This window comes from Anser cygnoides, chromosome 1, assembly GCF_040182565.1.
Source record: "Anser cygnoides isolate HZ-2024a breed goose chromosome 1, Taihu_goose_T2T_genome, whole genome shotgun sequence".
Lineage (NCBI taxonomy): Eukaryota > Metazoa > Chordata > Aves > Anseriformes > Anatidae > Anser > Anser cygnoides.
In genome coordinates, this window is record NC_089873.1 from 111,828,557 (window position 1) to 111,943,021 (window position 114,465).

The window sequence follows — 114,465 nt, forward strand, 5'->3', positions numbered from 1 at the left end:
TACTTTTACAAGTTACGTTCTTTTGTAAGTCTACAAAAGTGATGGTTGCATCAAGAGATTTCAGATTTCTGGCTGAAGAGGACTAGGTCCGTGCCAAAATCATTGTGCTGAAACACAGGGAGTGCAAAGTGCAGGGGACAGTTAGCAAGGTGCTTGACAAGATGTAGGCTCATCCCATACCCATTTTTCTGACAAGACCGCTCAGTTTCTGCTGCTAAGGACAACTCATATCCCTCAAGGAGGAGCTGCAGGATCCACCTTCACATGTGCTACAAAAGCTTCTGCCAATGTTGGCAGAAGGCTTAATGGCACAGTTAGCGCAAGTCAGCGTTTCTTAAATCCAGGCAGACGTCTCCTTTTAACTGTCTGCCTTATTGCTGTGCAACAGGTCATCTGAAACAACCACGCAACTTCCCCCAACACTGAACAGCATAAATTGTTCACCTCTGAGGTATTTTCAGAAACAGTTTCAGGAAGCATGTCACTTGAGATACTGTGTAATCTCCTTTGCTGTTAGGAACACATTTTAAATGAATGACCAAGTGAACGACTGTACACATGGCCTCAAAATTATCTGTGTTTTCTTAGAAGCAACATCTGCAGGTTTAGAAAAAATCAAAACAGACACACAGGAAGAAAACACTGCTAACTGGAAGAAAATACTTCCTGAACAAACAACTTCATGACACTGTATTAATGAGTTTAGCAATTTGTACATGTCATCATCATGCGTTTAGTAGGTCCTTCTGGAAAACTAAAAAGAATAAAGATTATTTGCCATTATATAGCCATATAAGAAGATCAGCAACCCTAGTTATTGCAGTCCATTTTAAATGTGTTTACTCAAAATATTGCTTGTTTTTATTTTCATAACATTTCTGAGAAACAGGGAAGTGAATCATAAAGAACTTAAGTGACTTGCTTAAAGTGAAATTAAAGCGAAGGAGAGCCTTGAACCCTCTTGAGTGCTACATTAACCACTGGACCATCCTACCTTACACTCTAAAATACACATGGTGTCACCTCCAGCATATAACAGGAGTTAGAAAGCTAATCTGTAAAATGAATATATTTCTACTTATATTTAGTCATGATATTTTTCTTTTTCCTGAAGTAGATACTTATTCTAACTTCTACGTTTTGTAAGTGCTGCAAAGCCACATCTGTTAAGAAAGAATGAGTTAGATTCTGCTTTGCATCATGTATCAACATGTTTTTCTCTTCTCCATCATGTATTAACAATTTTCTGTTCTGTATCATGAATCAATACATACCAAATGCAAGTCTATTATCCCCTGTCTCTCCAGACAGCCTCTGGAAGACAGAGAGTGAAAAAGATTAACTAAAACAGAAACTGAAGAACGTGTGCTTGCATAAATGCAAAACAAGACATGGTTTGGCTGCTGGAAATTTATGGTGATAATGAAGAAGTCAAGGAGAATTCAGCTTGGATTTCAAGAACATCAGAAGTCTGCTGAGCTGGCAGGTGGACAAATATGCCTTGTAAACTCAACAAAATTCCATAAAAGCTGCTGTTGCATAGACATGAGGCCATATCTTGCCTTCTTTTCTGTGTTGTTTTTCAGAATATGACCTCAGTGGTGTAGAAAGTCTTCCAGTGTGTATTTTGCATTCACTTTTATTTTTTCTCTCCCCTCTGGTAAAGAAACAAAGTAAGAAAAATTGTGATTGCACATATAAATGTTCAATTTGTTCTTTCAATGTTACGGGATAAATTCACTTTCCCAGCTGAAAGTTTGGGGCCAGAGTTTTTGTTTGGTTGGGTAGTTGGTTTGGTTTGGTTTTTGTTTTTCTGCATGGCTGAGCTTTTAGGACAGCAGCACATCTGAAAACCCAGCAAAGATGGAAAGCAATAGCAGACAGAGGTGGTGACAACTGCATTTAAATAGGTCGTGTACAGTTTTCCTACCGGCACAACAGCAGACCCATGAGACAGTCAGGAAAACAAACCATAATGTTTAAAAAATATATAAAATGATAAAATAAAGCATAAGCCTTACCCCCAAATCTGTATTGACCCTGACGCCAGCTCCTCCATTAAGAGCACTTCAGTTTTATGTCATTGAGGGCAGGGGAGGGGTGGAACAGATAAATATTTATTTGTATTAACAGACATAGTATGTCAATTATATTTATATCCTTTTTCTTTTATGCTCACTTGGATGCTTACTCAAATGGTAGGAAACCAGAGTACACACACTTCAGCTCATGGTAATTGCAAGCACAACATAAATTGCCATCAGTGATAAATCAGGGGCTTAGTCACAAGATGTTATGGCAGGTGATCAGAGAAAGAAACATTTTGAATACTTCATAAACGGTCTTGGGGACATGGAATTCCCTGCTCCCATCCCAAGAGTTCAGATTTCTACAAGCTAATCAAGTCATGGTATTTTTTATAAAGATATCACAGCAATGTGGTACATTATGTGGTGGTTTTCTTCTGTGCATAACCACAGATTGCCACACATTGCAAGCAACTACAAATTGTAAGTGCTGCTGCAAGTATTTACAGTATCAGTAGTTCCTCAGACTAAAGAACCCTGAAATATTGGATCATATAGGCTTAAAAGTCATCTTTTGAGAAGAAAAAGCAACCAGTGGACTCAGCTGACAGACACTTAATACTTTATTGTACTTTAATCAAAGTCCAATTAGTCACAAGATAAATTCAAACAGATTTCAGCAATAAAATTGATGTTTCGGTTTTGTCTTACGCAACCAACGAGCAAAAGAATAATGTTTTGTTTTGTTTAGTTTTTTAATGGAAAACATTTTTGTTTGAGTTAAGGTACATTTACAAAATTAACTGCCAAATTTGAAACTATTTGAAAAAGAGAAATATTTTAATTGGCTTTCAAACGTTTTTTGATGTGGCTAATTTGTTATCTTTTCCATCCACGCACCTAAAACCATTGTCTGACTGAGAGTTCTTTCAGGTACTGCATTAGCACTGTGATTATTATTCCTAGTGTAGTATCTGGACTGTTGTAGTAGCTCTATAAAATGTGTTCTTGATGGTAGACAAATCTTGCCACCAAATATTCTTTAATACTCTCTTAGCTGGTGTGCATTAAAGATAAATAACTATCAAATGATACATGTGACTTCATCTAATATTCTTGGTAAAATATTTATTATGTCTGTGGCTATACGCTGGTCTCACTCTTTCTCCCACTCTTTATTTTTCACAATTTAGTGATTAATGGCTAAAAAAGACAAAACCTTCGCCAATTTGAACAAATAGTTCTAGGGACTTGATACATCTGGGCACAATTCCAAATTCAAGGAGGCGCCAGTAAACTAATGAAGAATGTTACTCATCTGTTCTAGCCACACAAAACCAGGATTTCATCTAGTACAAACTACACGGGGTCAAGCACAGTCAACATTTCGTTTGGAGTTCTCAAACTGTTCCTGGGTGTTGGTGACTCACCAGGCCAAGTTCAGTGTGTCTTAGCTTGGTCCTAGGATGCACCACTCTGGTACGTGAGTTAGCAAAGACATAGGTTTTTGAGTCCTCAAGGCCGATAAAGATTATGTTTTGTTTTTTTTTTTACTGTTGTTGTGAGACAAGCTCTGCTAAAGTCAGCTGTCCTAGACAAATTCCAGCTCTGAATAATTTATGCCCGCATAAGTGACCTATAAAGATTAAGCATATAAGGTTTAATTTTTTTCCTTCCAGCACGGGAGCTGAACCCTGTAGCTATGGTAAAGACAGCTGAGAGACTAGAGACCTACCAGCACAGCTGATAAATGCAGTGTTTTGTGAATGAAAACAAGGGATCTCTCCTGCAACCTAGAGCCAAACAAGTTGGAGTAGTTTTGCAGAGGCTAGGGATGCCAATTTCCACAGCCAACAGTGCATCCACAGATGATAGGGTTTAGGGTCACACATGGCCATCCTTGACCAGAAAAGCACAGTAAGGAAGATCAAAGGAAGGAACACCTTCCATTACAGTCAGCTGGGACTCTTCTGTCTGGAAAAGAGATGTCTGAAAGTGAAGTCTACAAAATCGCATTATGACGTGGAGGGGTTGCTTCCTCTAGCAGTATAAAAAATATAAAGTATTTAATGAACCTTGTAGGATCCAAGTTCTGGACAAACCAAAGGACATGTTTTGTCATTCTGTGTGCATGATTTCTGCAGAATGCTGTGGATACTAAAGTTTTACGTGAACCAAAGGGCAGATACAGCAAACACACAGAACAGAAAGCCACAGTAAATGATTTGTAAATACATGGAAACTGCATTTGATACAGAAATCTGGAAGCTGGGGAAATATTAGGTAAAAGTACCATATGTGTGTAGCCTACTCTCCTACTCTTCTCCAGGCATCTGGTTTAGGCTCTGTCGGGAAGAAAACCTGAGACAGCTCCACCTTTGGTATAACTCTATTACTTTTGCCATGACTGTTCTGGGAAAATAAAACACCCTTCTGCAGCTAGTGGTGTAAACCAGCTGGGTCTGTCTGCAGTGTCTGGCAAAACTGGGCACAAGGTTCAAATTCAGCTCTGCCATGTTGCCTTGATGATCTGAATTTTGTTAAATTCCGTGAAATAAGGTGCAGACAGTGAGGAATAGTACTAAAATCTTCAATCTCAACATTCCTGATGAAGTATCTAACAGACACTTGTAAGAGACAGTTTCATGGAAACAATGTGATAAATTTTAATCACTTGTGGATCCTGACATTTAATCTATTTTGGTTTCCATTAGATATGACACCATGATAAAACTCTTCACCTGTTTGGTAGCAGACATAACCGGATATCTTAACAGTTATTGGTACACATACCTGTTTCCATTGATTTGCAGCTGGGTGTTTCAGCAATGCCTGCTGCAATGCTTCTTGCACATCATTAGCAGGTCAGTGCAAACAAGCTTTCCAAGCACAGTGCTGGGTATCTCTTCTGTTCTCTCTGAGAGCAGCTAGCTGCAGTTGTCAAGGAAATATTTAGGATGGTGTACTTTGCCTTAAAAATGTGCAGTTTAAATGCAATGGAAAAGGAGCTGTGAGAAGATATTAAAAATTAACATTGACAATGGTGTATGGAAAGAGATTTAATTAAAATTTATAGATGTCTTCTATTTAATGTGAATCTCAGGCCTCTCTAAATCAAAATCACCAGCAGAAAATATTTTTAACAGAAAAAACACTGTGGTGGGCATAGTCTGCCAAGGCCCCAAATCAGTAAAATAACTTATGCCTGTGGTTAACGTGTTTGCTGAACAGGATCCTTTGTGCAACGCAAAGGAAAGCTACTAGACTGGGACAGGCAATAAACCGTCTCTTCAGCAGGAGACATTGTAATAAACTGCAGGCAAAATCTCTCTATTAATCTCTACTATTACATCTGTAGGATTGCATGATTTTTATTTAATCTATGTCAGATGAACACTTAATTTGCAAAAACAAATCTGCTTTTATACACGTAAGTCAAATACAAAACTGTTCTGCAGTCTGCACTGTAAATGAGACAGGGACCAGCATACTTGCAGACCTGAATCATAATTCAGAGGCATTGAGGTTGTCCTGAAAATCTTATTACTGGCACTTCCTGGCAGGTGCTTAATTTTCAACCTGATGTCATAGGACTTTTGCAAATAACAGGAAATGGCTTAGGGAGTTTATTTAGTTGATTTGGACTTTTTGCCTTTGTCATCAGAAATATTTCTATAGGCTGCTTTCTTGTATCCCTGCACAAATTCCTGCCTGTGCCACTACTAAATTCTACTGGTACCTAGGCATAACCTGGTTTCAAATTTGTTACGCTTATCGACTAACTGACACCATTGGTGCCTCTTTGCACTGAATCTTGGACTGGGCCTGGGGTGCTGCAGCACCCTCACAGGGCAGCTACAAGAGTAAAACACCATTTCAGGCATCTCCAGTGCATGTTCAAAATGTCTTCAGAAATCTTAAGACTTCTCACCACACCCCCACTGCTCTCTGTCTTTTGTTATACGCTGGTGCACTCCATCTGACACAGCTCTGCTAACACAGTGTAGGAGTAAATGCAGCACAACCTGCAGGTAGAAGGAAGGAGGAGAATACCCAGTATGTGAACGCTGAGACAAACAAGCAGTTTCTCAAAGACAGCACTAGGAATAACTGAAAAACCCAAATGTAAGTTCAGTATTTCCCAGAAGAAATAGCAGAAACAAGAACGAGTAAAAGTCTTTTAGCTGAGTGTGGATGCACAGGGGTGAAGTATTTTATGTTAGAAAATCCCAGTCCGTGTAATTTCTGTTGTGACTTCATGATCTGCTGCTCACAGGATGTCATCCCCTTGTTTTGGTGGAGTGACAAAAGCAAAAGAGGACATGAATTAAATGAAGAAGAAAGGGAGCAGAACTATTTAGGGAAAGACTAATTAGAATAAAACATAGGCCAGTCTAAAGAACAGGGCATGTGCAATTGCAGCCATTAGCAAGCAAAGCAGCATCGGAGGAGCAGATCAGTAGGTCAGAGCAGTTGATGCTTAGGCTGTCCTTTAGTGAGGTATTAAGGACTCAAAAAGGATGTTGAGACAGCTGAGTTTTGCTAACTAAGGAATTCATTTCTCAAACAGCATGACCCAGAGAAGAGTTTGCCTGTGACACTTATCACCTTACTCGTGCAGAGGTTCTAAGTTCAAATCCTGTGAGGCAGAGGTGGGACCAAGCCTCCATGTGCCCTGGGTATCAGATGTGAGGACAGCACTGTCTTCAAGCCCATCTCCACCAGTTCCTCAAGCCAGCTCCTTTGTTTCCTTAGTTCCTGCTAGAGGTGTTCCAGACAGGAATGCACTGCTCCAATTCTGCTGAATTTCATACAAAACCCTTTCAAAATTATTGTAGGTTGAAAAACAAATTGAAGAACCTAATGTTCAGTACAACCCAAATGAGGCTCACTTCTGACTTTTGTTTGGCTGGCTGAACTGTACACTGACACAATCCCTCGAACATGGTGCGAAACCCTCTTAGAGCAAGGCTAGTACTCTCTGTTGTATGGTCACCCTCGTGTCTATTCACGGAGGCAAGTTCACACTGCAGTGAAATGAGCAGCACTAGTCGTTCTTCTCTGCTTGCTTCAGGAGGCTGTGATTTGCCTACTGTGCATCTGTACTGAGATAGACTGAGAAGGTTCAGATTTTGACAAGGTCTGAAGAGAACCTTTCCTCTCAGCAGAGACCCAGATCAGCTCTATTTAGAAATATGTAGATGAATCACTGTAAAGGCTGTATAAACAAAAGCATTCTTCCTGCTGATTTGAGGCAGGACAACTTAGTAACATATTTCTGTAGGAATTTAAATCTTCAGTTATTTCTGGAATTCTGACTGCACTGCCAATTAAATTTGTAATTCAATAAATAGTGTTTTTTGTATATTAATTAAAGACTACAAGTCACTCACTTTGTATCACCAGTCTAAAGAGTTGCACAAAAACATTTGTTTTGGATGTCTTCGAAGCTTGTTTTCCAAGATAAGCAATCAACGGTTAACAAACATGAATGGCATTTTTAAACAGAATTTAAGATGAGAAAATAAATAGATTTGTTTTATGGGGGAAAAAAAGGCCTGTACATGGACAGGAAAGTCCCTGCTTTAACTAAATACGGTAATTAAAATAACAAGCACAATCCTGGCAATAAAGCATTTAGTCCAAAAAAGAAGGAAAACATTATTTCACCATCTCCTCTGGAGCAGGAAAGGTAACATAATTCTACCTCTATTTTGCAGATGAAAACTATAATGCACAAGTCAGCAATATTTAAATTCAAAAATTCAAATAGAAACATAAAAGCCAAAGTAGACACCCAGAATAGCCTGGATCCTTACCTTGGGCTGAGTTTACCTGACTGTGCCACAGTTTAAGATTAGTGATAGTGACAGAGACCCTTGGGGAGAAAGGCTCTCACTATAACCATGGGTAAGGACCAGTAACTCCACTGGTTCCCAGTTCATGAGCACACCCTGGCACAACATTTGCAGCCTATTCGGCCAGTCTGACATCTCCCAAAACTGTGACATATGATCACAGACAGGAGGGGAAGGTGATGACATAAACACATGTCCTCCAAGGACAAGAGTGACACCACCAAATTCTTTCACATAAATAGGTGACAACTATCAGGAGTTGTATGCACTTCTTTGGGACCTAGAAATATGTATTAAACTTAAGGAAATATCAAACCAAGTGTCTTTACAGCAATATGTATTTAATTTGATTTCAAAGACTGTGGATGCCATTTCTGTCTCTCCCAAAAAAGTCATGTCTCGTTTATTACAGATTACATGCTGAAGTTTATCTGATAGTGTTCCCAGTATCTTTGATGACTTTGTTTCAAGGAGAGACCAAAATATCTTCAGATTACTGTCCCTGTGGCCATGAAGACTGCAAATTATGTTTCCTAAATGACGCCTAAAAAGCAGGTCTGGGTGCCTGCGTTTATAAAGACACAGTGGCAGTGCTGGGTTCCTCTGCCCTGGCATCCTGTCCCCCATGGCAGGCAAAACGAGAGGTTTAGCAAAAAGCACAAGAAAACAGCAGCACACAGAGATGTTCTTCTCTCTGAAGAGATAGATAGACATTCCCAGCCTGCTGTGATTTGCTTCTCAGAAACCTCTTCAGACAGCAACTGTATTTAGTTTCGTGGAGACTCCATGAGCCTGTCCAGTCTCTCTTTGAGCCTGTGTAATCTCATAGCACTCACAAATGCTTTGACTGAACTAGGAAAATGTACATAAACGAAGGATGTGAGTCAAATATGGTGTTCATATCATGCACTGTAGGCATCCAACATGGGTAGATATGACAGGAAGAAGGGAATCATCCTCAGGTCTGCGTTTCAGGTGGAGACTTCGACAGGGAAGCCATCTCCATAAGAGAGCAGTGCTCTACATCTTTTCTGACTCCCCTGGTGTCTTCGCATTCACCACAGAATGATTCTGAAGGTTTTGTCACATTTAGTTAAATGCATGTGTGCAAGAAAGTTTTTAATTTATAGTAATTACAATTCAGAGTTTAAAAAATTAAATGAGAATATACCAAAAAGTACATGTTTTTAAGTTATCCATTCGGATTTAACAAATAATTTCTAAGACAAAGAGAAGAGCTCACTTTGTTTTAAACTTTCTTATTATTTTAGCCTCTTTTAAATTCTTGGATTTTTCTTCTGAGTTCAGTGAGCTTAACAGTGCTTTTATAGAGCAAGTGTTTAACATGTGTTGACCATGCAACCAACAGGGTAAGTTCCACAGAAGAAAATTATTTAAAGCTCCATAAATCAGAAGAGAATTTACAACTTTCGGTTCTTTTTTTCTGGGAATAGTTTGAATGTGAGACAACAAATATATATTAAAATAAAAAGCATATTTAAATATATTACAAATGAAAATCTACTGTATTCTTGCAGAGAGATTAGTCCACTAATTCACTGTCTATGCAGCATCATGGGAGTCCTAAATTCAGATATTATATGTGGTAGTTACATGTTTTCCACAAGCTGATTGTTTGGATGAAAATGAGTAGGGAAATGAGGAAAAGTATCTCAGTATGTTTGCACAAACTTTAGCATCCCAGTCAGTAATAAAGGTTCCACACTTGTTGCGTACTGTCAGAATCTCTTTCCTATTTGAATGGACATACATGTATTTGTATGGACATATATATGTAAAAGACATACATGCATTCTCATAGGATTTTAAGACAATCATGAAGAATGTTTCTTGTACGGACATGATAAACTGAAACACAATATGAAAATTAAAAATCTGTTGAAGCAGCACAGAATAACTGTAGTAGGTACAACCACCCATCTTAAAATTGTTGTTATCGCATTGACACCTGAAAGCTTAATCAGAAGTTAAACCCTAAACTCTAGATAAGCATGTTTGCAACGTGAGCAAAATATAACTGTGGCATCAGGTTAGAAGCATGGTGGAGAAATACATCGTTCTTCTCTCGTGGGTGTTAGAAATCAAAATAATATCTTACTTCCAACACTTTCCTTTAGAAATCTGTCACGAGCCAAAGCTTCACATTTTTTACAAGTTAATTTATTATTCGTTTTGCAATCACTTGCTGCATGCCATATGCAGTGTTCTGTGAAACAAGCTAACTGATTACAAAGCCCTGAAATAAACTCATACCCATGTTCAGCAAAAAAATAAAGTTTCTTATGCTCTGTCCACTTTAAAGCAAGGTTTGGAAAGGAGACCTGGGGTATGGTGAACCTGGAACTCCGCAAGACATCAGAGGACTTTAAAGTATACATCCAGCACTTCCAGATGGGAAGGTCTAATGCCTGGTTTCTGAGATATCTTACAGATACCATCCAAGTCCTCAGAGATCATTCTGCACACTGCAAAGGCAATGCCCAATAGAGCATGACTGGCAGGTTGTATTCAAAAGAAAATTGAATATGAGATCAACAGTGGAGATGAGAATCTGACTATGACATCAATGTGTGCGGAACTTATACAATGCCTGCACCACTCCTGGCTCCTGTCTGCCCCTGACCGTGATATTCATTATGTCTGTTCATATAAAACATTGTGCTTGGTTTACAAAGGGTAATGAATTTTCATTAGACCTCAGCCTGGTGTTCCTTCCCCTCCCTCTTGCTAGAACAGGCTGCAGACTTGAAGCACCAGAAATACACTGGTCACTCTGATACCAAGATGAAAAAACATTTTCCAAAATAGGAGGAGGATGCTGGAAACACAAGCAAAACCTGTCAGCTACAACACAGCAAAGATGACGGTGTAAGTGACATGGCTCCAGAGGACACAGACATCATGAGGCAGCTGCCCTGAAACCTCTGTATCAAAGTGGGCTGAGAGGAGCTGATCAGGAAAATGAAAATGCCTTGTGACTTGGCAGTTGCACTTCATAACTTCATGTATGTTCCAGAGTGCCTGCACGTTTGCCAAAAATCCATCTAAGAAAAAAGGCCACACTGGCTATTTTCCATTCATGATGATCTGTCCTCTGACAGGTATCTGTTGTGGGGAGAGGGATGGCTGATGGGCTGTGAGGGCCATGTAAGGAGTGAATTGTGCAAACAGTACATGTGGGAAAGGACAAAGGGAAACTGTGCTGTGAGCCTGGGGACACACTGGTCCCTGCCCATCCTGCATCAAAAGCAGCAGAGGTTGTGTTCATACAGAAGTAAATCATTTGCATAATCTCATGTTAAATTAAGCATGAACATAACTTCAAGCACTGTAAGATGTTAGTGTAATGTCTATACTTGTAATGAGTGGGGTTGTAATGAGTTTAGGAGACAGGAATAATTTTTCAGGTGAATTTATTATTTTACCTGTCGTATTTCCTCTGTTTGAACATTTTGCCAAGCCAAGCATCTGAGGGTGTCTGGTGCTGCTCTTTGATGATATGTGGGTTACTGCATTATTTTAAAGACCAGACACATTAAAAGGAAAATGTCTGCATTATGCAGAAGAACATGGTAGCTCTTTGGGGGAAATACCTGTAGAATCCGGAATCCTTTTGCATTGCCATGTAGTGATCTTTGCTCCAGTAAAGAAGCAACTGACTAGACATGTGATCATATCATTTTAAATTTCCTTTCTGTTTTTTTTCCTTCTCATTAAAAATCTTCTATGAAAACTTGTTGGCACATCTTTTTAGTCTGTAACGCATACCATTGCTAATGAGGACAACTGCGGTAGGCTGTAAATAGAGAATCCCATTTAGAACATAAATGCTAACAGACTGGCTCTTCCTCCCTCAAAACCGCAGAGCAGGACTGGACCCCAAAAACTCTGCCACTTCCATTGATTCATCTCCAAGTGGCTTTGCATGGATAGCAATAAACATGACAGCAGTGGATGGGGAAGAAAGCATGCATATTAAATGAAGCGGCTGCTCTCAACACATCACTAAACAGAGCAGGCATGCTTTTGGCTGGCAGCTTTCCTCCCAGGGCACATTAGACTCTCTTAGGTTTCTCTTTGTCACGTCTAACTGCCATGACAGTGTCCTCCCCCTTAGCCATGGCAATGGACTTGCACCTTTGGAGAGCTGCAGAATTCTTTTGTGATCCCAAAGAGACTCTGCTGCTGTGCCAAACTGACAATGGAGCTGATGTTTCGTTCACCTTTCTTGCAACTTACAGGAGACAGAATTGGGTCTCCTGACCCAGAGACAGAATTTTCCTTGTGAAAACCACCTATAGGAGACAAAAAAAAAAAAATTTAGACTGAGGATTCTTGGACAGAAAATTAGGTGGATCTGCACTGATGAGCTAAGAAGTTGAAAGCCATTTTTAACAGACTGATCTGACCACCTGAATAGAGAATCCTATTTAATTTAGATGAGCTGAATTTTCAGTGTTTAAAACTAAACACTGTTGCAAACATAAGACTTAAAACAGGGTCTGAAATCAGGACCTTCTATTATTCCTGTTAATTCAAACAGGAATAATGTCAGGCATGAAGGAGCAATGGTTTCAGTGAGCTGATACTTTTATGTTTTTTGGCAAGGCACTATTCATTACTTTCACAGCACAGCTGGCAATATTTGCCTAAAAATACAATATTGAAGAAAACGTAACTGCTTTCTGTTTGATAGCAATGGATGCTTTAGCTATAAGTTGCTTAGGAAATGACGTTTTACCTTGTAGCTATAACATGAAATCACTGTAGGTTACTTTTTAAATGTTACTGATTCTGCATTTTTCAGCGGCAGTGACTTGCATGTTCTTCATCAGAACTTTTTATAGTTTTGTAGTTTTTGTAGTTTTTGTAGTTTTCACTTTAATGGGCTAAGGTTTTCAGGGTTTTTTTTGTTTATTTGTTTGTTAGTTTTTCCTTTATTCCTATGCCTGATGAAAATTCAGTTATTTTACAGCAGTAAGAAGGTAGGTCCATTGTTAAAAAGTTCTTTCATAAAAGTAATTTAAAATCTATAATAATTTTTGTGTTCGGTGTCTTCTTCTGAAATTGCTTTCTTTATGTAAGAGATATGCAGTAGGCGTGCATACGAAGCCCAAACCAGGAAACAAAACCAGTGAGTTTATAGAGTAAGTACATCTATGTCAATCTTTGATCTGAAGTCATTTCATTTCCCTGCTCTGTCACAGATCTCTTCATCAACCTGAACAAAGGCTGTCCATCTCTTTGAGCCTGAATTTCCCTATCATTATAAATGAGCAATAGTCCTTCCCTGCCTAAATAAATTGATATCATTTATACACTACAGACTAGGAGAGGTCAAGTACTATATTTATGAAGACTGTGCAAGTGCTTAAGAAAAAGAAAGTACTTTAAATGCTTAGAATTACTGTACCGACTTCCCCTGCATAAAAAGAAAGTATGCCTTGAATGTTTTACCCTGCAGTGCAAAAGGATAATACCCCTCAGGATACTTTTTCATTGCATGAAATAGCTCTATACTGAAGACTTCCTTTCCAAATGAAGTAATGTCAACACCAAAAACCAAGTTAATATTTTTTATTTAATTGGTTTTTGTTACATTTACTATTTGAAATTAAACCCCTCTGAAAATCAGAAAGAAAAGGATGATAGAAATGTATAGAGTCTCTTTCATTATATGCAGACATGATTCCATTAGTAAACCTGGATTCTAAGATGTCGTCAGGTTTGAATGGACAAATTGTGACACTTTCAAGAGTGTTTATTAGACACTCCATGAAAATACTCTGTATTTAAACTGTCTCTAGTTGATTATATGCAGAAACTGCAACACTGAAATGGATGATTATTTTTGGAGGTCTTGAGTTCAGAATATCAGTTTCTTTTTTGCTTCTGAAAAATCATTAACAAGTTCATGTATTTCACTTAATATTTGCAGTGTTTGGGCTTTTTTTAAGAACATATCCATTTGAATTGTCATGCTGCTAACACTGTAATCAATCAGGAGACACAGCTGTAAAAGATACTTAAGATACTTTGATCTCCATTTTAAAGGACAGCTATAAAAGTAAGACTATTCCTGATTAAATAAATGATCTTGAAATAGATTTTGTGATGGTGCTACTCAAACAGGAAAGAGTATCAGTTTAAGAAGTGTAATTTGGGGCAAGCTAAAATTTGATTTTGATTCTAAGAATATGAAGTTCTTAATTTCAGGGAAAAAATAGACCAGAAATAGCTTCTTCATTGACTCCTCTGTCACTTTTACAAGGTTTGTAAGGTTACTTTGAAGTTGCAAGAAAAGACAGCTTTATTACTCGTCTCATATTCACTAAGAAACAAAAAAGAAAAGAAAGCAAGGTAAGCAAGCGGGAAAATAGACATTACTAGAGGCACACAGAGCTTGGGCAAGAGGCTGACGGTCTACCACATATTTCCAGGCCAGATTCATCACTGCAGCATATATGATGCAAGTCACTAGTACAACACTCTTCCAGCTGGCAGTGGCCACCAGTTCAGGGTGTGGGATTTCACTGCATACGATAAAATTTACCTACTGCTGATTTCCTTACTCATTTTTTTTTTCTGAACTGCTTTGACATATCTGTGGCTCTAATTGTGTGACTCCTTTTGGTGGCCTATTTCCACATCTACTGCATTCAAATGCCTTAATTTACAATGGAACAAGATAACAAGCCAATATAGGATCATGCAGTTAATGTAGTCTCACTAGCACTTGCTCATATTACAAGAAATTTAAGAGATTTTATTCAAGATTGTTAAAACTTGGTAAGTAGATTACTCTTCCTTTTAAAATACATTTAATGGGAAAGGCCACAAGTAGACCAGAAAGCTAGCTCTATTCTGCAGGTAGGTACTGCTATTACTTAAAAACTTGTGTAAATATTTTTTTTTAACAAAACTATGTTTCTAATTAATTGTAATCAAATAAACACCTCAGGCCAAAAATGAAATGTTGCTGCCAAAGTTTTCATAAGCATCTGCAGTTACCATAAAATGTTCAGGCTTTCACACTTCCCTGACCCCTTGCAGGTCTACCTCATTACAGGTGCCTGAACACCCCCTGAAAATGAGGCTGCATTTAGCTACACAGGTGAATACAAACGTAGTCACCCCAACTAGTACGTCCTAGGCCTAATACTCAGGGTGCTCTGATTACCTGCTAAGCCCATAAAATTGCAGTTCACAGCATTTTCTTCCTGGTACAAAATTAGAAGGATTCATTTTAGCCTGAATTTCACGTGTATCAAGTTAACGCTAAAACCTTCTGGCAGACTGAAACTTAATAAAATATCACTATACTTTCTTCACACAGGGAAGCATCATGAACTATTAAAATCCTCCCCCCCCCCCCCCAAAAAAAAAAAAAAAAAAAAAAAAAGCGGGAGACAAATAATAATGGTAGTTTTGGTGTACTGGTACTCAGATGTGAATGAAAATATATGAGTATTTCCTGTGCGTAGTTGGAATTGGAATACCGGAGGCATCTTCCTCCAGAAAGTAACAGCTGTAAGTTGTTTTAGATCTTGTAGGAGTGAACTGAAATTCTTCCATTAAAGTCTAAAGAAAATGTTAACATTTTTTAAATGTTCTGGCTAACTTAAGATGTGTTACTTAGCTGTTTCTCCTCCACAAACGTCATTCTCTGAGTGTCAGGAACCATGTCCCAACTACCAGAACCAGAAAGCTTCAACAACTGTTCAATCACAAGCTCTTTTCACAAGTGCCTGCTTCCTTTTACCTACAGATATAAATTGCTTGGAAAGCTGTGGCTATTTTGTAGAGCTGAAGCAATGCTTGGATATAAATATGCTCTCAGCAACCAGATATGGTATTAAAACAACTAAAAAATGGTTGAGTTTTCCTCCATTATTGTTAACCATCAAAACACAGCTCTTACTCTTGAAGACTGCAGACACAGACACAGATTTTAAAGCAGTTGTTACAGCTGACCCTGTGAAACAGTGAGTTATTTCACACTGAACACTCCTAATGGATACACAGAAGAACTAAACGTAGTAGAAGTTACTTTTTCTCCTCTATTTAAAAGTGAATTATTCTTCACCATCAGAGTTGCCAGAACTTCCTGGCATGTGGGACAAGCCAGATGCTGGAGATACAGGACTTGAGAAAGTGAGCAAATGCAGTGGGGTAAGTCCACAGACCATGAAGTTACTCTGTTGAAGAATTTATTGAATACTTAAACTCTCAGGAGAGTCAGGGAATGGTGGAAGTGATGGAAGTGGTAGAGCCAGACTGTACCAGAATATTGGGTAGTGCTTAAGGAAAAGGACTGAGCCAATGCTTAAATTCTATGGAAAGATCTATCTGAGGGTAAGACCTGGAATAAATGTGTGGAAAACTATTATCCAATTACTTGTTCTCCCAGGCAAAGTGATGAAATCCTGCAAACTTGCCTCTGTTACGTACTGAGACCATAGGGTCTATGTCAACACTAGTATTGCATGAAGTACGTGTGTGATACTGACATTTATTTACTTGTTCTGAGCCAAATCCCTCACACCATTGCTCATACATAAAAACACATGCAATCCTAACAATAATTGGATATATTTATACAGTTTAGAAATCTTTGCCTTAAGACACCCAAGCGACCAACTGAAACAGTTTGAAAAGAATGTATGTGTGTGTGTGTATATATATAAAATTTCTAAAACTTCAACTGATCTTGCTTGATTAAAAACAATTAGGTTGTGCAATCATTTGGCTCCATTGCTTTTGAAATACTCGGCTACATGAGGGGCAGAATAATTTTAAGCTCTAACTGGTCAAATGAAGGAACTTCTTTTGCTGTTACAAGAGCACCTTCTACTGCCTGGGTAATGGCATTGTGTTAGGAATGCTAAATCTTACAAAGGCAGGTCCCTCAGAACATGAAGTCTCACCAGAGCCTTCCTAAGAAGTTTTAAAGTACGATTGCAGGTACAGTGTTACAAAGGAAATTATGTACATTTCAGTCTAAAACTTGCATTTTTAGAAATAAAGATTCTTGGAGCTTCAGTTCAAAATCTCATATATTTTCATATTTATGCACTTATCCACACAGATGTTTTTTCCCAATTTGAATATGTCATGGATTGTACTTATGTTGAATTTCTTGGTACCATTTCAGTTCATGAAGCATGGCTGTTTGTACTATTTGTAATTTGCTGGGGTGGAGAATCACATAGCCCACAAACCACCTATTAATAACGCATCATTTTTAATTACAATATGTTTCCAATATTTACGCATATGTATTTTATGTTCTCAAGAAACAACAGTATTCTGCCAATCTGTGCATTAAAAGAACACTAAAAGTTGTTTACAACCATCAGATACACTTTGCCTTTACAGATTCATCTGCCAAGGAATACTGAAGCTTTTTCTTCCTTTTTTTTTTTTTTCTATTTTTGTTCTGTGTCTTTTTGACAAATCTGCCCAAGCTGATACTAAGAATCCTCACCTAAATGTCTTTTTCAGGGCAAAAAAATAGCCATTCAAAAGCTGTATATTAAGGATTATATTAACTAATTCAATTGCAATAAGACACCAGAAAGAAACACTGACCTTAATAAACCTCACGGACACTAAAAGCGATGATTCAGCAATTGAACACAAAACAATAGGCTACAGAAGTCATCCATTAAATCACTCAGTGGTGACAATCTTTTGTGTCTTGCAAAAGATTTGTGCGCACCATGCTATTTACAGCTTTACCATGAATTAGTTACCTGTTTCTCCATTAATATCGGGAACAACTGCCACTAAAGAGTACTGTAGACTCTTGTGCTAATGATTGGCACCCTCGCTGTTCCCTTAATTACCATTAGAGAGGCTGTATCCTCTTCAAGATCTGTTTACACTTTCTACTGAACCTCCTAACTCAAATCTCATCCTGATGTATTTCCATTCCTGCTCTTGATATTCCCTCTGCAAGGTCTCTCACACACACAAAGCAGTTTCACCATATACACCCACGTTGCCCTTGTAATTAATTCCTTCAGTGTCCCTTCACCCATGCAGAGAGACCTCTTCCCAGGGAAGGCTAGTTTCACCTCCCCAGGGGGCCTTAGGGGATGACTTTCTAAGTCTGCAGTCTTTACGGATCATCTTCTTGAAATTAAACATCCGGTTACAGGAAATAATACTTTTAAAGACATCAAATTCCAAATATTTCTTCAAAAAAAACACTCAAGCTCCCCTCTCTGCCAACTTATATGTAGATAACACGTTTGTTTGTGTTTTTTTAATTATTTTTTTTTAAGGATAAATGTAAGGCAACTTGAAAAATCTAATCCAGAACTGTGTTCCAAATGGTTCCTATTTCAGGCATGCTGTGGAAAAAATAGCATACATGAATACTGTAGTACACATGGCCACCAATGGATGAATAAAGAAAAGAGACTTGTTTTCTTTGAATACCAGCTTGGGACTGGTATTGCAATAATAGTGTGTGAGTATGGCTTTATTCTGTCATTTTTTGATGTTAAGACTTCCAGGAGCTCTTCCATGAATATTGTCTTTAATGCTTTGCATAACCATCTAGAGGTTATTGTACTGTTTGATTAGGATGCAATAAGATAGCTTTGTATATATATTACTGTCACCCACAAACAGTGCACCATTGCACCTAAGCAGTAAATGGGAAGTCTGATTAAATATTTGTCAGAGATAAATATTCAGCAGAAAACTTAGCACCTCGTTTTTACATAATATTTTCCCTGATCAAAATTCAGCCAGTTTAACTGTTCTCCCTTTTCTAAGAGTGTCTGGATAATATCAAATGGTTGCACTTAGGCTAATTCTGCTCTTGTGTGAGGGAATTCATTTTGACATCATGCTAGACTTGGCATCATTTTCGGGTACATACCACTGGGGACAGGTGGAATTTCAATAATAACTCTTGTCTCCTTGGTTGTGTTATAAATCTAACCTGTGGAATCCAAGCAGATGAAGCAAAAGTGTGCTGAGGTAAACTGTATTTTATAGAGATTGAACTTTTTTTATTGAGTGTATACCTTAAATCCTATAGGTAACATTAGTTTAACCACTTTTTATGTTGTGAATCATACAGAACAGTGATTTGTTTTTATAACACGTCTTTCTTTTGCCAGCTTCTCAAATTATTTTGTAAGGGCCCGGATATAACAAGAATTTTATAGAACTTTTGTGGAATAAAAAATTCAAGGCATTACTGCAGTTTGTTTATTTCTTTAAAATGAACTATAGTATAAAACTACTTACACTGCACTTAAAATATTTCCCCCATATGCTCTTAATAAGCAGTGCTGCTGCACTGTGCTGGTATGAAATGGATGAGGGTGACCATCTGGGGCCATTTCTCACACAAAGGGAAATGGCTGAATAATTTAGTCATTTAACATGACTGCTACAATTAGCCAAGATGTAACATAGTCATATAATTACTCCAAATATAGACTTTTTGAGAATTCGAAGAGCTTGGCTGGCTGTTTATAAAAATAGTTTTATTCCCCCCTCTCACAAGCAGTTTAGCAATAAGGGCTCGCGTCCGCTCCACTCTGTCTATTTTTGCCCCTGTGTGTTTGTGCATTGTGTGTTGACAACTGTAGCATGTTTGTACTACAAACTGTGCTTTGAATGAGGGCTTAAATCTGTTCAAGTTTCCTAATGTGAAAGGAATGTTGGCATAGCTAGAGAGAAAAAGAATCCCTTTTAGGACTCTTCCTGCATGGAGAAAGAAACTTTTTTTCTCCACAGTAAATGTGATTTGAATAGAACAGAAGGACTAATTGTTTTTCTCTTGTTCTGGCACATATGTTGTGAATCGGGTGTGACCATATTTAACTGCAGCATCTATTCAAACTGGTAGCAAGTAATTAAGCGCTAAATAATAGTTTTATTTGCAAAGGAGCTTTTGTACAGCCCTTGCTATAGATTTTAACACGTATCCTTTGAGTAAAATGCTTTTCAGTGCTTATTTATTTAAAGACAATATATTTAAATATATATATATATGTAATCCTTAACAGATAACTCAAAGGTAGGTAATGTAAGTGACAGACATAATGATCTTTGATTGCAAGGAGTAATCTTTTTTCTTGGTGTCTTTGGCGAAGACAACAAGGAGTCACAAGCTTAAACTGAAATGAAACAGGGTAGGCATTTTGAAAAGTGCTTCCTAATTTTAAGGACAACATGGAAGTGTAATAGATTGCCTAGAACATTACAGAGTCTACATCACTGATGTTTTAAGGACACACCACATAGGTATCCGTCAAGAACAACCATGATGCTGTTGATCCTGCTGTAGATGAGGGAATGGACTGTCTAATCAAGATGGAAGATGGAAGTGGGAGTAATGGTAGGTTTACGCATCTTTGCTACTGCTTCACCAGAAAGTGAGTCAGGCCCTTGTACAGGCCCTAATGCTACAGGCCTCTCCAAGACTGTGTCAAATACTCCACACATCTTTGGATGTCTTCAGCAGTATGTGCAACCCTCCCCTTACTTCTCCCTCCCCGCTCCACAGCTCCCATGCACCAACATTTGCAGATGGTCATCCGGAGAGAGCCCAAAGCTTCCCTTCCCTGTGCCAGAGCTGCAACAGTCCTCCTCTCCCACCATCAGAAGGGAAAGGCTGGTTTAGGTATTCTGGACGGATGCTGCTCAGGCAGGTAATTTTGGGCAATGGGAGTCAGTCAGAAAACTACAGTTCCTTTCATCACTTGTAGGTATGGGAAGATGAGAAGATGTATTAGCAATGTCTCTTCATGTTTGTCCTGTTCTTATGCTCTTGTCCAGGCATCTCCTCTTGTCCCCAGCTGGAGCCAGGGATTTGATCCAGTGAATTGACAGTGCCTTCAGACAAAGTGGGGGCATCTTATTGGATAGCTGTGCCATGCTACTGCCCATCCAGACCAAGGCATGGTCTGAGCTTATGTACTATCAGGGTGGCGCTGACCACCACGGGCTGCCTCCCACGGGATAACACGCAGCTAGCTACCTGCAGCACCTGCCGGCAGCTGCTTCCCACCCATCTCACCACAGCAGTGAAGGAGACAGCATGGTGGGCCCAGGGCCCCGCAGGCAGTGACAGCCCAACATCGATGGCCCAAAAAAGCAAGGGAAGACATAACCCTTGCCAGGTCTCATCCAAGGGTTGCCTGCTGAAACCAGGAATGACAGCAGTCCTGCACATGGACCTCTGTGCTCTTGCAAGCCTCCAGTCCCTCAGAGCCAAGGGGCGAGCTCAGTGCCATGCTGGGTCTCCATGGAGGGCCTGGGCCAAAGATATCCAGGGGCAGGCCTGCACCCCTGCTGTGCTTGGCACTGAAGGTGGGTGGCCGTGTAACTTGTGCTTGTGGGAATGCAGGTGATGGTGGAGAAGAGCATTGCCATGACTGGCTGCCCTTCCTCATCTGATGACTACTGAACACTCAGAGACCCTTCAGCCCGAGCATGCCTTTCACATGCCTTGGGCAGGAATGGAGCTGCACTGCACTTCTGGGCATGGCACCATTCCCCTAGCCATCACCCAGAGTGTTCAGGGCAAGGAGGAGGCCCCAGAGCAGCATCTGCAAAGAGATACCTGGTAGGGCCACATCAGTTCAGTCCTCCCCCAGGGGGACTATTTCTAAAGGCAAGGCAGTCCTTGCAGCCAGACTTGCAATGTGCATCACTTCTCCAGAACTATGAGCCCAATGCCCTTCTCCATAACCCTCAAGTGCTCCCCTGCCACCCCATCACCTTAGCAAGTGAAAGGTATGAAATGTACAGAAATCTGCACGTTTCCCAGGAGCACTGGCACAGGACAATAGTGGACATGAGCAGGGAGCAGGAATCCTGGAGGATCTCCCAAATGGATGCAGCCTACACCCCAACTTATGGTATCCCCATCAAGGACTGGCATGATGCTGATGAGGAGCTTCCAGTTTGGATTCCTCTAAAGTGATGCCCATTCATACATACTGAAACCTCTCCACAAGCTGCATCAATGCATGGTAAAATGTAGGCAATCAGATCATTGTAAAAACACACTACAGTTCCAGAATAAATTGCTAGTGTTAATGCAGCTTTAACGCTCAGATGTCAGGGGAGATTCTCTTTTATTCCTTTGTATCTTCTTTCCTGCCATATTTTTGCTTTCTCATTCTGTGAATTCCTCAGCAGCAAAGCATAATAAACAAGATGATAATAGAGAGAATATGAAATCTCTCTGTACTGTTTGGAACAGGCTTTCAGAAGCAGTAAAACATTACCAGTAACAAAGAAGAAAAATATCAACATGAAGATCTTCAGACTAACTACTGCTAGTGCAGGGATATCCATTACCTTTATGGCAGGTTTTTGGTGATCTTTGTAATTTACATATATATATATATATATATGCACACACACACACAAATAGTAACTTATATACACACACCTTCTTCCTTTAAATTTCTTCTCTTTCTTATAATTTGCATTATGCAATTTAACTACACTAAAATAAAATTAAGGTTATGAAGTGAAGCATTCAAAAGTTAAGGTATATAAAATTTAATTTCATCTAGGAAATTTTAATTCAATGTCCTAACACTATGTATTATATTTTTGTTGTCTAATTGCATGATCATTTACTGTATTTTCTCGTGGGAAAATATATTGGATTGTTTGTTCTTTAGTCTATTAAAACCACAGTTATTCTATCTTCTGCATCTTCTTCCTTTAATGTACTTTTAATAAACATCATCAAATTGCTGCCATTAATGCATAATTACACAAAACAGTCCTTTAAGTAAGACTTTGTAAGTAAGGACTTTGGAAAATGTCAGTTGGCACTGAGCTTCTGCCAGTAATAAATGTATCTATGTTGCATGTATTTAGTAACCAAAGCTCTTCATTCATATATTCCTTTTCTGCAAGGAGGAAAGAAAGAAATCTTTGTTGTGATACCAAAAGTATATAGAACATCGTCTGCTTGTCTAAATAGCTCTTCATTTCTAGAAGTCTTTTCAAGCTAGCTGCTATTAATTAATGACCAAATATTTGAGTACGTTTGCTTCAGATATGGGATATTGGGACAGAGATGGAAAAGCATTGAAAAGGTGACAAGTCATGCATAATTTTGACTTTTAGAGAAGTCACTAATGTTTATTGTCTGTATCACTGACATTTCTAAAAATGTCATTCATATTACAATCTCAGTGTGACATCAGAAAAAATATTTGAAAATAAAAAGAATTTTTAGATAAACTTTATGTTAGTGAAATGTCATAAGGTCAAAAAAAAGATATGGATTAAAAACATGTCTGTTTATGTTATGGAACAGATGAGACAACTGAGGTTTGCTACTTGCATGTTTTCTTAAGTAAGTTATTTCAGTCTCCCTGAAAGAAAATCTGCATTTTAGCTGGTAATCCAGTATGTGCATCAAGCTGTTTGGTATACTGTAATGGTGCTGCAGTTTATTTGAGATGGAGTGTATCTTTTTGTCTATTCCTTCCTTCATTCATCCACTCACTCCTCCTTTTTCCAGCAGCCAGGCTGTCTGACTCCTGCAGATCTTCAGCCTCTCATCCCTTGTTACGGCAACCAGCTGCCACATAGCTGACCCACCAGCATCCACTGCTGTCCTCAGAAAACATATCCTTAGTAGAATCCATCTCTTTTTCTGAACATCTTGCCACTGACGGAAGATTTTTGTCCTTACCTCATCAGGTCACAGGGCCTGCAGAAATAAACTCTGTCAGTTCTTGATCTTTTCCCTTCTTTCTTCCACTCCATTACAAGGAACTACATCTGCACTAAAATCAGACTTTTGACTAACTTCTGAAGTTCTTCTCATTTTATCTCAGTAAAGTTCTCCTAGACCTTGAGAAAAGTCATATGGTTTTAAGTTGTGTATTATGAAAACATGGAAGGGAAACTTTTAATAAAATGTTAACTTTGGATGCAGCTTATGTTGCATGCAAATAGTTCAAAGGAAGCGTTTATAAAGTTATATATAGTGTGTGAAGAAATAAGACTTCTCCTTCTCATTAAAAAATATTTTTGCTGTAACAACAGTCCTTATAAAGTAACTGCATTTTGATGCTTTTGCTTCTCTTGGGAAAACCACTCCTTTGCTTGCTAAGTCCACATCTGCACAGAGCCAGAAACTACAGTGGAAATAAAACATTTAGTAGCTGGTTTATTTCTATTCCTAGCTTTGTTTTTTTTGTTTTGTTTTCAGACTGGCAGACCTAGGAGTGCTGGGAAGACATTGAAATCAATTGCTTATGGGGGAAAAAAATGTCTTTCAAAGGTTATCTTTCTAGCTGGTTAAAGTACCACTGTTCTCCACATCTTCTCATCCAGTTTTCTTTAGCCAGAACACTGCTGGTAAGCAATGCAGTTAGGTAGACAAATGAAATGAGAAAGGCAAAAAGAATGGAAGATAATGTAAGTTGATATGCAATTACAAATTGAATAAGATTCTGTCTCCTTTGCAAAACCATTTACAAACATATCAGTAATGCCTGAGGGTTAAGAACACAGGCGTTTGTTGTTGTTTTTCCTATGCCAATGGCTGTCTCATTGGCTCCGAGTGCAGAGTAGCCAGCTTCAAAAGGCCTGCAGGGAGCCCGTAACTATCCCAGCTGCAGTGGCCCATGCCACACCTGGCCCCTGACTGCTACCAGATACATGCATTCACAGCCAGCTGATGACTGTGGAATTTGTTTTTTTCCTGCTTTTCCTGCCATAGAGATGCTTGTAGATGGAGAACAAGCCTCCCTCCCCAGGTATGACTTCTTACTGTGGCATTAGCAGCAGGATAAACTTCATGTTTATCCTTACCTGCCACACTGCTTTGCACACAAGTATCTATTTACAAGCTGTTTCCGCAGGAGGCACACAGCCTGGGGCTACTTCACTTCTTTCCCAACTACATCTCTGTGCCAGCGGCAGAAGGATGCAGTGGCAGGGGCCGTGCTCGGGCACCTTGGGCACAGTCATCAGGCTTGTGACACCACTGGGCTCGGCTGTGTCACCTCCACCACAGGAGCAGTGGACTCATTTCTTGGGGGAAAAGGAAGCATAGCTAGATCCAAATCTAAGGGGAAGGCTTTTGACATCATGAAGTGTTTATGTCTTCAAGTTCAGCTGCAATGATTTTGGGTTTTGCTTGTTTCCTTATTTTCCAGAACCTCCCATTCAAGAAGCTCTAGAAAGGAATGTTGTATCACTTTTTTTTTCTTCCTATTTGTTACTAAACCTGGAACTCTGATGTTCTTCATGCTAGGAAAGGCATCTCAGTTTTTCATGCTGTCATCAGGAACACAATCCTTAGCACAGAGAGAAAGGGCAAAATGGTCATCAGGAATGAACACTTGCTTCAGCATTAACTAGAAAAAAATCTAATCTTCCAATTATAATCCCATATGGGGATATTTGTAAGGTCTTAGGCAAATCACATCTTCTCTCTGCCTCAAAACCTCCATCTATAAACTGTAGCTAAGTGCAGGAGTTAACTATGTGACAGGTGGACAGGGAAAAATAAGTGAGGAGCAAATACGTGAAATCCTTCTTACTCATTTTATACACTTATAAATGCATTGTTCTGGTTTGCACTATTTCCAGTGAAAGAAGAATGAATGGTACTTTGAAGAATTACATTGGTCTTTAAATACAAACTTGATAGCTGTTTTAGAAAGGCCCGAACTAAACAGTCGATGCCAAACGCTACACTAGTATTTTTCAATAATTGCTCCAGGACTCATACAGAGAAAACAGCACACAATGAATACAAGGTTCTTATTAACACTTTGACCAAAGTCATATGATTTGCCATTCTGCTTCTTAGAAGTTTGGAAGCTGTTTTTGCTTTGTTTTCTGCTGTAAGAGTTCCATAGCAAATATGTAAGTGGTACTTCACTCACAGTTCCTGAGGTTTACACGTGGGCTATGTAAGTAATAACAATCAAGGTGCAGTAAATTTCCTGAGGATTAATGACTGGCTGGGAGGAGATGAAGGTCAGCAGAACAGCCAAGGATCATTAACCCAAGCTGGTCATTAATCTCAAGAATTTACCTCACACCAAGGTCAGTATTGTTATTTTAAGCTGTAAATGAAAAAAATGTGGCCAAGTGGATTTTTATTTGATAGTTTTAACTGTAATGTCTAGGATATTTTAGAAAAATTAATTATAGTCAGGTGAATTAGGTAATCAGACCACCAGCCCATCTTTCAGAGTTTGATTAGTCTTGGTTTCTTTAACATATGTACTGAGCTATGACAGGCAGAAAGGATTTATAACACTTTTCTTCAATGTGCAATTGTTGTAGACCTATTAAATAGTGAGCTTGTTTATGTATCCATTTACAGGTTTTGTTTCCCATCCCTAATTTTATCTCATAGAGCTTATTATCATCTCTCAAAATTTTTGCTTGATTGAACATCCGTTTAAATTTGTTAGAGTTTTGAAAGTGATGTTTCAAATAACTGTTATTTGTAAAGTGAGGGTATTATAGATAACTACAGGGTGTCTATAATTTAGGGAACATTTACTTCAAGATGTGCACTACTCCCCTTAGGTGAAAAAAGTAATGGCAAATTTGATGTATAACTACTATTCACATTTGCATTTATGGTAGCCTAGCATATAAATTAACACTGCCATTTCTGTATCATTTTCTGTGCCATTTCTGTATCATCTTTATAGATACTCATCTAATTTGTATGTCTGTGCACATCTGGTGGGCTTAAAAGTCTTTAAATTCCCCTCGATTAGGTAGGATGCAGCCATCAACTCTGTTGTTGGCCTCAGTGTCCTGCTTCAGGAGTGCAAACTTCCCCCACACTTTCTGGAAATAAGTCTCCAAAAAGCAAATGCTGCCAGTCCTTGTCTTTAGGCAACAAAGGTACCCTAGGAGATCAAATGTGCCTAAATGCCTCTCTCCTGGCACATTCTGATTTATTAACGATATAGGTGGCAGTTGAAGAACACACACACAGACTCTGCAAAAAGAAAACAAATTGTCATTTATCTTATACCATACAAAAAAATATTTGGATCTTTCTAAAGCAAATAATTATTTCCCTGTTTCAATGTGGAATTTGCCTAGTGTTTTAAAATGTTTCCTCTTGGTAGAAAATTTGTCCCTGTAAGTTCCTTTTCAACTTCTCAGCCCTTGCAATTTTAAATCCCCACTCTTATTTTCCTCTATTCTCCCAGCTGGAGATTTGCTGTTGAAAGGGACCAAATGGGGCTTTGAGTTTAGTCCCTCAAGTTTACAAGCAACTGTGCAATAGGCGCAGACCTGCAGAGCTTTGACTGCATTTGACCCAACTCACCATAGACCACAAAATGCTTTCCAACATTTCTTAGAAATGTTAGCTCCACAGTGAAAGACCAAAGCCAAGGTGTAACGTGCTACACAAAGACAGCAGGAGTGACAAGGATCAGTTGCAGTCATTTTTCTTGCTTGGCTACATCCTGTTTCCATATGAGGTCAATATGCAATGCTTTAGAGCATGGCTTACCAGCCAGGCACCTTGAAGATTTTTAATACAATTCTAAATCACCTCATTTATTCTTACTGACATATGTTATGTCTCTACTTGTAACATATTTTTAGCATTTCCTTTAAAATATATTAACAGGTGTGCTTGTGAAAAAAAATGGACAGCTTAAGGAGACTGTTGTTGCTGGACGAAGACCCAATTTGAGTGCAGTCCAATGAAAATATTACATTATACAGCCTTACAAGCCACACCCCCCCCGCAAAAAAAAAAAAAAAACAACAAAAAAAACACCCACATTCCTCATATCTCACATTTTGACTGCAGATCAGGCTCTTTCAGCCAGAAAGAAGCTAATCTTCTGGCTCTTTCCCACAATATATATTAGTTTCTTCTTTCTGTCTTTTTTGTCTTTTACTTTTCCTTAAAAATAAAAATAATAATAATTAAAAAAAAAAGGAAATGTGTTTAAATAAATGTAAGGTTAATTGAAAACCTGCAAAATCCATGAAATACAGGATTGTGTCATAATTTATGACGTGCTAGCAGATGTTTTTTTCTATAGAAAGCTATCGCAAGTGTGGAGTCAAATCCATAGCCCTTAGCATTGTTAGAATATTTTAGTGGCAATCTTGTCTTGATTGTCTTGTGCTGTGATGAAGTCCTTCATTATGGGCCAAAATTCTGATTCTTTTTTTGACTGAACATGTGACTTCACAAATGTTTCTACTAAAATAGCTTTATATGAATACTCATCAACTGTCTACAGTATGTACAGCTATAGAGACAACACATATTTTGCACATTAATGTTTTTTTCCTATGGTCTGTCAAGATGCTTTATTTACATAACCCTCAAGAAAATCTTTCCTCTGATGTGCCTGATGAAATGTTCTATCTAGTACCTATTAAGCTTGCTATATCAATACTCAGAATTTTGCTAGACAGCTGCCTAAACTCCCCCTTTTGAATCATTAGTGTAATGGAGTCACTATGAAAGATATTTCAAGGTTGTTTTGAAATGAAAATCCTTTTTAATATCTCTTTATTAGATTTTCATATTAAAATACACACAGGGAAAACTGCCACCCAAAATGTAATTACATGCAGATTTTGTTTTGTTTCATAACAGTCGCGCTGACTATCTGAACACATTAACATTGTCCAGAAAATAATACGGATAAGACCGTGCTGGCAAAATGTTCATAATGTATCCAAACAAAAAGATAAAAAGACACATGATATTCAGAAATACAAGAATCGCAGCCTGTTAATCTAAGATCAGTGTCAATGTAATCAGTACCAGCAGTATCAGCCAGAGGAAGGTACAATCTTCTACAGGGTGGGTATTTTCCCTGATGTTTTAACAAGTGTGTTGTATAATAAAGGACACCCAAGCAAGTTTTTAGATGACAGCTAACTGGGGGGACCAGTTCTATGCTGGGAGGATGAAAAGCAATGGCCACAGGTTGAAACGAGAGGCTTGAGCTGGGTATAATGAAAAAAGCTCTCACCCTGAGGAGAGTCAGGCAGTGGAGCAGGTTGCCAGTGAGGTTGTCCAGGCTCCATCTTCAGAGGGTTTCAAGACCGGCCTGGTTAACACCCTGAGCAGCCTGGTCTGCTTCCAGAGCTGGGTCAGCTCAGGGCAGGAGGTGGGACCAGAGACCTCCTCCCCAGTAAAGTCACTCCTTCATCTGGTAATCAAAAGCCTTTTAACAGAAAGAGCAAGATTAAAAAATATCACCTCAAACTTTCTCGCAATGTTTGGATGTCCTTTGGATAACCAAGAATAATTTAGGATAGCTAAGATAACTCAGTTCAAATTGAATCACCTTGCCCAGTGAGTTTCTCCCAACATTCCTGGTGCAACCTCCTTCGTCAAATCATCAGAAAATGTTCGTTCTCTATAAACAACTCTCAGTAGTCATTCTTAATGTAGAATAACCCCATCAGAATTAAAGCTAAGTGCATAATTGTGCATATTTCTCTAATAACCTGGCTGTTTAATATATCTTATTCTAAATAACCATTTGTGGTTGGCTGCAAGCCTTGAAGCAAAAGGGTTGGTGTCTTAAATACCTGTTCCTTAAATAAATTGCTTCAAACTATTGGCTTCAAGTACATATTTTGAAAATTAGTTCTATTATTTCATTACGTGGAAAAAAAAAGTCTTTCTTACTTATGAGTTTTATGGGTTCCTGAGAACTCACATAAAGTTCCTATTTCTTCAGTCCGTGCAATGTATTTTCAGCATTCAGTTTTATAAGCTTCAATCACATTTTATTCTTATTCTTCCCTTCTCAAGCATCCTAATCTATTCTTCAGAAAGTCAGTTCTTTCCTAGCTTCAACAGCTTTCCATCAACAATTTACGAGCTTCTTTACAAAAATACACAATGTTATATATGTATAGATATACATCAGATAACGTACACATGTATATATATAATTACATACATACTATATATGTGTGCATATATATAAACACCAATATATAATAGTATAACAGTATTTCTGATTTTCTTTTCTTTCCTATTCTAACCTAAGCTATTCTTATGCACATATATTAGCTTTGTTAAATGCTAATCTCTTGCATTTGTTAAACAGATTTTCACTGATTTCTCCACGCCAGCAACTGATCTGAAGAGTGCCAACTAATTCACTCTGAAATGTGCTTGCTGAATATGCAGCCTAAAAGACTTTTTTCTATTGTATACAGCCTTGGAAGAAATAACCTTCTAGCGGGTATGTTTTTCTCCCGTGTCACATTAGTCCCTACAGATGTACACATTTCATTAATAATGTAATTAAAAAGTCTGTTTTATGTATGCATACATTCACACACTTAAAACTGGTATTTCTTTGGTAAATTCCTTGCCTACTGAGCATGACTGCGTTACAGTTTTGCTATTTGCAAGAGATGCTAAATGAACCTCTTAATTTTACTGTAGGTGGTGATTATAGATAAAAATGTACAAGGAATACAAGTTGCTTTTTAGACTACGATGATTACTTCTGACAGACTAACATGGGGGCTAGAGTAACCCATGTTATTTTTAACTGTTTTAAAAAGACTCCCATTCTTTTATAATAATCATGAAGGAATATGAGTATATTGACATGTAACTGCACATTATTTCCCCATTTTCCTTCTGAATTCTCCATTCAGAGTCCTGAGAGACAAAATAAGAAGGCAATGTCTAAATTGCCAATCATGATCAAGCACCTTACTATTTGGCAGGCAGGAATTAAGTGAATTTCTTATCTTGCTGGTTTGTTTTTTAGATACCAGTTCTACAAAACATCTTTAGTCTTACTTTCCTTTCAAAACTAACAGTCTAAAAAGGAAAAAAAAAGGGGGGGGGGGGCAGAAATGCGCTTAAAATAGCTGAAGAAGCCAACCTGTCTCTTTGGGAGATCAAACATCATTCCTAACCTCTAAAGGAGGCAACGCTGGTAACTCAGTTATAAAAGAAAGCTCCACTACAACTCTACTGCTTGAGGTGTTGTATTTTAAGATGTAATGTAAATCAAAGGACTTGATAATTTGTGACTTCAAAATCCCGAGATTTTTTTTTTTTTTGCACTAGCAGAAGGTTTTTCCTTGACTTCTGGCTTAAATCCAGTTAAAATAATTATATATGACTACTTACCTAAACCTTCTCTTTCTGCTCAGTTGATTACAGTATTATTCATTTTCTCTCCTGAAGTGTTGAAATACTTCTGTACACTATTAAAATGTTTCTTGCCTTCTCCCTGAGGTAGCTGCATTTCAATGATGAGTGATGTAATTCCTTCAATACAATAGTTTGTAATTGGTTTGTTAAGTTTAGTATGCACTCTGGGATTTTTTCAGGAAGGGCTACAAACAAGTATCCATCATTCTTACTCTCTAGTATGTCATCTCTGGACCTTTCTTAGCACGTTTAGAAATTCCACAGCTGTGATTAAACATTACCATACCACGGTGTATTGAAGCAATGTCATGATGTAAGGGCAAGAATTTTCATCAGTCAGTAGGGAAGCAAGGAAGTGAACAAAGATTCAATCTACTCACTGCAGAAATACAAAAGAAAGAGCAATATGTAAAAAACAACATTGACTCATGTAACAGTATCTGTGGAGAAGATTAATTGGAGTATAAACTCCAGAGTTTGGCCTTTGGTATGGCCAGGGAACTCAGTAATGCAATTAGAAAGGCAAATGTAATTTGGGGGGGAAAAAAATAATAATTATCCCAAGTCTTGGGAATGTATATGTGTAGGAATATGCTTAATTGGTTAAATAATTGTCTCAAGTAAGATATTATTAATATGCAGTGTCAAAAAGTAAGAGAAAATAAAATTAAAAAAAAATGATCAGTAAAAAGCTACGCCTTAAAAGCTAGAAAATATCATGTACAATAATCGTTAAAATCAATTTGAAACAGTCTTAATGAAGATATTAAAAAATAGAACAAAAAGTTTTGCACACATGTTCAAAAAGACAAGGAAGAAAGAAGCGGGCACTCTGTACCACTAAGCTGGGATAGAGATTAAAAACAAGAGGACAGGTGATGATTTTGGCTATGATGGCAATGGCAGTACATCTTGCTACATCACTGCAGCGTCTGTCTCCATTTTTAAGTAAGAAAAATGAAACACAATGAATCTACTCAGACTCCCATTCAACTTTTGATGTGGTGTTATGTGGAAAAGTATATACTAAGCTGGAGATGATGGCATTGGCAGAGGAAACGTGAAGTGAACAAGGAACTGAATACAGATGAGCTACTCATACATCATATTGAAAAGGGGCAGTATCAAGTTAAAAAGAAGTCGCTAAAGGTGGCTTCCTGAAAGATCGGTCTCGCGGCTGAATTCACTTAGTGTTTTTATTGCTATCCTTGCCACCACTCTGATAAGGGCATGAAGTCAGGAGACAACACGCACAGGAGCAAGATGACCAGAAAGCGAGCAACAGACATGCAGAGCAGACTAGTAAAAATAATAAAATGCTACAGAATTCTCACTTTATAGTCACCTTTATATTTGGAAACCATTGAGGAAAAGCCTAAGGAAAAACAGATGAGCACAAAATGGTAAGAAACCACTTTTGTGAGGAGAACGCAAACATGATCCTGTGGTGTTCTGGGACAGATAAAGAAACCAGTGCATTTTGCAAAGCACCACTAGGGCATTACTGGGAATGTTTTGTAGAAGTCACGTTCAGGGTTAAGTCAGACTTGAATCCACAGGCAGAAAGACTGAAAACATGGTAAGAGAAATGAAGAGAATGTCTTATGACAGGAAACTTTCAAGAGCACGTCTTACATAGTGAAGCGAAACAAAGGCTGATGAGAGCCTTTCTTCATCTACTAATCCATCAAACAAAAACTGTGAAAGGACCTGTTTAAGCTGACACAGTTGCCAGAAAAATGAGTATAAAGCCTATCACCACCACATTAAGGCTGAGAATTACAAGGTTTCTAATCATTACAGCACTGAAGTGTTGTAACAGCCTTTCACTAGGAATACTGACCATAAGAAACCTGGCTACTTCTATGAAGACATTTGCTCAGTTTACAAAAGAGGTTTTATGATGTAGTTACCTGCTGGACTCCATACGTAAAGCGGTTTCTTCCATATCACTCTTAGCAGCCCTCTCATTGCAGTGCTCCTGCTGGCACCACTGCCTCATGTGCACAGAAAAAAAAGAGTATTCACAGGTCCGGCACCGGTCTACATCTTTTTCCAGGATACAGAGGGCCAGAAGCAGCCATGAAATGTTTGAGAAGTTTATGATGGAGGTCTCTGAGGGCTGACAGGCAGCCAGGAAGTTATGGGTTAAACCTCGCTGTGTGAGAGAATCAGCACTGAATTCCAAATGAGACAGGGCCATACAGCTCAGTTAGGGTAAACAAATGGTTATGATTCCTGTCAAGAACAATTTTTCATCTCCATAAAGCTTAGTTTAATAACATGGCACGGGCACCATTGAAAATGGGACTATTAACTTTCCAACAATTTCCCCAAATTGAAATAGAATCTGTTTTGGCAAAAACAGTATAGTTGTCTACCAAGAAAAACATTTTAGGTAGTTATATAAGCAATAAAAATAAATGTTTTATAAAATTCACCCAGAAGGACTTATAAGTATTAAAACAAACAATAATAATTAACCAGTTTTCATGAACTATGAAACAGCCAAAACCAACAATTCGTACAGCTGAAGATGGTGAAGTCATTCCTTCTACTGCACTCCAAAGCCTGACCACCTGTAGAGATTTTAAAAGATATATATCCAAAGAATTAATTTCCCTAATAAGGACAGAGTGCAAAATTCTGTCACTTAACATGATTTTGCCAAAGTAACAGAATTTTATGCAAACTTAATATGTTTTATAACTACTTGTTCTTCTGGAGCAGAAGCAAATCATTGGGAAGACGGATGAAACAAAGGAGCATCTACGAAATTTCCTGTTGCATTAAAAACCCCAATATTGTCTCCAGTCAGGCTCCTACTCATTACTGCTCCCTGAAGCAGTCTGCCCTTCTCCGCTGATGAAGAGAAATTAAAAAGAAGAAACAGGTTAGCGTTAATCTCTGTTAAAATGTTCCATTTTGACACAAATATGATAATTTTACTGTGCATCAGTCCAGGACTTTCCACTGAAAGGAAGCTATTAGTATTTTCTTGTAGGCTAGGATCTCATTTAGCCTATCTGCAGACACCATGTTAAAAGAAGGAATAATTTACCAGAATGAATGTGGGACAGAGCACGGCTGGGAGATAAACTAGGAGGAAACAACAGTTAATTTTGTTGGCAAAATGAAGGTTGGGATGGGTTATGACAATATTTCGTAAATGTATTTTTAGGGGGAATGAATCAAAGAATCACAGAATCATCTAGGTTGGAAGAGACCTCCAAGATCACCGAGTCCAACCTCTGCCCTAACACTCACAAGTCCTCCACTAAACCATATCACTAAGCTCTACATCTAAATGTCTCTTAAAGACCTCCAGGGATGGCAACTCAACCACTTCCCTGGGCAGCCCATTCCAATGCCTAACAACCCTTTCAGTAATAAAGTGAAAAAACATTTTAAATTAAAAGGTCAGGTCCGGGAATAAATTTACTCTGAAAACTGAAGTTGCTTGAACTTTTGAATTTTCAGACCTGGCATTTTGTGCTAGGCAGTGGTGTAAGGAATCTAAAGTCTAAGATAAAGCCTGATGATTTCATTTCTGCGCTAGAACAAAAATTGAATTATAAACTCAACCTTGGATCTCTGGTTATGGATTTCTGGCTGATTGCATTGACTTACTCCCACAGAGGGGACACACAGGAGAGATGCCCAGTACCATCTGACCACGCTGCTTTGTGTGTACTGCTACTATACTAATTATGACTCCCCATTAAGTTCCGTTGGCTGCCTGAGAAAGCACTGAGTCTGAGGGTAACGAGCAGGGTGCTGATTTTATTTGGCGGTGCTGAAGGCGGGCCACAGAACACTGTAACGTTACTGAGCTGCCCCACCCGCCTGACCGGCAGCCATGGCTCTGACAAGCAGGCACGGCCCCTCCCCCCGCGCCCCCTGAGGCGCCGAGTCCACGTGACCACCGCGGCCGTTGAGGCGTGCCCAACGGCCACCGCCCCCGCGCTAGGGGCGGGGCGAAGCCGCCGCCGCCCTCCCATTGGCTGTTCCGGCGGCGCTCCGGGTGGCTCCCCGCCCCCTCTCCCATCCGCCTCCTCGGGGCCGTCCGGGCGGGTCGGCGCATGCGCGCCGATGGCGGGCCCGGCGCTCCCCACGCCGCGGTACGAGCACGTGGGGCGGTTCGGGGAGGTGTACGCGCCGGCCGAGGACACCTTCCTGCTGCTCGACGCGCTGGAGCGCGACGCGGCGCGCCTGCGGGACGCCGGGTAGCCGCGGCGGGAAGCGCGGGGGGGGGGGGCAGCCAATGGGAGGGAGGGGGCGGGGCCTGAGGGGGGGGCGGGGCCTGAGGGAGGGGGCGGGGCCTGAGGGAGGGGGCGGGGCCTGGAGTTCAGTCATGGTGGTGGGGGGGGCACGTCTTTGCTGTGAGGGTGACAGAGCGCTGGCACAGGCTGCCCAGAGAGGCTGTGGCGTCTCCTTCTCTGGAGACATTCAGAACCCTCCTGGATGCCATCCTGTGCAACGTGCTCTAGGTGACCCTGCTCAGCAGAGGGGTTGGACCAGGGTGATCTTCAGAGGTCCTTCCTGTCCAGCCCTGCCCATTCCGTGATTCTGTGCTGCAGTAAACCTGTAATAGGTGCTGTAGAAGTGCAGCCTGTGCTGTCGACATGGTGTAGTTAATGGAAACTTTAATACTGGGCACAGGGAAACTTGCACGTTTCCCAAATTGCCCTGTGATAAACAGGAATTAGTTATACAGGCACAAGCAGAGCTGGCAGTCGACATGAAGCAGACCACACAAGGTGGGCTTTGAGGGCCTTGTGGTCAGCAAGTATTTCAGCATGTCTGGGAGAAGGGCGCTTTGGCAGCAGGTTTCATCACGCTGTCAAGAATAATTCTCTGTGTGTTGTAGATGCTTTTATATGGTGCAAAAAAACTCACCCAGAATTTTCTGTCTTTAGAATTGACATCTGCCTTGAAATAGGGTCTGGATCCGGTGTGGTTTCAACATTTTTAGCTTCCATTATTGGATCCAGTGCACTCTACATGTAGGTATAACAACACTTACTCAAACTGTTGCATGCAATAATAAAGAACACTTTGTCCTCAAAATACATATTTTTCCATTTTACAGTCAAAAGTTATACTTTTCACAAAGAAATGCTAGCTCAGTTCTACAGATACAAAAAAATCAAAGTGAAAGGAGCCTGAACTATTTACTTCAGGTTCTGTAACAAGTAAGCAGTCGTGTGGTTAAACCCAAATTTTCCACTTCTTAGACAAATTGCTGAGGTTACGCTTGTGTTTTCCATGTTGAATCCTAAATTTTAGCCACTGAGTAATCTTACTGAGTTTTGATGACATATCACTTCCCTGATTGTTGGCAGTAACTGAATTTTGTTTGTGACTGTATGCATATATACTTACACAGAGCTGGCATTGAAAAGGTAAACATCCTGTTAAATGTTTATTTTCACATACTTCAGGTTTCAGACAGTCATTAAAGAATTTCCAGGGCAGTGTTGAGTGGTATAACTCCTGATACATTGTATTTTCCTGGCTGTTTTTTGCTATTACTTGCAATGTAAAGGGTATTCACTGAGATTGTGTTAGCTAGCATATAGTTTGCAGTGTTAAACTTCCAGATCGAGTAGCTGTTAACTTACATTTTCTAATATTTTTATTTAAGATGTACAGATATCAATCCGATGGCAGCTTACTGCACCCTGGAGACAGCTCTGCTCAACAATGTTCACCTTCAGCCAGTCATTACTGACTTGGTAAGACAGATGTTTCAGTAATACCTTCTTCATGATTTTCATTTTACTTTTTAGAGATACTGAAAAGTAACCATAAAGTCCAAAAGAACAAATATTCTCTTGATAAGGACAGATGAAAAAATGATGAAAGACCAAAGTGAAAGAATAAAATAATACCTTTGTGTCTGCTGTATGTCTCTCTCGCTCTTCTACATTTCATGTAACGTTGTCTTAAGACTGTTTAAATTGTTCAGTTTCTCTCGCGCTTAGAAAGTTCCTGAGTCAGGCTGAAGTGTTTGGAACCAAACCAAAGTTGACAGTGCATTGCACTCAAGAAGAAAAAAAAAGTAGACAAGGATCTACATGTACTTTTAACTAATCCAGTATTACTGGACTCATGCAGCACAGACAGATAGACAAATAGCTTGTTTTCTAGAACGGTGATGTAGCCGCATAACAGAAGATAGGCTTCAAATTTAGATTACTGTCTTATATAAAACTAACTATCCAGAATTTAAAGAAACTTCTTAAATACTTTCTGGTTACTCCCAGGTCATCTGTAGGTCTGATTTCCATTATTACCTGATGAATGCTTAAGTGTTTTGCAACTTAATGCCACACTTTTTTTGTTGTTGTTGTTGTTTTTTAGGTTGGTCTGTGTGGCAATTTAAATTAATACAAAGATATCCAGGACTATGTAACTATTTTTTAAAAAATGTAAATAATGATTCCTTGTTATTAATTTCATCTGTAGGTCAACGGATTGTCACCAAGATTAAATGGGAAGGTTGATCTACTGCTCTTTAATCCGCCATATGTGGTAACACCCTCTGAAGAGGTAAGAAAAAATAAATTTAAAATCCACAATAAAAATAGTTCTGCTGTCAGAGGAGATGGCAAATCAAATAAACTGTGGTACAAAAACTCAGCTTGTAGTTGTTCAATTACCTTTTCTTAATTTGCAGTGTAGGCTCTTTGTTTCAAAATAGTAAATGGTTTTGTGGAACCAGTCAATAACTGTACAAGTTGTAACAACTGTTTTAGTGAAAATGATTTATTAGAACTGATAGTAACACTACATGGGAGTAAAGATTGCTGGAGGTAATTTCTCCATCAAGACTTGTTAGACATGCACTTTCCATTGAAAACCTTCTATAAAAATATCTTAGCATTTTTGTTTTTCCTCTGCTTCCTCAGACTCTGTGTTTATGAGTCTGATTCTGAAAGAGCCAAAGGGTTCACTGGCCACCTTTCACTTGGCAAATGAGATCATACAAGAAAATACATGTAAAGCATGTGACAAAATGCATCTCTTTCAATTAAACGTTATAAATAGAACTTGAAACAAAAGCAATGCATTCATCTTGCAAGGAGTAGTTCTGAAGGAATTTTGCTTTATAAACCAATCTGCTGAATCAAAGTTACCAGAGTTCTAATGGCAGATGCCCAAAGGCAGAGATCATGATGATGTTTCTCTTCTAAGTACCACCAACACTTGTATTATTCTGTATTGAGTAAGATGGTCTTTGCTTTCATTCTTCCTAGGTGAAAAGCCATGGAATAGAGGCATCCTGGGCTGGTGGCAAAAGGGGCAGAGAAGTAATGGATCGAGTTTTTCCACTAGTGGCAGACTTGCTTTCACCAGGAGGATTATTCTACTTGGTCACAATTAAAGAAAATAATCCAGGTGATCGCTCTCCTTTGACCCTTTTGTGCCAAACTAGATTTAACACTATTCATCAAATTGTTGATCACAGCAATGTTCTGGAGGTTATCAGACCTCAGTAAACATGAGCAAAGAAGTACCCAATGTGATTTTAATCTAATGTGGCAATACCGTATTACTTAAGATTGACAGTTTCAAAGTCTGAAATCTTCTGAACTAGGTAATGAAGCCTGTCCAACCCTTTCTTACAAAAGAGAATAGTGTTGTAAACTTATAGGTAAAAAAAAAGCCTTCAGTTGGAAATGTCAATTATTTCTGACCTGCGTAGAGAAGAGATTCGGAATTGCTCCTTCTGATCTAATGCTTAATAGGTTGTACATTATGAGGTGGTTGCAAGGACAGTGATTATTCCTTCACTGTTTTGATTGATTAGGCAGCTTTTGGGAGAAGGTGCTATGAATTTCAGTTTTTTCCTACAAATTAGCTTCATAAATGAACTTTTTATTGTTATAATACCAAAATACTGAACCACAGTTAGTATAACATAAACTTTATTTCTTCCAGATGGAAGACTACTTTGCATAAAAATTACTGTCTGAAAGAGTAAAATGACAAATTATAATCTTTGTACTGTATATTTTGCAGACACTTTAGCATTGCCTTTTATAGCTATATGAACTTTATTGTAACACTGTGCTTTCAATTACAGATGAAATTCTGGAAACAATGAAGAAACACGGCTTAGAAGGCACACGAGCACTTTCCAGACAAGCAGGACAAGAGATGCTTACCATCCTCAAATTTAGGAAACCTGGATAACTGTTCTTACTACATATACCAGACGTACAGGAAGTTGAATACAGACCATTGAAGCTGTCAAATCATTTCTCACACTCTTAAGGTGTATCCTCACTTCCTGACTACTGCAGTGAAACTGATCAAGACTCTGTTTTTATTCTAGAGGTCAACCAGCTTTTATCTGCTGTCAGAGGTACAGCTGTCCTCTGGCTTTCCACAGGACAGTTGCAGGTGAACTGTGAAATACCCTACCCCATCACATTTTGCACTTCACCACTTTTTCCCTCTGTAAATAAGAATTTGTATATTTGTCTTTGTTGCTTATTAAAAGAATGTACTTGATATAATGCTTCCTGTTTTAATAGTTACTCTGTACCTGTGCGGGGTTTAAATATTTGGTGTGACTCATTTTGGTGTAGTATGAAGCACTTTTGCAAGTCTAACGCACAGTTACTGAGTTTGTTTCTGTAGTAGGAAAACCAGATACTTCTGAACAGAAGGATGCAGGAAGTGCATCTCAGGAGCTGAAAAAAATAGCTACTACTCTCCTGCTGTTTTGTATGGGTTGATTGTGCTCCTTTCTGTGCCATTTTACAAGGAGGGTACGTACCACTGTAAAGATGTAGAGTTCTCATCTGTGAAAAGGCATTGAGGAAAAAAAACATATGAGATGCTATTAAGAAGGCTAGTTACTGGGTACCTGAAAACAATGAATATACGTAGAGAAGTAGAATGAGTCCTCTCTGAAAATCATTATACAAAACAGGAAGCTATTTCCTGAACATGAGATCCTCACAAAGAGCTTTCCTCTGCAGCTTCCTCCCTGTGAAGTGCCCACAAAAGGTGCATTCCAGGGACATTATGGTGTGAGGTGGGCACAGTCCTAGGAGGAAGACACTGCTCATGTGCAACACAAAGCTAGAGTCAGCGTAGGCGCACAGCAGTGCTAACACTGTCTTGGAGAACGCTTTCAAAGAAACTCTTCATTAACGTTTTGTGGCAACAGAACTTTAAACGATTAGCTCTCTCTTTTCATGGGAACTAAAGTCACAAGTTTTTCCGTAGGATGCTGGGGCACTGGAAAGACTATTCCGTATAAGACTTCAGAACTACACATATGACTGTCTACTTGTCCAGCCTGCACAAACATTAAAAGTTTTTCCACGTTTGGAACTGACCACCCAAAAAACTCATCTGGGAGATTGAAAAAAGGAGGTTATAGACAGGCAGAACAACATACAAGAAATTTAAGTGTAGGGCCTGTTAGAAGAAACACATGACTGCAAGCATAGCTGGATCATCTGAGGATTTGAGATACCATACTGCAAAGTAACACAAGAAGCTGCTTTTGACTGATACAGGTCAAAAGCTGATGCTTTTCTGGCATAAAGGTTATTCCTTGCACTAGCCTGAAGAACATACAAAAAAGCATTGGACAGCAGAAGGTGTGCACTCATTATTGTTTTACATCCTAAGGTCACCATTTTCCAGCTCAGAAGATCACTGCCAAACACGACAATTCAGCAATTCGAGCAGAGCTGGTACATCCCTTTCAGTAACTTTTTTTTACAGTATGTTTTTATATAGATGCATATGAACGTGAATACGTACACCCAGGAGGAGGGTGTAGAAAGCAGTTTCAGTCATACATAGGCTGTTGCTTGATATTTGTTATATACCAGACTCCCTACCACTTGGAACTAAGTCTAACAAAGTAAGTTTTATTGACCAAAGTGAGGCTAGGCTCAAGTCTTTGATTCTTAACTTCAGAATATCTTGTCCAAGGACTGTCAAAGGCGGGAAACAGAGATGAAACCTTGTGGCCATCTGTGAATGACATGTTTCCATTGTCTACTTCCAGTGAAGAATATAAGCAGTTTGTGTCCTTGCAACTTACCAACTGGTCAATTATAAGTTACACTTCAGTTCAACAGCCCCCTAACTCTAGAATCTTTTATAGTTGACAGCAGACCCTTTGCTAAGCAACACTTCTGGTTTTGTTCAGTTCTCCCTTACTATAAGGAAAGGAGGTTTTCTGCTCACTAATTTTGCTTTTATGAAGAATTATGGTTTTGGTGTTATATCTGTACTGCTGCTCCTCCTTAAGACAATTCTAGAAGGATAACTGAAGTTAGGGTGCTGTGCAAAGGTCACAACATCAAAAGACAATTTTAAGATGTAGTTTGATTTGTACCATTCATTTCTGTAATTTGCCACACAGAGGAAAACAATCCAGAGACTACAAAGACTGACAAAATTCATTTATTCCTTCCCTTTTATTGACTTTTCAAAGAAATCCACCACAGAACAATACTATCCAAGTTAGAACATATTAGTACGCTACTGCTGCTTTAAAAAAAAAAAAAAAAAAAAAAGACTAGTGGAATGAAGACAATGTTAAATTCTGATATATCTGTCATATTTGCTTAGAACCCTTATTACGGGACACTGGAAGTAGAGGGTAAATTCAGTGGTATTTTATGTGCCAGCTAATGAAGACATTAACTGCAATAATGGCAACACAAGAATTGATCACAACACAAGAATTGTATGTCTTCTTAAAGGCCAGTCTGCACTACATAGGTAGTGGTTTTCATTGTCATGCAGGAATGATTGGGCTCTCTACTCACTTAGGCTTCAGAGTACTCAAGTTTTTAGGGTGCAGGATGGCTCAGGATTTTTGAGAATATAAGATGGTTAAAGGTGAAAGCTCAATTTATAAACACTGATTTAGAGCATGCTATGTTTAAATTTTATATTTTATATTTTTATTTTTTAATTTTATATTTTATATTTTTAAATTTTATATTTGAAAGTTATCGCCCTAATTCCATGCCTTAACATATAACAGCAAAAAATCAAGTCTTTATACCACCTATGTTAAATTCACCTGTTACATTAGGAGGCATGATCTGGCTTAAGCACATACCACCATGTTAGAATATACCTAAAGTAAGAGGTTTTAATCAACTATGTTGTGGCTTAAACACCACTTTTTAGACATAACCCTACATTACTTTTGAATTTTTAACATACCTTAATACCTTAAAAATATACAAATTAAAATAAATTATTCTTATATATTTCTTTATATCAAAGAAGAATCTTCAAACTTTTACAAAAAACAGTCCAGAGGTAAATATGTGTCATATCCCACTAGTCAAGAATTTAAAGTAACTGACATTATTTCCAAGTAGTTTGCTTCTTTTAACATACTGTTTATTGTCCCCTCTTCATTTATGACATAGCTCACAGAAATAAGGCAGACCGTTTTATTTCAGAAGAATGTCTCTCGACAAAGCGGACAGGTGGATTTGTTGCTGGATGTGAACCATTTGTACTGAAAGAGAAGTATGAGTGCTTAATATATGAATGCAAGTTGACTAACAAGAACATTGATTTATCACTTGTAACAAGCATTACTTGCCAATAAAGTTAACTATCAAAATATTCATTTTGCTTAAAAAAAAAAAAAAAAGCCAAAGAACAGTTAAAAATCCTTTCCTCTTATGTATTTGTGTGTGTACACAAAGCACAAAAGTTTTATACTGAACAAACAAATGAAAGAAAAACAAAGGAATTCTTGTCCAGTCTAATTTCAGACAGAAGTAATGTTTTCAAAGCAGCATGAATTCCTCTATTGTATGGCAATACAGATGCCAACCTGTACCAGCATACTCAGTAACCACGCAACCAGTGCCTATGATGACTTGGATATAGTTAACTGTAAATTGTCCAGATCAGCAGGGTTTACTGAAGAGCATGCTGTGTAAACTAAATTTAAACTTTTCTGTTCCCGTATCTGAGCTGCTAACATCAAAATGCTGTTGCTACACCCTACATAGATGTAACGGCTGAATCTTAGAACACAAAACAGTTATTATCTGCTTAGTGTAGAAACTCCTCTCTCATTACATGCCTTTGCAGCTTAGTACAAAATCCATGCAAATTTTTAGGAATTCACTTAATCCCAGATAATCCAACAACAAAATGAGAAACTGATGGCATTTCACTAGAAGTATCTAGTTCAAACTATTAATAAATAGTTTGCCTATTTAGAAGGATTTAGCGTAGCTACTTACCAAGCAAGCTGAATGAAACTTTTTCTTACATGTTCTGCAAGCTTTTTTGGGAAGAGAATAGTTGGAACCATGAATGACTGAAAAACAGATCATGCAATCTTCTACACCCTCAAAACGTTTATCCACGTTATTTTTCCACAAAGATAAGCCTTCCATAATACTTCCATTCTAACAGAGAAAAAACAGTTATTAATATACTATAGCATTCCTTCAGAGTATTCTTACTGTTAATTCACAAGCACATAGAGGAAACAAAGCCTCTATACTTTAAAATCTGAAATTACATGCAGTAATTTATAAAGCCAACCCATGAACTACAGATAGTAGTTTAACCTTTAGAAATGCAAGTAATTCTCACAACAAAAGGAATGCACTTCTAATTTCAAAAATTTCATTCAACATTTTCTTTGTTTTGTTCTAGCCAAAGATGTGCAACTTAACAACCACCAAACTTTTAGAATTTCATGTACTGTGTTTCTTTTCCAAAGTATAGTTAGAATGGCATAGGGTGAACACTGGCCCATCCCTTATGAGATCTAGATTCTCATCTTTGACTGTGGATTTATCAGGACTTACTAGGCAGGTAATTTTACCTACCTCTTTGTTTTAGCATCTGGAGAAAAGCAGATGATAAGAGTGATCAAATCTATAAAGTCACATTTGAAATCTGATGAGAGTCATTATATAAATCTAAATACTATATTATTAGGAAAATTTTTCTATTATCAGGACTACGTTTTCAAAACTAGGGGCCTTCTCTAAACTCACTTGATGCGTTAGGTATGTGCTTAACTGTAGCATCCAATTGCGCCATTGCTGAACAGCCACACCAACTCTCTTTCCACTCTCAACTGTTATGGACCCCAGCGGGTAATTTGTTGGAAGCTGTATTATTAGTTCAATAAATATATCATCAACTGAATAGGTAGCAATGACTTCCCGTGCAGCAGACCGAGCTTTTACCTATGAAAAAAAATGCAAGTATTAAAAATCTCCACAACCAGAGAGATTTACACACCATTTCTAGCCTTACATTAAATAATTCTCTTAGACCAGGAAAACACTTTTCTCAAAGAAAGTAGAAATGTTCTCATATATTGGCAATCTGAAAAGAAATTACCAGCCATTTTTCCAATCTAGTGGCTGATTATATTTTTTAATGAACCAAACAATCTTGCATTTACCGGAGTCCTCTATTTTTCCAACATTCATAAAATTTTTTTCTGAATGAAAAATGAAAACATTCATAAAATTTTTTTCCAACTTATTCTAATATACACCAACTTACTATATAGATAGCAAGCTAAATTACGTTCTCATCAGTCATATAGAACAACAAAAATGAAATCATATAAAATACTGTCATACAGTCTTGTTCTGAGAAGCAACATTTCTCTATAGATGTGCAAAAAATAAAAAAAATAACAAGAAGTCTCACTAACCGTCATGCCATTAAATAACTGTGTGCTAGTTTGAACAGAAGATATTTCCTGTGAAGAAAGCACGCTGCTGACATACTTGCTTGTAAATTTATCTACAACATTGAAGACACGTTTCTCACAGCTATTCCACCAAAGCCTAACCATGGCTGGCAAGTCTTTCAAAGTTATATGATACACAGTACAAGCCAAGTGTGGAATTTGGGATGACAGGGCTCCTGTTCCTGCGAGAGAAATAAAAGGATGTTGAAATACTATTAACAAATTAGTCACAAATGTTGCTTCTTTCACAACATATACAAAAATATATATATATATATAACTGTGGTAATAAGAAATTAATTTACCTGCTCCTTCTAACTTTGTTACTATAACTGGTTGTTTGACTCCACTTTTCTCTATGACTCTAGTTTCTTAGATTAACACTTCATAGCTGGAAATGCATCTTCTAATTTAGAGATGAACTCTAGGTGGACTACCAGAAATCAAGAATAATTTTACATTCTAGAAATTACAAATTACTCACTTCCGAGTGATCAAGCAGTAAGATGTTTGGAGCACATCTGAGGTTTGCAGTGTTCTATGCAAGTATATAAACAAATAAGGAACATCCTTCTCTTGGGAAGCTGTGTTAGTAATTCCCCAAACTACCCTATTTCTACCTTTCTTACTGTCATCCAGATAAACAGTTCTGCAACATACAATGACATTCAAGCACAAAAATAAAAAATGAAAACTCAGTATCTTTGCAGGTACATAAAAAGGTGTATGAAAATTTATAAGGGTACATAAAATAGCATTTTCAATGAAGCATTTTCAATTTATTTTTTTTAAACAGAAAAGCATATTTAAGCTTCAACAGTATCAAAACTCGTTCAAATGCACAAATGCCATTTTTTTACTAACCTTTGACATCTAAATGAAGCTCTTCAGTAAAGAAGGTCTTTGTATCCTTATTCGGAACTTCTGAAGTTGGCCCAGAAAAGACAGGATTTTCAGGCATAAGCCTGAACAAGTGATAAAGCAGTTTATTCAAGCTTTTTGTTCTTCTAAGGTATTGTGAATAGAGAACTCGTAGCTGATAGTGTTAAAAAAAACAAACAAACAAAAAAAAACAACACAAAAAGCAGATGAGACTTAATAAAAATAGTTTTCTCTGCAAATAATACAAATACGTTTCTGTCGGGAGGAAGAGCAATCCTGAGATTTGGAATTTGTGTTAAGAACGATTTAGCTCTCTGCAAACTTCTAAAAAACTAGAAAAGCATAAAATGTAGCAAACTTGTTTGAAAATGGCAAAAAGAAACATCTATTAATGAATGTTAAATTTTTATCAACGCTAATATTGCCATCCCTAACTATAGCATACAGAAATACAGATCTATTGATGCTTTCAGAATCCCACTAATTCCACAAAAAATGGAGGTAGGAAGATGCACAATTAAAAGAATAAAAAGGCTGAATGAAACCTCAAGGCTCAAACCACGTGAGCGTATTAAGAAATTCACTTTAAAGGAAAATGCTCTGAGTATATACCTGAGAAGAAGCCGCTTTGAAGAAAGTTAATGTTAACTTCCAAGTGAGAAGATATCCAAGAACAAGGCAGAACTCATCACTCAAGGGCTGAATAACTGCAAATTCTCCAACTGGAATGCATTCTAGGATGTTTTCTAGTAAGACCTCTTGAGTGGCAAGGACAGACATAAGAGCAGCTGGAGGCGATCTATGGAAAGACGTTATCTGGCATTGTAAACTCAAAACTGCAGTAGAGCATTAACTGAATTTATATTCACAGCCTTCCTAGCAACCTTTTAGTAAAAGCATGTATGTAGAACATCTAAGGAGGTCTTTTATTACAGGAAAAATTTACTTGCAGATTGGCACACTAGTGCTAGATTTTACCAGTTCTTTTTCCTGAAACAGACCGTTGGTCTCTTTACCTTTCAGAAGAAGAACATAAACTGAATGCTGATCCCAATCTGAAAATGTGAATTTGGTCTATGGCTGAGCTGATTTAACCCATGTCAGGGAACGCTTCAATTTCTTCTTTGTCAAGCCACCAACAAAAGAGCAATTGAACAATGGATCTCCTAACCATTGAATGTGTTGGGTGTGGGTTTTAGCAATGCATTATAACATCTTTTGCAGCTCTGTAGTAAAACATGCTATTAATTGCTGGGCTGAAGTTTTTTTTAATTTTTGTTTAAATCAATTATTGTATTCCCTCTTCAAACTGTTGACTTTATCAGATTCAAGATGTATAAAACACCCAGGTCAGTTTTGGAGGTCTTCACGTTTAATTTAATTCTTGGATAAGTTTGTCTAAAAGGAACAATCCAGGAAATTGAAGTTACTTGTGCAACTAGAAATATTCTCAATACAGCAGTCCCATATAAAAACTCTTGAGATTGTACAATGGAACATATATGCTCCAGTTACTCTAGTAACTGTACCCAGAAAACTATTAAACATTAAAAAATGTTATTTCCAGTTTTAGCACAAAGGCAGACTTAATCAATTTTATTTTATATATTCAATATTTATACCCCTACTGTTATAACCATCTTAATTTTTTATTTTAACATCTTCTGACAGACACTACTCTGCTGCACATCAACTTTCCTAACAGATAATAAAAACAGGGAAAACAGTAGTAAAAAAATGAGGAAAAAATACACACAATGCTGATTCTTCCTCTTCGTCACCATAGGATTTGAGATCTTCATCATCAAATTTAGGCAATTCAGGCATTAATCTACAGAAACACAGAAAAGAAATGAAATTTAATTTTTACTATGTTCATAGTATGTGTGTAATGTACAGTTCTTTGATTATCAATGTCAACATTACTGATAATCAATATAATCAGGGAAATACTTATTAACACCTTTTTGTTAAGTAAAGAATCTTTAAGAGACATGTCATGCGAAGTTGGTTACAGATCGACAGAGCTTGTAGCCCTGCTCAGCTCTTCTCCAAACCTTTTAAACATCCCGAGTCATGCTAAAATAAATTTCCCCATCTCAGAACAAAGCTATACTGAGGCATTAAGTTGTGAGAAGTATAATGGTTGCTTCTTCTGCTCAAGTCTGCTGCTCTGCAGCCTGCGTTTTGAGAAGTCAAATGCATACTGTTTTTCAAATTCTGTATTCTTTCCGTAATTAAAGATATCCAAAAAAGTTCACAAGAATACCACATATTTTTTTTCTACTTTCTTACCTAAATTAGTGAAAATAAAATGGTCATGCTGTTTAATGAGATTGTGGTTACCAGATCAAACTTGGAATGTTTCAGTTTACACTTCAGGATTTATGAGCATTAAAATAGGTGCTAAAGAAATAGCCTGCTAGTTACAACACTGATATCTATCTGTAACTATGGTACAGAAAATAAAATTGTATTTTCATGTACCGCAGTAGAATTTCTCAGTATATATTTAATCTGCTTTTATAATTAAATTTAGCATTCATAGCTTTAGAGCCTATACTCTGATCCAGAATACAAGTTGCCCAGTTAAGCATTTTCTCCCATAATGACACAAAACTTTACTAAACATAAGTGCGTGTTCTACGGTATACTGGAGAAAAAAATAAAAAAGTAAAAAAAAAAAAGCAGGGGAAGGAGATGAGGAGTGAGAAATTTGTTGATTCTTACTTATACAACATGTGGTAGACAGAAATCTGTACAGGTCTAGCCCAGAAAAGCAACAATGGAGACAGTGTGTTTAACAGAGTCTGTAGTTTATCGGGAAGATTTGTTTTCTGGCCTGCAACAAACTTCGCTGGCAATTTATGGTTTAACAATTGGTCCTTTGATATGTAAGTTAGAGCTTCACCCAAAGATGTTAATACAGAGTTCTGAAAAGAGCCTTCAGCCGCAGTTTTGGTTTCTCCTATTTAAAACAGAGACAGGTAAGCTGTGATGCAGAATGTGGAGATGATATCATAAACAATAATAATTAGAAACAACTCACATTGTGTTTAGAAGAATTCATCTAATATTAAGAGCCAAAGAATATAATTCCTTTACTAATTAACACGTGTTCAGGAAAGCACTATTTTTTAATGAACTATGTTAAAATAATATTCCTAGAAATTGAAAAATATGGCCCAGCAAGTTCTATTTCAGAATAGGCTGATATGTATCACTAACTAATAGCCTCCTTGCCAGTTACCATATACTCGCCTGTGACTTTCACCAACAAAGGTAACAGCAAATTGTGAATTCCCTCAGAAAAGAATTCTTTCCATTCACTGATCAAGTTCACAGGAAGGTTTTCAGTAGTCTCAGGAGCTGCAGATTCAAAGTAAGCACTAAGGGCAGATGCCAAGTCACAACTGACACAAGCAAAAATCTGCACAAGTGGGATATGATAGAGCGAATGGTTTTCACAGGTTGTCTAGGAGGAAAAAAAAAAAAATAAGAGGAACATTTCTTAATCACAAATCTGCTTTGAAATAGTTTTTTCACATTCCCCGTCTATATCCACGAGTAATTTCACAGAAGATTCAGCTGCAAAGACTGTTTTATAACTATTTGATAAAAAAGTTTGAAAATGTAATTTGTACTTTAATAAAACATGCTGAAACGAATTTCTAAGTCCCACCAATGTTTCAAATTCTAGATTGCTTCCCTTATGTGACCTTCTTTATAATGACAGACAGAAACTGCCACCAAGTGGATTTGAATAGAAATGTATGCAACTGTAGACAATCTGTTGCACTTGTAGAGCCAAGTGAGCCAAAACTGCACATGAAGTGAGCTCACTTTTCTCTCCCAAATATAAAACAATCCATATTATGCCTGCATTTCCAAATCGTAAGAAGAAACTGACAATGCATTATTGGAAACTGGAAGTTATTGAAGTGATTATCAGGAGAATATTTTGTTTATCCTAAAGCAGCTCCTTTTAATTTTTATACTTACTAAATTCATCCCTCACCCCCTGGAAAAAAACAGGAGTATCATTAAATCTTAAAAATATTCCTAAGCACTTGATCTATGCAACAACTTTTTTGTAAAAGTTCTTTTACAAAAATAAAGTTTTAAGGCACATACTGCACAGGTAAGATTAATCCTGAGACCAAGAAAGATCACATGAAAGTTTCCATGCCCTGGTGTTATCTTCCACTGTCTTGCTGATTTGATTTTGGAAACAGAAGATCTGGCTGTCTTACAACTAGAGGCTTATTTCATCCTTCTCTATAGCAGCAAACCTCAAACTAGTATTGTTTGTGCTTTTAAACCACACATAAGCTTTGCCAAAGCTCAATGAAAAAAAAAAAAAATTCTGTGCATTCTGTGAATTTCTTAAAAATTCTTTTTAACATTATGCCAAATATTTTCTAAACTGAGATGACTACGTTCCTGCCACATCCAGGGAATAATCTAAAAAATTAGCTGTATCAATACTGAAAATGCAACATAAGCACTCCTGGTATGTAAAGTTTATATTCTTAGTTTCACTCTAGGGTTGAGATACAAGTTATCTTTGAAATGATCCTTACTTAAAAGTACTAGGAAATTAACACACCCTAGATGAAACAAAATTCATAGTATCACAGAATGGTTTGGGTTGGAAGGGACCCTTCAGGATCACCTGGTTCCAACCCCCCTGCTGTGGGCACGGACACCTTCCACTAGACCAGGTTGCCAAAAGTTACAACTGTTAAGACAATTGTCATTAAGACATTCTGATTTCCATTCTTCTTGGCAATCCTTATGTACCTTTGTTCAAATCTAACTGCTATATGTCATAGCTTCTACAATGTTTCACTGCATCATCCAGATATCCACCTTCCCATTTTGTACAGATGTTCACATGAACAGGTGAACTTTTAACATACAGCTTTCAAAGTCTGAGGATAAAATGTTGATCAGAGAGCCCACTAAGATAATAAAAATGGAGTTATTTCCTAGCCTATTTTTTAATTTTGAAATTCCTCCTTCCTTACCAGTAGCCCTAGCCAAAATTAGTCTAGAACCTTCAGAGGGCATTAGGGGATTGTATTAGGAACTGCAATGCAATGGTTAGTAACAGTCTCTTTCATCTTACCTCTAACCAAGCCAGCATGGAGCACATGATGAAGTCCCATTCATTATCAGCCAAAGGAGCTGTGGAATACTTCAGCAACAATGGAAGGTAACGGATCATCTCTATGTTGAAACCCAGCAACTGAGCACTTGTTTCTTTCAGATTGCTGAAATAAAAATACAGCTGAAGCTAACTTATTATCATGTTATAACCACAAGTATTTATTTTCTTGCCTTTGCTTCTCTTCAGACAAATTAGTCTTGTACCAGGCTCTTTGACCTAGGTGCTTCTGACACTGTATTTCAGAGCTAGGATCCCCCCTTGGCTACCGATCCTAAATAAGTCAGTCAACTGGTACAAAACAGATAATCAGAGGTACTAGCTCATTTGCATGTTATATTAACAGATTCCTAAAATTGTAACACTTACATGAACTGTGAAAATTAGCAATTTTAACTTAATCATTGCAACAACAAAAAAAATCTTTTTTTTTTAATTAAAAATTGACTTAAAAAATAAAAGCTCTCAAATGCCCCAGTACTGTATATTATTTTCAGATTGTGTTGCTTGGGTTTTTCTCACTTCACTCAAACAAACAAACATCGGTGTATTTTTACTCCTTATTGGAAGTTTAGCTTTCCAAGTTACATTTTCAGGTGCAAAATTTAAAAAACAGACACTTAAGTTTGGTACCCAAGTTTTCTTTCTGCTAGCTAAATAAGGAATCAGAATTTTGAACTGAATATCCAGCTGCACCTGCAAAGCTGGTCAGTTCTGCATGCTTTGGAAAAGAGTTATCATCTGGATGGATAAACAAGCTCCTGGTTTCCCAGCCTTGATTACAGGTTTAATGTCAGACCAACTTTTTTACACCTATTTATCTTCATATAATTCCCTTCAGTAAACTAATTAGATACTTAGAGACAGGTATATTAAACTGAGGGATGCCGTTCAGTTCTACAAAGGCTTGAAAATGTAGTATTAATGCAGCAGATGACAGTTTTAACTTACAATTTGATTTTAAGTTAATAACCACCCTGTGTTTTTAAACTCTTTACAAATTGAAAAAATATAAAATAAAATTATCAAATTGTCTCAAAGTTGCACCCACCAGCTAAAGAGAAAGCTGTCCTCATTATCGTTTTTCCAAGACATTATGATTTTTAGTATCCCAGGTAATAGATGATCACAATCAATACTACTGTCATTCAAGCAGGAGTTCAAAATGGAAAGACACCCAAATGCTCCTATGACATAATAAAAACATCCTCAGTAGGTCTTAATTATCAGGGCAGACAAACATTAGAATGTGTGTCAATTGATTGGATACTTTAATATTAATATCATGACGTAGTTTGGATAATAGCTAAGCTTTTTTCTTTCAATACTTAGCCCACAGATGCCCTTGTTAAATCAAAATTACTGCATCCAACCCAAACTAAAAAAAAAAAACAAAAAAAACCCCAAAAAAACTCAAACCACTAAACCAAAAACTCCTATAAGAGTCATACTTGGTTTACACAATTAAAAAAGAAAAATACCTGGTAAGATTTAAATTTAATTGTGCTATTAAAAATGTAGTATCCCAAACAATAATTTGGACAGATAATTAAGTAAATGGAAACACAAGGTATGAATTCCAATACTATTGCAAGAGCGATAGCTTTTAGTTTCACAGTAAAATACTACAGTTGTATTAGCATCGTTTTCCATTTTTAAGGAAAACCGCATGCACCCAGATCTCTTGGAGAACGTTTCTTACAGGCACGATAACACGGAACTGAGTTAAAGTACCACATATGCATAGCAAAAAACCACACACTTCACTTAAGCAGCAATGATTTACAAGAAATTTACCAGCACTTTCCTGATCTGAAAAAAAACTAAACCTTGAATGGTGAGCCCACATCCTACGTCACACTTAATGGGAAAAATTGCGAATATATTGTCTGTTCAGGAACCCCTAGGAAAATGAGAAGCAGCAGAAAGGAAAATGCAGACCAGAGTTACAAACAAGAGTACAAGGAACAGAGTAGCACGGGAACAGTGAGGATTCTTCTTCCTATTTTCTGTTTAAAGTTTCAAGGCCCCATTTGGTTGGTTCACTGGTTCACACATAGAGCCAGGACAGCTTAACAAACTAAGTCTGAAGAACAAGTGTTAAGGAAACTATAACTGCAGTAAGATTCAAGATTCCTCTCAACTGCTGCATGAAACGAATACTGAAAATTTTCACAGTCTGAGGACTTTCATTTGAAAGAGCTCATCTGAAAACACGAAGACACTGCAAAGGGACAGATGACAACAGTTTAAAATGACCAGTTTCTTCAATTTAAGTACGGTTTTGTTAAGAAAACAAGCAAGTTTTCAGGTTTTTATAAGACTTATGAAGTATGTTCAGGAAACCATGAAAGCAGTACTGAGAGAGAGAAGATAAGGTGTGCGTGTTTTTGTTTGTTTGTTTTAACTGCATAATAAGAATGTAGAAGGACTTTGTATAATTATTTCCAAAGACTGCTCTTGAAAAGCAGTGAGTTTGTGAAAATTAGTATTTTTTCTAAGGGACATTCAAAGCAATGTTGTAACACATCTCAATCACCTCATTAAGTAATTTTTCAAAAGCTGTTAAAAGTGCATGCACAGGAGCTCTGACTGAGCATACTGTATCATCCCATGCACTGGATGAACTGTTCAAAAATTATACAAGAACTTCGAAAGAGTTTGGATGCTGAAGCATCTAAAATCAATCACAACACTACCAGCAGACAGCAGAAATAATTTGCATGCTATGTAAAGCCTAAATGATTAATAGAAAACTTTAATATTTACAAATGTGTCTAAATCAGAAAGACTGATATTGCTAAAAGTATTTTGATACTGCCTCACTCCTTGTTTGATCTATCTTTTAAGTTCTAATTTTGGACCAGGCAGCATAGCCTGTACTTCCTTAGTAAGACAGAAAACCACTATGCCAAACAGTCTAAAAGAAATATGCAAAATGAAAAGACATTTCTTTCTAGTAAAATTGATACAATTATAATTAACACATCTTAGCTAAAAGCAAACATTATTACAAAGTGACATTCTTAAATTCTAATGAAGTGGGCTGAGGTAGAAAACATACTGACCATCAGTACTGGAGAGCTCTGTCTGTGCACATGTCATAAGTTTGGCCACGCAGTGGAAGACCAGTTCTTTCTTTTCTTCCTCAGTTAAAAAGGCTGATAAGCACTGAAGTGTATGCAATCTGCCCTCTGTTAATGGCAGAAACCTATTCGTGCAAGCAGAATATCAAAAATAAACAAACCCAAAAGTTTAACTAGTAAACAAAATGTTGACTGGTTCATAATGAACACACAACCACGTAATATTCTGTGATGTAACTAATTCCATATATTACGGTGTTTCACTTTTACACAACACATACATATACTACCACATTTTTGGTCTTCACATGTCATTCATTAGAATCAGTATCATTTATCATCATCAATATTTGCAACGTAAACTTTGCACAAAAGGTCATAGGCAACAGCATTTAGATACCCTTCACTTGTCTTAAAAAGATGTTTCATTTCACAGGACACCACGTTTTCTGCACGAATCAGTTTGGCCATGGTTAAGGACCAGAGTCTTCCATGTTCCTCCGACCTTCAAAAGAAGAAAGACCCTGGTTAATAACTGCAGATAAACGATGTTTCACAACAACAGTGTTTTATGAAGCATCAATATACAAAAGGAAATATGGTAACACTTAATACTCTATAAAAGGCAAAATACAAAGACAGAATTGTGTTTCAATTCAGGGGTGTATTTCAGTTGAGGTTTTACTTGCTCTTACATACCTATCAAATATTGTTTGCTGAAGGTCAGTTGTATTACTAAGGGTACTGAACTTCTCATATGTGATATGCATTTCTTCTAACATATGAAGATATTCAAGAAGCAGGTAAGGAGGATTCTCCAACTCTTCAATCCATTGTAATGAATACAACAGCTCTGCAACTAATTAAACAGCAAAAATAACTACTGAATATACTCAGTGAATATGCAAGAAGTTTCAGCTTTTTTTTTGGTTATGTTTTGTTTTTAATATATTTTTAATGCATTAAGAAGATGACATTTACACACAACTTCAGGTACTTGAGAGCATGAACTGGGTAGCTGCAATTGCATCATAAAATACAAAGAAAAAGTTACAATAATCTATTCTAGAAGTTCAGGAAATTTTAAACCCTAAATCCTCTCTTTTTATTTTTTTAATATACATTTCTTGCAGACAAGGCAATCAAGATCTAAATCAAAAAAAATAATAATCTGATGCTAAGAGCTAGCATAGGTTTTTCTTTTTTCCTTTTCCAACGGCTTACACGGACCTACACTGAACAACTACACTCTTCTTCACAGTGAGACTTTTGGAGGTAGAATTGTTAATTTGAAGATGCTGGCTCTAATCTGAGCATTCTCAAACAAAAAGAAATGAAATTCCACCTCGTTGAATTACGAAAAATTGCTGCCTCAAAATATCTTTATGTTACAGCTAAACATTCAAGGCTATTATTTGATGGCATGGACACAGTTCCTGTTGCCCATTCATTCCAATGCACCACACATGCTTTGGCAATGAACAACTTAAATTTTAGAGACGCTTGAATCTACAATGAACTTCAAAGTTGTGTTGAGACAGCATGTATATACTAGCAAAAGGCTCTAAATTTAAATGTAAGCACTACACATACTCATACTTTTAAAGCAGAACTTAAGAAAAAAATATGTAAAGGGAAAAAGAATGATTTCTGATGGTTAAATGCCAAACTTTACCTATTCGTTTCTAATTATCAATTAATGTTGATATAGAACTAGTATAAAATAAAAATTTCTTTAAGTTTTATCACTAGAACTTACTTATATTGTCAATTTTCTTTCTTTCAGCATCATCATTTCCATGGTCCATACCATTTTCCAATACAAGCAACGCCATTTTACTTAATAAGGCTGAAGTACACAGATGCCCTGGAAGTTTAGTTGTGCCACATAGCTTAACACAGGATCCCAAATGCTCACAATTCATACTCAGCCTTCCTTCCAAAAGAGGTTTGTGCATCCACTGTAATATGTACATAAAAAGCATGTGAACAAATAATTGACATTTTAACAATACATATAAGTAGTAGTTAAAAATTCAGAATTATAAAAAAAAAAAACATGAAAGATACAAATTTACACCGAAAGCATAATGATGAGGATCACCCACTCCAGTATATAAAAAAATACAGCAGTAACTTAAAACTGCATCGTTGCCTCAGAAATAAGTGTGTACCCTTAGAACTCTATGCAACATTACAAAAAGTAGCAGGGTTACTAAAGATTGGTAGTTGGTCAGGAAATTATTTCTTTCTCCCAATCTATTCATGTCAGCATTTTGTTTAAGGTCAGCACATCATGTTCTTCTGCAGATATTAGTGTCTTGCAAAAAAGAATCTTACAGAATAATTAAGATAAGAACATCCTCCTGGGGTATATTCTCTCAGACAAGATTTCTGAGTTGTAAAACAAGTTGCTGGTATTCCATGCAGAAAAAGATAATTTCACAGATTTTGATTTTCTCCAGTAGTGGGAGAAATGTGCGCATAAGAATACAGATTTTGTCCTCCAGCATGGGTAGAGGCTGAAAAGAACCACTGGACAGATACATGTATTATCATAACTGCAGTACTATGTCAAAGACAGAGACTTAGAAACAGGTAAGACTGACTACAGTGTGAAAGTCAATTATCACTTTCATACCTCAGCAGAAAGAGACTCGCGCAATTTCACCCACTCAGTTCTGTTGGGTGTAACATGCTCAACATAAGATCCCACCAGACATCCCGACTGTCTGTCAGCTTCCAGAAGTGCAGACAATAAATCACTAACTGCAGAGATCAGAACCTGAAGGCTGAGAAAAAGGGAAAACGGTGCAAACAAGTTTGGCACTATGCAGTAAAATCCAGCTCTTTTATACCTTATATACAATGCTATTTACATGCTGTTTTAATTATGCTATAAGCCACAGTTTCCACCTCTGACAGGCTGAAAAAAGTAAACAATGCAGATGTATTACATCTTGTGTATTATGAAATGGACATGGATATTACAATTACCTTTTAACATCCAATGTGGAAGATTGAATTTGATTCTTGATCCACAGTGCAGATTTAAGCAAAAAGGTGCTGCTCTGTTTCTGCATACTCCGAAGCTGATGGACAAGTGACTTTACACCAGACATCCAAGTGTGTTTTAACTTACATACAAGTAAATCTATTACAGAAAAAAACATAAGAAATTATATCCTACAGCAATAATCACATGTCTAAAGGTACTAGAGCAAGAAAAGAATTCTCTTTTCTGTACGATTACGTATGATAACTGTCATACAGGCAAATATGTAGGTTTCCAGTTGTGGAACAATTTTAAACTCATGGTGGTCAGAAATATAAATTTTTTTTTTCAAATTACCTGTTAAGTGTGTAGCATCCTGCCTCTGAGCACACAGCTGGAAGATGGTAAGCAGCAAGTCTTCTGAGGATGGCATCAGTAAACACCCTTTAACTGAGCTGAAAAAGCTTGAGGCTACATCGCAGATGAAAGACACTGAAGGTTCAGTATTTCCAGCTTCTGAAAGGTCTCTAGCTTTAGATAGAGCCGCTTGAAGTTTATCAATAATCTTTTCGACGTAAGTTTCCCCAATCAAAGATTCTAGTAGAAATAAGAAAAGGACAGTGTGCTTTGATAACCTGACAAACATAATCACTCAAAGACATCATATTAATACGCACTTGTTTTTTATTTACTAATATTGAATGTAAAAATCAAGCAACAAAGTAGTTTCAGTCTAAAGTATGCCTAAACTCTCGTTCTTATTCAACAGCCATTTCAGATCACATAGCCAAGGGTCCAAATAACCAAATATCCCTTCTCTAAACCAACTTAAACAAAAGGCATGTCAACAGAGCACATACAGAGTGATACCTCTATCCCTTTTATGTCTTCCTAATTTCTGGCAATCCATTTTAACAAGCAAACCAACCCACAATGGGTCCACAACCACCAATTTTTATATTCTATTTTTGAAGGTAAATTTTAGATAGTATTGTTCAAAAGCCAGTATTATTTTACAGCACATCAGCTAATAAATCCATCTACTGAAGTTCTCCTCAATTTTTCAAACTTGCAAATCTGAATCTGTTCTTTATACATTGACCTTCGTTTACCTACAAAAAACAAAACAAAATGTGATGATCATGATGCACATGGTGCTTATGAAACTAAACTGGGCATGATGTTTGGCTCAAGTTAAAAAAAAAATAGGAGGAGGACTAGATGTTAGAAATTAAGTACTCTGGAAGATCTCAAGTTCCTTCCGATGTTCTACAAAATTAAGTGCAGTATTTACATTTCATGAAGTCCAAAGAATAAACATGCTTACCATTTTTAAAGTGTTGTGACAACACCAAGCTCAGGACGGTCCACCTTTCTGAAGAGGCTGATTGTGTTGAGGCTGGTACGGGTTTTAAACCGAGGTGACACAAATCATCTGCCAGCATTACAAGTCTTTCTCCAAGCGTACTTCCTTTCAGCCAGTCAGAGACTAAGGAAAGTTTTGTTGTACTTGAACATGCCTGAATCACAGGAAAGTCATTCTAATAATCTTTTGAGGTTATTAACTTTTATTACTAAGCATAGGATTAATATTCAGGCATCAGAAATAATACATAAAACCTACAAAAGCAGAGTGGGAATTGTATCACGTCACAAAAAGCCTTGTCTCTAAGCGCATGTGTCTGTGATAATTCCCTCCCCCCCTTAAATAGTGACGGATACCTAATCCGCCACTATTTTATGGCTTTCTAAAAAACATCCATGAGCATACATACCCATTTTCAAAGCAAACATGCATACAGTGATAGTCAATGGAGAATGATGATTAGATGACTAATATAGATGATATATCTAAAATTATCAGTCTAATACCCAACCCTATTTTCTCTGGCTTCAAAGGAATGACCAGAAATGAATCAGATATCTGGTTCAAAGTGCAAATCAATCAAAAACAGAAGGTAAAAGATGCTTTTTAAGTATATATTTATATGTAAATACATTGTCATATATATATATATATATACACAAAATTATTTAATTTCAAAGACTAACCCCAGACTTAAATGGGGTTAAAACAACACACTGAAACTATTATTACATGATTTTATCATTACTTAAAAAAAAAAAGTCACTCTAACCCGTATAAGCAAAGCTAAAACCAGGGAAATATTCAAAACCATGCAAAACAATAAAGAAGAGGTACCTTCTGAATTATCTGAAGAAAAATAATCCATTTCAGATCCATCTGGAAGGAAAACAGAATTGCATAAAATTTAACAGAAATTCTTTGCTGAATTGGAAGCATTTAATATTTTTATTTTTGTTTGCTTGTTTTACAACTTCACTTTCTGCAGAAGATAAGCACGAATTACTAAGTTGCAGGAACAAAGTTATTGAATCACAGAATGGTTTGGGTTGGAAGGGGCCTTAAAGTCCCTCTAATTCCAACCCTCTTGCCACGGGCAGGAACACCTCCCACTAGAATGATTAGTTGATTAGTTATTTTGCCTCTCAAGTCTCTCTCCATCACATAGACCAATAAAGGACGGTATTTAAGAGAAGGGTTGCTGACAACCGATATAAAAGCACACTGTATAAAGAAGCAGATAAGAATAGAGAATTTCTGATGTTTTTTATATATTTGTAAATATATTTATATATGAGACATATCTCATAAGCTTTCACTCCAACACTTTAACGTCAACATTTTCTAAGTCTACCTTCATTACGCTGAACTTCTGTCCAAATTCATGTAGAATACCTTCCATTCCACATCCCCAAAATAAAGATTCATCAACCACAGTCCATGAAGAGTAGTAACTTCAATAAAATCTAGTAAGAAAATTTACAATACCTTTGTTAAATCATCAAGAATGACTTTCCTTTCATCATTACTGCTGCAACAATTAAGCACACTGTACAAAATATCAACCAGAAACTGTGTGTCTTTCCTCCAGTCTTCTTTCAGCCAAGTTATTACATTCATATAAAGAAATTGTACAGATGGATTTTCATGATGAACTTTTGTTTCTTTCTGGGCTTCAGCAGTAGAGCTTGTGTCATTTCCCTGCTCTAAAAGTACTTGAAAAACTCTGTCTGAAGAAAAAGAACTGAGCAGGGCAGAAAGGAATTTCAAATGCTGTTCTGACTTCTGTTCATTGACATACACAATACTCAATTCAGAAAGGTTACAGACTAAATTTTCTAGTGGTTCTTTCCTTAGAAGTGAACTATGCTGTAGGTCAGCCTGAATTTCAGAATCACTATTCTTTCTCACTTCTGTAAGCTTTCCATTTTCTGTGTTCCTTTCAGATTCATCCTCATCTTTAAATCTGATTTTCACAGATTTTCTGTTGTTTGGTTTTGTAGCAGTCTTTGGATTCTGAAGAACTTCTAGCATACCAGATAAGGCAAACAATGGTTTCTCATCAGCATCCAACTTATCAACATGAAGCACACACAATTTTAAAAGACGGTCCCAAAAATTTGTCAATAGTTTCTGGAAAACTTCTTCTGTACCATCATCACTGGAGACTTCAGCTTTAGCTTCCCAGGAGCTCAGTGTTTCTGCTATTTGATAAAATAGTGGTCCATTTTGTAACCTGGGCTCCTGAAGTACAGCATCGATGATAGGAACTAGCTATAAAGACAAAAAAAAAAAGGAAAAAAAAAAAGAACATTGAACATTGATCCAACTAGGTAAGTATTTTGTTCTTTGTAATACCAGGAAATACTAACAATTTGAAAAACATTCTAGAACCCATGTCAAAAGCCTCAGAAAGAATCATGCTTATATACATAATAAAAATATACAGGATGCTCATTTTTTTTTCCTTTTTTCATGTAATTTAAACTGTGCAGAGGTATGGCTGATTTTATAGCGAGAAAAACATTGAACAACTTCAGTATTATTTTTTTCCATAAAATTCAGTGAGGTTTTCAACAGAGAAGTAAGTCTTCACAGAAATGTATGTTCACCTTTCTTTAACTTTGTTTTATTAAATGTATACACACAAATATTTAATAAATACCTGGTCATTTATTAGCATTTGATGGATTTGTCTTTGGTCATCTTCTTCATTTACTTTCTGTAGTATGGCAAAGCGCAAACATTCCATAAACGCAGTTATAATTGCTGAACTTTCTGAAGGACTGGCTATTGCTCGCTCGCTTGACAACCTGTTGAAAGGTAACACTGGTTGGGGGAAGACACTCAGTTATCTGTGCTTCTGAGAAGCCCAGTACACGTGCACTTCAATGCACAAGGTAACCTTGAGTATGTTGCTTTTATCCAGACAACACCAATATTAAAACACGTGTCAGACTGAAACAAATGCAACAGGACATGTTCAAAAAGTTAAAAACAGTAAGTCCAGGCATGTAATATAAACTACATTAACTTTTTAATTTTGTTTTAGCATTCAGTGCAGGAAGGGAACTATGTAACTTGAGGAAACTTAACACAGTCAAGTATACTGTCTACTGTTTCAGCTATTTGTCAAAACTCATCTGCAATTTTCTATATGCTCTTCAAAACCAATCCTTACATAACGACTTTCTCCAAGAACTCTGTTAATGACCATCCCAAAAATCAAGAACTGAATTTTGTTTAAATAAGTTGTATTTTAGTCTTTCAGAAAATGATGTATATATGCTTGAGTATATAATGCATAAATATGTAATATTTAAATTACATTTGATAGACAGTTGGTTTTCACATTTTAAAGGCAAAATATGATAGCAGTTCAAATCCTTTAAAATCTATATCATGAGAATTCAAGTTCCTGCATACAGTAAATTTCACAACCACCACGCTAATCTTCACTAACCTCTGTAATAAAAAGTGAGACCTCTGCACTGGTGAGAGGTGCCTGGTATCTCAAGAGTCACTCAACTTTAAATTCATTTTCCATTTTAAAAGTTATAGAATAAACATTCTTATCTTTCCTTGTCAAAGTTTTATGTTTTTGGCAAGGGATACATAACAAAAAAAAGAAGGTTGAAGGTTTAAGATGACAGGGACAGCTGCAAAGGATTGACTCTAGCTTTGGATAAAAATATTTTGAAACTACAGTTTTCAAATATCATAATGGAAAGAGTTTTTTCCACAAAAATAAATGATGCATATTTAGTTAATATCAAATGATTGACATATCAAGATATGTCAATATCCTTGACATACCAAGTCAAAGGATATAAATGCTTAAAAGAAGATTAGTTCTGTTCCCAAACATGAAAGAGACCTATGATAAACAAATAAATACAGTTTGTGGTTCATACCCTTGAATTATAGAGCTGAAAAAAGTTCTGAAATATTCCAGCTTTGGTTCTGTGATGCCAGGAGGTACCTTGCTAATGAACGGCAAGAGATTTGGGTATATAACAGTAGCGAGGCCTCGTCCACCTTCACGAAGCACTGTCCATAGCTTTGGTAGAACTCCCTTTTTGGCATTTACATGACTCCAACAGTCCTATGGAAAGAAACATATTTTATTGTAAATTAAATGAGAGTACGTTGACTTAGAAGAACTCCCTACCTAGACATTTAATCTACCTCCCTAAACTGTAGCTGAAGAAAGTTACTGTAAAATTTCAATTGACTTTCAAATATTTAAGGAATACAGGTATTTTTAAAAATTACTTTCTCCCTATTTCAGCTTGTGAATATTAAGAAGCTAGTGCAATAAAACTGTTCCAGTATTGTTTAAAATCAATGGAATTTTGAAAGGAAGGAGTGTGTTCCATTGATAAATTCATGTTAATAATTATGAAGAAAACACAGTCAAACTGTTCTTCCTTATTCTCCCTTCACAAAGAACTCTGGCGCTCACTCAAAAGTTAAGTGTGACATTCCAATAAAACACCGGCCCCTCAGGTTTATTATATTACCTCAACAGTGGCAATAACATAAAGCACAGCTTCCCAAAGAGCAGGACACACCACTGCATCACTGTCGTCAATGCTGAGAAGAACAGCAGGACAAACTCTTGGTGCTTCACCTTTCACCAGCTCAGGCAAGTACTGGCAAAAAGCAGAAGCCAGCTCAAAGAAAGCTGAACGAACCTGACAGGCCAAAGAAAAATAAAAATGTTAGGCAAATGACAATACATTGCCACTACACATAGATTTATAACAGTCCTTTTAAAGTTAAAGTAACTTACAACAGGCAGCCCTGTATTTTAGCACATCAGCAAAGGTTTGAATATTAATAAAAATAAATATTTGATAAACCTGTTTAAAATTTTAAATTCATTTGTTCAGGAATAAGACACGTTAAACATTTCATTTTATAATATATATCTGGAAAGGCACATTTTTTCCAAAAGCACCTTAAAACATTTTAATAAATAACTACCAAAATAAATTCAACACTCTATGTAGCTATTGGTCTTGGCAGTAGCAAGATAAAACAGTTAAAAACGAAAATCTAGAAGCACTAAGAGCACATGCAGTAAACTATTTTTTTTTCTTCTTTATGAATTTGAAAGGACTGCAGACTGCTAAGAAGATGATTGTGATACTGAAATAATATATTAGCCTATTAGACAAATTTTAAAACAATGTTGTCTACTTAAGACCTAGAAATCTGAAGACTGTTTCAAACATAAATCAGCAAACTACAACGATCATTCGTGGAGAACAGAAGGAATTAGTACCCGCTTAGGTTCAATGCATTATCTTCAACTAAAATTCAACAAAATAAATAATTAAAACAGAATTACCTGTGGTGTGCTGTGTTTGCCATATTTCCAAAATTTGTTTTGAGACAGAAGTGACATTAATTTTTCCTCCAATGACTGCATCTCTTTCTTTGGCAGCATGCTAAGCAACTTTTTTAAAGCTAACAACGAACAGGTCAAAATCCGGAAAAATTTGGCTTCTCTCTCTTCCTCTGGTACAGTTCTAAGAAAAACAAAACAAAAGCAAATTGTAAATTAATCAACTGGCATTCCATAGGTTCTAAGGGTAACAAAGCACTTTATAAAGTGTTAGAAAGAGTTTCAAGTCATCCTGTCTTCCAGCTGTTCATAAATACTATTTCTAAAAGATATGAAAAAAGAATTGGATGACTGATAAGTATAAATGCTTTTGGAAATGTTAAGTCCCACAGAAAGCTACTGGGATCTGGACTCAAGTAACTATTCTGTCTTTTGAAACAGAACTAAATCCACTGCCTCCAGGAACAAGAATGAACCCAATACAGACCAAGACCTAAACCACACACATTAAAGCAGGCTAACATACTGGGGATCACTGAGTGTATCAGGTGTTTCCTTCAGAAGGTGATCCTGAAGAACCTGGAGGGGAGAAAAAAAATATATAAATATACACACATACGAAAGAACCTAATACTTCCACGTGAATAATATAGTCTGTAAGTTTATTCAGAAACAGCTCTATAGTAAAACTTCAGAAACCGAGTCAAGTCTCTTAAACATATTTTAGATATGCTACTGAGAAAGGACACAATTTAATGGACCTCTGTTAAACACAGTACCTGTGGTACTGTACTGGTTGAATCAAAACTTCATAATACTTTGTAAGTTGCAGTCCTGTGGTGACATGCTTCTGGCAAAAAGAAGCCAAACTGAGACAAAACAACATTGTTATGTTTGTGTATGATGTTATGTTTGTGTTCAGCATTCTTTAATCACCTACCACTGCAGATAAACTACTCTTGCATCATTATTCCATCTGCCTGCAACATTATCTGATGACCAAGAATCATTACACGGAAATAAAAAATTACCTTACTGAAATTTAACCATGAACAGGTGGGGGAAGGATGAGTTTTAAACTCCTATTAAAAGTTGACATATACTCACACAAAGCTTTAAAGACATACTAACTTACATTAAGAATTTCATCTTTACAGAATGCTAAGGCTTCGGGTTGTTTGCTTGAAGGAAAAGCTTTTTCAAAAGCTACTTTTGCAGCAGAAGCAGCAGGGGAGTAAGTGTCACACTGAGCAATCAGCCAGTATCCCATGATACTTTTTAAATAAGGTGCCAAGTGTTTTTTTACTTTAAGAATCAGTTGCTCAAAAGACTGCTGTGTTGCTTCTCGAACACGGCGATCATGATCCTGTTAAAGCAAAAAGTGTATTTTCAATGCCAAGTAGTTCAAAGCAGAAATGACAAAAAGAAAAGCTGTCTCTTAGTTCAGCCATTTTTGCAATGAATCAAGCTATGCGGATCTGAAAATATGTGAGTATCCCTCCATAAATGGAAGAGTCCTAGCTTAGCACCAACATATTCCCAATATATTGCACATCCAGAATTGTTACCTTTTCCTGCTATCCATAACTACACCTGCTATCGCCATTTTATACAACCATCTAACAGAAAGGAAAAAAAAAAAAAGGAAGGAAAAAAAAACAGAAAGCCTTGAAGATGCTTTTTGGATTAAAACAAGCATAAGCCTACACAAACTGTGTATCACTTATTTGCAGCCATCCATTATTTGTGTATGCATTAACAACACCATAACTGTCTAAGCTCTTGGCTCCCAAAAGAAACATTAGGAATTGCTTTAATGAACAGAATAGTGATTCATCTTCTTCACTATCATGTTCAGAACAGTATCCAGTCCAGACAGTTTGCAGATGTATTAAATATTCTATCAGTAAATTATGGATTAGCTAGCTACATATATACATATTTAATAATAAGTCTGGCCAGATATTAATCTTAGATCAAAAAGATATACAATTTTCTTAACAAAACAGCACATTCTCTTTATCTGTTCTGGTATCTACATAAAAGAACTTTTCAAGAGAAGAAGTATTTTATAATCCTTTTAAGATGAAGGCCCAACAAACAGCACTTACAGCCCAGGCATCAACAGTTCAAGGTTCCACTCACTGCCTATATGGAAACATCTCAGTAACAAAGAATGCTACTTTTCTTCGTCTTTTTTTTTTTTTTTTAATTTTCTTCTAGAATAAGCCAGCAATTCCAACAAACTTAGATATATCAGTAGGACCACATTACAGGTTTTCACAGGAAGTATCCAGAAAAGTTCTTAATTTAGATACTTTAGTACTTACTAGTGAAATTTTACAATAAATTCTTGGCCAGTACGGAAGGACACCTTTAACCACTTCGGCTTCTCTTTCTTTGCACATCGTCCCAAACTCCTGCATAGCCTAAAACCAAGATATCGACAGCATGATTTAAGAAGTGTCAGATATACACATTCTCTAGTTTACCAGCTTCTACTAGACACTGCCTCTATTTTCCAAAATCAATTCATTTCTAGCAATTGGTTATCCATAGAGTTAATTTTATGAATGCTCTGTCAGCAGTGCCTGACAGACCTTTAAGTCCTCCAAGGCACCTTCTGTACTGCAACTCTAGTAAATTTACTGGTACAAACATACAACTGGCTACCATGTTAGATTTCTCTGCCATCCTTAAGAAAAAACGAATGCTCTTCCAACAAAAATACTTTTTTTATGGGGGACAAAGGATACACCTACTTTTAATTTTGTTATGATGTCCCTTTTAGAGAGTTTTCGCAACACCATTCGAAAATCAGCATCCACCAGGCTGTCTATTTCCTCTGCTCCTTGAACTGCAGGAACATATCCGAGATCACCCTGAGACGTTCCAAAGCCAATAAACCCAGGCACTGTTCCACGTTCTTTGGCGAGGAGCTCTGCGGCTCGGCCGCTGCTAGAAGGCTGACAAAAAACGGACACACGTCAGTTATACTTGTCAGTTACTTTATTTACTTTTGTGTGCATCAGGCATTCAAAATAATGATTAGTGAATATATAATGTAAATCATTACGTTACATAATTAGCTTTCTATTTAAACAAAGCCTCACAAAAAAGGCCATCCATACTTTAAATATAGAAGTTTGACCTAGAAAATTAGTTTTCTCTGTAGAATCAGCATTCCATTTCTTTGTCATGACTTTAATGCATGAATACTTTACGAGAAGCTACTTTACTTTTACACACATTCAGAAAGCGTAAAATAGAAAAGCCCTTCCATAAGTTAACAGTTTATTAAGGAACTATTTATCCTCCTTCACTACTTTTCCAGTTCTTCTTGTGTTACTGTGTATCGCAATACAGCTCCCAAGGAATGCTCATGTTGTCATGGGGGACAATTAAAACGTGCTTCAAAGCATGCTATAAAGTGGGTGACATTGGTACTTGGGTGATGGTTGGACCAGATGATCTTGGAGGTCTTTTCCAATCCTAATGATTCTGCGATTCTGAAGGGCCAAGAAGAATTCTGAGGAATGGAGCAAAAGGGTACGTGTGTAACACTGCATAATGACACCCCATCATCGTTACAGGGAGTGCTTTGCAATTCAACTTGTCATCCAGTTTGTCCCAGTTAAGTCGACTCCTTGCCCATCATACGAGCGGCCTTTTTGGAAGTCTGTCCTAGGACTGAACGATGCTTTAAGGTTCTCTGTCACCCCTTACACTCCAAATACCCATTAGTTCTTAATGACAGCCATAGATTCGATTTTTTTTAATTAACGCCAACTTGCCGAAGTTCACCGCATTCTCCAACTTCCTCGAGGCACGTAAGCCACGTTTCGAGCTCACCACGCGCCCGTTTTTTTTTTTTAACCCATTTTTTTTTTCCGCGGGGGAAGCCCCAGCACCGAGGACACCCCTCTCTCCCCCACCGAGGCGAGCTCCAAACTACGGAACGGCTCCCGCAGGGCGGCCGCAGCCCCCCCGGGGCCCGGCACGGCCCGAGGGCACCCCCGGGGCCCGGCCGCGCTGCCCCCGCCGCTCCCGGTGCGAGCGGCGCCGCCACGTCGGGGCGGCGGCCGCCGCGGTGCCGGCGCTCACCCGCAGGTTGCCCTTGGTGCGCTGCTTGTTCTTGCCCCCCATGATGGCGGCGGCGCTTCCGGCGGCAACGGGGAGCGCCGCTGCGTCACGGGAGGGGCGGGGCCACGGGGGGCGGGGCCACGGGGGGCGGGGCCGCGTGCGGTATTAGCGGGTATCGCACGGGCCGGCAAGTCGACGTTGGCATCTCCCACACGGGCCTGGTGAAACCGGGTACAAAAACAGTCAGCAAACTCCTGGACTCAGCAGGGTACCCTTTATTATGCTGGAGTGCACTTCCAGGGAGCCCGGCCCCTGCTGTACCCTGTGCAGACAGTGGTAGCGGAGCCACCGCAGCATCCCACACCCGTACGCACGCTTACCTAGGGAAAATTCTCGTGCCTTACTTAGAGAAGGCGCCCTACCTCGTCCGATTTGCATGAGTAAGGTGCTCCTATTTCATTTCTATATAAAACATATTAATCTCATCACTTAATATACATTCAGGTAGAAAGTACAATAAAAGATTGTTACCAAAACGTCTTCATGTAGTGTACGTAAACAATAATGTCAGGTAAACATCTCTTCTCCTCAGATGTCCACACTTCATTTTTGTCTATTCCTACTCATATACTCATTCACTAAAACCCCATGTTCTGTAACTCTGCCCAGTAGGTTATCAAACTTATTTTCTTTCCTCGTAATTAGCTACGTCCCCTAAATTCCCTTATATAAATTATATTCCCTGCAATAAAGCATTCATTCAGTCATTTTCATTACTCAAATCGAACTGAATACTTGTTTTCATAGAAAACTGGATTTGTCGTATCAAGCAAGGATAATCAATTCCCTCTCTGATCAACAGCTGCAGAACAGCTAAGGAATCTGTTATGAGGATTAACTTACAAATGTAGGCACTTGGACCTATGGTGACCTAATGCCCTTCAACCCCAAAGTACATTTGAAAAATGTCAGCACATCCTTTTTTTTCTAAAAATTGATATAGCTGCCCCAAATCCATATGATTTCCTCTGGGACCATGCGCATCAAAACATTTTTCTTCCAAAGCGGAGAACTTTCTTTGCTTCTGAATCTCAGCATGTCCTCCACCTTCCAAAGAAACATCTTCTCTGTGCCGAATTAGTATTCTTTTCCACGTTAGTCTTTTTACTCTGAAAGCAAGTGGAGAAATATAAGTCTATCCATAAAATACAGACTGTTTCATAAAACACTATGAAATAGCTATTATCACAGAAATCAATACAATTAATTTGTACACAAATTTCTGGACAGAGATTATGGTTCAGATTATGGTTCCCTAGCTGGTCACAGGAATACTACCCACAAGCAAATATTCCCATAAGCAGCAGCTTGTTTCATTTTATCTCTGCCAAAAACATTAACGCTTTTCATCACAAAATAATTGATGAAGATGCAATTTCAATTTCATTGCTCACTTCTGCCTTGCCTGTGCTAATTCTCACGTTCTCATCATGCGTTGTCACTCTCTCTTTACTGTTATAATCAAATAGTAATGTTTAGTTAGTCTCTGCCATACAGAAACATAAATGATGGGAATAGAATAAAATATGAATGTAAGCCAATATAAACACATAAATATGTAACAAGCCTTGGTTACTGTAGTCCATTGCTATACCACTGACATACAGAGGAAGATAAAACAGAAATAAATGTGCAAGAATTAGTAACTTTGACTGCTGTATCGAGCAGTACTGTGAATATTCATAGTTGCAAATACATTATGATTTTAAAAAAAGTTCTTTGCAGACCTTTAAAGGCTGTAAGGTGGTTGAGCATCCCACCAGTGGCCACAAACACAACACATAAAAACACAACATTCAAACTAGTAATGGCATTTAAGCATAAAGAAAAACTAACCTTGACCAGAACTCTTCACAATTACTTTGTAGACCTTCTACACAAACAACGCCTGGTTTCCCCGGCATAGAAAACCCTGACAGAGAGAGCTCCTTCGCCCATTCAATAATATTCTTTCTTTTTTGCTTGTTGTAAATGTGGTGACTATAGATCCACAATCTAGTGAAAATGACGTCCTCAGACTGCGTGGTATTTGATGTCATCACTGAGGAGGCTGAAAGCTCTCTGTCAATGTAAGCAGATGCATGGTCTTTAACCCATTCTCTTGCACTCAACATGCAAGGCTCACCACTGCAGTTTTGCATCAAATATGTTTTTAGATCTGAGTTCAGCTGAATCTGCTGAGAGCGGCTTAATAATGGTGACCTAAAAAAAAAAAGTGTAGTTGTAATATGCTTATGATTTATCATGCTATTCAAACAGTTTACTTCAAGCTGCCAAAAAAAAAAAAAATAGGCCACATGCACTTACTATTGATACTTAAGTCAAATTAGCTACAAAAAGATTATAAATAACACTTATTGTGCTAACTCTTGAGTACGCATATAGTACTACCAATCTGTACATGAGAATCAAGACAAAGGCACATAAGAAGTAAGCAAGGTGACTGAACTGGTTTTATATAATGTTGAATGATAGAAAGTACCTCTTTAAACAGAAAAGTTCCCCCCAAAATAGTCTGGGAATATTGAATATTTCAGCATTTTGAAAAGGGAAGAATACGACTACTGGGTAACTTGTTACTCTTTTAAGTAGTGTTAAGCCTTGTCAAAACTGACAAACAGACTTACTGAGCATCAAACCTATGAACAGCTACATGTAACCCCTTTGTACAGAAGATGGCACTCCTTGCTTTTCCTATTTTTCTCAGTTATTTGCTGAAGCAACTGAAGAAATCATATCCTTGTAGGTTTTTCTTCAGCATCATTGTCCATCTGGCTTAATTTAACAGCAAACTAACCAAAAAAGACTAATTTGGGTATTATATCTGTATTTTTCATAACATACCTCACCGTAATTTCTGGTGGAACAGTTGGATATTTAAACGGTAAAGCACAGACCATAGAGAATTCCACCTAAAAACGATCAAATGTTAAGTTCAAGGAAACCCTAAAAATCCCACAATATTATTTTTAGGATAAGAATTAAAAAGCCAACCCCCAAAGTATCCAAACGAACATCTTTACGATACCATCGAGGCACCGGGGACCTCGGGCTTTACGTTGAGTATAAACTGGACTTTCGAAGAGGGCACCTCTGTGGCCTCGCTTTCAGCAGAAAGCTTTAGCTCTGCCAGAGCCAGCGGGTCGGTGACGAGGAACTCCTCCTCGCGGGGAAACATGCTGGAGAGCAAGTCCAGCTCCGACACCTGCGCCTCGGCTTCCTCGCGGCTGGCCATTTCTGCGGCTTCCTAAGCGAAAAAGAAAGCAGGGGGAGAAAAGAGTGGCTTTACTATGGGAAGGAATTCATCGTGTACCTACAACAAACCGCACCGGGCCTTACAGCCGCGCTAGGGGGCGTTAAAAGCTCGGGGTCAGGGTGACAGCTCAGGACACCGCCATTACGCTCCGCCATTACCCTGCTTCCTCCTCCCCTCCCCCCAGCACCGCCTCCATGCTTAGGGCACCGCCGCTTCACCGCCGGCAACTGCGCACGCGCCCCCTCAGAGCACTGCTTCCCCGCTTCACCCTACGCCACTGCGCATGCGCCGCCTTTTCCCCGCCTTCCCCTCCGCCCTACCGTTCCCTCGCACTTCCAGCATGCAGCGCGCCGGAAGTACGCGCGGCAGCCGGTGACCGTTGCCTCGGCGCTGAGGTGAAGTGGCCGAGCCGGGCCGCCCCCAGCCGCCATGCGCCGCCCGGCCGCCAGCACCGCCGCGCCGGCATCAGGTGAGGGGCGGGAGGCGGCGGGCCGTGCTGTGCCGTTCCGGGCCGTGCCCGCGGCGCTCCTCCCGGCGCAGCCGTTCCCCCTCGGCTCGCTTCCGCGGCGCTCCGCTCGCGGCCGGGCCGCCTCACGGCCGGGGGTGCTCGGCTTTTCCTATTGGCTGCGGTGCCTGTCAGTAAAGGCGCTGAGGAGGGCGAGGGCCAATCGGAAGCGGGCGGGGCGGGGCCGGCTGCGCGGCGGGACCGGGCAGCACGTGGGCGGCGGTGGGGGTAGAGGGGAGGGGGGGGCGATGTGTCAGGCCGCCCGCTGGTAGAAACTAAACTGGTAGCGAAATTAGGCCCCGCCGTGCCTTTCCCTGCGTAAGCAGTTTGGTGCAAAAAGCTGGAGAGGAGCCTGTCGGACGAGTCCGTCCGCACGCGGCGTGGGTTAAGTGAAGGGCGCTGAGTGTTGGTGCGGTCCTGTCGTGCTGCCAGGGGTGAGGCAGCTCGGGAAGGCTGAGAGCTGGGGCTGGGCAGCCTACAGAAGGGAAGGCTCCGGGGGGACCTCATGGCAGCCTTTCAGTACTTGAAGGTGGCTTATAAAAAAAGATGGAGAGCGACTCTGATCAATCTGTTAATGACAGGACACGGGGTAATGATTTTAAACTAAAAGGGGAGATTTATAGGTTAGGAGGAAATTCTTCACTGTGAGGGTGGTGAGGCCCTGGCACAGGCTGCCCAGAGAAGCTGTGGATGCCCCATCCCGGGAGGTGTTCAAGGCCAGGTTGGATGAGGCCCTGGGCAACCTGATCTAGTGGGAGGTGTCCCTGCCTATGGCAGGGGGTTGGACCAATATGATCTTTAATGTCCCTTCCAACCTAAGCCATTCTATGATTAATGCTTTAGAGTTGCTTGTAAAAGATTGAGTTTTGTAGCTTGTGTGGAAAGACAGGCTGTAGAGGGAGTTTATTGGATGAGCTGTCATTTCTCTTTCCAAACAAATTGAATGCTCAGTTGTAAAAGGTGATACTTCTGCTCTTGATGTGGCTGCCTACCTGTCATTTAACAACTGGGTCATCTCTTCTAAAAGCACACCACTGAAAAGGTTCTTCCTACAAAAAGTTCTTTGTGGGTATCATGTCTAAACTCTCACAGGCTTACTTGCTCTTTGGTACCCATGGGCTGGTTTCAGTTTTTGGCTGTGACAGCTCCAAGCAGGCAGCTGTTCAGCTGGGGCAGGTGTGGTGCTGAGTTCAAGGTAAGAAATGGTTCTGAAAGGATGGATGTTACAAGTCAGATTGAGTGGCGTGCTGACACATTTACATGAAGCTGACTTGAGGGGTGGAGAACAGAGTTAGGCAGATCTGCAAAGGCTGCATAAAACTGCAGAGACTCAATTTTGAACCTTTTTAGATTTCATGTTTTCAGTGTACTGCAAATGCCAATTTTAATATTTGTGAAATAAGTCACAGAGCCTTAGAGAATACAGACTAAAAGATAAAAATCATAGAATCACAAAATGGTTTGGATTGGAAGAGACCTTAAAGACCATCTGATTCCAACCCCCCTGCCATGGGCAGAGACACCTCCCACCAGACCAGGTTGCTCAAAGCCCCTTCCAGCCTGGCCTTGAACACCTCCAGGGATGGGGCATCCACAGCTTCTCTGGGCAACCTGTGCCAGTGCCTCACCACCCTCACGGTAAGGAATTTCCTCCTTATATCTAATCCAATTCTACCCTCTTTTATTTTAAAACCATTACTCCTTGTTCTGTCACTACACTCCCTGACAAAGAGTCCCTCCCCAGCTTTCCTGTAGGCCTTCTTTAGGGGGAGGCTGCTAGACTGGAAGGCCATTATACAGGCTGTAAGGTCACCCCGGAGCCTTCTCTTCTCCAGGCTGAACAACCCCAACTCCCTCAGCCTGTCTTCACAGGAGGGGTGCTCCAGCCCCTTGATCATCTTCGTGGCCCTCCTCTGGACCCGTTCTAATAGGTCCGTGTTCTTCTTGTGCTGGGGGCCCCAGGCCTGGATGCAGGACTCCAAGTGGGGCCTCACAAGGGCAGAGGTGGGGGGCGGAATATCCTGCTGTGTGTGTAGTAGCCGAGTTTTTGAAGGGAATCACTTGGCGTAGGGCTCTGTTGGAATGTCACTCTTGTCTAGAAAGGTTTACAGTCATACCCAATACCAGCCCCATATTTGCTTGTTATGGTGGGAAGGCAATGATAAATTTTCCCCAAAAAAAGGAAATTTAAAATTTGGAACTCACGTTTTTGGATTTTTAAATATGTTAAGAGTACTTGCATGTGTCAGACTTTTAAAAAGATGGAAGGAATTTGCAGTAGAGAAAACCGAATGATCGTAATTGCAAGAAAAAACTTGATGATTTAATGAGGACAAACCCAATTCCATTTCCTAAAATCCCCCTGTTTTCAGTTACTTAGAGTCTAAGTCCTAAAAGTGTATAGGATTTTCAATATATAACTTAGTATACAAGAGGAACAAGGTGGATGCTTTTGATTTAAGGTCTTAACCCCTTTTTTTTTTTTTTTGTAATTCACACTGGTATCTTGTCTCTACCACAGTTACAGTTGTTCCATGTTAAAGTATAATTAATTCCTTTTGAAAATGTCAAACAAGTTAATTCACTTCAAGGGCCATCTCAACCATGGAAATAATTTATTGTTTAGCAAGTATTAAGTAAAACCAAAATGTAATTTCCAATTTCCTATTTTTCCTTGCTAGGTCACTGTTCTATTTAAAGAAAATCACAGGCTACAAATATGGGAAAGAAACGCACCAAAGGCAAAACTGCACAGTCTGATGAGTCTCTGGATATGCTGGGTATGTTTCTTCAGAGAAGTCTTGTAGTCCAACAGGAAAAAAACATTTGTTTTGACTTCAAAGAAGGCTTGCAAACTCTTTAATATCAGAATGCCTTTACACTAGGTAGCTTCACTGGCTTTGAAGACGTGGTTATAAAGTGTGGGTTTGTATAAATGAAACTGAAGTCCTTTAAGAATCTTTAGTGTTGCTGCTTTTTAAGTGTGCTGTAAAATAATAATAAGACCTTGGAAACTATTACTCAGACGCTACCCTGTTCTTAACTGACACATAGATCTTTTTGTCCTGGTCTTGCGTTAGCTTCTGTGTTCTATGGCTTTTTAACTTCTTTGATCTTGACACCAGAAAAAAAAAAAAAAGACGAATGGTCTGCCATGACTGTTCCTCATCCTTCTCCAGGAAAAAAAAAAAAATCAGTCATGGTGTAACTGCTGATGGCCTATCACTTCTTTGGCTAATAACAGGCTAGCTTACCCTGACAAAGTCCTGGAAAGCTGGAAATGGAAAGTATTGTAACACCACTGTAGAGCAGCAGCCAAGATACAAACCTTTGTTTAAAAAATACAGTGTTGAAGTTGAAGATGAAGCCTGTGGGTTTTTGTGTTTGTTTTTAACAGCTTAAATAATGCATCTAAGTACCTGCATTTGGCTCTTACTGGCTAGTGTTTGTACTGAGATAAAATCCTGTACGCTTGGTCAGAAATTGAATGGTAGGTACAAAACTAATACTTGTTTTAGCTCACGCGAAGAAGAGTTTAGCATCTTGAGGCTGTAGTTGTGAATACAGTCCTCAACAAAGACAGATTCAGAGCTGTTATGCAGTCTCTGATCTAATCCATAAAAACGCCTCTGTAGACCTAAGGCTTAAGACTGTTGAATTATGTAAACAGCTAAGTAACTTCTCAATAAAAGTTTGACAAAAATAGGATTTTAACATATTAAGTACATATGATGCTTTCCTTTTAGCATGTGTTTCTTTACTCTGTGCTTTTTGACTTTGAGATAACTATTCATACTGTCAGAAATTTGACCTTGTATTTGGAAATGTAGACATTTGTAACTGCAAATAGTGAAGAATTGTAGGTTGCTGATGATAAACATTTGAACCTACGCTGTATTAAAAAAAATCAAACCTTTAAAATATGTTCCTCGTTAATTGTTTTGAGGAACTTGAATCAGCTTGCCATGTGCATTGTCTGTCACTCTTGATTTCTCTGCGTAGAAAAAGTTTACAGATGGCTTTTCTTCATTCTCAACTGTCAGTCTTAGCAGCAAATGCCTATTCTCAGCATAACCATTCTCAGCAGAGTTTGGTTAGATAGATGGAGTTCACACCAGGACCAGAAGATGCAGCTCTAAGTAGGGTGTAGAATTGTAATGCAAAGTGATAGTGATATCAATAGGGTGATTCTGCTATTCTTTTCTACCATAGTCTGCAGCATAATTTCACAGGGACAGCTCAGCTGGAAACATAATCTCCACCTCTGTAGGCAGCCAGGTGCTGCCTTGGAGACTGGGAACTGTGGCAGTGGGCTGTGGCTGCTCCCTTAGAGGTGTGGGAAATGTAACACCACAATAGTAGAAGCCTATTGCCGGGCACAATAGGTAGGTATCCAAAAGCTTTGACAGCTCCTCTGACAGATGTAGATATGAGTGATACTTGGGCTTTTTTTGTTTGGTTGTTTTTTTAAGTAATGTAATAGCTTAGGATGCAGCAACAATATCCTCCAATTGTGAATGAGGGTAACAAAGTATTTTTCTGAAAAGTTTTTTGGTGTGTCTGCTAAATTATCAATGTTCCTTTGACTCTGGAAGGGTCATCATAGCTTCTGGATTACAGCCCGTGTCTTTGAAGCCTAGACACACGTTTGTTACAGTACCTAGAGTATTCTTGTCCTTTTTATTTTGTAGAACCTATGTGCAAGCATATTCGTAAAGGACTGGAACAAGGTCATCTGAAAAAGGCCCTGCTAAACGTCGAATGGCATGTTTGCCAGGACTGCAAGGCAGACAATAAGACACGAGAGAAATCCGAGGAGGAGAGTGACGAAAGCCCTTCAATATGGTTATGTCTAAAATGTGGCCATAGGGTATCTCCTTTTTTTCTTCTTAATTTCTATTCAGATCTTTCGGTGCTTCCCAATATAGCGGAGCAACAGAGTTTCTACTTAAACTGTTATAACTACGTTTTGATTATTATTATTTTAAAGGTGATGCTACGTGAATGATTTGATATACTTTAGTGTTATGAAAAATGTCAGCTCTGAATTGCAAGTGAAGTACTTAGAAATGCAGTACTTAGAAGCTTGGCACAAAGGCATTTAGCAGACTTAAGGCGAAAACACAATCTTGAGGACTTACTTTCCTAGAAAGTCCAAATTATTTCTCTAAGAAAATATACATTTCTGTTAATGCTCCTAATTTTTTATTCTCCTGTATTATCTTGTGCTAACACTAGTTTATTAAAGTTAGAACTGCATGCTGAAGAGCTTTTATTTTTGTTGTTGTTTTTTTCTGTTGCGTTCTTCAAGCGGTTCAAACTGAAATTTGTAAATTAGATTTCCAGTCCTCAGACGACTTTAGGGTTATTTTGCACCCAGTAAGGTACTTTTCTCTCTGCAGAAATAAATGTCTGAAATAGAGCCATCTATTTATCCTAATTAATTGAACATAATTAAACAGTTTTCATTTAAATACTTTCTTTATACACTGACTATATATGTTTCATTGATAGTCAACTGGATTTTGTGACACTTCTGGTTATCAACATTATAGGGCTGTGGCAGAAATTCTCAAGAACAGCATGCTTTAAAGCATTACACAACGCCAAGATCAGATCCCCATTGTTTGGTTCTCAGTTTGGACAACTGGAGTGTGTGGTGAGTTTGTCAGGCAACAGTTAACACATAGAAGGCAACAGAGGTTGGGATATAATTTGTGTTTTCGATGTGATTTCTGGGAGTTATCTCTAGAAATATATAAAGCATTCCACACACAAAAATGCCAGCAGTCTTTGTTAAGATCTGCTGAATAAATATTGCTCTTCTGTAAAAATTGTAACTAGAAAATTTTCATAATTGAACCTGGAATTGAGCAAATAGTAAATACTGTTGGTTTAGTATTTTACTGCTTTTGCTTGATCAGAATACTGACAAATGGAAGCATGTTATGTAGCTCTAAATCTTAACTTCCGTCCTCTGGGGAAACTCCTTCCTGATGCACACTTAATGAAAAACCTGATTCTTTTTTTTTTCTCAATAATTATGACCTCATCATACTATAGGTATAGTTAAGAAGCACAGCTGTAGAATTACAAGGTGCCAGTGGATCTGTCAATACAAATGCTATCTCCCTGTTAGTATTTCCTTCTCTTAAAAGGAATAGAGTGTTACTATGTAAGGGAGAACCTTAATATTCTAAACTGTGCCATGCAGAAATATTGTATATGACATAGTTTTGATTTTGCTTAAGGTCACCTTTTTCTAACTTTACTGTTTGTTCATTTTATATAACATTATCTCATTACTCGATCATATTTCGCACGTATGTGTGATGACCAGTGTTTCCATTGTACTCTGGAATGGAAATGGACATTGCCAGAAATATATATTGCTAATGAATTAGTTAATTTATTTTTGTGATTTTTAAATCAGTGTTAAAAATACAGTTTCTAAACACTTTATTTTCTCAGTTCTAAAATGGCTGTAGTTTTTAAATCAGCCTCCTTGTGAATGAGAGGAAGCTGTTTAAGCAAGGTATTTTGCTTCCTTCTAGAATTCTTCATTTGTACAGACTTGTCCAAGAGGTTATTCACAGGATGGTATATTGGGTGTAAATTATTGTTATAAATCAGTACTACAATCCAGAACTATATTTCACCCTGGGATTAGTACATAAAAGCAAAAGCCAAAAGCAGTTTTAATCAGAATTTATTAATTCTGCGAATGTATGAGTAAATGTCTGTAGTGTGCGTGCATACATGATTGAAATTGTATTTGAATAATACCTGTAAATTGCTAAAGAAATGGTTTTGAGCATGGAGAGAAAGAGGAGAGTTTTAATAATTCATTAAGTTCTGCTGTTTTGGGGTTACAAGTGCTGCTGTACATGTTTTCAGTGTGCCTTTTACCCGTTGGTCAAACAGGCATCATTACCATCATCTTTTCAATCCCTTAATAATTTCAAGTCTTTAAATTAAAAACAGTTGACAGTTGAAAGGTTATTTTGTTAAAAATTGCCCATGGAAATAACTACTGTATGTTATTCCAGGAGTGAGAATGTCGGTCTGGTTAATTATTAAATAAATACATACATACATACTCAAGGATTCCACAGGTATTGCCAGTTTTTTGTTGTTGTTTTTTTTCTCTCATTGAGACATGAAAAAGCAGGAATATTCTCAGCGAATACTGAGGATGCTAGAGATATAGGAAGGCAATTTACTGCAGACTTCTGCTGCTTTTAAGATCAGAAACGAGTCTGACTTAAGGTAATCCTGAGATCTGCTAAATGCATTTGTGCCTAATAACTGTAATTGACATGTTTCAAAGTGCAGAAGTATTTGCGTTCTCTTCAAAACCTTTTGTGATCTCTTCAAAGAGGGCAGATTCAATTGGGCAGAACTACAAAATTGGTACATACAACTCTCCTTATGCTGTATGTGTTCTGGCAGAATTTAACTCTTACTCAAGCCTTAATTACTGCAGCTTCTCTCACAATTTTGTTTAAAACAAATTAGCGGTCTAACCATATGTTTTCTTTTTCCCTAAAAAGATGAACAGGTTTATATCCTAAACAAAAGAGTAAAATAAAATTTTAAAAAAGGCATGCAGGACTAATGGAGCACACTTATCCAGTTTAAATACAGTGAAACACTTCATTGGCTAGAATAAACAGATTTTTTTTTCCATGCCATAGAATTGGTACATTGCTTCCTATGGGGCTGATATCTCAGTTTCTTTATGTGGGCAAAATCTGCCCAGTACTTGTTTTGCATGTAGCATAGGTTTGTAAGAACATCTTTTAAGGGTCTAATTTATGTTTGTAGGTCATCACTTCCAATCACTGAAATTGTTCAGTGAAGATGATTTTTAACTTACTTTCTTAATCAGAAGTAAATTGAACACTTCTGTAAGAATTCAAAATCTCAACAAAACAAAAACAAACAAACAAAAAAAAAGACACACAAAACAAACCTTGTAATTTTATAACTTTGTGTAATAAATTTAATCAAACAAGTAAATAGTTGAGGAACTGTAATAGAAAAAATAGGATTAATTGTTTTTCTCTTTTGGGGGTGGGTGGGCTGATACAGGTGCTACATATGTGATAATGAAGTTCCATACAACACTTCAACACGGTTGGGCCAGACTGTGGAATATGTTAAAAAACAAGTTTGTCATGACTCATCACGTTCAGGTAAGTAACTATAGCATATAGACAGTAAATCAGAAAGTCCCTTTAGTGCAGCATACAGTTCTGTAAATCGAGAATGTGCAAGAATTAGTTTCTGGAGCACTTTATGGTAAATTAAAAGGCAAATTTATTCCTTTATGTTTTTCTTTGTCAGAATTCTGAAATCATAACATCCTAGCCCACTTAATCTGACCAGGATTTTGTTTAGTGTCCCCATACCTGTTACAAACCAGAAATACAGGAATAGGAGGGGAAAAAAATTAAGTATGACATTGGGCTGTTCTGTGAGTTAGGAATTGACTCTCAGTATTTGGAAGTGTCATATTTATTCATCAATATTGCTCAGTCTTTCTTGAGATTTGAGGGAAAAAATAAGTTGTTGCTTAAGGATAACTTGATTTTTATTTTTTAGGTATTTCTGTAAACATTTTGAATGTGCCAGCTGGAATGGTTAGGCCTCCAGCTGATGCAGCTTATTTCCTAATGGAAGAAGAGTGATGCGTAGCCACAAAAATCAAATTCTCTTTTTAGTATATTTAGCTGTAGTGCATTGAGAACTCTCTAAAATGGTGTTTTCAGCCTGCAGTCTGTCTGCAAAACATGGTTGTTGTTTTTTATTGCTGTGTTTTTTTTCGTTTGTTTTTTCTTTTAAACACCTCCCATAGTTTCCACAACATGCTGTGCTCTGCAAAACTCTCTGTCTACAAGGCACTTCCGCTGGAATACTTAGAAGTATTTGCTTATCAAAATAAATACTTTAACTCAAGGCTACCAAAATTTAGGCTCTTTGGGAAATAGATCACACCCGATGCAAGTAGTAGTCATCTTAGTCGTCATCTCTGAGTATTTTGTTCAGGAATCAGCTGAGGTTTTACCAGAAGGAATTTTTTTTTTTGTGGAATTTTACCACAAGGAATCAGAATCTTTGGGTGTGTTCCGTCAGCCTTTACCAGATAGGTGGTTTCTCTACATTTAAAATTTGAACTTAAATTGGTTGCCAGAATATTTTTTTTCCTTAGGTTTGAACTAGAGTGCTAATGAATACCTGGATGCAGTTGTCTGCTTCAGGTGTTCCAGCTGTTTTCTTGTTCATCTGCAAAGATTGTATTGTCCGTTCTCCTTGTTTTCTCTGAGCTATCGTTACATTGTCTTAAGTCAGTCTTGGCTCACAGCCCCATACATTGGAAACCTTATCAAGACTAGACTGTCAAAGTGGTAGAACGACTACAGGTGTTACTCTGAAAACTACCTAGAGTTCGTTTATGGTTTTGTTTAACAGGTCATTGAATTTTCAAGCTGTACAACAAGGTAATAAGGGGGGAAATAACTAATGTGTCTTGAAGAGCATGAACCTCCCAGTTTCATCTATTTAGATTAATGTAGTGAACATAGGAGTTCTTTGACAGTGGGAAACCTGTGCGTTTAATTTCAAACAATAAGGCCATGTCAAGAGGGATATTATCTCAGATGTCATCTTACTGGATATTGTAGAAACCCCTAAAACAGAGGATGTTGCAACAAGAATGAAATTTCAGATAACACATGCTGAGTTTCAGAAATTGTTGGCGTTAATGGCTTGCGAACTAAATGTCATGTTTAAATTCTATGCTGCTCTGAAATGGTTTCAAATGTTTGTTTGCTTGTTTTAGACCAAGTGCTAGGAGTTAGGAAGCTAAACCAGTAGTGTTGCAGCTATAGAACTACAGAATTAATTTTAATGTTTAAACTTTAAACATCATAGATTGCTGCTGCCTGTAAAAACTTTTTCCTAGCCCATTCCTTGTTTGTGGGTAAATGTATGTTTGTTTGTTTGTTCCAGCAGAAAAGCAGCAAGAGAATAAAGACTTCGGAAATAAAAAGGTAGAAAAAGACAGCAGAAATGAGCAAGAAAAAGAAGTCTTGCTCAAAGAAGAGAATTCTCATTCAAGTACTAACTCAGAAGTGACTGTTAAAGGACTTAGTAACTTGGGGAATACATGTTTCTTTAATGCAGTGATGCAGGTACAGTAGTTAGTGCTGCTTTTAAAAATAATTAAGTAGAATAAAAAGGGAGTTGCAAAAAAAGGCCAAAAAAAAAAAAAACCTTTTTTACTCTATTGTACAATGGCACAACTAGAATATGATTTTTATCTGCCAAGAATGATGGGTTCATTTTAAAAATAGTTTGTTGGCCCAGAGCAGTATGAAGGAATGGAGCTGCAGGTTCAGACTTGCACTAAGTGAAGATTTAACCAGTTGCCTTGTCTTTGAAGGACAGCATCTTTTCTTTATAGAGATTAAGCATGCCAAATTCCTAATTTAGTAAAAAAAAAATAAAATAAAAATACAGTCTGGTTCATCACCCTCACTGACCTCTTAGAATGTGAGAGATTAAAAACCAAAGACTATGGGCGTTTACTGAAACAAAATACTCTCTCTCAGCAACAGGAAATCAAATAGAGGTAAATATTAACTGCATGAGCATACTGCATTGCCATCTCATGTGTCTTGGATATGAGACAAGAAGTGTTTGGATAAAATGAACGTCCTTTTTTTTTGTATGTATTCATTCAGAAAATGCATTCTTGTGCTTTTTAGCTCCTGATACTGAAGCTTTACTTGAGCAAATTTCCCGTTGTACTTGCAGGTTTTAGTAAACGCAGTTCAGTTTTATTTCTTAACGTGTTTTAAACCAAGGAAATAGTTACATTTTACCTTTTGACTTAAAAACGGATAGTAGTAAGTAGACTGTGTCAAAAGGAGTGTCTTATGAAAAATAATACGTTTAGGGTTTCTGCAACCTAAAGTAATACATAAAGAGAGTAGTTGCAAGTCCCATCAGCTCTATGTAATTTATCTTTAGCTGTTAAGCATTGTTAGAATTTCCAGAGTTGTGTCCAGGGTAGAAGTTACCATTTTAGTCCTGTTTGGCAAAAGTAACTTGCCGTTAATCTGGTTGCCGCAAATTCCATGGCAAGTGGAACTCCTTTGCCCTTCGTCTTGTTCCCTGGCTACCAATCCTTTTTCTGTGTTTTTTCTTCTACAGAATTTGTCACAAACTCCAGTCCTGAGGGAGCTGCTTAAAGAAGCTAAAATGCCTGACACGACAGTTAAAATTGAGTCACCTGAGTTATCTATGGTATATAAGCTTCAGCCTCCATAGTGTTTTTTTGTTTTTGTTTTTCCCGATTCTGTTAAAGAAACAAACAGTACTCTGTATTTTAAAACCGTTTAACTTAAAATGTTTTACATTGTTAGTATTTAAAATGTAAAATCAGTGGGAATTTCACCATTGAATTTAATAGAGCTACTACTGAAGTCAGTAGTGCCCTTTCAGTTCTAAAGTGATGAAAACATGTAACTTTTGATATAGTGTAATTTGTCTAAATGCAACATAGGAAACTAGAGGATGTCTTCAGCACTAACTTAAATAATGCACGTATCATTACAATACAGATTTGGCTGGGAAAGAAGGGTTTTGCATTTTGAGAAATTGTAGTACTTTCCTGAATAAAAGCAAGAAATACGGAGTTGCAATTAAGCAACAAATTGTTAAGGATTCTTAGCCCAGTGTTTCTACACTGTGCAATGAGAAACCATTTCTTGTTTGTTTTTGTCAGTTTAACATACTGCAATTTTGGAATTTAATCAGTTTGGAATTTCAGACAAGGAAAAACTTAATTCCAGAAGGATCTGTCATCAAATTAAGGCGAAACAATTCTATTGCTTTTGTTTAAAACAGGAACCTCAGCTAATAAAACTAGATCCGCCAGGTCCTTTGACATTAGCCATGCATCAGTTCCTGACAGAAATGCAAGAGACAAAGAAAGGGGTAGTCACCCCTAAGGAACTTTTTGCTCAGGTTTGTAAAAAGTGAGTATCTGTATAATTGCTTGGTATAGTGAGTATGGAAAAAAAATGTTAGTTGTTTAAACAAAGGTCAGTTTTCTTCTTTTTCTTGAGCTCGCATCACAACATGTAAAATTTCCATAATATGTAAAAAGCTTTTGGAAAAAAAATTATAAAGAGCCAAAATATAAGTGAATAGAAGTAAAATGAAAGATACTCAGTGATATGCTCAGATTGGCTAGCCTTACGTTTTTGGAAACTACCATAATACATTTGTTGCTCTTGTATACATGAATGCGTGAGACTTTGGTACTGTATGTTTGGAATGAATTGTGTATCTCTAAGGTCAATTATACTTTTCATTTATCAATTTACACTTCATTTAACAGAGCAATACGATTTAAAGGTTATCAGCAGCAAGACAGTCAAGAGTTGCTTCGTTACTTACTTGATGGCATGAGAGCAGAAGAAATCCAAGTGAGTGGTAATTCCATAGCTGCCTATACCTTTCTTCTTCCTACCCCAGACCAAGACTTTAACCCCTTCTGAGGGGAGAAAAAGCATTCTTTCTCAGAGAAGTCAACCCCTTGTAGAGTGGTTTGTGCTGCCCATAAGCACTTGCAGTGTATTACAACAGAAGTGTAAAACCTGGCAGCCTCTGAGTAGTACAGTTGCAAAGGAGCAACCACAAGTAATGTTAATTTTACAAAAGAAATAAATTTGTTTATGGCCTGTTGTTAAAGGTTGCCCTTGTTGTGTAAGTTTCAAAGGCAGTGGTGTTTTCTGCTTTTCTGGAAGGCAATGTACTGCCTATTCTCTACGCTCTTCCGGTAAAATCAAGTAGAAAGGTTCAGTTTTGTTTGCTCTAAAGGGTCTTTGGTTAATTTAACGTTTTTCATATAAATGTCTGTTGACCTTCAGAAAGTAGATTGACTTGTCCAAAACCATAGAAATAATAAGTTGGAGCGTGTGCAGTCATCCTAAATCATGTCCTTTTGTGTTCATTTCTGAAAAGTCTGAAAGAATGCTTGTGGGAATCCCATGGTGTTCTTTTTTTTTTAATTGTCCAGTTCTAATTTTGAAAAGTATTTCATCCTCGTGTTAATTTGTCATAGGGTTGGAAGGGACCTTAAAGACCATCCAATTCCAACCCTCCTGCCATGGGCAGGGACACCTCCCACCAGACCAGGTTGCCCAAAGCCCCATCCAAGCAAGTGTTGAACACCTCCAGGGATGGGGCATCCACAGCTTCTCTGGGCAACCTGGTCCAATGCCTCACCATCCACCCTCATAGTAAAGAACTACTTCCTATTATCTAAATCTATTTTTTTAATAGTTTAAATCCATTACTCATTGTCCTATTACTACACTCCCTGATCAAGAGTCCTTCCCCAGCTTTCCCGTAGGCCCCTGTTAGGAAGGCTGCTGTAAGGTCTGCCCGGAGCCTTCTCTTCTCCAGGCTGAACAATCCCAACTCCCTCAGCCTGTCTTCACAGGAGAGGTGCGGCAGCCCTCTGATTATCCTCGTGGCCCTCCTATGGACTCATTCTAACAGGTCCATGTCCGTCTGCTGTGGCCCCAGCGTTGAACCACAGTGCTCCAGGTGGGGTCTCATAAGAGCAGAGCAGAGGGGGAGAATCACCTCCCTCACCCTGCTGGCCACACACATGGATACCCAGAATACAGCTGGCTATCAGGGCTGCAGGTGTGCACTGCAGGCTCATGTCGAGCTTCTCGTCCACCAGAACCCCCAAGTCCTTCTCAGGGCTGCCCTCAATCCATTCTCCACCCAGCCTGTATTTGTGCTTGGGATTGCCCCAGCCCAAATGCAGGACTTACACTTGGCCTTGTAGAACCTCATGAGGTTCTCACGTGTCCACCTCTCAAGCCTGCGCAGATCCCTCTGGCTGGCATCCCTTCTCTCCTGCATGTTGACTGCACCACACAGCTTGGTGTCATCAGCAAACTTGCTGAGGGTACCCTTGATCCCACTGTCCATGTTGCCAACAAAGACGTTGAAAGTCTTTTAACATAAAGATGTTAAAATATTTCTTATATACTAATTGCAATATTTTGGTGTATTTATTGATTGGTTGGTTTTTTTAATATCAAAATGTGGGAACTGTTGCGTCTCTATAGGCAGTTGTGCTGTTTGTATTGATTTTCTTAATTAGTAAAGATTTTTTATCTCCATATGAATCATTTTGTAAAGGTAACTGAATTAGTTTAAGAAATTGTGCAATGTCAATTTGTTCTGAAAATTTCAGCGAGTAAGTGTTGGAATACTGAAGGCTCTGACGGACTCTAACAAACAAAATGAAGAAGAAATGAAAAAGAAAATTAAAGGTAAAATACGTGTTTGTGATGATGTGATAAATTTTTTCTTTTCATTCAAGTATGCAAACTAATGTTAACAGTTACAACTAAAAGATACATTTTTAATAAACAACTTTATACTACATCTTGTATGTGTGTGTATCTATAGCATAAGGCTTGAAAATGTTAAATGGTCTATTTAAAGGTTTTACTGACCTCAGTGGCATTTCTTTTGTAACAGAGTAAAAGAGAGTTGATTCTACAGTCATTATACATTAGAAGATGTTTGGGTAGTTTTTAATTATTCAAGTATTATGAAAGAAGCTAAGATATTAGCACATGAATGTAAAAACTTACTCAATCCTTATAGTTCATTATTAGTTATCAGTGTTACCAAAAACAAGTTTGTTGGATTTTTATTGCTGTTTTTAAAAAAAAAAAAAAAAAAAAAAAAAAAACCCACACTGAACAGAGTTTAAACTTTTCAATGTGACTTGGGTTGGGTTAGAAGATGAAGACCAAGCTTAAGCTCAGAATATGCACTACACTGGAGATATAACTTGAGGAAATTGTGTTTGTTCGTAGAGCACTTAATACTGATGAAAGCTGTTGCTTGTTTTTTTTCTTTAGCTTCAGACAGTTGTCTGAGTTAAATCCAGGGAGGAAGCAGGAACTGCTACTGGGATGTGGTAGTTCTGAGAAAATAAAAAATGCATTTGACTTGAGAAAGCAGCGAAGTTGTCAGTTCAGTCAAAGTGTCTTCTGTAAATGTTTTCACACCCATTCCTTTAATATGTAAAAGAATCTTAATTTAAGAATCTTCTGTACTTCCTAAGTAAACTAGAACAGGCACTGGTGCATGCTATGTACATTTTATATACTGCATTTTTAACTCGGTATGTCATAGTTAAATTAGTTGAGTATATTATATGCAATATTACTGACTTTACTATATACTTTGTCAATTTTCAGAATATGAGAAGAAAAAGGGAATAAAAAGTTTCATAGATCGAATCTTTGGTGGAGAATTAACCAGTACGATTATGTGTGAGGAATGCAGAACAGTAAGTAAACTGCCTGCCTTAAATAACCCGGAGCATGATTTTATGTAATCTGCAGAACTCCAGAGTAACTATCTGTAGAAATAAGTGGAGTTAGAGAGATTTGCTTCAGTTAATGTGTTTCTATGAGTTGACTAGCTACATGCTTTTTGAAGAGTGGCATGGTTTGACTGGAATCTAGCTTTATAGCATAAGGGAAGAAAATCTTCCAGTTCCTTTCAAAAGAGTTCCCAAAAAAAAGAGGGCAGCAGCATCATCAAGCTGCCTCTGCCAAAAAATTTTACTCAGATTCCTGCTGAACACCTTCCAGTGGTGCCAACTGTAGAGTGGATGAATTGTTCTATTTCAGCAGTATGCTATTGGGAACTTTTTCCTTTTCCCTCAGACAACTAGGTCTCCCTTTGTCACATGGGAATGATTGTGGGATTGTGAGGAAATAGGTAAGGAAGAAGGTACTGTGAGGATAATGCATCCTGACAATAAACTAATTACAGATATTAGTGAGTGGGCTAGATGCATATCCCATCTGATCACAGAATCAATCCCATAGGCACTAAACTGGGTTCCCATGTGCTAGGCTACAAGAAAACTGAAACTTGGGAAAGCATTTCTTGTTTGTGGAGTAATGTAACTGGTAGATTTTGGTCATAGGTAGTTATCTACATTTACCAACAGCTTTGTTTTATGTTTGTATGAACAAGTAAAAGGATGCTTTGAATGCAAACGAGGATATGTACAGATAAGTCTATTGACAGCAAGCCAGCTAATTCCAAAAAATTAAATTGGAGTGTTTAATGTTCATTTAAAGGTGTCCTTGGTTCATGAATCTTTCCTTGATTTGTCACTTCCCGTATCAGATGATCAGGTAAGAAACTGTACGTGCTTTATGTCTGGCTTCTTTTCATATAAGCAAACAAAACTACCTTTATTCTCCAATCACGAGGGAATTAATTTATGCAGCTTTCTAAATGTGTGTTTCAGAAGCTAAAATAATAAACCTGCCCCCAGAAGGTAGAAAACAAGATTTTCAGGAGAGTTATTTGTTTAAGTTGATCATGTTTTGATTTACATGATTGATCTCAAAAACTGACACTCAAAAACATTGATTTCTCTGAGTTTTATACTGGCAATCTGCATATATAATGTGTCAGATTTGCCATGTAGCACTGCTCACACAAGAACTAGGAATGCTTTTTGAAATGAAATCCCCTCAACCAAAGGGTTCACGTTGTCTGCAATGAACAAATTTTGCTTTAACAGAAGCAAATAAAGGATAATACTACAAATTGTGCGGCAAACAGTTCAACTGAAAATGTCTCCACTTGAGTGAAATACTACTCCTCAGTGAATTTAATTAGATTTACGTCTGTTAGAGGCAAAGGTAATGTCCTTTTACATGTTCAGAATTCAGCCTTGATAGACATACTTTTTGATACTGTTTCATTCTGCAAGTCATTGTTTCACATGGACTCCTTCTGGAGTGAGATGCCTCTTCTGTAAGCATTAGGGTGGCTGGCATCAATGCGTTAAGTCGTATGTTAGAGTCAATGAAATGACATATTTTGAGCTGAAAACTCAGATAACATCCCTGCAGTTTTCTCTGAAATTCTGTGTTGTTATTCAGGACAGTAACATATCTACTTTTGTGGCTATGTGTTTTTTGATTTTTTTTATTATTATTTGTTTTTTTGTTTGTTTGTAGAAAATAAAAAACACAAATGAGAGAAATGCTAAAAAAAACAAAGAAAAGGAATCTGAAGATGAAGAAGAAGATAAAAATGATGGCTGTTACATTAAACAGAGAGATGAGCCCCTTGGTACAAGTAAGCACCTTCAGAAAAAAACAAAGAAACTGGCCAAAAAACAAGCCAAGGTTGGTTTTGATAAATATTTCACTTTTATTTATGAAGCACTTGCAACTTATGGTAAAAAATAAAAAAAATTCTTTTTGCTTCCTCAGTTTAGATACAGGAGGAGGGGATGGCTTAAAATTTTTCCTCAGACAAATGTGCATCCAAGACGGTCAATTGTACATATGTCATAGCTATGAAGAAGTTACGTGCTCTGTTAATAGTTGCCATGATAGGTATAACATAATATTCAGAGGTGTAGTGGGGGCTATATCTGAGCAAGGATAAATTCAATGTTAGTTAAACTGATGACCTCAGATTACTAAATCATAGATAACTTCCCCCTTTGACACCTATGACATACAACAAAGAATTTGATAAAGAAATGGCTGGAACTGCTAAATATCATTGAAACTTTTTACATGCTTATACATTATTTCTACCAATTTGCAGAGCCAGCGCCGCCAGCAGAAGCTCCAAGGAAAGGTACTTCAGTTGAGAGATATCTGTGCTACTGAACAGTCAGAAAAAGCTGTAGAATATAACCAGGAAAGAGAGGGAGAAATTAACTCTGAAACTCCTGATGTGAAGCAAGAAGAGGAATCACCAAATGATTGCAAAGATCACTGCTTAACTCACGAAGACTTAAGTATAGAGGGAACTGAAAGAGAAGTTCAGAACATGCTTGAAAATACAGGAAAACCAGAACAAGAGTGTGCAGAAAAGGAGTCTCTCATGGATCTCCCTGCAGAAGTTTTAGATTCTCCTATGAAGCTTGTCAATGGCCTTGACAACCTATCTTTGAAAGATGAGGATGATGAAAACGAAGATGAGGAAGGGCTTGCTACTGACTTTTCAAAAATACGCTTGAGTGATAATGTTGAATCTGATACGAGCATCTTAGATGACCTTCAAACTGTTCCAGCCAAGACATGTGAAGTACTAACTGAAGATCCCGAAATGGCATTTTGTACTCTTGCAAACAGGGAAGACCTGAACCCAGAAGAAGGTTCAATACATCACTGTTTGTATCAATTTACCCATAATGAGAAACTTAGTGAGAAGAATAAACTACTCTGTGATGTATGTACGCAAAGACATTGTGGACCAAAGAACATGAGAAGTATGATAAAATATCTTTTTTATTTTTAACAGATTTCATGATTGACTCCTATATGGGTTCCTATCTAGTGCTTGGGTGGTTGGCGGGGCTGTTCCTAAAACGGTATTTACGTAGCTTCAAACTTAGCTTGCATCAGTATTTACTGTGCAGATTGTGAGAACCTCTTTCACACAAACTAATACAAGTTCTTAACTGAGCAGAACAATGGGCTCACAAGCTTGCGTACAGAATAATGGAGGACTAGAAAAGAAGAGTGGTCAAAGAGGAGTGGGTTTGGGTTGGGTTTTGGGGTAGCACGGTCATTGCAATCTAGAAATTCATTATGTGGATGAATGTAGGAAGTGGTTATTTACCAGATGACTTCTGTTCCTTTCTCAAATATGAAAATTCTGTTGTAACAGTCATAGGGAAATCATGTTGAAGACCAATGAAAGCTACGTGCAATTTCTGAATCATAGAGAGCACGCGAGAATTCATCCTGCTTTTGCTGATGATGCTTAGACAGTGTGAGCAGCTACTTTTGTGATATGGGAGCTGCAGGATGGCAGTTTCACGGTTCATCATGTTAAAGGGGAGTGTTCAGTTTCACACTCATTGTAGTGGATGACATTGTAACAGTATAAATAGTGAAAATAATCAAATTCTTGCTGTAACATTTCTTTAGATATTAATCAATTGATGGCTTTTCTGTTCTGCAGGTGAAAAGAAGTATGTTTATACTAACGCTAAGAAGCAAATGCTAATCTCTCTTGCTCCTCCAATTTTAACTCTTCACTTAAAGAGATTTCAACAGGTAACAAACAGGTTGTTATTACAAAAATGTGCGTGTTTAATACGTATATATGCATGTAGTACTAGCTTAACTTAGATCTAATGTTAGCATATTTCCATTTTCCTACAACCTGTTTTTTTTGTTTATCTTCTCAGCATGTGGGAGGTAGTTGTGTGCAGGGTTGTTTTTGTTTGGTGGGTTTTTGTGGTTCTTTTTGTGGTGGGAGGTTCTGGGGTGATTTTTTTCCAGGAAAAAACACATTCTAGCAGTAATTGAGGCAACGTTTTTTGTGAGCTTACTTGCAATGTATTTCTTCACCATGGTTACTACTTATTGTATTAAGTAGCATGTTAGCATTGTTTCCTGCAACTACAGCAGTTCATAAACTCTTGTATTTCCATGCAGATAGAATAGGATTCCTTACTAAATGAATTTAACAAATAGGCTAGTTGAATGGAAAACAATACAACTGAAGTCCTATTTGTAGACACCAAAGTAAAGTGACTTACCTTTTTCCTCAAGTTCTTGGAAAACTTTAAATTTAGGGCTTTAACTCCTCAAGAAGAAAAAGAGGAAATAAATAAGGTTGGGAGACAGCATTGCCTTTTCTCAGTTTAAAGTCATTAAGTATTTTGACTGAAATGCTTAAAATAAATAAATAAAATAAGGGAGGTAATTCAGTAGATGAAAAGCATTCCACAGGGAAAATGGAAATGTGTAGAATATTCCAAGAGACTATAATACAATTAAGGAAAAACATTTGTCATCTCTTACTTTGCTTTTCCAGTTTGTTACTGGAAGTTATTTGAATAAGGTGGGAGTAGATGTTTTGTCAGTTTTGACAATCTAAAATTAGATCATCAGGCATACTACAGTATCCGAAAAGCAAGAGATGTCTTCATAATTACATGAGTATGTAGACCTGATTCTTCTTCCAAATCTGCTACCGTGAAGTTACCTTCAGAGTGAGTTGAAGAGCCATCTTAACTGGTGCAGCATCTAGGGGCAAGGAGGTATTGGCCAGGAGACCTCAGGCTTTTGAGGAAACAACACAGCGTTGTTTCTTTGCAGTTTTGTCTAATGTAAAACTAACTTTTTAGTGTTAAAAAATTAACCTGAAATATTTATTAAGCAAGCATGGTTTTAATGTGCTACACTTAACGTTATGGATTTTTCCTCTACTTTGTCTGTTTAATTGTCTGTTTAAGGCTGGATTTAATCTACGGAAGGTTAACAGGCATATCAAGTTTCCAGAAGTGATAGACTTGGCTCCTTTCTGTACAGTTAAATGTAAAGTAAGTGGAAAAACAGTCAGATTTTCCTTTCCCATGTTTTAATATGCTTTCACAGTTAAGCTGCTTAGCGGAATCTGTGTAGAATGCTTATCACATTATTGTGTGATAATACAATTTAACTTCTAAGTGCAACTTGTACTTGAGCCTGTCAGTGTATTTCCACTGATCATAGTTGCAGCACCTCGCATGAAGGTGTAATGACAACTTCCCTTTCACCGGCAAACAAATGGAAGTGTTTATATTCTCGCCTGTTTAAAATCCAGTGCCTGACTGACATACCTTAACTTTCACTTTTACAGAATGTGGCTGAAGGGAGTACGAAAGTATTATACTCTCTCTATGGAGTTGTTGAGCACAGTGGAACAATGAGGTCTGGGCACTACACTGCTTATGCTAAAACGAGAAATATGAACAAACATCTTTCTGATCTTGTCCCTAAAGGACAATCTCCTCAAGGTAAATAATTACAAGTATCTTTACCAATCACTTCTTACTGCCAAACAGTAACAGGATTAAGTACTTCAGTTCTTTGTAATAACTTTAGCTCCTAAACTCTTACTTTGACAGCTTTAGAAACTGAACCAGTAAAAGGACAGTGGTTCCACATCAGTGATACCCATGTACAAGCTGTGTCTGTATCAAAAGTGCTGAGTTCACAAGCCTATCTCCTGTTCTATGAGCGACTGCTGTAAATCATCTGAGAAGCCGCCTTGTACCCATCTTAAGCAGCCTGAAAGAAGGCAGGAACTTGCAAATCATGTTAACATGTTGGAGCTACTGTCTACAACTGCAAGAATACACTTTGTGCTTCTTAGACACACTGACCAATGGTTAACTTATACTTTTTCCAGTGTTTTCACTACTTTTAAATAAAAGTCTTTTTTCAAAATTACAGCTTCAAGTTTCTAGTGAGTAAGGTGTGTGTTGTTACAGACAAGCAACTGCTGCTTTCCTAGTCTCTTGCAAGTGCCATACGTTTTAGCAATTCTTTCACTTTACAGTGACCAGCAATAATTTTGAACTAGTTATCTCAGTTACATCTGTATGTATTTTAGAGCCTCTTGCACTTAGACCCCACTTCTTTCTTTCTTTCTTCACCTCACAGAGCTGAGACAAATGCAGTATCAGCCATCTTTCTGCTCTTGGCTTATTTCATATGGGAACCCTCAATTTGCAAACTCTGGGAATTCTGTGGCAAAGGAATCTTACTGTGATATTGTGATGGGGCTAAGAACTTGTCTGTCTCTCCCTCTCAGTACAGGTGTTCCAGTACAGCCTTTTTGTGCTGGAGAGTTAAGAAAGCTGGTCCTCCACTGACTTAGAGGTTTTTAAGCTCTCCTCTCCACAGGCTAGGCTTCACGCGATGCTTCACATAAATAAAATTCTGGCTACTTGTGCTAAAGCAGCAGCTGTTTTCATTCAATGAATTTTTCACAACACCCTTACTAAGAAAATGAGTATCCTTATGTGTTCTTGTTACCCTTAAAGTCAGCAGCAGCAGCACTTGTGCAGCTGACTAATCAGTATGCCAATCCTTCAGAAAACTTGCTGAGTTTTTCAACCATGCCAGCTACAGGCCATAAAGCAAGCACTAGTGTAGATGTTGTACAGCAGCCTTATTTAGGCATACGATACTTCGAGACTTGATTTAGCCTTCCACTCCCTCCTGGCTGTGAAATAGAGTAGTACTGGCAAGTAATAAAAGGATTAATTAAGTGGCTTGAATTTCAAGCACAGTTCTTCTTTAAAATGACTGAGATACGTGAGCTGTTTATTTTCCACAAGGAATCTTAACACAGGGCTTCAGCTTTTCCCCTTAAGTGCACGCAAGAGTTCTAGTGCTCTGCAAAGGGTGTGCTTGGCAGTTCTCAACAGCTAACATTCTCTGCTCTTATTTTTAAGGCTATTAGGATGAGATGCGTTTCACCCATCAGACTGACAAAAATTTTGAGAGTACGGAGCCTCTCAAAGTGTGAGGATGCAACAGATGCATGATGTAACACTGAACTTAGGTATAGACTACAGACTCACAGTGGCTGCTGTTCTTAATTACCTCAAACCTCATTTGACTTTTTACACTCAAATACTGGTAAGGACCCCAATGAGGTACAATGTTTATAGATGATGCTTTCAGAAGTTACCTGTTCCCTGCAACAAGCTTATGGTTAACTCACCTCTTGTACCCAGCTCAGGTAGCAGGGGCCATTGTGTGAGGTGATGCCGGGGCTGCCCTGCGCCGGCCCCACAGCAGGGCACCAAGATGGCAGCGCCTCAGGGGCAGCCTGGGGAAGGGAGGGCAAAAACTGCACGGCAGGGGCAGTGAGGGGAACGGTGTGAGGAGCAGTCCTGTGGACACCCCAGGGAGAGGAGGTGCCCAGGCTCTGGAGCAGATGGAGGTGCCCTGAAGGAACTGCCCTCAATGGAGAGGAACCTATGCTGGAGCAATTTTTCATCAAGGCCCATAACCTCTGGAACAGCTCCTGGACAGCTGTTAACCATGGGAGGGATCTTAGAGCAGGGAAAAAGGGTATGAAAGGGGGAGTAACAGAAGAATAAATGGTAAGGACTGACCCAAGGAAGAGATGCCATTCAAAGGGACCTGGACAGGCTGAAGAAGCGTGCCCATGTGAACCTAATGAGGTTGAACACATCCAAGCGCAAGGTGCTGCAGCTGGGTCAGGGCAATCCCAGACACGAGCACAGACTGGGAGGAAATTCTTTACCATGAGGGTGGTGAGGCACTGGCACAGGCTGCCCAGAGAAGCTGTGGATGCCCCGTCCCTGGAGGTGTCAAGGCCAGGCTGAATGGGGCCTTGACCAACCTGATCCACTGGGTGGCATCCCTGCCTATGGCACGGGGGTTGAAACTAGATGAGCTTTAACATCCCTTCCACCCCAAGCCATTCCATGATTCTATGACCTAAGCCTCCCACTCCTCATCCTCTCCACTGAGAGTAGACAGAGGAGTTGGGAATGAAGTGAAGTTGAGCCCAGGAAGAAGAGAGATGGGGTAGGGGAAAGGTGTTTTAGTTTGTTTTTCACCACCCCCCGCATCACATAATTCCCACGACTGTAACTGTAAGTGATGTCCCCACAAGCTTTTTTATCTTTTCTCCCCCTATCTTGTGGAGGAAGGGGGAAGAAGAGAGCAACTGGGTGGGTGGCTAGCAGCCAGCCAAGGTCACCCCACCACACCCACACACTTTCACCCCAACACAGCACATCCCTGCGCATTCACATACTGGGAGTAAACATGTTATACCAAGTCCAAATAAAACGAGAGTTAACATTTTAACAGTAAGTACATTTATTGAAGTGTTCAAAGTTCTTCAAGTGGACAGTTCATAACTTAAAGGGACCAAAACATCATGACAGGCCCCACCCGGAATCTTACAAAACTCAATCATGTAACTTAAGAAGCACAGTTAAATTGTTCAGTCATTTTGGTCTTCATCCCAGTCTTTCTTTCCTGATGGAGGTTTAGGGCCACCTGCTGGTTTTGCCATAATGATCTTGAAGGTGATAGGGAAGCAGAAAAAGATACAGTCAGAATCACTCTTCCCCCAACATCTTATTATAGTCATATGATGCTGACTGACAACGTTCACTAGAATCATGCAGGTTCCCTGCTCTGCACCTAAACCGGTGATTATTATTATACATCTGGTTAATTCACAAATCCTTTTTTTCCCTTGAAAATGGCAGAAACTGAGCCCTGATAGACAAAGGACTTTACCTCGCTTTGCATGCAAATTATGACTTCAGTTAGTCTAAGAAAAAGTGAGTGCTTAAATAAACTAGCCAGTGACTGCTGCACAGGATGCATACAAGAGAAAGCAGAATTATCAGAGCTGTTGTTCTGCACTCCAGCCTAGACATCACACGTTTAAGGCACAAGGTCCACTAATCCTACCTTGTTAGAGGCTCATTTCTGCACTTGTTATAGTGACAAAGTAAAACTAAAACCGACCTCGTGAGTACAATGAAACAAACTGCAGTGAAAGTTTGGTTTTAGGAATAAGATTAACTCGCAGTGGCGAGTAAGAAATGCAGCAATCAGCACAAGACCAGCAGTGTTATGTGCCCTCAAGAAAAATGCAGATCTGCCACACGTGATTGTCATGCATGCACTCACACACTGATACTTCGCTGCTACAGAATCAGCTTACTGCATACTACTTTTCAGGCTCATCTTTCCAGTCATCCTTATCCCAATGTCCTTGTTGTTTAGGAGCTTTTGGACCGCCTGCTGTTTTTGCCATAATAATCTACAGAAATTTTACATGCAAATACACTTTTGCTGGAATTCCACAAAATATATAAAGATTTTTGCCATTAAGATTATAACCCCCATTTTACTTAAGTGGGATTTTCCATGTTAAAAATAAACCAACATACACGAGAAGGTTTTGTTGTGATAAACCTTGCTCCTACAAAAAGTTCCTTTATGGGCATGGGTATCAATTATCCTCGTCATATCTTAAAAAATGAACACTGTAACACTTGTATGGAAGCAGCAATATCACACCTCATATTCCAAAACATGAGCTCCTAAAAAAAACTAATTCCTGATCTTCTTAGTTCTAAACCAACATTCAAACATCAATTTTTATGCTTTGTATTCCCAGACCATCCGCATACTTCGCATTAGTGTTCTAAACCTTGAGTTAAAGCAGAGGTTTCAGTTTTTCACCCAAATTATTTCTATGCTTACCTGATCGACCCGTAGGACAGTTACTGCTGCATTTGTAGCCAGCTTGATACCCCAGGATTTTCCAAGGTATGTGTCTAATATACCAGCTTCCAACATATCCTTCACAGCAGCAGCTTCAGCCTATCAGGCAGGAGGAAATTTATTTATTTATTTTTAAGTTTTCTCAGGCTTCTACCTAACAAGTTATTAGGTTTTTAAGCTTACAACAAAGTACCACTTTTCTGATCTTGTTTTCTCTCTTTACAAGATTTTCATTTCTAATCCATTAGCAGGAAGTCAAAATAAGTAATCACTGAAGATTTGTTCTGTAACATACTAGTTCAGTATCTCTCTCCACCTGCTACGAGGCTGCTATACTATATTCGCTTTAACTGCCTGCTGATGAAAAAAACTTCTGTATTAGAATTCTAATAAAAGTATTCTAGCTCTGTGAAACACAGAGCTTCAATGATTTGAATTTATCTATAAATACTTACTGCAATAGAAGTACTTATAAATATAACCCGGTACTGCTGAGCAGCAAGTAATGTGAGGAACTTCTTACCTCAATATCAAAGCCAACATTTTTGTTGCCTTCTTGATGCACAGCATAAAGTTTGGAAATGACTTCGTTAGCCTTTATGCCAGAGTTTTCTGCCAGTGCCCGAGGAATGGCTTCAAATGCTTCTGCAAACTTCTTGATGGCGTACTGGTCAAGTCCAGGACAAGTCTAAAGCGAAGTTGAAAACCACATAAGCATTTGAAAGAACCAGTAAGATAGGAAGGTACTTTTTTCACGTTTTACTATTCATTTATATGCACTAATATACATACGTATCTTGGTATAAAAGTAGGTGTATCTACATAAATTAAAATATAAGTAATTACATTACATATAAGTAAAAAAAAAAATTGTTGTACCTCTCCATAAGATGTGATCTGCTTGGCTAATTCAATCTCTGTTGCACCGCCTCCAGGAACGAGACGTTTATCCTGCAAACAAACCACACCAAAATGAAGCTTTGCTTAAAATATCATGTTCATTTTTTACTTTTTAGAAGACTTTATCAGTTTAACAGAATTTATTTATTTCTTCCAAATTAGCTTCTTTTGAAAAAAAAAAAAAAGAAAAATCAAATTGAAAATACCTGCATTTTTTTTTTTTTTTGTAAAAGTCACTTCTATTACTCATAAGCCAAGAGTTGAATTTTTTTTATTTTTTGAATCTTTTCTATTAACTGCTAAGTAGTTTGGAGACAACATGAATGAAACTAATCTATTCTGAACTAAGTTTAATGTATCAGCACGTATCACAAGGGTAGTTTTTTTGCTTTAAAAACAATTAAGAACTTTGCATATCCTCTGGCAAACCAGTGTTCACTTAAGAACACCCAGTCTTTTTAACAGACACACAAAGTCTATCTTCAGACAACTTCAGGAGACAAACATAAATGCACAATTTATGGGTGTTTCTGTACTCTGTATCAATGCGCATGTGTTGATATATACAGATAGAAACAGTGGCAAGAGTTTTCTTTTTTGCATGCCAGGTTCCAAGTAAATATTCAAACATTTCCTTTCTCCCTCAAAAACAAAACAACAACAAAAAAACACAGAAAAGCTGATCACAAGAAAAAATGAACTAAGTTTCTCTATTTATGAAATATATCTGTGTTATGTGGAGAAAGTTTCTTGTCACTAATAAACCAGAAAATATGGTTTGCAACCAGTCACTTCCTCTCAATTCCCAGAGAAAAACAAGCCATCTAGCTTTTCTTCCGTGCCTGGTTTTCAAGGAATGTTGAAACGAAAGGCTTACAAAGAGGTCAAAAAGCTGACTGCCATTAGAAAGCAGTACAAACTAATCTATCTTCAAGGACTTGCCTCATTCCTGAAAAACTGAATTCAGTGCATGTTGAGCGCTGTACGTACACTGTGCTCACAAGGACATCTGCAGCCATTTCCCTACACAGCTTCTCCTACGTTATCAGGAACTCTCCAAAACTGGCAATGTAAGCACCTGTTACAGCCCTACAGCAAATGAGCCCAAAGCAAGCAGGGATCTTTCCTCTAACTGGTCCATATCTCAGTTTTGGTAACTGAAATGTTCTGGTTACTTACCCTTGTAAGTACTTTAAAAGTATTTACACCATCATCCACTGCTCTCTCTATATCATCCATCAGATTGTCTGTCGATCCACGAATGAGTATAGTAGAAATAGCACCATCCTCCTTTTCTGTTAAAGAGACAGATGCTCATCAATGAACTAAGTTTTTGGATGTAAAAATATGTGTTTCATACTTGCAGAACAGCGGCATTAGGATTTCTATAGAACATACCATGCTTAAATACAACAACTTGAGTATCTCCAACCTCTGATAAATATACACTGTCGCAGTGACCCATTTCTTCTAGAGTTGGGGGAGTCTGAAAAGAAAAAGAAAGGTCAAGAGATGAATCTGCTCGTCAGTTCCCTCCCATCTGCTCCTCATTTGAGGACTCCGTACCAGTCTGGGTAGGGCTGTTGCACCAACAGTTTTGCAGAGTCTTCTCAGATCCCACTTTGAGTTCAACCTTTAAAAAACAGAAACAGTTTTTCTATTCACAAGTCTCCAGAACAAATGTTAGTATACACAAGTAAGCATTCTCTCCTTAACTTAGTAAGCATTTTGTAACTAAAGCCATCCATCAAAATTTACCGCATCAAATTAAAAAGACTCTATACAATGATTTCTGTAATAATTTTAAAACAAGCAGTCCAAATACATGGAAATTACCAAAGCTGTTCAAATATGCCTTATTTATACACAAAAAGATTGAAGGCCCACAGAAGTGACTGAAGAGTATTAAGAATTAGTTATTCCATCCATCAATGTGATGGTGGTATGTAGGGTAGTATGTAGGCACCTCACCATTGCTAAGGTATCACATGACAACTGCGACCAGGGAGTACCCTTACGGTATAACGAATCTCTGTGGCCACATAATCAACAAATTTCGACAGTTCATTTCAGTTAAGCTGTAAAAGACCCTTATGCCAAAGTAACAGTATCATATACACAAATTACTCCCCAGTTAGTTTCCATATAGAGGTGAAATACTATCAAGAAACACAAGCTATGAAACCACCACTTTGCAGCTCAGGTTTTGATCTACTAGAAAGCCAGTCTGCAATACTCTGTATAATAAGTCATTTGAGAGGCAAGAAACAATACGCCAATTTCATAAACCTGGTAGACCAAATGTTTTATGCTCTTCCAGTACTTACCTGACTAACATAAGATTGTATTTGTTGGCATAATGAAGTGCCATGTCTGCCACTTTGCCACCCGTTACTACTACATTTGCACCACTGTCAGCTATAGCTTTGACTTGCAAATCCATCAGATTCTCTTCTCCCTTACTGAAGTTCATCAGCTCTTCAGCATTCTTTATAAGTACGGTGCCCTAGTAAAACACATACATTTATCAGTTCGGTGTTAGCTACATGCCTAAAAGTTTTTGACAATCCGTTTTTATCTCACAACCCATCTGTAAACCTCAAGTCATCCTATTTGATCATACCACCACCCTTCTCAGGCAATGTCAGTAAAACAAGTTAAAAAAACAAAAAAACAGCAATTCTAGCATTTCTAGAGAATCGTAAGATACAGACATTGTAGCACATAGCTGGTCTTAAAAAAAGTAAAAATAAAAATCACACCCATACCTCCAAAAACCCCGTAAAGCAAAATTAGCTTCAGAAGTTTTCTATGAACTTTTTTAAACTAATGAACTCAATCTTATCAAATATATCTTAATCACCAAGTGTCAAAAATATTTATAGTTAAAGCTAAAAATAAGAGATTAAGAACCACATATAAGCACATATTAGATACATAACTTATTTTAAGCTCCTACATACCTTAGTTTCAGTTATCATACCATCAAAAGGGCAGGAATACACAGCTATTTTTGCATCTTTGACAGAAGTAACATCTCCTTCAGTTTCTTTTTTAAAAACCATGCCATGCAGCACTGATGAAGCAGAGATACCAGCACCCTGGCAGAAAAAAAGATGGAATGGGTGGAAGTTGTATTACTGACCATTTACTGCCAGAAAGCTGCAGTACCCTTTACAAAAAGCAGTCCCTACATCCATCTGAGCCTGGCAACCTTCACTGTCACACCAACAAAAGTCTTAAGCTGATTTAGCAACAAACATTGTCTTACAGGTTCCCATCTTAAGATCAGTTGGTGGTCAAAAGTAAGGTATGTGACGTATGAAAAGGTATGAAAAGGCACTTTCAAAAGTTTAAAGATCTAAAAATTAAACTCCTTTCATTAAACTTTTTAGAAAACAGTAAAGCTAGCTATGCCCAACTTACCACAATCTTGCACACTCTGATATTATCAACGTTGAAATGACCAGAATCAGGAAGAATAGAGACTGTTTGGGAGGAAAATAAAACACTGTATTTTTGTTGCTTAATGAATAAAGTAAAAACTATGACACCATAAATACTGCCTGGAGTGTTTTTTTTTTATAAGTACTAGAATTTTACAGTTTGACTGCCCACTTAGTTTAAGGTAATAATAATCCACTGATAACTTGCACCAAGTAAGTTTCCTTTTCTCTCTAATTTACCGTTTTAAACTGTTTTTAAATGTAATAAACAGAAAGCAACATTAATATAATGTCAGGCCTGAATAAAAGTTCAAACATCCATTTACACATTTGTATTTCAAGAGTGAAGCTTGACCCACAGTATTTCAGAAAGCACTTGAACCAAATGTTAAAGTTTTTTCTTTACAGGGAGAAACCAACAGCTCAATACAACTGCAATCTTGCCTTCACTGTTCTGTAGCTGAGACTAGCAACAACTTTTCTGAAGTGTAACAATCTTCTTAATGACAAAAAAAGTACAGTTTTCTGCTTGAAAGATAAAAGTAGTAACCTATTTCTATAAACATTTAGTAGAAAGCACAGGCTTTTTCTCAGCTACGTCAGTGAAGAGTTCGACATGAGAAAGAAGGCCATACTATTTCAGAGGCTAATCTATTCCACCAATTTAACCTGACAAACTAACCATGCCTTTTTTCTTGTATGAAGATGTTAATCATAAGCAAACCCACTCAGTTTTTTAGATGCATGCACAGAAGTGTTCTTATCCACTTACCGCAGGCCTGAGCAATGAGCTTCGACAAGAAACTTTCGTTGCCATACTGTTTGCTCATTACTGAAGTATGCAACAAAGATGCCACTTCTTCAACATCTCTAAGGTTCTTTGCAGAACAGCACACCAAGTCCGGAAGAATTTCCAGGGCTTTCTTGCACGCTTTTTCATATCCTTCAATCACCTGTGCAGCAAATAACAGACACTTACTATTTTACCTAGGTATGCATTCAAACTGCTTCTACCTCCATTTAAAAGAGACATAAAACATAAACAAATGAAAAAGCTTGCAAGGGAAGCGAGCAATCACAAACAGCAAAGCGTATGTTGTTCTTCTTTGTACACCTCTGACTAAAAATTAATTTGGAAGGAAGCAGACTATTCACAGTTCTACGACCCAGGAACACTAATAGCAATCTGAACTCAAGCTCCATGAACTGCAATAACAGAATTTACCTCTGAGACTGATAATCCCATCCTCAGAAGGTCTTCTGCTAACTCCAGAAGGACCCCAGCAAAAACAAGGACAAAGTTGGTTCCATCTCCAACTTCTTGCTCTTGCATATGGGAAGCCATCACAAGCATTTTTGCGGCCGGATGCTGGACCTGTAGAAAAAGAGTTGCACTTCTTAGTCACTAACATCCCACCTAGACTGCAGCTCCAGGTTTTCCTGTGCATCCAGTATAAGTGCTCTTACTTCAAGTTCTATCTAAAGATACACTGTATGCACAAAGTATGAAAAAGAAAGCAGTACAATTAATTTAATTAGGTAATTTCTGTAATAAGCATGACTATAAATATCTATGGAAAAAAATCACAAAGAACTGAACAGCTCCCCTACAACATAAATCAGACATCTTTCTTCCTGGTTCTGTGCTACTTTTACAGCATGCAAAGGTTTCACTATCACATTCTGCAACATGAGAGAAGCCTGAAATTAAGCCTTCCAGCTGTGTTTTTAACAGCTATTTCACTCACTCACCTCCAGCTCTCTCAAGATAGTAGCAGCATCATTTGTAACAAAAAGCTTCTCCAGATGATTGATAACCATTTTGTTCATTCCTAAGGGTGTGGGGGGGGGATAAAATTATTTATTAGGCAAGGGTTGCTTTGCACAGAAATACTGCTTCCATAGCTTTCGGATTTATCTCACACATCAAAACATTACCGCTGCTTACAACTTAAGAATCTAAAATATTTTTGTGAAATAACACTTAGAAGTGTGTTACATTAAGGAGAACACATTCATTTCTGAATAAGCAGTTTTCTCTTCATAAATATTGATACATAATTTAATTTATCAATCCTAGAGAACACAATTTGTCTTGGTGTATCTGTCAGGACACAGAATGGTTACACTTATGACCACCTACCAAGTTACTGTCTTTCCTTTAATTTTTGTAGGTCTTCCATTTAGCAGTAAGACAGCAAAGAGGACACAGTAACTGTTTGGCAAAAGCAGGTATTTTGTGTATAACTTAAGAACTAACCCAACAAAATCCTGTGAACATTATAGCTACAATGACTGTATCAGGAGGTCTGTAGCAAGTCCAATGTGTCTCCTCAAGAAAGAAACGGATGATACTTGGTCAAGGCCTTCAAACATACCATTTTGATCAACATCACTACAACAGTTTTAGAATTTACTTACCATTTGGTCCATAAGCCGTACGGGTGGTTTGAGCAAGTTCTTTGCATGCTTGGATATTCCTATAGACAGCTTCTTCTAGTCCTGAATAATGCTAAAAAAAATAAAAAAAACGTTCTGATCAGAATTAGGCTTTCTAACACAAAAGAGGATGAACTACTCACTTCTCAGCAAAGAAGCAGTAATCTAACAAGAGCACTGAAGTTCCTGATAGATTTAGTGCTGGTATTTAAAAAAAAAAAAGTTTAAAAGGAAACTAAACTTTAACCAAAGACGAGACAACAACTAGCACGTCCTCCTACTGAACTAGTGAGCTCAACAAGCACAGTAAGTTTCTGAACAGAACATTTTAGAAGAGACTCAGTTTTTAACAGTTTGCACGTCTTAACTGCTCTAAAATATATTAGTGGCATACCAATGGTAGATAAAGAATAACCAATACTAACTTGGTGATGGAGGGGAAGGATGAGGGTTTTTTATGTGCTTCTTTACTCACAAGTCTGTATTCCACCAAATCATTTAACTTAGTTCTACATTCAAACACGTGGTTTGAAAATTCAGAAGCACAATGATTCAGAAAAGATTTGCGTTTGAGAAGCTGATCAGCCAGCTTCCATTTGTAAGGACAGAACCCTCGAAAGGGCCCTACTTAAAAAACAGGTATACCATATTCATACCCTATGATAAGAAAGAGAACGATGCTCTCTAACAATACTTACTCTCTAAATGCAAAACAAGCATCTCAGACCACCAGCTGCCTCCTTGTTTGGGAGAATGTAGCCCTGGACATTCTGGCCTTGACTTTGACTTGATTCTTTTAGATAATCAGCATTTGTGCCATTCTGCTTCCCTACTCTCTCCCCACACTTGAAACAGGCCATTCCTTGTCTACACGGAAGATTTTGAAAGGAACAAAGAGGGCCAAGGGGCTTAACTTCACTTTCCATCAAGCAGCAGCTACCAAATTTTCCTCCCGTCTTCCCTCACAAAAAAAAAAAAAAAAAAAAACTAATTCTTTTCTGCTCCCTCTTTTGCAGAAAGCATCTGCTCATTCGGGAACAGTCCTTGACTACTATCAGGACCCACATTATATTGATGCTATATATGGTAAAACATCATGTTACTTTACAGCCCTGACAAGGATATTTTTCCTACAGGCCCAACAACAAAAAATACTCAAAAATACACATAATAGTACTGCAGGGTCCAGTTTAAGTTCGCTGACCACCACCTACAGAACCTCCCCAGCCAAAACACCTTCCTAAACCCATTTCCAGACACTTAGGTTGGAAATTAGGAGACATTTCTCCTCAGAAGGAGCGGTCAGACATTGGGACGGGTTGCCCGGGGAGGTGGTGGAGTCACCGCCCCGGGGGTGCTCCAGGAGAGGCAGGACGCGGTGCTGCGGACAGGACTTGAAGGGGTTTAGCGGGACTCCCGCCCCGCCATGCCGCCGCTCCGCCCCGCCCTTCCAGAACCTTCCCCGCGCCGCCACGCCGAGCCGCCCCCCTCCCCCTTCCTCCCCCTCCCGCCCCCTCAGCCCCGGTGCCGCCGTTAACGGTCCGCAACGGCTCCCGCCCGGTGCCGCCGCTACCTTGGCGCCCTCCTTGAGCATCTGGGCGAAGCCCGGGGCCTTGGGGACGTGCAGCGCCATGGCCGCTCCGATCGGGACGGGAACCGCTGCAACGGGCACGACGGGAGCGGGGCCAGGCGCAGGCGCATGCGCGATGGGAGGCGGGGAGGGGCCGGGCGAGCTCAGGCCCACTCACGGCGGCGGCGGCGGCTCTGTGAGGGGAGGGGGCAGTGGGACTTGGAACGGGCTGGCGTGTCCTGCATGCGTTGCCTTTATAAATTAAACCAACCGCAGCTGATTCACCTCACTTTTACAATATTTAAAGTCTGTGTTGCGTTCGTAAAGAGGAAAAGAGCCCTATTCGTATTTTTATTAGATACAGTGGAGAGTGTATCCTGGTTCATTGCACTATTTCCAGTTCACCCGTTTGCCGAGGTGTGGTGGTTTTACTCAGGTGGGCAGCCGAGATCCCCCGGAACCATTCTCTCACTCCCCCTCCTCAAATGGAAAGGGGAAGAAAATACAGCGAAGGACTGGGAGATCACTCAACAATTATTATCATGGGCAAAACAGACTCAGCATAGAGAGATTTGCAAAATGTATTGCCTATTGCTAACAAGATACAGAAGTGAGAAACAAGGAGAGCAAACTAAAGACACCCCAGCAGTGCAGGGGAACGGGGAATGGGGGCTGCAGTCAGTCCCTGACACTTCATCTCTACTGCTTCTTCACGGTCACTCCGTGCCCCTGCCCCACGCGGGGTCCCTCCCACGGGATGCCGTCCTTCCCGAACTGAGCCTGCGGGGGCTGCCCACAGGCAGCAGCTCTCCAAGAACTGCTCCCACATGGCTCTGTACCACAGGGTCCATCCCCCAGGAGCAAACTGCTCCAGCACGGGTCCCCCACGGGCGGCAGCTCCCCCCAGACCCCCTGCTCCTGCGTGGGCTCCTCTCCACGGGCTGCAGCTCCGGCCCGGGGCCTGCTCCTGCGGGGGCTCTCCATGGGCCGCAGCCTCCTCCAGGCCACATCCACCTGCTCCACCGGGGGCTCCTCCACGGGCTGCAGCGTGGAGATCTGCTCCGTGTGGGACCCATGGGCTGCAGGGGGACAGCCTGCTCCACCGGGGGCCTCTGCACAGGCCGCAGGGGAACTGCTGCTCAGTGCCTGGAGCCCCTCCTGCCCTCCTGCTGCACTGACCTTGAGGGCTGCAGGGCTGCTTCTCACTCCTCTCTTCCCCAGTTGCTGTTGTGCAGATTTTTTGTTCCCCTTTCTTAAATCTGCTGTCACAGAGGCGCAGACAATATCGCCTACTGGCTCAGCTCTGGCCAGCAGCAGGTCCCTTTGGAGCTGGCTGAAACTGGTCCTTATCTAACATGGGGCCGCTGCTCGATTCTTCTCATAGAAGCCGCCCTGGCAGCCCCCCCCCCAAACCTTGCCACATAAACCCACTACACAAGGGTGCTTCATGTCAGTGGATTTTCCCAGGGAATGTTGTCCATGTTGTAAAGTGATGTGCAGTACTGGAGTGGTGGCTCCTTTAGAATCTTTCACTGTTGAGATCAGCATACAGCCTCCCAGGCATTTCACTGAGCACGTTTAGTGAGGCACATCCCATCATTGCCACTGAGGGCAAAAATTGGTCGTACAGCTTTGCTGACTCCAGTCTTGTCTTTCGCTTGGTACACATCTGACTTGTTCAAAAGAAAAGGAAATGTACTGATAGGAAGGGTGTGTACAGTCAAGTCCTCATTATCCAGAGTAATCCCAGGTAGCGTGTGTGCTACAGGACACACTGAGGAGTACTATGGAAGCTCACCTTGACATCTCTACAAGTAGCTGATGTCCAGACGAGACAGTGGAGCTGCATCTGTATGGAGCTGCTTTAGGTTTGGTAAGTTTTATTAAGTTTGTGCCACACAAAATCAGATGTGCTTTTTCAAGCTGAGAACTTCAAGGCCTTAGAATTAATAACTGCTGCCTTTAGGCCACACAGTATCTGAGCCTGTAACCCAGCAGAGACAGAGCTGTGTCACCTCTGCAGCACAGACAGACCATCTGCAGGTTAATTACATCACTTGATACATGCTGTTTAAGCAACCTCAAGAGAACAAACTTCGTTTAGTTTCACCATCCTGTAATTCTTAAAACTTAGTCACTCTTAACTTGTAACACATCATGGCACAGTAAAAAAAAAAAAAAAAAAAAAAAAAAAAAAAAGTGGTGTTGGAAAGCAAAACTACATAAAGCACCCCATGAATCAGCTTCCAAAAATATGCAGTTTTGCTAGAAGTACTTAAAGGCAGATGCCACTTGAAGCAGTAGAGGGGATCTATTCAGCCCTGACTGTTGTGAGCAAGGGATGTGGGCACTGCAAAAGAAAATGCTCAGGTTTGGCAAAAGGGTCATCACCCCATTTATTGCTCTCTTCCCCTTTCCAGTGTATCTACACCACAGTGCAGCTAGGCAATAAGGAAATGAATGTATTCTTGTTCTGCAGCCAAGATACCAGGAATTGCACTTTATAAAGCAACTTCTGTAAGATATTCTTAGCCCTGGAGTTCAGAGGAGGCGCTTGCTACTAAGTCAATGCAGAAGACTTTTCATAGTTATGAGACTGAAGTCAGGGGCATTATTATCAATAGTTGTATGCATCTAGTTAGAGACATCCATTTTAGGGCACAGAATAAAGATGGTTCAAGTGGTTAGATGGCTGATCAGTAACGACAGGCTGCATTTCAGTTCTCTGTGACTAACACCCTGAATGACCTCAGACAAGTCTCTATTGATTCATCAGCACTTAAAATTTTGTCATTTTTTAACATAAAGTTTACATTCTCCATGCCATCACCTTAGTTTCATTTGCTTAAGTTTTTGACTGAAAGATATTTCATCACTAATTTGTGAGACAGTTGTTTGAGAACCAATTGGAAACCTATCAGGTGGGAAGAAAACTTTTGAAGGAAAGAAGAAAACTTTTAATTATGAGGAACGTACATAAAAGAGGAGATGAATAGCAAGTAGAGGGAAAAAGAAAATAAAAATCACTCCTGGAAAAGACCATACTGATATCAGACAAATAAATACAGTAGCAGCTCAGAAATCGAAAACATTTGAAAGTGAATGATAATCACAAGGGGAAGTCAGGAAACTTTTCTCACAAAGGAACTTGAACTCTGCCATCTGGTAAGGAAAGGGTGTTGTCTTTCCAAATATATTAAAAAATTAAATAAAAGGCATTAAGTTCTATCTATTAAAATATTAGATAAGAAAATAAATCATCAGTAAACTCTAAAAAAAAATCAATCTTGTTTACGTTATCTTGAAAACAAGATTAAACACAAGTTTATACATTAAAAAAACAAACACATCTCTAACACTAATTCAGAAAAGGAGTCTTAGGAAACTTCTAAACTGGAGAAAAGGTTTATAGGTTACTTAAGCAAGTGAAAATACTTGCTCAAAATATAAACTTTTTTTTTCATTCAGTGGAAAATTCTATATATAGAAATGAATTTTCTATTTTAATTCCTCCCTGTAATACTTCCTAAACTTTTCAAAACAAAACAAATAAACAAACAAAAAATTAAAAAAAAAGAGGATTTCCTTTACTTTTCTTTTCCTATATACAATATATATGTGTCACTTCCTGATTTTTTCCTGAACTTACTGTAACAGCTTTAGCAGCATTAGCTATTATCCTAAACAACTCTGCTTAGAAACTTTTTTCTATTATTTACTGGTTTCTTTTTAAGTGTTCTTCAGGAAAAGTTTAGAAAGAATGCCTGCCAGCATAAAAGCAGTTATTACTTTACAGGAAAAACACACTTTCCCCAATGTACAAGACGACAGCTGCTGGTGAGCTGTGACACAAGTTATTAATGATCTTAGAACAGTTATGAATAATCTGTGCACACTCAAGGAGAATCTGGAACCATGTAGGAAAAGCAGCTTCTAAATATTCTCAGGCTCCTAAAGGTTATTTTATGAACACAGTTTTTTTTTTGTTTTGAGTATAAATGTACACAGTAATAGATGCTTCCAGGAAAAAGCTTTGTCACAGCCTATTGACAGGAAAGGAAAGCCTATCTGGTAACAGAATTTCTACCTAGGCAACTTTTCAAATGCATGTAGTCTTGAGATGTAAGTTAGTGATTATTTTATTTTCTGCCTTTTTGTCTGAAAGTTGAGGAGGTTAAGAAAGACAGGACAGAGCTCTGAACTCTCTTTTCATTTCCCTGTTCTGTGTTTTCCCACAGTTTATTTGCTTCTCATGCCAATCTAAGTCAGGGACAAATTTTCAAAGAAAGATCAAGCTGTGCATCACCCTTCTGCAACCAAACCTAAAATACTCATTCTTTACTACACACCAACTCTTTATCCTGCTTATACAGAATGTCTGTGTGGGAGTTGGCTATGAATATAGAAGGACTTATAGAAGTCGCTCTTCCTATTGTAGCAAATCCTGTCGAAATAATGGTGCTAAGTTGGCTGATGATTTAATGCTGATTAAGCGCTGTTAAAAATGCAATCTAACCTTGTTATTTACTGTAAAAGTATAAAATAAATCCTGAATTGCTGCTAAGTTATTTATAATCAGTTCTGCAATAACTGCACTGGTGTGGCCTCCCCTCAAGTACTGTGTGCAATTTTGGGCACCACAATATAAGGACATAAAACTATTAGAGAATGTCTAAAGGAGGGCTACAAAGATGGTGAAGGGTCTGGAGGGCAAGACGCATGAGGAGCAGCTGAGGTCCTTTGGTTTGCTCAGCCCAGAGCAGAGCAGGCCGAGGGGAGGCCTCATGGCGGCCTGCAGCTCCCTCACGAGGGGAGCGGAGGGGCAGGCGCTGAGCTCTGCTCTCTGGGGACAGCGACAGGACCCGAGATATTAGCAAAAAGTTCATCAGAGGACGTTTAGTTTGGATGTAAGTGATCTGAGCAGGTGTGAGGCGAGGCGAGAGGGACTGGTGTGATGCAGCTGTGGGGCCCCTGAGAGCACAGAGGACAAGTCACAGCAGGGGGACTGTCATCAGGGACACCAGCTGGTAGCGTTGCCACACTGTGGCCTTGGCCATCTGTGAGTGTGGCACGCAGCTCCTGCAGGCCATGGTTCGAGTGATTTTCCTTGCGCTGGCTGTGCTGGGCATTGCCCAGAGGCCGTGGTTGGTGGCTGACCACATGGATGTGGATGTGCACGAGCACATGCAGCAGTGTGCAGAGCTGCTGAGACAGGACATGTCTCAGCTGCTGCACGAGGTGGAGGAGAGGAGCCAGGAGCAGAGCGGGGTGGCCCCAGGAGCCCTCTTCTTCACTGCCTTGCAGCAGTGGCAGCTCTGGGCCTTTGCTGGCCTCCTTGTCCTGCTCTTTGGGCTCTGCTGGTGGCTCAGGAAGAGGAGCTGTGAGCTGGGCAGCAGCAGCAAGCCAGGCAGCTCCACAAGTAAGGGGAAGGAGGAGGAGGAAGAAGAGGTCAAAGAATGTAGTGACTCTGATGACACCTGTCATGTAGGCAGAGTTTGGGCTGATCGCCTCCAGTGGCCAGCACCATACATGGCTGACACATGCAAGGTGGTGGAGGAGCTGGTGGATGAGCTTCTTGGTGCCTGCTGAGGGCTCTCCAGGAACACCTTCAAGCCACAGATGCAGCCAGCCATCGGCGTGGGCTGCCTCTACGAAGGTTGGAGTGCCCGGGAGGACAACGTCCTCTGCCACCTGCTCATGCACCTGAGGCCTCCCCCGGGCACACCTTCCGCCCGGAGCTGGGTGCCGCGGGGGAGACGCCAGCGAGGAACTCCTGCCTAGCTAGCAAGCTAGCTAGAACAGCCAACTTGTAGCTATCACACCAATATTTTATTTTATTTTATTTTATTTTATTTTATTTTATTTTATTTTATTTTATTTTATTTTATTTTATTTTATTTTATTTTATTTATTTATTTATTTTTATTTTAAATTTCTGAGCAGGACTGGCACAGCATCCAGACTTCCTCCAAACTCCCCAGAGCCAGCAGGCAGGGGGTGGGCAAGAGGTGGGGAGGGGACAGCACCCGGGCAGCTGACCTAAACCGACCCAAGGGATATTGCACAGCATGTAGTGTCACAGTCTGCAGTAATAGGTGGGGAAGGAGAATGGGTTGGGCGGAGGGTGTCTCTGCATGAAGATATCTGTCCTCCCAAACCACCACTATATGTACTGAGGCCCTGTTTCCGAGGATGGGCCCAAGCATCGCTCATTGGTGGGAATTAGAGAATAATTGTTTTTCCTTCTTCCCCTGTTGTTTCCATGCGGCTTTTGCTTGTTTTCTTCCTCTTCACTTTAATTAAATTATCCTTATCTCCCCTCTCCCCCTCCCTTTTTTCCATCCTTTCCATCGTACTCTCTTCTCCCCCTTTCTATGAGGAGGGAGAGTGAGAGAGCAGTTGTACTGGAGTTCAGCTGCCCAGCAGGGTAAAAACAGCACAATTAGTTAGGCTGCAACATTTGAATCCATGTGTAATCAAGAGTGAATCAGATGTTACCGGTTATTTCGTTCAAACCGCCTGCACTCCAGTCAAGATCTCAAACTGCATGCAGTAAGTTTGTTCTTATACGAACCTAGACATAAGTTCAATATGGTACTCTGAAAATAGAAAATAAGACGAAACTAAGGAGATGAAAGGGGAAAAGTGATCTCATTTTCCTTCCAGTCTTTTCTATTTGATTTCATTTAAAAGAGTTTTTTTATTTGTTTGTTTGTTTTGTTTTAAACTCCTCATTAAGTTTAGCGTCATCCTAACAATCAGACAAGGTACAATTTTACGGAAAAAAATTAAAAGTAGGCTGAGATAAATAAAAGTCCCTAAACTCAATGATCTTCTCCTTCTACCTCCCTCCCCCGCAACATTAGCAATCGAAGATAAACTGTTCAGTAAAGACTTTCTCCATAAATACAACTGAGATTTAATCAACATAATTATCATTACTGGACTAAATACAAATTCAAGTATATAAGACTTCTCCAGATTCTTCTATTTCCTTTCTTAACTGACATTCCTGTCACCCCCTCTTAAAAACTAACTCTTTTCAAGCCTGTGCAGATCTAATTCTGTTTGTCCGTTGTTCTCCCTGAACAGCGTTTTGTTCAAGCTCATGAAATCCAATTTCAGTTCTGCTAACGAGAACACGGAGAGCATCCTTCCCCTCTCATCCCCTGCCCCTGTTCTGGAGAGGGTTGGAGATAAAATCATTCTAGCGTTATGTTATGGACTTCAAATACAATGCCCTACCTTCAGTGGCTTGCTTCCCTGGATCGCTGATACCCATTCCAAAGCAATTTCTGGAAGTCTTTACACGTCCTCAAATTGTCAAGATCCTAGTTTGTCATGAAACAATTTCCTAGTTGTGAAAGCCTTCTCTGTGTGGATCTATTACTAGAGTGCAAACCTGCGAAAGCTAATAAAAATAACAACATTTTCTAGGCTAACAAAGTGTTAATGAATCAGATTTATCTAAATGTGCATCTCTTAAAACTTCAGGAATCATCAAGTTCTATTCCGATCTTACCTAATGCAATGTATATGAACTTTAGGTACGTTTCAGATTGGAGAGAAGAAAAAACAACTGCATAGCACTTACATTTTAAAGTTTAGTGACAAAATCAATGGTTTAACTCCTACGAAAACAGTCAAAACTTTAAAATGGTGACTAGAAAATGGTGACCGATTTGGTAACCCTTAAAAAGGATGCTCAGAAAACTGTAAGCACAGAACTGTGGAAAATCAAGTCCTTTAAGACTGCCAACCTTAGATGTCCATAAATGACTAAGCTCTGCGAGTTAATCTTCAAAAGCTTGTACTTAGGTTGTATTTTATTCTCTACTCATTTAAGTTGAAGCATTACCAAGTTTCGGTAGATAAAATCCAATTATTTTCCCATTCCTACTACAAATAACTGTTTTTACTTCCAAACGAGCCACAACAATATCAGTTCTTTTATAACGATGAACAAACCCCCTGCCATGGGCAGAGACACCTCCCACCAGACCAGGTTGCTCAAAGCCCCTTCCAGCCTGGCCTTGAACACCTCCAGGGATGGGGCATCCACAGCTTCTCTGGGCAGCCTGTGCCAGTGCCTCACCACCCTCACGGTAAGGAATTTCCTCCTTATAGCTAATCCAATTCTACCCTCTTTTATTTTAAAACCATTATTCCTTGTTCTGTCACTACACTCCCTGACAAAGAGTCCCTCCCCAGCTTTCCTGTAGGCCCCCTTCAGGTACTGGCAGGCCGCTGTAAGGTCTCCCTGGAGCCTTCTCTTCTCCAGGCTGAACCACCCCAACTCCCTCAGCCTGTCTTCACAGGAGAGGTGCTCCAGCCCCTTGATCCGTCCTTGGGGCCCTCCTCTGGACTCACTGTAATACTTCTGTGTCCTTCTTGTGCTGGGAGCCCCAGAGCTGAAGGCAGTGCTCCAGGTGGGGTCTCACGAGAGCAGAGCAGAGGGGGAGAATCACCTCCCTCGCCCTGCTGGCCACCCGGCTTTTGATGCAGCCCAGGATACAGCTGGCTTTCTGTGCCTTAAGCACACATTGCTGGCTCATGTTGAGCTTCTCATCAACCAACACCCCCAGGGCCTTCTCCTCAGGGCTGCCCTCAACCCATTCTCCACCCAGCCCATATTTGTGCTTGGGAGTGCCCTGGCCCAGGTGCAGGACCTTGCACTTGGCCTTGTTGAACTCCATGAGGTTCTCACCGGCCCACCTCTTGAGCCAGGTTCCCCTGGCTGGCATCCCTTCCCTCCAGTGTGTCGACCACGCCACACAACTTGGTGTCATCAGAAGACTTACTGCGGGTGCACTTGATCCCACTGTCCAGGGCACTGACAAAGATGTTAAAAAGCAGTGGTCCCAATATTGGCCCCTGAGGAACACCACCCAGTACTGTTCTCCACTTGGACATTGACTGCAATTCTTTGAGCGCAACCATCCAGCCAATTCCTTACCCGGCAAGTGGTCCAACATTTCTATAAATATAAATATTTTAAATATACATAGTTTCATCATTTCTGAACTCTGTTCTCTTGCTTTTCAGGGATGCCTCTCCAAAGCACTTGATTTCTCAGCGCCCTCATGAATGTTAGCTCAGAAATCACAGCACAGGTTGTTACTGCCTGGCGATGTAGAGTGTTCCCCTTGTGAGCATTCATCCTACTATGAAGGTGACATTCCCTTTCTGAGTCTTCTGTAATTAAAATGCTGTTACTTAGACTTTCTCAACTTGCCCTCAGAAGTCATCATTAGGAAGAGCATCCTCGGTGCATGCAGCATGCCGACATTACCCAGTCTTTTACTCTCTATGGCTAAGTACCTGGAGCTTGACCGTTAGAGAAAACCATTACATGGATGTGAGAA

General features: G+C 38.7%; 5 protein-coding genes and 1 long non-coding RNA gene across 13 annotated transcripts; 2 read left to right on the top strand and 4 right to left on the bottom strand.

Moving 5' to 3' along the window:
- Positions 1–24,033: 24,033 nt before the first annotated feature.
- On the bottom strand, positions 24,034–34,969 carry LOC106037020 (uncharacterized). Of its 2 annotated transcripts, XR_007160304.2 has the most exons (6): positions 32,984–34,969; positions 31,283–31,449; positions 31,047–31,187; positions 28,909–29,103; positions 27,710–27,818; positions 24,034–26,891 (listed from the first exon to the last, which is right to left on the bottom strand). It is a non-coding gene; the product is annotated as an uncharacterized lncRNA (long non-coding RNA). The 2 variants fall into 2 exon arrangements; XR_001207790.3 differs by having other exon boundaries at positions 31,047–31,449.
- A 139-nt stretch (positions 34,970–35,108) lies between these two features.
- N6AMT1 (N-6 adenine-specific DNA methyltransferase 1) lies at positions 35,109–39,594 on the top strand. Of its 2 annotated transcripts, XM_048055643.2 has the most exons (6): positions 35,111–35,296; positions 35,990–36,076; positions 36,718–36,808; positions 37,542–37,625; positions 38,333–38,474; positions 39,163–39,594. In XM_048055643.2, the coding sequence occupies exons 1-6, from the start codon at positions 35,163–35,165 to the stop codon at positions 39,270–39,272; spliced, it is 648 nt and encodes a 215-aa protein (XP_047911600.1). In that variant the 5' UTR covers positions 35,111–35,162; the 3' UTR covers positions 39,273–39,594. The 2 variants fall into 2 exon arrangements, with proteins under 2 accessions (XP_047911601.1, XP_047911600.1); XM_048055644.2 differs by lacking the exon at positions 35,990–36,076 and having other exon boundaries at positions 35,109–35,296.
- Positions 39,595–41,601: 2,007 nt separating this feature from the next.
- Positions 41,602–67,945, bottom strand: LTN1 (listerin E3 ubiquitin protein ligase 1). Its single transcript, XM_066977807.1, has 30 exons — positions 67,771–67,945; positions 66,429–66,632; positions 65,997–66,095; positions 64,802–65,032; positions 64,193–64,245; positions 63,670–63,850; positions 62,837–63,010; positions 62,228–62,418; positions 60,979–61,126; positions 59,802–60,587; positions 59,151–59,192; positions 58,275–58,467; positions 57,305–57,544; positions 56,950–57,106; positions 56,594–56,744; positions 55,712–55,913; positions 54,652–54,811; positions 54,353–54,457; positions 53,935–54,077; positions 51,918–52,053; positions 50,828–50,972; positions 48,958–49,171; positions 48,427–48,664; positions 47,453–47,527; positions 46,309–46,495; positions 45,679–45,850; positions 44,776–44,996; positions 44,102–44,296; positions 43,334–43,501; positions 41,602–42,591 (listed from the first exon to the last, which is right to left on the bottom strand). The coding sequence occupies exons 1-30, from the start codon at positions 67,810–67,812 to the stop codon at positions 42,529–42,531; spliced, it is 5,316 nt and encodes a 1,771-aa protein (XP_066833908.1). The 5' UTR covers positions 67,813–67,945; the 3' UTR covers positions 41,602–42,528.
- A 61-nt stretch (positions 67,946–68,006) lies between these two features.
- On the bottom strand, positions 68,007–71,520 carry RWDD2B (RWD domain containing 2B). 3 transcript variants are annotated; one of them, XM_013182702.3, is made up of 5 exons: positions 71,386–71,520; positions 70,838–71,056; positions 70,654–70,721; positions 69,646–70,011; positions 68,007–68,918 (listed from the first exon to the last, which is right to left on the bottom strand). In XM_013182702.3, exons 1-5 carry the CDS (start codon positions 71,494–71,496, stop codon positions 68,681–68,683), a joined length of 1,002 nt encoding a protein of 333 aa, XP_013038156.2. In that variant the 5' UTR covers positions 71,497–71,520; the 3' UTR covers positions 68,007–68,680. The 3 variants fall into 3 exon arrangements, with proteins under 3 accessions (XP_013038156.2, XP_013038154.1, XP_013038155.1); XM_013182700.3 differs by lacking the exon at positions 71,386–71,520 and adding an exon at positions 71,149–71,348; XM_013182701.3 differs by lacking the exon at positions 71,386–71,520 and adding an exon at positions 71,224–71,338.
- USP16 (ubiquitin specific peptidase 16) lies at positions 71,395–92,907 on the top strand. 2 transcript variants are annotated; one of them, XM_048055645.2, is made up of 18 exons: positions 71,395–71,534; positions 74,252–74,350; positions 76,262–76,440; positions 77,126–77,229; positions 79,665–79,768; positions 81,585–81,766; positions 82,791–82,883; positions 83,487–83,617; positions 83,983–84,070; positions 85,861–85,939; positions 86,882–86,973; positions 87,779–87,835; positions 88,673–88,843; positions 89,274–89,943; positions 90,642–90,736; positions 91,924–92,010; positions 92,310–92,466; positions 92,578–92,907. In XM_048055645.2, exons 2-18 carry the CDS (start codon positions 74,290–74,292, stop codon positions 92,700–92,702), a joined length of 2,475 nt encoding a protein of 824 aa, XP_047911602.1. In that variant the 5' UTR covers positions 71,395–71,534; positions 74,252–74,289; the 3' UTR covers positions 92,703–92,907. The 2 variants fall into 2 exon arrangements, with proteins under 2 accessions (XP_047911602.1, XP_047911603.1); XM_048055646.2 differs by having other exon boundaries at positions 81,588–81,766.
- A 2,386-nt stretch (positions 92,908–95,293) lies between these two features.
- On the bottom strand, positions 95,294–105,265 carry CCT8 (chaperonin containing TCP1 subunit 8). 3 transcript variants are annotated; one of them, XM_066977817.1, is made up of 16 exons: positions 105,104–105,265; positions 103,513–103,603; positions 102,844–102,923; positions 102,317–102,466; positions 101,864–102,044; positions 101,072–101,133; positions 100,609–100,746; positions 99,973–100,151; positions 99,212–99,278; positions 99,044–99,131; positions 98,825–98,940; positions 97,625–97,696; positions 97,269–97,433; positions 96,725–96,844; positions 96,180–96,278; positions 95,294–95,522 (listed from the first exon to the last, which is right to left on the bottom strand). In XM_066977817.1, the coding sequence occupies exons 1-15, from the start codon at positions 105,161–105,163 to the stop codon at positions 96,186–96,188; spliced, it is 1,662 nt and encodes a 553-aa protein (XP_066833918.1). In that variant the 5' UTR covers positions 105,164–105,265; the 3' UTR covers positions 95,294–95,522; positions 96,180–96,185. The 3 variants fall into 3 exon arrangements, with proteins under 3 accessions (XP_066833918.1, XP_066833923.1, XP_066833927.1); XM_066977822.1 differs by having other exon boundaries at positions 96,146–96,278; XM_066977826.1 differs by lacking the exon at positions 96,180–96,278.
- Between the last annotated feature and the right edge of the window lie 9,200 nt (positions 105,266–114,465).

What these genes read in the sequence shown, in the direction of transcription:
- USP16 (XM_048055645.2), top strand. Translation starts at nt 74,290, where the DNA reads ATGGGAAAGAAACGCACCAAAGGCAAAACTGCACAGTCTGATGAGTCT. An exon ending in TGAGTCTCTGGATATGCTGG is followed by an intron (nt 74,351 to 76,261) that starts GTATGTTTCTTC and finishes TTTATTTTGTAG; the next exon opens with AACCTATGTGCAAGCATATT. An exon ending in TCATGACTCATCACGTTCAG is followed by an intron (nt 79,769 to 81,584) that starts GTAAGTAACTAT and finishes TGTTTGTTCCAG; the next exon opens with CAGAAAAGCAGCAAGAGAAT.
- N6AMT1 (XM_048055643.2), top strand. Translation starts at nt 35,163, where the DNA reads ATGGCGGGCCCGGCGCTCCCCACGCCGCGGTACGAGCACGTGGGGCGG. An exon ending in GCGCGCCTGCGGGACGCCGG is followed by an intron (nt 35,297 to 35,989) that starts GTAGCCGCGGCG and finishes TTCTGTCTTTAG; the next exon opens with AATTGACATCTGCCTTGAAA. An exon ending in AATTAAAGAAAATAATCCAG is followed by an intron (nt 38,475 to 39,162) that starts GTGATCGCTCTC and finishes TTTCAATTACAG; the next exon opens with ATGAAATTCTGGAAACAATG.
- CCT8 (XM_066977817.1), bottom strand. Translation starts at nt 105,163, where the DNA reads ATGGCGCTGCACGTCCCCAAGGCCCCGGGCTTCGCCCAGATGCTCAAG. An exon ending in GCTCATTGCTCAGGCCTGCG is followed by an intron (nt 101,134 to 101,863) that starts GTAAGTGGATAA and finishes CCTCCCAAACAG; the next exon opens with TCTCTATTCTTCCTGATTCT. An exon ending in GTATGATAACTGAAACTAAG is followed by an intron (nt 100,152 to 100,608) that starts GTATGTAGGAGC and finishes GTGTTTTACTAG; the next exon opens with GGCACCGTACTTATAAAGAA.
- RWDD2B (XM_013182702.3), bottom strand. Translation starts at nt 71,496, where the DNA reads ATGGCGGCTGGGGGCGGCCCGGCTCGGCCACTTCACCTCAGCGCCGAG. An exon ending in AGGTCCCCGGTGCCTCGATG is followed by an intron (nt 70,722 to 70,837) that starts GTATCGTAAAGA and finishes GATCGTTTTTAG; the next exon opens with GTGGAATTCTCTATGGTCTG. An exon ending in CCACCAGAAATTACGGTGAG is followed by an intron (nt 70,012 to 70,653) that starts GTATGTTATGAA and finishes TTTTTTTTTTAG; the next exon opens with GTCACCATTATTAAGCCGCT.
- LTN1 (XM_066977807.1), bottom strand. Translation starts at nt 67,812, where the DNA reads ATGGGGGGCAAGAACAAGCAGCGCACCAAGGGCAACCTGCGG. An exon ending in ATGTTATTGCCACTGTTGAG is followed by an intron (nt 62,419 to 62,836) that starts GTAATATAATAA and finishes TTCTTTCCATAG; the next exon opens with GACTGTTGGAGTCATGTAAA. An exon ending in TCCACATTGGATGTTAAAAG is followed by an intron (nt 56,745 to 56,949) that starts GTAATTGTAATA and finishes CCTTTTTCTCAG; the next exon opens with CCTTCAGGTTCTGATCTCTG.